This window comes from Nuphar pumila, chromosome 10 (assembly GCF_984573655.1).
Source record: "Nuphar pumila chromosome 10, dmNupPumi1.hap1.1, whole genome shotgun sequence".
NCBI lineage: Eukaryota > Viridiplantae > Streptophyta > Magnoliopsida > Nymphaeales > Nymphaeaceae > Nuphar > Nuphar pumila.
Genome location: NC_143258.1, coordinates 2,471,439 through 2,615,617, shown reverse-complemented (window position 1 = coordinate 2,615,617; position 144,179 = coordinate 2,471,439). Strand labels below are relative to the sequence as shown.

Here is a 144,179-nt window from a genome sequence, read left to right as displayed (position 1 = left end):
CCTATGCTGTCATGCATTAAAGGCACTCAATCAAGAGAAGATACAAGAAATACCTGAGTCTTACATAATGCGAAGATGGACGAGACGTGCGAAGATTGAAATGCTCGTTATGGACAATGCGAGTAAATCTGGTGTTGACGAGAAGTGCCACATAGCCTCCCGTTACCAACAACTGTGTAGGTCATTCATGCATGTTGCTGATTTGGCATCGAGAAGCGAAGAAGGCTATGCATGTGCGAGAAAAGCTGCAACGGAGTTACTTGAAAACGTGGAGTTAATTCACATTAAGTCTTTTGCAGCGAATGAATACCAGCCGAAGATAATGGGATCGAACAACGTAGGTCAAAATCATGTCTCGCTTGACACTCCCGAGAAGTTGCGCCGAAGCGTAAACATTATCTTCAACAAGTCAGTAGTGAACGTTGTTGATTATGATGAACATATTCATGAAGCAAAGGGTATCAAAAGAAAACCTGCCTCTGATCGCAGTCGTCGGAGGGCAAAGGGTGCACTAGAATTGGTTGGCAAGAAAAGGACTAAGAAACAACCAACCTGTAATAAAAAACAACAAAGCCCTTCGAATGAACAGATATGTAAAACATTATATTGCTCCCCATTGTGTGAAGCTTGTCAAATAGCTAACTCGTGTAATGTCCATCATGCAGCAATACCCTGCAGAAGTACCGGCAAACGTTCAAACCTACATTCCTCCCGACCAGATTTCCGGCAACGATCGCTACAGTTTTACAAGGCTTTTGGTATGTTATCGATGTTGCGAGGAGGTAGGCATTTCTTGTGAAACTTAATTCAGTGTCTAATATTTTCTCTTTCATGACAGGCTACGATGCAGTCGACAGATAGGTTTGGGACACAGGAATCTCGTGTGGGCTATTAACTTAGTTGGCATGCCTCTTTGCATGACCCGATCTCCACAATGCCGGATTTTTGGAGAGTTTATAGTCGTTTGTCATTGACGACTTGCGGTTCGTGGTTGAATTTGTTCAAATCAATAGATAGCGGGTTTTTGCTTCTAGTTGTTCTAGTTGTTTCAATAATATACCTATGTTTTCTTTCAGCTAGACTGTTTTGTTGTGGTGTTTTTGGACAAGATCTATGATGAACTATTTTATGGTTTTCAAGATAGTTTTTAAAATCATTTGAAAGATACTCTCCTCCGGAATCAACTCTAAAGATTTTTAAATTATCATTAAATTGATTTTTAATCATCATATGATATGTCTTAAACAATGCAAAGACTTCATGCTTATGTTTAAGGTAGTATATCCAACAAAATCTTGAATAATCATAAAAAAAATAACATAGTAACCAAATCCTCCCTTAGATACTACAGGTGTCTTCGCCTCGAAAGAATAGCGCACAAAGTATTGGCGAAGACAAATACAGCGATTGTTTGTCATCGCTGATTACAACGATGTAAATAATCAATAGATAAGGAAAGGATTTGTTGCCATCGCTGGATACTTCGTGCTTTGAGTCGGAGAGCGATCTGTGGCATCGCAGCATAAATCCGAGTGCACAAGTTCAAAAGATTTGTTTGTAAACGTAGATCTTTGTTCAAAAGTCAAGCTTCTCATTTTTCCAAAAATGCAATGATTATAATTGAAATTACTATTACAGAGATCTTTGTCTTCGCAATCGCTGTATTTGTCTTTGCCTCGAAAGAATAGCGCGCAAAGTATTGGCGAAGACAAATACAGCGATTGTTTGCCATCGTTGATTACAGCGATGCAAATTATCAATAGATAAGGAAAGAATTTGTTGCCATCGCTGGATACTTCGTGCTTTGAGTCGGAGAGCGATCTGTGGCATCGCAGCATAGTGATTTGTGGGTATTGTTCGAATGTCAAATCACACGTGGAAAACGTATTTTTGAATATTTAAAACTTAATGAGCGGCATGGAAAGACGTATTTTTGAATGCTTCGAACGCAAGCATTTAATTTGGTGGCGGTTATAAAAAAAAGGCGGCATGCGAAAAGCCGTATTTATATTTTTTTTAAACGCAATCAATTAATTAGCTTCGTGCTTTGAGTCGGAGAGCGATCTGTGGCATCGCAGCATGGTGATTTTTTGGTATTGTTCGAATGTCTAATCACACGTGGATAGCGATATGTGGCATCGCAGCGTAGAACGTTGTTGATTATTGTTGGACTGTCAATCTTAGCGTGATGCGAAGGATTGTTCAAGTGTACTGCGATGTGTGGCATCGCAGCGTAGGACTGTCAATCACTGTGCTGCGATGCCACAGATCGCTATTCAACGATAACCATAAATCGCCATACACCTCCAATGAACTTCTTCTCCAGCAAATCTTTCGCGTTCCCGACACCTCCACTTGTCTTTTGAAATCATTATTGTCAGTTATCTTGTGAAAAGTTGTATCCATATATTATAAATAAAAGGCTACTCAATGTGTATTTTCCAACGGATACCCATAAATGTTTGAGTTGTCGTACAGTATTCATTGATCATGTTGGTTGAGCAGTACATCTTTTAGGTCATAAATAGTCGTACAAGCACTGGAAGGTGTGCTTGTCTTCTACTTCGTGAACCAGCAACAACCAAACCGACGGTTCCTTCATAAACCTGGAGATCCGCCCTCGAACATAGAAAATTATAGTCGGTGAGGCAGACGAAGACAGCTACACGACCAACAATGGCGAGTCCTGGGTATATTGTCTACACATAGTCTACATGTTCAGCAAAATCCGTCTCTTTCATGCGTTTTTTGCGATTTGTTTTTGTGTACTATATAATATAATTTAAATATCGGTCGTTGCAATGTCCGCATTCATTTCAGTCGAACATCCACCGACGAAGTTGGGCGAAAACTTAGTCAATCACTCTTGGAGGACATCAACCGAATGCGCAGTGAATTCGCACAATGCAACCTGATCAGTAATTTTGTTAGTATTAAACTAGTAGTAGTTGTCTATAAACGTAAGCCATGTGTACGTATGATCAATACAACACCATATTTGTTGCAAACAGACTATATCCGATTTCGTAAATTATATTAAAAGCAATGCACCAAGCCAGACTGTGAGCGTCGTCAGCCCATATTTCATGGTATATCGGTTGTATTTTATGTTGCTTTTCATTATTGATTTAGTCCAATTGATTCATATGTTAACGTTGGTGTTAGCAATGTTTTTTTCGGTTTGCAGACTATATTACACCGTTTGCCATACTCCAGTGGATTTCAAGACGGCAAACCTTATTGGGTTAACGGTAATCACTGCAGAGACCTTATGACAAGTGAAAAGGTAAGCAAATAAACCTACAGTGCAATATTACAGCTTGACAGTGGTAACAACATTTTTTCGATCTATTTGCAGATACTGATTCCTACACTCTGGCAGTCTGAAAAGCATTGGGTCTTATACGTGATGGATTTACGCAAAAAACAACTATGGTGTTACAATTCGTTGGAAGTTGACAGTGGTTTACGGCTAGACATTTCCCATCTCGTAAGATTCCATCTATATGAGTATCGTGTAGTGTACTGGGGTCATGAATTTACTTTCGGCTGCATTATTCTCAGATCGGTTTCCTCATAGCCATTTTGAGAGTCAATGTCAGCGAGTGGATCTTTCGCATGGCATACCATGCTCCTTTACAAGATAATGACGTTGATTGCGGCGTATTTGTAATAAAGTACATTGAAGCGATATACAATGATGCAGAACCCTGTTTCAACGTTGTATGCCATTCCTTAGTCTCTGTTATTGGCAATTAAGGGCATGTCTATTGCTTCTAGTTTACAATCTGTTTTTGCAGGTTGATATACCCGGATTCCGTGAAGAACTCTGCAAAAAGTTGACGTCCTTTCTAATTTCGGAGGAGAAACTGACGGAGGCGAGGTCTAAAAGGCTTGTAATTGATAAAAGATGTGTGCTCAACCCGCGTGATTGACAGTCACAGGGTGAGACTGCGATGTGTGCAATGAACAAAGACTTTTAATGTTCGAAATGATAATATTCAATATCGCTATGAAATGTTGTATGCTTAAACATCGCTTTAATGTCGCGTTCTTATTTTACGAATAGTACAAAGCGATACGCTTGGTGGTCTAACGTCAAACTACACTGCTACGACCATGAAAACCTATGCCAGCATTTGAAAATTGCTTGAATTTTAAACGACGGGTTCTTCAATTATGATCTTACAGACCTATGAAAAAGGTATAGACGGATACGACAACTGCGTCGAAGCCGCGTATGCACTCGATTGAAGAATAAGTCGTGTATGCAGGAATTGTCGATTATGTCGGTTCCTTATTCGTGAAGCAAAGTGAAACTGTGTGTTGTGTCATTCAAATATTAATGAAACGTCCTATCACCCTCCGTCAGTTTTCGAGTATATACGTCAGTTTCATTAAAACAAAAGCAAATCTTAAATAAAAAAGCACTCTGCATTAAAGAAAACAATGTCATGCCAGAGGGCTATTCTGAATGGTAGTCAATGCGATTGGACCGAATCTTTTGGTCTCAAATAAATCCACAAGTACGTCTAAAGAAATTGCCTTAGGTGTACATTACCGTCGGTTCATCAATACAGCGATTTCTAAGAACAAACCTTTATTATTGATAAGTTCACGTAATGCGATATTTAGAAATATCTTTCGCCAGAGAAAAATATGCTGGTCGTACTTGTGTTGGTCGAAAGCACCAGCAACCCAACACAAAATGCTGGTCGAAACAGAGAAAAACTATAGAAAATGGGTTACCGCCTGAACTAAGAACCCAAATCTATCATCAAAATTGCACCCAAACACCCAAATAGCCCTTCAAATCAGTCCCAATCTATCATACACCAAAAAATGACCAGATTACAATTGATTTGGGCAAACAAAACCCACCGATAGCATCACAATCACAAACTTTTTGCATTCAGGGTACTGTTCATCAGTTTTTTCAGAAAATACAATTAAATCCACTAAAAATTGAGATTTCATCCGACTATTAAAATTCTTGATTCATTCAATCACAAAAATCAAGAGCTAATGGAATCCAACATCAATCGACCAAAAGTTCAAGACTTCAAGGTTGGTACGGACGTCAGCTGTGGAGAACACAAGCTGAGGTGGGTCCCAGCACAACCGATGCAGATGAAGCTTCTTCCTCTCACCGATCTTCAACAAAGCACCCTTTCATTTTCAATAGAGCTCTGATACCATATTGAAATCGGGAAACCAGCAAGAACAAAAGGAGAAGAGAGGAGAATAGAGAGGGAAGACAACTTAAGCTTCATTAGCAAAAAACCCTGAAAAGGTTACAACATATAGGGGTCGACCCTCTTTTACACTACATGACAAAAATTTAGATACCCACTAACACCTTGAAACATTACAGTTATACACTACATGACTTGGCGGAGCTCCTGCTGGCCACCCTCAGCGCGACTGCACCATTGGGTTACTGTCGAGGAGGACGGCGAGAACGGTGATGGAGGGCCTCGTTAGGTTGTACAGACAGAGCAATCGATAGGTTTCACTTTATACTATTCTGTCTGTCGTTCATTTTAAACTCAATCAATTTTCCGCATATTTCATCGCGTATTACCGGAATATGTTCCTGCAACAAAACATGTAATGTGAAATCCAATATATAACAGGAATACCCAATAACATCGGATACGAAGCTCATACAGCGTGGAAACAAGGTTGTTCTCCATTGTATATTGCTTCAATATGTTTCATTACGAATATGCCACAATCGACCCCATTACTTTGTAACGGAGCATCGTCAGCACAGAGCAACATCCACTCACCAATGTCGACACCCATTTGCCCGTTAAGGAATCCCGCCTGTGAAAAAGGGATAATATATTACAGTCCGGTCCACCTCGAATAGCTACTTCACCTTTGGGTACAAGCTTACCAAATGCATAGCATCGCGTTCTACGCCACTGTGGCAGTCCAATGAGTTGTAGCACCATAGTTGTTTTAGCTGAAAATTCATCTCGTATAGGACCCAATGGTCTGGATGTTGCCAGAGTGTAGGAAGTAAAATCTGTGAATCGATAAAATCATTTTTCGTTCCAGAGACTTATCGTGATGGGGATGTTACGAATAAACCTTGGATAAGAGGTTTGTTCACTTACCTTTCCAAATTTCGAAATGTCTATGCACTCATCATCGTTGTTCCAACAAGGTAGTGCATCGTCGAATCCTATGCCGTATGGCTTTCGCCGGACGTACATCTGTTGCACGAAATAGCAAGGTTTAACCACCAAGAAACGTGAGTACGTCATGAAAGCAAACTGAACAACAACGGCACAGACATACCATGAAATACGGGCTGATGATGCGTACTGTATTGCTCGTTGGGTTGCTCTGAATGTAATTGACAAAATCATACATTGTCTGGTTGCACAAAGTTACGAACTTCAGAACATGCAAACCGATGACCTAGAAATTGATAGTGGACAAATACTTACAAAATTACTGATAGTGTTTCCATCTGCAAATTCATCTTGCATCTGTTCGATGTCATCTACGAACTCGTCAGGGCGTTGCCGCCCACCCGAGACTGTGGATGTTGCACTGAGTGCACCATGAGCGTGGTATTCAGGATTGAACATTGAAATTATTGTCTACAGTAAACAACACTAGTCTAAATACGACATGAAAAGCCAAATGTTTACTAAACCGCTCAGGCGTTTCAAAGAATATACCTCTTAAGCGCTAGTCCTGGTACTGTGGATGTGGTTGTCTTCTTGTTCAGAGCCGTGCGTGGCCGTTTTGCTGCCATCGTCCACTCCATTGGCAACGTGCCTGGTCGTTTAGCTCCCATCCTCCTATCCGTTTGCTCCGTGCCTGGTCGTTTTTCTCCCCTCGTCCACTCCTCTGGCGCCGTGCCTGGTCGTTTTGCTACCATCGTCCTCTCCGTTGCCGCCGTGCCCGGTCGTAGGGCTCCCATCGTCTTTGGCATCGTGCCGGGTCGTATTGCTCCACTAGTCCTCTTCTTGTCCGCCATGGCTGGTCGTACTGCTCCGATTGTCCCCTTCTTCGGCGCCATGCCTGGACGGAGATATCGATGGCACCTTTGCAATGGAGATACTGAAACGCCGTCCAAAGGTAAAGTCCTTTAACGTGCAGCTATTTTTTGAAAACAGCCTGCTAATTAATTGATTGCGTTTAAAAAAAATATAAATACGACTTTTCGCATGCCGCCTTTTTTTGATAACCGCGCCAAATTAAATGCTTACGTTCGAAGTATTCAAAAATACGTCTTTCCATGCCACTCATTAAGTTTTAAATATTCAAGAATACGTTTTTCACGTGTGATTAGACATTCGAACAATACCCACAAATCACTATGCTGCGATGCCACAGATCGCTCTCCGACTCAAAGCACGAAGCTAATTAATTGATTGCGTTTAAAAAAAATATAAATACGGCTTTTCTGTAAAAAAAATGTAGTTATTCAATCATACATATATGTGTTCTAAGGCTGTCAAAAAATTTTTATAGTGACACAATCATGCATATTTGTGTTCTAAGATTGTGATTTTTTTTTATAGTGATTCAATCATGCATATATGTGTTCTAAGGTTGCCAAAAAAAATTATAGTGATTCAATCATGCATATATGTGTTATAATGCTATAAAAAAAATTCATGGTGATTCAATCATGCATATATGTGTTCTAAGGTTGTCAAAAAAAATCATAGTGATTCAATCATGCATATATGTGTTCTAAGGCTGTCAAAAAAAATTCAATCTGCCATATATATGTTCTAAGGCTGTCAACAAAACTTCATAGTGATTCAATCACTCATATATGTGTTGTAAGGTTGTCCAAAAAATTATAGTGATTCAATCATGCATATATGTTTCCTAAGGTTGTCAAAAAAATTTCATAGTGATCCAATCATGCATATATTTTTTTAAAGGCTATCAAAAAAATTTCAATCATGCATATATATGTTCTAAGGCTGCCAAAAAAAATCACAGTGATGCAATGAAGCATATATGTGTTATAAGGCTCTCAAAAAAAATTCACTATGATTCAATCATGCATATGTGTTCTGAGGTTATAAAAAAAAGTTCATTAAGAATCAAACATGCATATATGTGTTCTAAGTTTGACAAAAAATTCATAGTGATTAAATCATGCATATGTGTTCTAAGGCTGTAAAAAAAAGTTCATTTAGAATCAATCATGCATATATGTGTTCTAAGTTTGACAAAAAATTTTCATAATGATTTAATCATGCATATATGTGTTCTAAGGTTGTTAAAATATTTTTTAGTGATTCGATCATGCATATATGTGTCCCAAGGTTTTCAAAAAAATTTCAAACTTGCACATATGTATTCTAAGGCCCTAAAAAAAATCATAGTGATTCAATCTTGCATATATATGTTCGTAGGTTGTAAAAAAAAACTCATAGTGATTCAATCATGCATATATGTGTTGTAAGTCGGTCAAAAAAAAATTATGTTGATTCAATCATGCATATATGGGTTGTAATGTTGCCAAATAATTTTATAGTGACTCAATCATGCATATATGTGTTCTAACGCTGTCAATATTTTTTTATATTGATTCAATCATGAATATATGTGTTCTAAGCTTGTCAAAAAACATTATAGTGATTCACTCATGCATATATGTGTTCTATTGCTGTCAAAAAAAAATCTTAGACATTGAATCATGCATATATTTGTGATTAAATATATGTGTTCTAAGGTTGTCAAAAAAAATCATAGTGATTCAATCATGCATATATGTGTTTTAAGGCTACCAAAAAAATTTCATAGTGACTCAATCTTGCATATATGTATTCTAAGGCTCTCATAAAAAAAAATAATAGTGATTCAATCATGCAAAAAAGTGTTATAAGGCTGTCAAAAAAATATCATAGTGGTTCAATATTGAATATATGTGTTCTGAGGTTGTAAAAAAAAAAATAATAGTGATTCAATCATGCATAAATATGTTCTAAGCTTTTGAAAAAAAAAATTATAGTGATTCAATCATGCATATATGTGTTTTACCGCTGTAGAAAAATTTTATAGTGATTTAATTATGTATATATGTGTTCTAAGTTTGTAAAAAAAAATTATAGTGATTGAATCATGCATATATGTGTTCTATGGTTGTCAAAAAAATTCTAGTGATTCAAACTTGCATATATTTGTTCTAATGTTGTCAAAAAAAAAATCATAGTGATTCAATCAAGCATATATGTCTTCTAAGGTTGTCAAAAAAAAATTCATAGTGATTTAATCAAGCATATATATGTTCTAAGTTTGTCAAAAAAACTTCATAGTGATTCAATCATGCATATATGTGAGCTAATGCTTTCAAATAGAGAAGTGACAATAATGATTTCAAAAGGCAAGTGGAGGTGTCGGGAACGCGAAAGATTTGCTGGAGAAGAAGTTCACTGGAAGTGTATGGCGATTTGTGGTTATCGTTGAATAGCGATCTGTGGCATCGCAGCACAGTGATTGACAGTCCTACGCTGCGATGCCACACATCGCAGCACACTTGAACAATCCTTCGCACCACGCTAAGATTGACAGTCCAACAATAATCAACAACGTTCTACGCTGCGATGCCACGTATCGCTATCCACGTGTGATTAGACATTCGAACAATACCCAAAAATCACCATGCTGCGATGCCACAGATCGCTCTCCGACTCAAAGCACGAAGCTAATTAATTGATTGCGTTTAAAAAAAAATATAAATACGGCTTTTCGCATGCCGCCTTTTTTTTATAACCGCCGCCAAATTAAATGCTTGCGTTCGAAGCATTCAAAAATACGTCTTTCCATGCCGCTCATTAAGTTTTAAATCTTCAAAAATACGTTTTCCACGTGTGATTTGACATTCGAACAATACCCACAAATCACTATGCTGTGATGCCACATATCGCTCTCCGACTCAAAGCACGAAGTATCCAGCGATGGCAACAAATCCTTTCCTTATCTATTGATTATTTGCATCGCTGTAATCAGCGATGGCAAACAATCGTTGTATTTGTCTTCGCCAATACTTTGCGCGTTATTCTTTCGAGGCGAAGACAAATACAGCGATTGCGAAGACAAAGATCTCTATAATAGTAATTTCAATTGTAATCATTGCATTTTTGAAAAAATGAGAAGCTTGACTTTTGAACAAAGATCTACGTTTACAAACAAATCTTTTGAACTTGTGCACTCGGATTTATGCTGCGATGCCACAGATCGCTCTCCGACTCAAAGCACGAAGTATCCAGCGATGACAACAAATCCTTTCCTTATCTATTGATTATTTGCATCGCTGTAATCAGCGATGGCAAACAATCGCTGTATTTGTCTTCGCCAATACTTTGTGCGCTATTCTTTCGAGGCGAAGACACTCGTAGTATCTAAGGGAGGATTTGCTTACTATGTTATTTTTTTTATGATTATTCAAGATTTTGTTGGATATACTACCTTAATCATAAGCTTGAAGTCTTTGCATCGTTTAAGACATATCATATGATGATTAAAAATCAATTTAATGATAATTTAAAAATCTTTAGAGTTGATTCCGGAGGAGAGTATCTTTCAAATGATTTTAAAAACTATCTTGAAAACCATAGAATAGTTCATCATAGATCTTGTCCAAAAACACCACAACAAAACAGTCTAGCTGAAAGAAAACACAGGTATATTATTGAAACAACTAGAACTTTACTCATTTCTCAAAACATTCCAAAAAGTTTTTGGGCCGAGGCGGCTCTTACATCCGTTTATCTTATAAATCACTTTTCTTCAAAAAATCTAAACAAAACTTCATCTTTTAAAATTTTATACCAAAAGAAACCTGACTAAAATAGGTTAAGAATCTTTGGATGTAAATGTTTTGTCCTTACCGACAAAAATGACAAACTCTCACCAAAAGTCATTCCTTATGCATTTCTTGGATATTCTGAAACTCAAAAAAGATTTAGATGCTATGATGTTAAGAACGACAAACTATACGTTTCTAGGAATGTGACTTTCTTAGATAACGTTAGTGGTTTTGAGAAGGATGAATCCCATAAAGAGAATATGGATTACTCTTTCTTGTTTAAGTTATTATCTAGAAATGATGATATTTTTAGTGATGATGAACTCAATTAGTTTAGTAAAAAAAAAATATAGATGAAGACAACCATCCTTCTTATCAACCTATTAATCCTCCGATAGAGGAAAGTTTATTTATTACCGAGACCCAAAGTCGGAAAGATGTAATAATAAAGAATTAAAAAGTAAAAGAATTTCACGTTACCGCAACTCATTATACAATTACAACAAATGTATAGCGTGATAAAAAAGAAAATCTAGGATTTATTCCGAGTCACTGGACGAATCTGATGAAATTTCATAGACTTGTCTCTCACTTTTTATTGGTGGACCGTCTATCCTGGGTGGCCTCCACATTGCGAAACCTTGCCTAAGAAGACTGGTCATCATGTCCACCACTGCATTCAATTGGGTCCCCATAGTGCTTACTTCTGTCCTTAATTTCTTATTCTCCCTCTCAATAAGTTCGAACCTTGCGGCAGAGACAGTCTTCTCTTTTGGAGCAAGAGTTCGGTCTTCCTCGTGATTTGTTACTGATGGACTAGTCGTATTAACCTGATCGAGGCGACGTTTTGGTTGTAGAGGCTGGGCTACAACATGAGAAAGGACAGTTGGGAGGCATGGGTTGACAATTTTCTCAATCTTCTGATTTCGCCGCATTGGTTCCCAATAGCTTTCGAAATAGAAGGGATCAAATTGTCGTCCTTCATGATCATACGGTACGGCACAGACACCACCTGAGTTCCAATTAAATAATTCGTCCCTGTACCGATCGCTCCAATTCACGTGCCTGCCCCAACCATTATTCATCTTCCTTCTCACCTCCAAAGGCTTATTTGGGATAGACTGCCCCAAGCCAGATTGTAGGAGAACTCGACTACCTTGCTGCATCTCGGCTTCAAAATTGCAGAATAGCCATAAATCGCGGCCAGACAATCTGGCAGCCTCCGCAACAACGTCTTCATCATCGTCCTCCCCATCTCCATAAGGTCTCCACAAAACCTGTACATTGGTAATTCTTTTTAATAACGAATGACAAATATATTAAAATTTATTTACGCATGATATGGCAACAACGATATGCACTACGGAAGACAATCCTGCAGCGATGTATACTTAAGAATGCTGAACATTACAACGACTTATAATACTCAATGGTAAATGCTGACGCGATTGTAAACAATTTTAGAACGTTTACCTCGTTTAATTGCAGCCCATCTAAAATGGACTTAGCATTATAAACTGCGACGTTTATTCTGGCCCAGCGACCGATCTTTGGAAAACCACAAATCGGAGGGTCACACCGTGGACGCAATGGGATAATATGTTCCAACGCTTAGGCCTAACAAAAAAAATATTATTAGCAACGCCACAGACTGCAATGAGATTTGTCTACAAATACTAAGTATGTAATCAACAAATACCTGAACAAATGGCCAAAATCCGCCAACTGTTTTCGTACCATTACTCGCACGGTGGAGTTGACTGTACAGGTGTGCGAGCATAGCGGCACCCCAGGCATAGTTGTCGACTTCGTCTAAGTCTGCCAGGTACTGCAGCCACATGGAACTTATTCTCGAACCAGAACAATCGGAAAATAATGTAAGAGCAAAAAAATATAGACGGAAGCCGCGCAACTCTTGGTCAGCTGTTTCAGATGCACAAGTAGCGGAGTGGCCTTCCCATTTATTACGGAAAACTGAGACCTTCATTGATGTGGAATTGCTTCCACCAGAAATACATTGACTCCATTCGTCCATCGACATTCCTAGAAGGGCAGTGCAGTTTTCCCTTGCGTTATAGTTTGAATGCCGTAATAGGACAGCACTGCCAGCGCACTTAAAGCCAGTGATCCTGGCCACATCTTCTAGAGTCATGGTGATCTCAAAAGAATCAAACTGGAATGTGTTAGTCTTATCATTCCACTTATTTACCAGGTGAGTCATGGTATTCCAGCAAGTTTCAAAATATTGTTGATCCAAAAGGCCACCGAAGTGCATATTTTGTAGTCGGTCCTTCTGATATGCACTCAGTTGACCATACCAAGACAGAACTACAGGCCATTGACAGCGACCTCCGAGCTTTTCACCTGGTGCTCTACTTCTCCTGTGACCTCCCTGTAACACAAAATAACATATTATTCCTACAAATTATAAATTACTTCCATTTGTACTTATAAATACTATTCTACTAACCGCTATAAATAATATCGGTTGCAGACATACTATCGCAGTAATCGCTATAAATATCAATACCTAACACAGTAATCGCTATACCAAAATCGCTAAACATATTATTAAATCTTCGCAGACAGGACGAATATATTTACCTTGGTCGCTATTTTCTGCTGTTCTCGCTCCAACCTGGGACTTTCTGGTGGGTCCACTGCCTCGAACTGGCTTTCAATCTCCATCTCTACCATCGCCTTCCTTTCTCTCGCCTTCCTTTTCTCATCCTCCTTATGCTTCCTTTCTCTGTCCCTATTCTCCTCCTCCTCCTTCTGCTTCATTTCTCTCTCCTTTTCCGCCTGCTTCTTCTGATTCCTTTCTCTCTCGCGTTTCTCCTCCTCCTTCTCCTTCCTTTCTCTCTCTCTTTTCTCCTCCTCCTCCTTCTCCTTCCTTTCTCTCTCCCTTTTGTCCTCCTTCTCCTTCTGCTTTCTTTCTCTCTCCCTTTTCTCCTCCTCCTCATTCTCCTTCCTTTCTCTCTCCCTTTTCTCCTCCTCCTCCTTTTGCTTCCTTTCTCTCTCCATTTTCTCCTCCTCCTCCTTCTTCCTTTCTCTCTCCATTTTCTCCTCCTCCTCCTTCTGCTTCCTTTCTCTCTCCCTTTTCTCCTCCTCCTCCTTCTGCTTCCTTTCTCTTTGCCTTTTTTCCTCCTCCTTCTCCTTCCTTTTTCTCTCCCTTTTCTCCTCCTGCATCCTTTCTCTCTCCTTTTTCGCATCCTCCTCCTTCTCCTTTCTTTCTATCTCCTTTATCTCCTCCTCCTTCTGCTTCCTTTGTCTCTCCCTTTTCGCCTCTTCCTCCTGCTTCTTCCTTTCCTATTCATTTTCTTCCTCCTCCTTCTCCTTCAGCCGCCTTTCTTTCTCCTCGATTTCTTGTTTCCTTCTTTGCAGCAGTTCTTCCACCTGCTTCTTCCTTTCCCTTTCCTTTTCTTCCTCCTTCTCCTTCTGCCGCCTTTCTTTCTCTTGCAGTTGTTGTTTCCTTCTTTCCTGCAATTCTTCCTCCTGCTTCTTCCTTTCTCTTTCCTTCTCTACCTCCTCCTCCTTCTCCTTCCGTTGCCTTTCCTTCTTTTCCTCATTCTCCTTCTGCTGCCTTTGCATTTCCTTAGCTTCCTCGAACTCTAACTCCCTCCTTCGTCTTTCCTTTTCTTCCTCAAATTGAGGAATATTCTGTTCCTTCTCTTCCTCCTCCTTATTCATTTGCCTTCGCCTCTCCTCCGCATCCTTGTGTCGCATTGCTCTACTCTCCAAGTTTCTCCTACGAGCCTCCGCCATCATATTGCTAAAATCCCTTTCCCACTCATCCGACTTCTTTTTCCTCTTTTCCATCTGTTGTGCGTTAATCCTCCACCTTCTATTTATATTCTCTTCAATATTTCTGGCCTTTGCCTTCTCTTCGTCATCCTTGTTCTGCATCTTTCGTTCTTCAGAGTTCTTCCTTTGGTCCGCAGCCTCGATATCTGATGGATAATCCTCCGCAAAATACGATTCCAAGGCTTTATCCCTGTCTTCATCGTTCTCAATCTTAAGTATATTTTGGTATCTTTCAAAAACTTTAGATAGATGGGACTGGCGGATCACTTCTCTAATAGACAACCCATAGAACGACGGGGTATCTCTAATCTGATGAGGCACAAACATTGCTAACCTGCACAACACAATACACGATCATCATCATTAGAAATCGTTGGAATATTTGGGTTCATAATACAAATCCTTGTATAAGAACCAATCTTCAGATTGAAGAAAGAAAACTTACACGAAACTCACCGAAACGATGGGAATTTGGATATTCCAACTGTAGAGTAAGCAACAGTAACAACTAATACGCAACAGTAGGTGGCAACGATGCTGCGACTGCGCGTAAGACAGAAACAGATGCTCTGGTAAAAAGGAAAGGATGCTCCGGCAACTCGAGATGAAAGCAAAGAATCTCCGGTAGAGTGCTTAGAGCGAGAAAGGATTTTTTTGAACTATTTGTATCATACAACATAACGCTTGCTACATACGCAAACTCTGCGGAACGTTTTCCCGCGATATCGATGGAGGGCAGTTTTGTTATTTTCACAAACCGACGATTCAGTTTTCTAGAAGGAGGGCATTTATGTCCGTCCGAGGAAGAGGAACCGACGATTCAGTTTTCTACAAGGAGGGCATTTATTTTTGTAAATTTTCAGCGATTTCTATTGTCATTTCATTTCCCATTTTAACTTCAACGATACATTACAACCACCTGCGGAACATTTTCCCGCGATATCGATGGAGGGCAGTTTTGTCATTTTCATGAATCGACGATTCAGTTTTCTAGAAGGAGGGCATTTATGTCCGTCCGAGGAAGAGGAACCGACGATTCAGTTTTCTAGAAGGAGGGCATTTATTTCTGTAAATTTTCAGCGATTTCTATTGTCATTTCATTCCCCATTTTAACTTCAACGATACATTACAACTACCTGCGGAACGTTTTCCCGTGATATCGATGGAGGGCAGTTTAGTCATTTTCACGAACCGACGATTCAGTTTTCTAGAATGAGGGCATTTATGTCCGTCCGAGGAAGAGGAACCGACGATTCAGTTTTCTAGAATGAGGGCATTTATTTCTGTAAATTTTCAGCGATTTCTATTGTCATTTCATTCCCCATTTTAACTTCAACGATACATTACAACCACCTGCGGAACATTTTCCCGCGATATCGATGGAGGGCAGTTTTGTCATTTTCACGAACCGACGATTCAGTTTTCTAGGAGGGCATTTATGTCCGTCCGAGGAAGAGGAACCGACGATTAAGTTTTCTAGAAGGAGGGCATTTATTTCTGTAAATTTTTAGTGATTTCTATTGTCATTTCATTCCCCATTTTAACTTCAACGATACATTACAACCACCTGCGGAACGTTTTCCTGCGATATCGATGGAGGGCAGTTTTGTCATTTTCACGAACGTCGTAAATGAGGCAGAGCACGGCCGGAGTGAGTGCTACGGAGTGGCCTAGAGAGAGGCGCACCGCCATTTCGAAGACTCCCCTCCTCACCCACTGCCCCCTCGAGCAGCAGATCACGCTACGGCACAGCCACAGCACCAAGAACGCCTGGTTCTCTTGCATGGAAGGCTCCTCCTCTTCTTCTTCTTCCTTGCCTCGCGCCCACTCTTCCATCCACATAGCAAACGTCACCCTGCTTGAACCACGCCTAAGAAGCTTCTTGAATCGTTCCTTCAGTTCTTTGCCGGATTCTGCACTGTTGCTTTTGAAATTGTTGGGGTCCTCTCGAGCGAGCTCTCCAAGCAATGGGAGTCCCATCATCGCCAAATCTTCCAAGGTGATCGTCATCTCTCCCCACGGAAACACAAAGGTGTTGGTCTCCCAGCACCATGCTTCAAACAGAGCCCTTATCACGTTGGCCTGACACTTTATGTTCCCTAAGGATGCCTTCAAAGCCCCGTAGATCCCAACCTTGTTCCAACCTCCTCCAAACTTGGGTTCCAGTTGCCGGAACCAGTCGGACAGCCCGGGCAGCGGCCTCATTGCACCTTCTAACCTGCAATTTCCGGACCAATCTGCCCTGCCGGACTTGATTTCGGCTTCGAGGGGTGGCATTTCCATCGACGTCTCAAACGCCGCAACCTCCTCTTCTTCTTCCACCTCTCCAACGGTTGGTTGCAACAGTTGGGCTTCACCCTTCCAAACCTCACGCAGCTGTCGTAGGCCCACGTCGATGGTAGCCATGGTCGCCTTGGTTTTCCTGACATAAGAGTCTTGAGAGAGTAGAGGAGGGCCTCACCACCCACCGAATAACAAAAAATACAACGACTCAACTTCAAGTGCAGTAAGGACCTAGAGTCGAATAAATTTAGAGGCAGCTCATCAGTAAGGACCCACAACAGTCAATGTGCAGGTCAGTCGGTGCTTGATGGAGCAATATAGGATCTTGTGATGGATGTGCACAGAAGCAGAAATAGAAGGGAGAGAGAGCGAGAGATGGTTGATGAGCCCGAACGGGTAGCATCTTGTGAGGGCAAAGGGCCATGAACACGCTGGGAGGAGCCCTCAGACCCCCCTTCTGTAAGGGTAAAAGCTTTGAATCAGACTCCATAACTCTTCAAGTTGAATGATGCTACCCACACTGAGAGGAGCCCCCCGACCCTCCTCCTGTAAGGGTAAAAACTCTGAATCAGGCTCCACAACAGTAAATGTGCAGGTCAGTCGGTGCTTGATGGAGCAATGTAAGATCTTCTGTTGGATGTGCATAGAAGCAGAAATAGAAGGGAGAGAGAGTGTGAAAGGGTTGATGTCCAGGGGAGATATCTTTCTCGGATAATCCTGTAGTGCAGAGACTGGGTCTTAAATAATCATCTTCGGGGCACTTAAGTCTTTACAACCACTCCTTTTCAAGAACCGTCATTTTTTTTGCACCAATGGAGGAGAGGGTACTTAAGTCTTTGCAATCGCATCAAACTCCAACGCTAATTAATGCTGACAAACATGGGGATACGAGACGCACATGCTTACATACGTGGTGCTCTTTGGGACCCCCGATCATGAGATGTAGCTAACTGCCCTGTTCGGGGGGGGAACATATAACCTGCTCTCCTACCCGTGAGATTTGAAATCTCGGGTTGACGTGATGTGAATCAAAATCATGTGGGGGGCCAAATCCCATGTTTGGCTCAGCATGAGATTTGAGCCCATTTGAGAATCACCCTCATTTGAGTGAAAGTGATTCTCATATGCTCCAACCAAACATGCCTCAAGAGTCTTGATTGTTTTCAATAACAAAAAGTGGTGTCATTTTATTAGAGTTGCTACAATGGGATGCGAATGTTCTCTTCAAAGTTTTTTTTATTCTTTGTACTGAAAGTTAAGCCGCCGGATTGGCTATCCGTTATAGGGTGATTGATTGTAGTTTTATTTTTTATTGATCAATAGAATTCGGGAAAATCTTGCAACGTTTTCTTCTAAAATAAGGGTTTAGGAAACTGAATTTAACAATTCATTTGTTGGTAGGAACTGTCAGTGCATGTCTCCTAGTGGTGGAACGTTGCAGGTTCAAACCCCAATGGAGTGGTAAGTTGAATAATAACTGGTGGGGGTCTGCCTAACCCAGCTTACCTTTCTAAAAAAGAATACAATAACAACATTGGGCAAAAGAAATGCTCACTTTTGGCACCCCGTTTGAATTTTGAAGCCACACTGTGAAGGTGGGGATGCACACGAGCCAGTGGCTGAGCCAGAAGTTTTTCGTTGGGTGGGCAGACTTCAGGTGGTGATGATCGACCTCTATCGGTGGCGCAATGGCTCGAAGCCTCCGTGGTGGTGAACATCATAGATCGAGATCGAAAGCCTGTTTTGGTAGTTGAGCCACCTCCTTCTCGGTGGTGATCCAGCAGCAGGCCGAAGGTCTTCCAACTGAGGTGCCTCCTCAACTCCCTCTCGAAGGGGACGGTCCTCGCCACAGCATGCGGCGGAGCAACTCCCTCGGCTGGCTCCATCCCATGTCCACCGTCTCCTGCGTCTGGGTGCCATAGGGTACTCTGTATCGCAGGGAGGCTTGATCTCCACTCCTGCACCACCCTGCTCTGATCTTCTTCGACAAGCATTCGCAAGGAAAGAATGCAACCACCAAATCGTGCGGAATGAAGAAGAAGACCCAAGTTGTATCATATTTCGATTCGGTTTCTAATTCTGGGGTGGGCGACCGCCCACCCCTGGCTCCGCCACTGATACGAGCTGAGCTCGAGACGAGGTTGGCTTGTACAAGCCAAACTCGGCTCGCTCGCCCAAACCCTTGCATGTACAAGCTCAGCTTGAGCTTGGCCTGAGCTTGAAGCACTATTGTTGAGGCTCAGCTCCTATTGAGTTTTGAGCCGAGCCGAGCTAGGCTCATTTAGCTTGCACTGAGAGAAACTGGCCGAGCTAGCTCGGGCTCATCCCGTTCGGATAGGCGGTGACAGGTCAGATCCCGAGTTTTTTTTTTGTTTTGAAAAGCAAGCTGGGGTTAGGCAGGCCTCTACCAGTGATACAACGATACCATTGGGATTTGAACTTATGACGTCCCAACACCGGTGATGTGCACTAGTTGCATCCTGAACATATTTACATTGTATGCACAACCTTTTAGATTTCATCTAATCTTTTAACTTGGTGTCATCCTGAATCTTAAATCTAACACAATGTTTTATAGTTTTATCAGTTGTGTGGGGGTCTCCCAAAAATGAGATTACCCTTGTTTTGACAAGAATATCCCTCTTAGAAGACATTTACAATCAAGATTAAATAAATTCAAAATAAGAAAAGAAAAAAAAGAAACACTAAAAAAAAGACTAAATACCATTATACTGCCTCAACCATTCATCTTCTCAACAAAATAGCCTACCGATTTGCCACAACAATCCTTGCCTACCGGCCATAGCAATCGTCGACTCCTCGTCATCGTTGGTACTCGAGGAGAGGCAGGTGAGGGGGCATCAGTGACAGGGGTGTAGCTAGGATTCATGCGAGGGGGGGCAAATAGGGGTGTAGGAAAAAATTTGTGTGATAGTCGGGGGTTCGGGGGCAGCGCCCCCCCCCAAAATTTTTTTTTGAGATAAAATAAAAAATGGCTACAATTATTAATAAAAATCTATTTCATATGGACAAATCAAACTATTTGCTGCAGTCAAGGGCTGGGCTAAAAATGGATAAAAATCTATTTCATATGGAATCAGGGTTAGGCTAGGACTGGGCTTTTAAAAAAAAATAATAATAACTGTTTCAGGAGGTAGGACTGGGCTACAGCCCAGTCCTGCCCCCCCCCCCCTAGCTACGCCTCTGATCGGAGAGGAGTCATCAAAGGGAGGCAGAAGAGTCGGCAGAGGCAGAGCATCGGTCGATAGTCGACACTTGGACTGAGGAGAGACGCACATGAAGAGGGGGGAAAAAATGTAACCCTAAAACATTTGTATGTTATTAAACTAGTGGGGCAGGGTGGGTCCACAAGTCCGGACCCACTTACACGAGCCGAGCCTTATAGAGCCTTGTCGAGCTAGTAGGCTGATCAAGCTCTCTACTCAATCAAGCCTCTTTATTTGTAGAAACTCTGCTCAGTTACCTTCTGAGCTGAGTTTAATCGAGTCGAGCCTGAGTTAGCTCGGTTCGTTGTGCATCCCTATGTGAGAGCAACCATTTACGTGGGCCCCACCAAAAGCATTACGGGGCCAGCTTGAAGAGCCGTCCCCAGTATTCCTTATCGTCCATTGTCAATCTACAATTTGCACGGTCCTGGTTCTAGCACGACGATCGGGCCCATGCCCAAGCGCAGAGGGTGCTTAAAGCCTCAAACACATAACCGATGTGCACGCTATGCCCTGCTCGAACCCATTTTCCTAGGGCAACTATACACCCAATGATTTACCTCTCACCGTTCCAATCCCTCTGAGGTAAATAAACTAAAACATGATGGCTTTTCAGGGGAGAAGGGGAAAGGAGGGGAACAATTTTTTGAAATAGCGGGGGGAGAGAGTATGGATCGGGTGCAATCACATGGCACAAAAATTGTGCATCAAACACCTGATTACCCTCCATCAGGCCTTGGGCCCCACAACTGACAAGCCCGTCCCCAAGGTGCTTAATGCACAAATATTTGTGCAATCATATTGCACCTGATCTTTTCCCCCCAAGAAGGGTGATGGAGGGCTTTGGTGGTGGGAGGGCAAACCCTAAGGGACGCATCTGCGGACGACACTTTGAAGAGCTTCGATGCCAACACAATATCTGATGAACCCCTGTCAAGTGGAGTCACACCAATATCTGATGCTACCTATCCTTTGTCGCAATCTGGGCAAGCGGCTCCGGCGTGAGCCCATTTTATCTGTCTGATGTTCTTTTCTCTTGTGCTTTCTTTATTTGTTTTGGCTTTTGCTCTTGTTCAGTTCATGGGTTCAACATTTTGTTGATCTTCATGAGTGGTAATGTTGAATTACTTTCGGCTCACTCACTCACTCTCTCTCTCTCTTTGCGTGTGTGTTTTTCTTCGGTACTTCGATGTCAAAATTTTTCGATCTAGGGTTTTTGAGACGCAGTATGATGATTTAGTTGCGGTCCTCTTGTTTGTTTTTGGATTTCGGATGAGTTTTAGACGATCAGTTTTCATATTGTTTTATGTGGTTTCTTTATTTAATTATCTTGGTTATTGATTGTTTTGAACTGAACTCGATGAGTTTCATCTACATTGAAATGATATGAAAGTCAAGCTGGATTCGCATAATGGAATATTTTCCTTGTGTTGCGGTAAGCGATTTTATTGTTTAGGTTGGAAATTGGGTAATTTTGGGCAATTTTTGATATAATGCCCCATCTCCTTGCAGTATATACAAGCACTTGTATTACAAGGGCAAGGTTAGCCAGGGTGATGTCCTCGACACTTTGGACAGGTTTTCATGGTAGACTGATTCTGATGATATTATTTTTGAAAATTTTGACAGAATCTTCTTTATATTAATACGATAAATTGAAAAGTATTTTTAAAAAATTTAACAGAATCTTTTTTATATTAACATGAAAAATTCAAAAGTAATTCTGAAAATTTTGATAGAACCTCCCCTGTGTGGAAGCATAAATGGACCAAAATTTTGGCAAAGTCATTGCATTTTAATATATAAAAAAAAATCTTAGAGGTTCAGGAGAAAGTTATGAGGTCCTATAAGTTCATAAAGGGCTCAGATGAGTTCTACAAGCAAGGCTCTAGCAAAAAAATTTCAAATACTCTAACAGTGAGCAGAAATTTTGACAACACTTAAGCAGTAGATTTTAGATCTTTCTTTGGTTGAACAGACATGCCAACGCGCAAGCCAACTCCTGCACAACATCCTTGAATACTCTTTAACGGTGGTCGCGACCACTGCTAAATCCCGTTTTTGCATGCATGACTAGGGATGGCAGTGGGGCGGGGCGGGGGACAAGGTCTCCACCCCCGCCCCGCCTCAAGATTTTATCCTCCACCCCCTCCTTCATCCCCGGTGGGGATGGATTTTATCCTCCACCCCCGCCTTCATCCCCGTTTCATGTCTTCCATCCCCGGTTCAAACGGGGATGAGGCGGGGTGGGGCGGGGATATTGCGGGGAAAAGTGGTCGGGGCGGGGATGAGGCGGGGACGGGGCGGGGCGGGGTGGGGAAAAGTGCACGTCCATCCCCGCCTCCACCCCCGAATGGGGATGGATTTTAACCTTCGTCCACGCCTCCATCCCCGTTTCATACCCTTCATCCCGGTCCAAACGGGGCGAGGCAGGGCGGGGCCCCGCTTTCCCCCGGTCCACTGCCATCCCTATGCATGACCCGCACACAGAGTGTTTTAGCTCAGTCTCGCGATGGAGGGCGCTGGTTCGTTGGCAGCTTCTCCCTTATATATGTGTGCGTGTTTCTCGTTTCACATAAACCTAAAAAAACTTGTTTTCCATTTCTGTTTCCAAACATGTCTCCCGTTTCCATTTCTGTTCCGGGCAACCTTGGTTTGAATCAGAAAATAGCTTGACCATATAATTCTGATCGGGTTTATTTTAAGATCTATACCCCAAAATAATATACTACATTCAGATCCTAAGACCAATAGACCACCAATGTGGATCCACATTCTATGCTCTACATGACAACGAAGCAGCGTGGACCGGGCTTTGGTTAAAAGACCAGGCTCCAATATGGTCTAACTGCAGGTCGGAGACCTATGTCATAATCTAATCTAGTGGGGATATAAACGGTTCAGTTCCTGTCTCTTTGTTGAACATAGTATATTGGATATGGGTGTGGTCTTGGACTGAGATAGGGAGATACCTTACCAGATCTGAATCTCATTGGCCTTTTCCTTTGTTAAATGTTAATAAATACGTAAAATTAATTCAGATTTACACATTGAAATTTTCAAGATTCATGGTGTGAAAAATCTCAACAGCAGGCCTAGGGAGAAGGTGCTGACTCTTTAGTCCCAGCTTCTAACACTATCCGAGTGCATGAGTGCCTTTAATTGGTGGGTTCCATAAGGGCTTGGGTTAATAACCACACCTGGGGTTTACGTGGCATGAGGTGGGGGTGGGCGTGACCCAGTTTTCTATGAGAATTCCTCAAAAAAAAATTTATATATATATAGAGAGAGAGACTAACTATAACCATCAACATTGCTAAAAACAGGTTCAACCTGCTGGAAACACAAAAAAGGCCCAAGGCAAGCTTAGAAGCCCATAAAAGAAAGCAAGATACAAATACAGATGATCAACGAGCGTCACCCTAGTTCAGGAGGTGTCGATGGGTGCTGATTGCGCTGAAGCTCAATAAGGCTGATGCGCAGAATGGCGTACATATCTACCAATATCAGGTTCACTAGTTTATTGCATGCGCATGATGGATGCTCAGCACGCGTTCACTATCATCTACACTTAAAAAAGGACCTTTAGATCACTTTTGAAGCGTTGCATATGGTCTGGGCAAAAAAACTACTTTTAATGGCACTTCAAATGCGCCATTAAATGCTGTTTATATACATGCTTTTTTTTTTGCTGCATAAAGGCTTTTAGCATTGCTTTTAAAGTGCCGCTAAAGGTCTGAACAGAAATGATCGCCACTAAAGATTATTTTTTTTTATGCTGGATGACACTGGACGGGCACTGAGCATTCCTCGTGCATGCGATGAACGCTTAGCGCGGGTTAATTATGGCCAGGCTCAAAAGTGGTCAGGCATATATATATATATATATATATATATATATATATATATATATATATATATATATATATATATATAGAGAGAGAGAGAGAGAGAGAGAGAGAGAGATGGAAACCTAACGGATGGAAAACGTACCAACCTTACCTACTAAGAATTTTTTAGGTATTTTTTCAGAATTTTGACTTTACAGATGTGTTCTGATTGATTTTCTAGAAATTTGATACTTTGGATCATACATTTTGGATAGAGAAAAAACGTATTTGAATTCTTAAAATTTTATAAAATATGTAGACCGTTGATTTTTTTTAACTTTATAAAAACCTATACATACATGGGAATCAAGTGATGCAAGTTTCAAATTCCAGTAAATCAATCATGTTGAACACATCTTTAATGTCAGAATTTAAAAAAAAAACATGGAAAATTGATGGTCCCAAGCAATCGATACCATCTGATAGGGATGCAGTCCGGTAGCTTCCACTATATATATATATATATATATATCATTTGGATATGAGAGGGACATAGTGGCTTGTATTAAATGTCTCACAAGCATCCCTATTAGAAATTAGAGGTTCAAAAACCATGCTCCTGATTGCAACATATCTTAACTAACTATTTTAGGTTCAACCACTTGTTTGTTTAGTCATACCAGGTTTATATTTTTGTTCGCTTAAAGATACTTTTGCACACTCATAGGAGTAGGTTTACTGACCTTTGGAAAAGATCCATGGTCAATACAATATTCGGCCAATCAGATGCTGGCTAATTAAATGGATTCTAATTTGAATTCGGTTTTCCTATGGTGAAAAGCTCATACCAGATCCACTTTTTTACATGTAAATGAATACGGATATCCATCAAATTCAGACATTTGTTACAGTCCATGGCAAAAAATCAAAACCATATCCGCATCCGATTATAATCAGCTAGATATGATTTTGGCTTACCAACTGCAGCTAAATGGATCAAATTTGGTGGGATAGCGGATAAAATCCAATTCATTGCCTAAAACAACCTTAACTGCCCATATCCAGTTGCCTGGATAGTGGCTTGCTAAATTCACCACACATCCATAAGGTTAGATTGAACGACAGAGAGGTTGTTCACTTGGTCAAAGACTCAAAGGTGATTTATGAGCATAGTGACAAAAGTTTTTATCGGCAAAATCTTGTTTTTCAAAAGCTCATGAGAAATTGAAATTTTTTCATAAATCTTATTTTTTTAGCAAAATCTCGGCAATAAAAAGTAAATTTAAAATTTTTAAATTTATTTTTATAATAAAATATTAATAAAAATTATTTAAAAATAAAAATACATGGTTTTTTCATGATCAATAGCCATTTAAAATGTAAAATATCGTGTTTAAATCACGGTATTTATGTTTTTTTATAAATCTCGCGATATTTTGAAAATGAAAATGTCACAAGAAAATGCCATTTTAAACTTTCAGGCAATTTCTCACAATATTATCACGATATTTGTCACTATGTTTATGAGTGCACACCACAACGGGTTTTAGATGTGAGCTATAAAGTTGGAAAATCACATGTGAAAGCTGTACCGACTCAATCTGATCCCATTGATGTGCTCAACCCAGTTTGTTTGTTTGTTTGTTTTTTGCTAAACCCAAACCTTGGATTTTGTTCTTTTTAAATGTAAAAATACATTTTTTTATTTTGAAATGTTAGCATATTGTTGCTGTTGATTTTTAGAGCTCTTGAAAACCTTAAAAAGAGCTAAGAATTTCACATTCCAAAAGCAAGTTTTCCACTGAAAAATCACGATTGTAGGCTCAAATCAACCAAAAAATATGAAAAATAGTGTTCCCAACTAGATAGTATGTACAGTCGATAGCACAAAATATCAGGAGAGAGAGTGAGAGAAAGAGAGAGAGAGAGAGAGAGAGAGAGAGAAAGAGATTCCTTTGTTTCCTATTAAATGGGCTGCCATGATTCATGAGTTGGATAGTTTTTTTTTCTTTTTTTATATTTAAAATAAGGGCTATTATGTGTTGGATCCCACTTTAAACACATTGAGGAGCAACATTCATCCATTTTAAAAGTTAAAAGACCTAATGCTCCACATATGAGAAACCAAGCCTATCACTTGTGATTTGTGTGGCAAGACTTCTAACTCTGGTCTTAGTGAGACTAAAATATTTTATAGTCCATCGTGAATCATGCATATGTATGCATATGATGATTGAATGGCTGGAGATTCAGCATCATCCCCACATAAGGTTCTTGTGATAGGGTCACTTCTCCACATTCAAATTTTATAAATGAAAATGCATGCAGCCCTAGCTGTAGATACAGTAATTTGGAGTTTTATATTATAGATATGCTACAACTGCCCAGATCGTTCCAGTGGCAACCAGCAGCTAGTAATCTAGAGGACACGAGAATAGGTGAACCATCACAAATGTGGACTGAAGAGAAAGTGCTGACCCCTTCATCTCATGTTCAACTCCCATCAGGTGTGTGGGTGTCTTTAACTGGTGGACTCCATAAAAGCTTGGCGGGGTCTGCTCCATTAAGTGACCCGGTTCTCAGTGAGGGTTTCTCGTTATATATATATATATATATATATATATATATATATATAGGTAGCTAAAATATGTTTACCAACTAAATATGTTACTTTTATAGGTTTTTTTTAATTTTTTTTTAATTTTCACTGGATGTGATTTAGATCCTTGGTTTTATAGAAAGACTCTTGGATCATCCAATTACCATGTATAAGAAGGATCTTAAGGGTTGAAAATAGATGGCTTAGAATTTTCATAAATATTCAAGTATAAAAAATAATATTTCTTAATCCGATTATGATGTACCAGGCCGAATGCATCTGCAGGGTTAGATTTGCAAAAAAAACTATAAAAATCTTGATTAATACCCACCAATATATTTGGTTGATAAACATATTCCAATTTTATATATATATATATAGGAAACTGGAATATATATATATACCCTTTGTTCTAATCACATGAATAACCCACCATTCAACTTTTCATCTACTACATGCACACACCCATTTCTTTCTCAGTCCTCACGGAGAGGAACTTTAATCATACTTTCATTAGGTTAACCATAGTTAAATAATGCCTACAAGATGTCCTCACACTTGGCTAGGTAGGTCAGCTTAAACCTTCAAGTTGAAGGAGATTGAGATCAGTTTGATATTGAGAATATGTATCCTTCGGCACAAGGCTTACGCCTAATAGGAAATTATCCCCGGTGTCCAGGGAGAACACTCGTGGAGCTTTACACTGCAAACATTGACTTGTGTCCACGGTTAAGATGACACTTATCGACCTGCAATAGGATATACAAACGAGAGCGGTGGTTTCTCTACACTTAAAATTCCCTAGGTGGGCCACTAATAGGGACGGGGCGGGAATGGGGGACAAGGTCTCCACCACTGCCCCGTCTCAAAATCCTGCCCTCCATCCCCGCCTTCATTCCTGCACGGGTTTTGATTTTAACCTCCATCCCCATTTCATGTCCTCCATCTCCGGTCCAAACGAGGCGGTGTGGGCGGGCCCCGTTTTGCCTCGGTCTATTGTCATCCCTAAAGAAGGATTAGGGATCGGGCGGGGCAAGGCAAGGCGGGGATCGGGATGGGGTGGGGGAAAGCGAAAGTCCATCCCCGTCTCTATCTTCGCACGGGTTTTGATTTTAACCTCCATCCCTGTTTCATGTCCTCCATCCCCGGTCCAAACTGGGTGAGGCAGGGTGAAGCCCAGTTTCCCCCCGGTCCACTGCCATCCCTAGCCACAAAGGCAGGGTGGTCGTGTAGCTCACTTGGGGTTTTCCTCCCTTCAGCGAGGGTTTCTTGTCATAAAAAAAATTTAATGACCAGCCAGGGTTAATTTAGGGCCTGTTAGGAATTTAGGAACTGAGGTAGGACTTAATAAATTTGGCAAAAAGTTGGTCAAACTACCTAGGCTGTTTGGAAGCTGGTATTTGGGATAGGAAGTGGCATTGAATTTACACTAAAGCATAGAATTGACAGCTACAGAGGTAGTTGCTAGGATTGGGCAGTTGCCACATCCTGAAATGCCACTTCCCATCCCAGCTCCTAGTTTCCAAACAGGGCCTTAAATTTGCTGGATTTGAACATCACCAAATGTTTGCTCATAAGGTCTCACACTTGACAACCATGAGGCACTCAAAGGTAGGGGTGGCAATTTCTGACACTACCCGCCAACCCGCCTCTTAGGCGGGTTCGGATTGGGCTTAAGCCAACCCGTTTAATAAACGGGTCGACTCGCGTAACCCGTTTATTAAACAGGTCGGGTTCGGGTTGGGGGTATGCCAACCCGGCTGACCCGTTTAATAAACGGGTTAGGCAGGTGGGTCAACCCGCCAACCCGTCTGCCAACCCGCCAACCCGACCCGCCAACCCAACCCGTCAACCTGACCAGCGAACCTGAGAACCCGTTTACCCGACCCAACCCATTTATTTAATGGGTTGGCGGGTCGTGTCGGGTTACCCGTTTATTAAACGGGTCGGGTTCGTGTTTGCCACAGCTGACCCGTTTAATAAACGGGTTGGGTTCGGGTTGATGTATGCTGACCCGCCAACCCGTCAGGTCCGCCAACCCGTCAGGTCGACCCGCCAACCCGACACGATTGCCACCCCTACTCAAAGGTAAGCCCATTATTACTAATTAATGAAAATCAATAGAGAATATAAAATAGTGGACAAAGTGGATAGGCTAAACTTTCATGAGCTTAATGCTAGTAAGGTTATACTAATAATGGTTTCGTGGAAAACTCATACACTGATTGTTTGATAATTCTTATTGATATATTCACATACTTTTAAATTAAACTATAAATTCCTACTATTACTAATTCTAGTGGTGTTGCCAATGGAGGGCTTCGCTTGTCTGGTAGGAGCTGATAGTGCACGTCACCTTGTGTTGGGACGTTGCAGGTTCAAAACCCAATGGTTAGTTGTATAAGAGGTAAGGTCTGCCTAACCCTAGCTTGCCTTTCCAAAAAAAAAAATCTATTGGTGTTGGTAAACAAATAAAGCTTGTGTAAAGTTATAAAATTCTTTATATACATCATCATATTTGCAAAATCATGTTCTTTGTTTCAAATGTGCATTAGAAAAGTCTTTTTTAGAGGACTAATTTGTGTTTTTATTTCCTTTTCTGACAACTTTGTGAAAAAATGTGGAAATGATAAGAGGGACCATAACTACCTATGCTTGGAGAGTGCCTACCGGCTCACACCTAGGGGTGTCAACGGGCCTGGTTCACGGGAACTCGACCCGAACCAAACCATATAGGGTCGGGGTATGGTGATAAATAATAAGACCTGATTAAGACCCAGGTTTAGACTCAAACGTCCAATTAATACATGGATCCGTGTATAGTTTGTGAAATTTCATACCTAACCCGAGTTTCGATTAAGACCCATAACTTTTCAATCTAAAAATGATAAAAAAAATATGGTTTTACCAGGTTTGGTTCATGTAGTTCTTATAAGGTCCGAGTATGGTTTTTCTTATAGTGGATCCGATTAAACCCAAGTCCAGACCCCATACCATACGTGAAAATCTAGTTCAAGTCTGGTTTCACGTGGGTCAGAACCAAACCCCAAGGGTTGACACCCCTGTTCACGCCCAAGCCCCTAATTTGGCAATCCCATTGGCCATTGATAAGATGTGAAGGGGCCTCCCCATGCTCTGTCCCAAGCAATGTTGTCAGAATCGTATCGGACTCTGAATCGATTTCAAAACTATTCAATGAATCAGCTGATTCCGATTCTATACCGAATCAGTCAATTTTAACCAGCAAATGACACATCACAAAAATATTAAAAATAATTGAAATTAATTTTTTAAAATATTTAAAAATTACATCAAATCAGCCTGGTCTCGTATCAACCTTTGGACAATACGATACGTCATCGGCCGATTCAAACAGATTTGCATAAATACTAACTTCATCACGCCCAAGTCCCAGTCGTACTTGTACCTTCTGATGTCTAGTGCCTTTTTCTCCCACAAATCACATGTTGGACATTTTTTATCAATGTTATATGTGGCTGATACGTATCGTATCGGCAGAAAATCGATACGATTTACCCCTGAATTGGCTATTTTAAATAAACATAAAAAATACTAAAAAATAATTTTTAACATTGTTTTAATGGTTTTTATATGTGTTACGTTTTGACACGTAATATTTTTTATTATTTTTTGACCAATACATAATGATTCACTTGATCAGTATCGGTATCGGTATCGGTTCGATACAACTTCATCCGTGGCCAAAACGATTCAGGGCCCATACCCATACCGACAACATTGTTATTGTGTGCAGCCACTGACGGCCACCCATCTCAATATTTATCGAGACGGAGACTACCAAGATGAAAGGCTGTCAGCGGCGCTGCAAAACATTATATGCATAGTGACAAATATAGGGAGATTTATGAAAATCATGCGATAATATCACGAGAAATTGCCTGAAAGTTTAAAACGGCAATTTCTTGCAAGATTTTCAAAATATTGCGAGATTTATGAAAAAACATAAATACCGCAATCTAAACATGGTATTTACGTTTTAAACAGTTATTTATCATGAAAAAACAGTGTATTCTTATTTTTAAATAATTTGTATTAATAATTTCTTATAAAATGTTTTTATATTTTTAATTTATTTTTTTATTGCCAAGATTTTTCTAAAAAAATGCGAGATTTATGAAAATTTTCAATTTCTCACGAGTTTTTGAAAAAACAGATTTTGCCACCAAAAAAAAACGCTTGTTGATTATATTTACTCAAGTCTTTTTCTTTTTAAGGTACTCCTCAATGCTAGACATTGAGTTAGGCTTGCCCATCATACCAAATAAAAACGAACCAAAAAAAATACTTTTTTAGTTGACAAGTGGCGTGGCAAAATCACAATCATTCAATTTCGTATGTATGTGGTGGGTGTCAACGGGTCCGGGTCCGGACTCGACTCTAATCAGGTCTACTATAAGAGAAACCATACTTAGACCCAATAAGAACTACATGAACCAGACCCGGACCATACCCTGTAAAATAATATTTTTTATATTTTTCACATTGAAAATGTGTGGGTCTTAATTGGAACTCGGGTCAATCTCGGGTCTGGTATAAATTTCACAAACTATACCCGGGTCCATGTATTAATCGGATCTTGGGGTCTGGATCTGGATCTGAATCTTAATCGGGTTTTCTTATTTGTCACCAGACCCGTTGACGCCCCTAGGGTGATAGATTGTGGGCGATCCGTACGGTAAAGATATTAAAAAAAGAAAAAAGACTTAGGGAACATGAACTGCACAAAATTTTATATTAGTTTTTGTTTGTAATTCTCGAAGTTCCCTTTTGTTATTGAAAGGAGCAATAACTGAAATGACATATTTTATATCTTTTTTGCCACTGGGAGCAACTGTAGTGCGGCTGGCGCCCACATAAAATTTTATAATTAGGCATAGCACATGCCAATAGATCTTTAATTACTTAAAAATTAAATAGCCATATTAACCTAATTACTCTTCAACCCCGAAGGCCCTTGGTGGCGAGGGTGTCATTCTCACGGCAAGAGTAAGGTTACTGTGCCCCATGCTTATGCCAAAGCAAATCCAGGCGACTCTATGGAAGCAAGGGATGTGTCATGGGGTTTACGCCATCACCACAGTGACGACCCAAGGGATTGGCGTAGTGGGGTAGTGCCTGGGCTGCTAGACGGGCAGTCAAGATTCGATTTTCATGGGTATCATCCTTTTGTGCAAGCCAACACTTAGCATAAGCCCCAAGGGCAGGGGTCTTAGCTTTGGAGTTTTACGCTGCTAGCACGACGACCGTAGGTATGGCAGGCTGAGCCAGAGCGACTAGGTCTTTGTGTCAAGTGTGGTTTCTTTGAGTTAAAAATCCAAAAAAACATGGTAGACATAGTCAACCCCATTAAGTCCTTGACTCTGAATATGAGTTCTCTGTTCTTAAATAAATAAATAAACCTAAAATACACTTTAAATTACATAAATATGTGCAATGTGATTGCACCTGATCGAGACTCATCTTTTGTAGTATGAAGAGTAATTAGGTTGATGGCCATTTTAAATCCAAGTAAATAAAGTGTTGGTGGCATGTGCTATGCCTAATTATAAAATTGTAAGCGGGCGCCAGCCACACTCCAGTTGTTTTGAATGGAGAAAAGTTAACTATATATCACATCAATTTTTGTTCTTTTCTACAACAAGAGGAGAAAATTTCCAGAATTATATTTAAAAACTATTATTAAAAAATTTTGCAGTTTGTGTTCTCAAAGAAAAAGCTTTCCTTTATATCTTTTTTTGGTACGTGGCCCCCACAATATCACAGCAATACAAAAATTAAAAGAGTGTGATTTTTGCCGCACCACTTGTGAAGCAAAAGAATACATTTATTTTCTTGTGTTTTATTTCGTTTGAACTTTAAATCATAGTGACAAATGTCAAAAACCCCAAAATCTCGGGAGTCAAAAAAACTTGGGAGATTTTCAAAATTTTCATAAATCTCACATTTTTTGGCAAAATCTTGACAGTAAAAAACAAATTAAAAAGATAAAAAGATATTTTTATAAGAAAATATAAGTAAAACACATTTAAAATAAAAAATATTGCAATAAGTATATGCTAAAATGGTAAATATCACAATATTTATCACGGTACGAAATTCTCGCAAGAAATTACCGTTTTAAACTTTCAGGCAATTTCTCACAATATTATCACTAGATTTTTATAAATCTCACGATATTTGTTACCAAGCTTTAAACATAACTGATTTTTTTATTTGTTATACAGAAAATATAAATAAAACACATTTAAAAATAAAAATCTTGCGATAAGTATATGTTAAAATGGAAGAGTGCAACTAGAGTGTTGTGCGATCGTAGAATATCATTGCGGTTGAAGGAAAAGTTTTATAGGATGACTATTAGGTCCGCTTTACTATATGGTACGAAATGTTGGGCTGTCAAGAGACATCATATTCAAAAAATGAGTGTAGCTGAGATGTGTATGCTGAGATGGATGTGTGGAAATACAATAAAAGATAAGATTCAGAATGAGGAGATACGTAAGAAGGTAAGTGTTGCACTCATTGAAAAATTAGATGAGAGAATCGTTTATGGTGGTATGGACATATTCGGCGAATGCCTAATGATGCTCCAGTTAGAAGGATGGAGAAATGGGAAAATATATTAGTTAAAAGAGGTTGGGGTAGGCCTAGGAAGACATGGATGGAGGTGATAGGAAAGGATATGAATGCTTTGAACCTCACCGAGGACATGGCATTGGATAGAAATGATTGGAGGAGAAGGATTCATGTGAAAGACCCAAAATGATTTTCTTTGTTGGTTCATATCACCGACCCCAATTGTTTTGGGCTGAAGCGTAGTTGTTGTTTTTGTTGTTGTTGTTATACAGAAAAACCCGAGCTCCGATGGCAGGTAAATCTTAGATCTACCCTAAGAGGATAAAACTCTGTGGCCTAGGATGTAAGGTTGAATCCATATCCTAAATGCATGTATTAATACTGGATTTTGAAAAAATAGAAAAAAAAATGAAATCCGCTCAATTTGAGTTCCAACTTAAAATGCTTATTCTAATCCGATCCTAATTCAAAAGTGATCCCGTTGAACATATCCGAATTTGATCCAAATATACATTCAGGTCTTACTTAAAAGCTCTATATCCGAAAAACATGTTTGAGACTCGGATCGGATATCTGACCAAATTCGACCCGTTTGCAGCCTCGTAATTGACACCTTTATTTCAAACTATGAGGATTACATGGTCATTTTGTTGTTACGTTACATGAAGTGAGGTTTTATTTTTAAATAAAACCGGTGGCTCTTCGTCAAACTGAAGGGTCGTTTTCGAAATTTTATGGAATGTTTTTTTTTTTTAATTAAATAACGAAAAGGTTGGCTCCCTGATTAACGAAGGGGTGTCATCCTCGGTCAAGCCCCCACGGATTGACGCCCAAAATGTAAATAAAATATTAATAAATTATAAATAATATTAATAAGGGACTGATAAGGATGGCAGTGGACCGGGAAAAATGGGCCCCGCCCCGCCTCATCCTGTTTGGATTGGAGAAGACCCATTATACCAGACTGACCCGACCCAAGTTCCGATTAAGACCCATAAATTTTCATTGTAAAAATGATACAAAAATATGGTTTTACCGGGTATGGTCCGGGTTTGGCTCATGTATTTTTAATCAGGTCTCAGTATGGTTTTCTTATAGTTGACCTGATTAGACCGGGTCTGAACCTAATACCATATCCAAAATATTGATCTAAGTCTGGTTTCACTTGGGTCTGAACCAATCCCGACCTGTGGACACCGCTAGTTGCCATTAGGGATGGTAGTGGGGCGGGGCGGGGGACAAGGTCTCCACCCCCGCCCCGCCTCAAAATTTTATCCTCCACCCTCGCCCCGCCTCCCTGGCGGGGATGGATTTTATCCTCCACCTCCGCCTTCATCCCCTTTTCATGTCCTGCATCCTCGGTTCAAACGGGGATGAGGCGGGGCGGGGCGGGGATATTGCTGGGAAAAGTGGTCAGGGTGGGGATGAGGCGGGGCGGGGAAAAGTGCACGTCCATCCCCGCCTCCACGCCCAGACGGGGATGGATTTTAACCTTCGTCCCTGCCTCCATCCCCGTTTCATACCCTTCATCCCCGGTCCAAACGGGGTGAGGCGGGGCGGGCCCCGCTTTCCCACTGCCATCCCTAGTTGCCATGATGTCATTGAACGGACGTACTGCCCCCACACGGCTTAGCATGTCATCGTAGGGTCCACTTTCAAAGAATCATGGCTTGCATAGGCGTGACATGTGATGATGAAACCACGCACCCAACTGCCAACGAGTCGTCTTGGTGCGTATTCACCTAACTCAGGCCTTTTCAACCAGCACATATTATTATACATATTATTGTTCAATATTTAATTTCACTCCCTACTTTTGTAGACTTTGAAGCAAATTAGCCTATGTAATTCCTCTTGTCAAGTTGATTTTTTTGGTTTTTTTATTGGCAAAATATCCGTTTAATAAATTAATATAAAGATATTTAAAATATAATGACATTTTGAAATTGTAGCGTTTTGGGTTCTTTTATGTGTCCTTTTAAATACTAAAATAAAGAATAAAAAGAATCCCATTTTCACTTATGGGGCCCACCTCGCCCCATTTGGACCGGGGATGAAGGTTTAAATCAAAACCCGTGCAGGGATGGAGGCAGAGATGGACTTACGCTTTTTTCCGCCTCGCCCCACCCCGTTTCCAGTTAGTAAAATAACTTAATACCTTTAAGGATGACCGATGACATAGATAAATGGGACCCTGCCCTGTCTCGCCCCGTTTGAACCACGGATGAAAGATATGAAATGGGGCAAGGGTGGAGACCTTGTCCCCCACCTCTACCCCGATCCACTGCTGCCATTCCTAGGCTTGACTTATTTGCAAGTCTAGATCTAATCAACTGAGCTAAATGATTGATATGAGGCTATCTTAGACGGACAAGGTCCATTGCAAGGGCAAGACCATAGTTTTTTTTTATGAAAGGCAACCTGGGGTTAGGCAGTTATACAACTACACCATTGGGTTTTGAACCTGCAACCTACCAATACAAGGTGACATGTACTAGGTACTCTTACCGGACAAGCCGAGCCCCGTTGGTGAGAGCAAGGCCATAGTTTTTTCAATAGAACCAGTAATACAACTGTATCATAGGGATTCGAACTTGCAATATCCCACCTCAAGGTGACGTGCACTAACTGCTCCTGCCACACAAGCGAAGCCCCCGTTGGTAAGGGCAAGACCATAGTTAGAAACAAGTGAAACTGCAAAAACCGTTAACTATTGAATACATTATTTGAAAGGTCTCACATTAAAAAGAAAAAAAAATCGACCAACAATAAGTATTGGTTTAATTTGGTTTTAATTTTAGAGAACGGGGTTTAAAAAACAGACATCCATATGAGATTTTTCTATGAGAAGCTAGTGAGGATATGGAAACAATGAGATTCAGATTTATGATCCAATCTGAAGATCCGATCCAATTGGATCTATAATTGAGTTTTTTTAAAAAGTATTTTACTTCATAAGTTTTGGTGTTCTAAACTCTTCTCTCAAATGAACACTTTTTTTTTGCCATTTTTGAAAAGCGAGGGAGTTTCAATTGTTTTTTTTTTCATTTTCGAAGTTTTATTTAAAGGAATCCGTTTTAAACGGAGTTTTCCTAACCATGGGCAAGACCCGAGGTCCGAAGCGTTGTGAGCTCACCCAATATACATGGGCACGAACTTACGCAATCAGCATTCTTGGGTTCCCTTCAACAGGACCAATCGGGGTAGTTCGGTAATTGGCCTTTGGAAACGCGGGGAGCCACCGTATATGGATTCGCAATAATAAAAAAATACTCGCGTGAACGTGTTCGGGTAAAGAGTTGAAAAGGCAGCGAACGGGAGGTAGGAGACGTGAGCAAGGAACGCATCCCCCACGAGTTGATAAGTCTGACTCTGGAACAGCCTTTTGTTCTCTTAATCAGAAATCTAATCTCCTCTCGGAACTCAGAGACTCGACCTTTCATGGATTTCAGGGTAATGATTTCTCTTCTTCATCTTCTTCTTCTTCTTCTTCTTCTTTTGTTGGGTTTTCTCGGTTTTGTTTGTGATTGGGATTTCGGGTTTTTATTGGGTGTTTGTTGGTTTTTCTCGGTTTTGTTTGTGATTGTGATTTCGGGTTTTATTGGGTGTTTGTTGGTTTTTCTCGGTTTTGTTTGTGATTGTGATTTCGGGTTTTATTGGGTGTTTGTTGGTTTTTCTCGGTTTTTGTTTGTGATTGGGATTTCGGGTTTTTATTGGGTGTTTGTTGGTTTTTCTTGTTTTTATTTGTGTTTGGGATTTCAGTTTTGTATTGGTCTGATTGGGGTGTTCGTTGGTTTTTTCTTGTTTTTGTTTGTGATTGGGATTTGAGGTTTCCATTGGTTTTTATTGGGTGTTTGTTTGTTTTTTTCATGGTTTTGGTGATTTGGGTGTGATTGTTTTTTTAGTTTAGATGCTAATTTTGGGGTGTTTTTTCTTTGTTGGCTGTTTGGTGGGTATCAGATCGATTAGAGTTTTGTTTGGGAGGAAAACAGGAACACAAGAATATGGGGTATGTACAGAGCAGCGGATGGGTTATAGATTTCAGCATGGTGGATGAAGTTCAGCCTGGTGAATATCTTTGGCCTCCTCAGGTTGTGGGTGATCATTCTGGTTCTAGGTACTGCTTTTCTCTCCTTTTGTTTTTTTTCTTGTTTTCTTGTGGATTGTTTTGTCCATTTTTGGTTGTTAGTATGATTTGGTGTTCTATGATTGATTGGTCATGTTTATGTTGGGTTTTTGTTTTGAGATGATTTGAGATCTGAATGATGTTTGTGGTAGATTTTTTCTTTTCAGGGGTTTCAGGTGTTTGATTTGGTTTTGTAGGCCTTTTGCATGAAAGGTGAATTTTGAAATTGTAATTGATTGGAGTTGGAGAGATATATGAGTGGGATTAGGGTCATACTTTAGATGGTTGTTTAATTCTTTGGAGCACTTCTTTGTTTTGTTGGTTCTTCATCAATACAATAGTCACAAATTTGTTTATCAGAATTTTAGGTGAATTCAGAATTTTCGAATATTTTGATTTTTTTTAAATCTTGGAAAAAATTGGGAAATGTAAATAGTTGAAAATATAAAAAGATTGAGGAAATTTGAAATTTGGAAATGAGAAATTTTTTGTGTAAACATTGTGCCAATGTCGGGATATTCTAAAGATATGTGATATTTTGCAAATACCATGATATTATCGGGGTAATATCAGTTTCTGAAAGGATCATGATTTTATCATGATATTTTGGAAATATCGCTGATATTTGTGACATAGCTTTATAGTTTGTGAATATGCAATGCGTCATGCTGCCTTTCATTTTAGTTCTTCTGTTTCAGCTATTTGATTTTCTCTTACATAACTGTCGTTTCATTGAAGGCTTGATAGTTTGTTACCTGAAATCGACTCTCCTTGGAGCTTGAACTACCTATAAAATGACAGATCCTGTGGATCTTATCATTGCTTGATGCCCTAGATGTTTTGAACAATAGATATGAAGAATCACTCTATGATTCTTAGTCCTGTATTTTTTTCTGCGAAAATGGATAAACCACGATTACTGCTAAGTCAGGTTTTGAAGTAGATCTTTATCTCTGAAACTTATTAAGATCTCTCTGTTGTGTCACGTCAATAATGCATTTTGGTTCGTGTTGCATCAGGTCCACCTGATACCATCAGATTGATGCTAATTTAACAGTTGCAATTACAATTTACTCTCTCTCTCTCTCTCTCATGCATATGTGCATTTTCACATGCACATATTTGGAAACCATGCCTGAACCATGGGGAGTGTTTTGTTAGGAATAGACATATCCTGGATTATGTGTAGGTCAAAAAATGAAAACAACTTTTTCCTTTTCTGGATTTAGTTGTCTTTACCTCATTTGTTTACTCACACACACGCACACACACACACACACAAATGTGTTTAAGATAATGCACTTGTTGGTGCAATAATCAGGGGAAGTTACATGATGTCTTTTGCTTGCAGTGGCATAGGTGTGGATAGTTCCTACAAGGAAGTTCATTACAGTGAAAAAGCTTCTTCAAAGAAAAGGTATGAAATGCAATCTGTCACAAGGGGAAAATTGTGTGTATGTCTGCGCACACACGTGTGCTCGTACTCTCTTTGTAGCAGTTAAGACTTGGAAGGTTGGAGTGTGTATGTTTTCTCTTAATGGTACTTAAGAAAATGGATAATTAGCGACCGAAAGAATTGGTTTCCATGTCTTGTTAAGGAAAAAAGAAAAAAAAGATCGCAGAAAACACACACACACAAAAACACTTTGGCATTTACTTGATCGATGGTTTTCAGAGTTTCCTGCATTACACCTTCCTGATTTCACAGCGTGCACCTGTACCCATATCCATGTGATATAGGTTCACAGGTTTTGAGATTTGTGTGTAGGAAATACTATTTCTTCTCTGACTATTAGCCATAATTACAGGGTTCATGATGAGTTAAACAGTGGGCCTCGATCTAAAGCATGCCGTGAAAAATTACGGAGGGACAAGCTTAATGATCGGTGCTCTCTCTCTCTCTCTCTCTCTCTCTCTCTCTCTCTCTCGCTGATGTCCCGTTGCAATTTATCATGTATCCCAACTAAATGAAGGCCTATATTTTCAGGTTCCTAGAGTTATGCTCCGTACTGGATCCAGAAGGTACCCCAAAGAGTGACAAAGTTGTAATTCTGAGTGATGCCGTTCGTGCTGTAAAACAGCTACGAGCCGAGGCACAGAAGCTCAAGGATGCAAAGGCAGCACTCCACGAAACAATAAAAAATCTCAAGGTAAATGCCCTGCCTTTTGTATACTGCTGGTATGTTTGGTTCAGACTACAATATCACGTACTTTATGATCATGGTCAAAGAAGGAGATTTTCCTTCCATAAGCTCACTTACAGGAGATCTTCTGCGTAATGTATGAGTTCTTCTTTTAGCTTGATTGGCACACATTTTCCAGCTATTTTCAAATGGTTCCAGTAATTCTAAGATTGCCAAAATTCTTTTTCTTTACATTGGTGAATGACAAAAACTATCAATGTAAGAAATAACATGATTTGTTAAATAAGATGTTGCGGATGAACCATTATTCTTATGAGGTCACTCAGATGAAAGTTGTGCCCAATGCTTAGAGGCTAAAATAACTGGATAACACACACACACACACATTTCTGTTACGTGTAGTACTCTCTCTCTCTCTCTCTCCAACTTTGTGGTTATAATACTGCCTAGTTAATGCTTAATGCTCGGGACTCCACAGGCTGAGAAGACGGAGCTAAGAGATGAGAAGGTGAGGCTGAAGGCGGAAAAGGAGCGGATAGAGCAAGCAATCAAAAGCACAAGCATGCCATCTGCTTTCATTCCACACCCTGCTGCTGCATTCCATGCACCTGCATTTGCGGACAATTCGAAGGCCATTCTCTATCCTAACTACTCTCCGGTGACTATGTGGCAATGGATCCCTCCAGCAGTTTTGGATACCTCCCAGGATCATGTCCTCAGGCCTCCTGTTGCTTAGGTTTTGTTCTGCATTTCTGCCATCCATTGCCTTGCAGAAATATGTGCTGATGGATGTTTGGTATCAGTCCTGTAATCTTATTAGAATGAAATGTCAAACCCAACCTTAAGCTTATGTTGGATCTTGATATCTTGCTGAACTGATAAGTTGCATCCAAAAGAGGGAACAAGAAGTGCTTTACGTAGAAAAAGATAGAAGTGGGATTTTACATGTAAAGAAAAACTGTGTAGTCATGGTGTTTTCATGTTCACAAAACGCTTTAGAACTTCAAAGACTTTTAGGGTATTTTTTTGGATAACTATGAATATCTGGATTTGCAGTGCCATGTGATTCTTGGATTTTCTCAAGACTGATTGTAAATCACAATTATAACACCTTATGAAGGTTAGTGAAACATGAAAAAGAGTACAATTTGTGATTGTGATATTGCCCATTGTGATTGTTCTTGCTTCGAATCTTGTGAAAGTTTTGCGATATGAACGATTGGGATATCATTGTCCAAGGAGGTTCCGATGAACATCTAAGTTCTAAAAAACTGTATCTTTGATACCATGATCAGAGGAATGAAAACCTGCTTACTAAAAAACATGCTAAACCTACCTGCTAGTGGTGCAGGTGCAACTTCTGGCAGGTCTCTGTTGAATCCAGGACAGCCAAGTACTTTTTGACATACTACACATCGAGATCTTTTTAATGTTGGTTTTGGATTGACGGTGATACTTTGCGATGCGACCCGCTTTATCATACTCACTGTATAGTTACAGAGATATGGTTTTCTGGCCAACTTTGTTGTCATTTTTCAGGCAACCTTTGGTGATGCACCAACTATTCGTCCACATCTTTACCGCACCATGAACCCAGAACCTCTGGTTGCTCGTCCAGTCAATCGGCAGACTCACATGAACTGATGCATTTGATCACAAGTGGGTCCAGGTTTTAGTGGGTAGGTTTGACATGTTTTTTAGTGGGCAGGTTTTCATTCCTCTCCATGATCAGATCTCAGTTTCCAAATAAACTGGTTTGGATTCAGGTTGGATATGAGACGGAATCTGAGTCTGTTTAGTCAGATTTGTTAGCCAAAGTTGGATCCAATTAATATTTGGATCTGGGCTCAGTATCAGTTTTTCATCCAAGTCCCAGTAAAGTCCAAATCTGGATACTTGTAAATGTTGGATTTTAATCAAGTTGGATCCAGATTCAATTTTATCTGATCCTCATTGAACTCTGAATCTGATTATGCTAGGATTCAATTTTATCTGATCTCCAATGAAATCTGAATCTGAATATGCTAGATCCAAGTAGGTCAAACTCCGCCATGCCTATATCCGATCCATTTACATCCTTAAAACCATTCAATTGTGCTAAACCATAATTGACAAGAATTGGTTAGGTTTGCTTGATTGCTCGGATCTCCTGCCCAACTCCAAATCTAGGGCATTTCAACCCTATGTTACCAAGTAGCACTGATATTTAGAAAATATCGTGATATTTTCAAAGGCAGATATAGGGACTAAAAAATGCGCCTTTTTTGAAAATATCGTCTTATCCCAAGATTCACAAGATGGAAACAATTGTTGGGATGTTTCTTAGATTATTTACATATTTATTTATTTATTTATATATATTTTATATGTTTATGTTTGCTAATAGTTTTTTAAATTCTTGTAAATTTTTTTATAATATCGCAAATTTTCTCTGGCTGAGATTTTTTCGAGAATGAGATGTGGCATCATTCCAAACAATGAAGTTCAAGAATGTTCGTTTTCTAAGCTGAAATCATGTATCCTGGCTTAAGTGAGAGATATGTGAATGTATTTTTGTTTTTTTGAAGTGAAAGCAAACTCAAATTTTATTAGCTTTACAAGAAGATCAGGGCAACCGGCGAAAGGCGAATCTGTCGCCGGCCACTTAAGAACGACCATATGAAATACATCAGATAGAATTTCTCGAATGTAATGAGGCATTCAAATACATCCTTAGTTCTTGAATTTGTCACAAATATCAATGATGTTTTGAAAATATCATGAATTTATTGCAATATTTCCAAAGGCATAAACATTCCTGAAGAAAATGAGATATTTCAAAAATATCCCAGACTTCGAAAATGTGCTACCTTGATATTAATGAAAAAACAAAGCAATTTTTTTTTTGTGTTCATAGTTTCTTTACAATTTCATAATTTTTGTATTTTTATATAATATATATGTCAATATTTTCTCAAGATTTAAAAAAAAAAATTGATTTTTTTTTTAAGAATTTTCTTCCGAAGGCTTGCTCGAATGATATTTGTGACATTCTTCATTGATTTCATAACTTTGTCCGTCTTCGCCCACGAGGGCTCCACTCATTTGGTAGGTTGACTCGTGAATGCCACACGAGTGAAGTATTACTTCTTTGGTTATCTAGGAAAAAAAATTTGTGGTGAACGTCTCATTGTGGTGGGATGTTGCAGGTTCAAAACCCAGTGGTATCTTGAATAATAACTGGTGAGGTCTGCTTAACCCCAGCTTGCTTTTCAAAATAAATAAATAAATCATATGACTTAAAAGACACCAGCGACTCATGTCCAAGGAGAAAGTAAAGTGATGTGAGCTACCTGACCACTTCTTGTAGATGAATGAGGTGCTGTGGCCACATGCATTTGGAAAAAGGTAGCGATATATCATGTTAACATTGATAAAAAATTAAAGTGCGTCAAGATTTCAACAACGTCTGGGTGGTGTAGTCGGTTATCACGCTAGTTTCACACACTAGAGGTCCCCGGTTCGAACCCGGGCTCAGACATTACCGATAGTTATACTTTTTTCATTTTTTACACTCAGCAGCCAACAGTTTGCCGCTATTTCCAAAACTGAACTCCACTTTTCTGAACTTCTTGATATGATCCACTCGCTTTGCTCTGGTTATATATATATATATATATATATAAAGAGTAATGCTACCGTGCCCTTGAGAAAAATCATAACATTTATATTTTTTTGTTTTTAGTATATCCCAAAAACATACAAGGTAACAAGTAAGCATGAGCTTTGCTCATATATATTTATAAAAAAGAGTAATGCTATTGAGAAAAATCATAACATTTATACTTTTTTTTTATTTTTGACATATTCTAAAAACATAGAAGGTATAGTTTTGGTAAAAAGTTCGTCATGTTTGTTGGTAAGAACAAAACATTTACATTAAAAGAGTCTTAAACTTTTATAATTGAAAAAAATTTAATTATTTTTTTACAAAAATAAATAAATAAATGTGTTTAAAAGCATTTTATTGATTAAATAAACCGTTGTAAGAGTGGCTTCCACCCAAAAGTTTTAGAAACATTCATAGAAATAAACAATTTCAAGAGTATGGTCCGGGATTCATGTAATATTTATAGGATTCGGATATAGTTTTTTTATGATGGGTCGGATTGAACCGGATCCGGATCCGGTATTAGCATTTCAAACTAAGTTTGGGTCCCCAGCAAACCCGACCCGTTGACACACCTACGTCACACCAACGACCGTTCGCACCAGAGGCAGAGGGAGTGAAAGAGTGAAAGAGGCAAAAAGTGTTCTATAAAAAGGGGAAAAAGCAAAAAAAGTGAACGCAGAAAAAGCATGCACCAGATCAAGCCGGGATCAAACCAACGGGGAAGAAGCTAGAAAGCCGGAAAGAATCAAAATTCGAAGACAGGAAAATCAGCGGAAAAGAAAGCCGGGATCGAACCAACGGAAAAGAAGCTAAAAATCGCGTTATTCTGTTCGTCTTCTCTTCCGATCTCTGGTTTCGGTTCCGACGCTCATCGTCTTCCTCACGGGAAATCGATCGATCGATCGGGTAGATTTGCCGACGGGAGAGAGACAGAGAGATCGGGTATCAATCTAGGGTTAGTGTTTCTATCTGAGGATCGTTCGTTCTAGAGAGGGGGATGGATTGGGGGAACGTGACGTCGGAGGATCTGGTGGAGGCGCTGAGGGAGGTGAATTGGTCGTCGCCGCCCCGCCCGCTCACCGAGTTCTTCTCGAGATTCACGCTCCCAAGATCCTACGCCAAGTGGAACAGCCGCCTCAAATGCAACCTCTACTAGTACGCCCACCTCTCTCTCGACTTGATTTCTGATATAGTTATCGAGATGAGTTCTATATTGTTTTCGGTATGCGTTGCGGAAATTTCGGATGCATTTTTTGCAATTATGTGTTGATTTTTTTTTATGGGTTTCATTCCCGTAATTCAAATCGGCGTGAATTCGTAACGTTTTTCGGTTCTTAAGCCGTCTTTGATTTATGATACTGTTATCGAACTGAGTTGTATTTATCATTTCATGTATGTGTTACGGAAATTTTGGCTACATTAACTTGATTCTGTGTTTATTTTTGTTGTTTCTGATCGGTTTCGTATAACTGATTCAAAGCCGCCTGATTTCATAAGGTTTTGGTTGTTAATCCGTCTCGATTTCTCTTGCTGTTATCGAGCTGAGATGTATTGCGTTTTTTATACATATTACAGAAATTTCAACTGCATCAGCATGATTTTGTGTATATCTTTCGTTTTCCATCAGTTTTATTCAAGCTTACCAAACTAGGAAGTGGAGGCAGAGAAAGATACGAGAAGAGCATTTTAAAATTTATAGGAAGCGAGAAGCGAGGAATAGATTTGAAAGAGAAATGAGAACTGAACAGGAACGGTATGAGAATTGAATAGGAAGAGAAGTAAAACTAAAATATGAATGACTGTTCTTAATTTTTTATCTTTCGTTTTCGATCAGTTTTATTTCTGTTGAAGCTTGAGTTCCAATGCGTATTAGTGCAAACAAGGGGAAAGACTGATGTGTATTTGCTGAACATTGATAATTTGTCATCTTCGTTGTGTTTCTTGCTTCTCTAGATTTCATTTTCTGGATTCATATGTGACGAGGGCACTATGAAGTTGCATTTTACTGTGGGAATTGTCTAATTAGGAAGTGTGGAGTTGTAGCAGGGTAAATTCCTGTTATAAATGATTATGGATTTCTCTAAAATTGTGAATTGGCTTTATGCTTTTCGCTGTTAATTTTTATGTAGCGTGCATGGTAAGACATCCCATTTGCAACATTGCACCTTGTGTTTTTTTGTTCGGTTATTCCGTTGTTGGCTTTATGATTTGTTCAACTGATGCATGTTTTATGTGCAACAACAGTTCCTTTATTTATTGCTTTTTCTGGTTTTGATTACTTTCTGTGTTGTGATTTAGTCATGCATTGTGATTGAGCGGCTTCCAGGTTCTGATATTGTGTGCTTTTGCAGCTACAGGACTAACTACTTCATTATGATAACATTCATTCTTGGTAAGATGGTTAGAATATTTTCTCAAACTCGGTAATTTATGTGATTTATGATATGATATGAATTGCTACATACTCTTTTTTTTATGTTTTCTGTTTGACTGTAGGGTTGGGGTTTCTTAGAAAGCCGACTGCTCTTGTTGCTGCTATTTTTGCAGGCTTAGCTGTTGCCTTCTTGAATGATAGGTGATTTTTTGTTCTTCCATCTGTTTTGGCATTGCATCTTGGATGAGAACTGGCTGCTGTTGTTCTGGCATTTCTTCTTCATGTGTGTTGGTTTCAAGGGTTGATCCTGTCAATCCTTTTATGTTATATGAACTTTCCTTCTGTACACCTTCTAATTCTTTTATCCGAAATCTTTTTCGACGATTTCTCTTGAGAAAACCTAATGGCATATGGTGTCCACATTGCTTAGGATCAGTTCTTTTTCTACTTATCAGGCCGGATATTCAATCTATTGAAAGATATTTTTGTTCTGATGTTTAAAAGACAATTTCTCTTGAGCAAACCTAATTTCTTTGACATCTTCAGATATTGAGTTATGAAGCCTATGATTTACATTTATTGTGTGTGTTAATTGTTAAAATATGAAGGATACTCTTATTTTTGCTAGTTTCATTTAGTTTTGTGGCTAAGAATTCATTTAGGTGTTTGCTTTGTGAGCATCACTGAAGCATTAAATTTACAGCTTTGCAGTTAGTTTCAATGAAAAGGTGACAAGAACTGTGAGAAAATTCTCTCCACATTTGGCTGCAAAGTTGAGGCCGCCATTCACGTAAGCATTCAGCATCTGCTTTTGTAGATGAATCTTTATTTTGTTCTTGTTCAGAAGTGGGTTGTTCTGATGCCCAAACAAGGTCATGAACTGTTTTTTGCAGAAGGCCTGTTATCCGAGGACGTCCATCAGTGAAAAGAGAAATATATGTTTGTGGTCGTCCTCGTTGGCTATTTGTCTTGACTCTATCAGCTGGTATTTAAAACTATTTAATGTGATTTGGTTAGATAAAGGTTTAGTTCTTGGAGCAATTGCAAACTATAACTGCAATTGTTTCTTTTTGCATTAGAATAATGTATTATTTCTTTTTGCAGCAAGTAGTATCCTATGGTTTGTTTCTTGTGGTATTCTCACTGTGCTCTGGGCTTTTCTTATAGGCTTTCTAGGTAAGACCTTTTCATTCTAGGTTGCTGGACTGAATTGGCCCTTTCTTGTACAGTAATCTCTTAACTCTTTACATTTCAACAGCTACTTTTCTTCACGCAAGCTTCAGAACACCTAACTTGAAAGCTCGTTTGAATACATTCCGTGAAGAATTTCGAGCAGTATGGCGTAATTACAGTGAGCTGTAACTTGAAAGTAAGCACTGAGGGGTTTATATATCAAGGTGATCCAATCCTTAAACTGTATTCTTTTTCAAGAATTGGATGGTTAAAGGATTTGTTCTTACATTTACTCCGTGGTATTCATTATGAACTGCTATTTGATTTGTGTATATGTTATTTCATCCATGTGGCAGTGCTTCACACATTTTGGCTCTTTGAACGATACAACCACCCTTTCATCTTACATGAATGGTGGAAAATTGTAAATTCATCTGTGACTGTTTTTAACGTCATATCAAACATGCCACGTTCAAACTCAGGAGTGTAACTTTTAACGTCCCATAAGAATTTGATGAATTGGAATATGGAACTGGATCTGGATCAAAATGCAATCAAATTCTATCACGAAATACTAGATATGATACAATACTCAATCGTATCCAACAAATTTTACCAAACCTGGTTTCTGGTTGGTCTGATATCCAACCCAAACTCAGACCATTCACATTTCTATTTTCAGGTGACCTGGATGTCAGCTAAGCGGCATTTGATTTTAAGACAGATGATGCACCTAAATGATCAAAATCTAAAGTAGTTGGCTTTGCTTCGAGAGCTTCATACAGATTTTATAAACTAATACCTTTTAACATCTTCATGCTTGAGCAAGTGGTACACTTCAGATACCAAATAAATTATGATGACTAGCTTTGCATGCTATGCCAAGCTGATAAAGTGCTTTATTTTCTGACGAATTATGCTCTGGTTTGTTTCAAGTGAAAGCATCCATTTGCAAATCTAAGACCCCTAATTACTGTGTGCATATATTTTAATGTCTTCCTGAGAAACTCCTTGATGTATTTTGTCCTCCATCGAAATCATTAGCTTTATTATTACACTTTTTGACAACAGAGCTGGGCAGGTTGATAGTAGCAAGTTTGAGATACATTGTGATGATAGAATTAGAAAGGTAGATGTCACTGCCTTTTTTCAATCTTACATAGGGGTGTCTCTCTTGAAAGCTATGCACAAAAAAAGATAGACAATTTGAAGCATTCCATCTGTCCTAAGTAGGGAAAATTTAAAAGAAAAAAAACTCAGTTGTTCATATCACATGAGAAAACCTGCAGAGAGGGGTTTTGAGGTGAGTTAACCTGTAAATGAGCAAAAAGTAACTGAATGGCTCAGCTTAGGTGCGTATTGTATCCTGTGCATCTTGAAGTTCATTGATCTGTATCATCTTTTGATTGGTTTATTTAAAAAAAATTATGTTAGTAATGTTGATTAAGGGAAAATTTTGAATTATTCACGTCTCTTTCAGTTGGCTATGGTTACATACTTAATGGAGACATATCATTGCATGTTGGTGATTCAGGGGTTGCCTTCTGAATGCATGCCGAAGATAAAATATGGATTGGATAGAGTGGATAGCAGATTTTACCAGTCATGTCTAGCCAGAAAATTTGGAGCACTACTGAGGCATGTTTGACGACATCCCTCAGTTTCTAGCATACTGTAAGAAGAAAAAGGTAGTGGAAAACGGGAAACTGCATACCTAGCCCGTGGCTGAACACCCTTGGCATACAAGACAAAATCAGACATCAATATGTTATGTATCTTTAGTATGGAGAGGAGTGTAAAACAGTGTTTGGTGGTGTTCACAATAACACCTTGTTTTGTAGGGATTCGGTAGAGTCGAATTGTCTTGAGTCTCATGTTTTTAATCAGTCGTTCACTAGAAACGGTATTCTTGGGGTTCTCAGTCACCAAAATTTATAATATAACACATCCCACATTTTCTTTCTAAATCACTCTTTTCTGTTGTTTTGGTTTTGTTAATGTTTTTATATTCATTTCATTTTATTCCTTTTGCAGGTTCCTTAGGTTATGACAGTAAGGCGTGAATCTTCAGTAACGTACAGTGCTTGAGATGTGCTCAAAATGAACCACTACAGAAGGTGCTGAGGACTTTCAACTATGTACAGAGATGGTTCTGTAAGTCATGAACATGTCTTAGAGGGATAAAATTTAAATTCATTTAACTAACAAGCAACACGATTCATCACGCTTACATTTTTCTTGAAGTTGGCAATTATTAATGGAAGTGTTTACTATTTTGATTGATGATATGGTGATCTATCCAATACCTCTTCGTTTTCAGCCGCTGCCAGTAAGTACGTTCTCATAAATCTGTTAAGTTGTTGAGGTATAGTTTGTGGTGCTGGGTTAATCACCATCATTTGTCTTAAAAATGGATGGAGTGGAGTATTTCTTCTATTCAACAGTAAAAGGGAATGCGGTGTAATAAAACAGCTTAATCTTATCTGGTCATTATGGTTCATCTGTATTAACCATTGATTGCTATATGCTGCTTATGTAGTGGCGCTGTACAAAACTGTGATTGACTGTTAATTATGTCGTGATAAGGAACCTAACTCTTGCTGTTCATACAAAAGATAATCAGTCCCCATTATGTAGATAGCTCTTACTTTTCAGACACTCCAACCCTAACAGCGGAAGGCTGACTGTATGTGTTAGTGGAAGCTTGATTGCCCTTGCTGCGACTTCAATGCGTACAGGTCTTCTACTGATGTACAATTGCTTTCTTAATGCACATATGTTTTTCTCAAGTGATCTGCATTCTTCTTGCTTTCTGCTTATATGATGTTCTGCCGGCGTGCTTGTGAGACTACGCTTGTGTGCATCATTTTGCGACCTTGTGTTCGTCTTTGTGTGATTGTGGTAGTTTTCTTAGGCTCGTCAGGCTGACCTAGTTGAGGATCACCATGTGCCACACGGTGCTTTCAATAAGCTCGTGACAATTGGTGTCAGACCCTGTTTGAGAATTGGGAAGGGGAAAGATGTATCGGTATTGAAACCCTTGATGGTTGTTTTGATTCAACATGGAATCAGAAGAGAACTTCTTGGGAAGGCCCATAGGGGCAGGAAGAGGGACCAAGATAAAGTTATTGTGGTGACGGTGGAAGGGTCACACCTAGAGGAAATGGCTAACCCGTTAGAGGAACGGGTGATGAGAGCTGAGAAGAAGTTGGCAAAGTTATCGGTGGATATTTGAGTGAGTTATGGTGTCGTCGATAGGGCAAAATATGATTTGCTAAGCTGGAGGGTGAAATAAAGGCGGAGGTCGAAGAATTGAAAGTCACGATCCGAGGGTTGACGAACAAGTTGGGTACTCAAGAAACCGAGTTGCGTGAACTCTGAGAGAGATACAAAGTTTTAGAAAGATTGTTGGGGAATGAAATTGGTGGTATTGGTAACACTAAAAATTTTAGAAATGTTGGGAATGGCGGGAACACTTTGATAGTTTGACGCGAAAAACCTAAGTTGAAATCGGTAAAGCTGATGAAGTTCAAGGGAGGAAGGGAGGCAAGGGCTTTCAAGAACTGGATGTGGGATGTCATGCACTGCAACCAGGTATCTGATCGACGATGCTTTGGTATGGTGGAGAACGCAATATAAAGACATGAAAAGGGGAAGGCATGTGATCGAATTGTGCGATGATTTTAAGAGGGAAATGAGAGGATATTTCCTCCCACATAATGTTGAAGAAATAGCTTATGACAAGTTAATGGCTTTGAAGCATATGAGGACTATTCAATAATATGTTGCGGCCTACTCATCCTTGATACTCGATATTGAAGACATAGTCTAGAGGGACCATGTATACTTCTTCAATAAAGGATTGAAGTTCTAAGCCCATCAAGAGTTAACTAGGTTGAAGCCCACCAATTTGGCTAGTGCTTTGACTGCGGCAAAACAGATGGTTGAACACAACCCACGCAGAGGATCTCAAGTGAGGCCATTTCACAGGGATGATAAAGGCAATGAAGCAGGTGGCCAAGGTGGAAATCAACATCGAGCAACCCCTTGGGATAAAGGGATTCAAAATAATGCTCGACCATAGGGACTACAAGGGAACATATCGTCACCGCAAAACCAACATCAAAACAATCGAAACATTCAATGTCAGTACTGCAATGGAAATCACTTCGCCCATGAGTGCCCCACTCGAAACTCAGGGAATGCAGGGAACAAGGTCGCTAATGCCATTGAAGTTAATGATGAACCCACGGGAGAAGAAATCAAGATGGGGGGGCCTGCGGAGGGTGAACGTGTTAGATGGGTCTACCTCAACACCCACAATCAATAAAGAGTTAATGTACCTAGAGATGACCATCAATGGGAGAGCTACCCATGCAATGATCGACATGGGGGCAACACACAACTTCATCGCCCAGGATGAGGTAGAAAGGCTTGGCATGCGATGGGATAAGAAGACAAGTCACATGTAGGTGTTGAATTCTACCGCACAACCTATTCTGGGAGTATCTCAGGGCGTGATAATCAGGGTCGAGAAGTGGATTGGCAAAACCGACTTCCTGATTGTTTCATTGGATAATTTCAAGGTGATCCTAGGCATGGAGTTTTTACGAGCGAACAAAGTATTGTCGATGCCATATTTGAATGTTGTTAGCTTTATGGGTGAGGACTGAGGAGTCCATGTGCATGATCTCTGCATCGACATCGACATGGTCAAACACTAGCATAGTTTCCATTATGTAAATCAAGAGACACATCTAACACGGAGATCAAACATTTTTAGTGGTGGTGTAAGAGGAAGAAGAGGTAGAACCTCTTGAAAATATCCCATCGATAGACACATCTGTGTTGGAGGAGTTTCGAAAAGTCATGCCCCCAGAACTGCCAAGGAGATTACCACCACGATGAGAAGTTGATCATCAGATAAAATTGATGTTAGGAGCCAAACCACCTGCCATAGTACCATACAAAATGACCTCACCCAAGTTAGAAGAGCTTCATAAACAGCTTGATGATATGCTAGAAGTTGGAATCATTCGGTCATCAAAAGTGCCTTTTAGTGCTCTCGTGTTGTTTCAGACCAAGCATGATGGGTCCAAGCGTTTATGCATAGATTATAGGACACTCAACGTTGACTATAAAGAAGAAGTACCCTTTGCCCTTAATTGCCGATTTGTTCGATCAATTGGAGAAGGTACAAGTTTTTTTGAAATTAGGCATGAAGTCAGGGTTTTGGCAAGTTAGGATTGTGAAAGGAGATAGGATGAAGACAACCTGTGTCACGCGATATAGTACTTTCGAGTTCTTGGTAATGCCTTTCGGCTTGACTAATGCTCCTGTAAGCTTCTCAATTCTGATTAATCAGATCTTCTACCTGTATTTGTATTGATTTGTGGTCGTTTACTTGGATGACACTATCGTTTACAGTGATAGTTTGGAGGATCATGTGCGACATATATGTGTGGTGTTCCACACCTTGAAGGACAACAACTTGTATGTGAAATAGAAGAAGAGTTTGTTCGATCAGAAAGAGATCAACTTCTTGGGTCACATAGTTGAGGATGGTCGTTTAAGGATGAACCACCATAAAGTAGATGCCATTCAGGATTGGGAGACACCAACCAAGGTGCTCGAAGTCGCTCTTTCTTGGGGCTAGATAATTACTATCGTCAGTTTATTGTAGGATACTCGGCTATCGCAGCACCATTAACTGACCTATTAAAGAAGGATCATAAGTGAGAGTGGCAAGAAGAGTTCTAGAAGGCATTTGAGGTATTAAAGAGGGCCATAGAAAAAGAACCAGTACTATAATTGCTCGACCACATAAAGCCCTGGGTGTGTGTTGATGTAAGATGGGCATCTCATCTCCTACGAGAGTCAAAAATTAAACAATATCGAACGATGGTATACAATTCATGAAAGAGAGATGACCGTCTGCTTACGCACTTGGCGACACTATCTTTTGGGATCCTCGTTCATTGTTTATACAGACAACATCGCCATGAGCTACGTTCAGATGCAGAAAAAGCTCAGTCCTAAACAAGCTTGAAGGCAAGAGTTCTTGGTGGAGTTTAATATAATCGTAGAATACAAGCTTGGCAAAACCAATGTGGTGGAAGATGCCTTGAGTAGGAAGGCCGAGTTGGCAGCCTTAGGAAATATACCTAAATTGTTGAACCTTGAAGCGATCTCCTCAACAGAATTCATGAGGGTCTGCAAGAAGACCCCACGGCGCAATACCTTCTTTCTCTTGTGAGGGAAGGAAACCAAGATGGTTTTGACAACAAGATAGACCACTGGTGATAACTGGAAGCTGGGTATATGTACCCTAATGAGGATCCTTGCGACAAGAGGTATGGAAGGATTGCCATGATTCTTCACGGGTAGGGCACCCAAAACAAGAGTGAACTATGGTGTTGATCAAGTGAGTGTACTATTCGCTGCAAATGTGTAATGATGTAGACGGGTATGTGTGCACTTGTGTGATTTGTCAGCCAAAATAAGGTTATAAATCAAAAGCATGCAGGATTGCTGAAGCCATTTTTCATCTCGGGTCAGCCTTGGGGGAGCATATCAATGGATTTCATCGTGAGCCTACCGAAGATCGAGGGGTACAACTCTATATTCGTAGTTATCTATCGATTCTCTAAATATACAATGTTTTCACCTGCACCTATCACTTGCTCGGTCGAAAACACCTGACTATTTGTGAAACATATAGTAAAGTATTGGAGCATTATCAACAACTGTGATGGTCGTTCCATAGGTAAGTTTTAGAGAAAAGTTTTTCGATTACTAGGATCTGAACTGCACTTTTCTACTGGCTTCCATCCACAAACGAACGGTAAAGCTGAGTGCATTAACAATATGTTAGAAGAGTATCTACGACACTTCATCAACGCGAATCAGAAGAACTGAACTGAGATACTTGATATTTGCTAATTCTACTGCAATCTCTAGAGAAGTGAAGCCTCAAGTCACAACCCTTTCAATATCACGACCAAACAACAACTATAGACACCCCATTCTATAGTCGCCCAAGATCGAGGCAAGGTGCCCTTTGCCTACCAATTTGTTAAAAATGGGCACAATCAAACCAAATTGGCGATGGCATTTCTACATAATGCCGCCAAGCGAATAAATAAGTGGGCAGACCAGAATCATTGTCCCTCTGAATTTCGAGTAGGGGATAAGGTGTTAGTCAAGCTCAGTCCTAAACAAGCCCACAATAATGTTTTCGAGAACATTATTGTGGGCTCATTCGAAAGTATGATGGACCCTTCATCATCACCCAAATGATCGGCAACCTGGCGTACAAGTTAGATTTTCCCACTAGTTTCTAAGTCCATCCAATTTTCCATGTATGCAACCTGAAGCTCTTCAATGAAGATGAAAAAAATCTCAACCACAACATTCCTCAACGAGCACCCATCCCACAAAAAGCGCCTTCGTTAACACCAACCCTAGCCATTCGAGAAGTTGAGTTTATAATGGATCATGTCAACAACTATCTTGGAGGTGTGAAGAAATATCTCATGAAGTGAAAGAGATTACCTGAAAGCGATGCCGATTGGGAGATGCCATGCAACATCCATCAGTTTCAACAGCATGTTGAAGACTACTCACCAACAAATAGCATAGAGGACGGTGCCAACTTAGGCGGGGGAGCGTGTTACCCATGCCTTATGTAGCCAATTGAGCCTTCAGGGCTTGTAAATATGATGTAAAATCATGCTTTGTCCCTTCTTAAAATGATTCACATGTAGTGGGTGTTTCATTTCTTGCAGAGTCTTGAGTCAACTGTTGCGGCTGCTACCCACAACCCTAGGATTTATCCTGCGGTACATCTCAACAGTTTGAGAGGTATACAAAAAATATGGTTAACGGCTCAATCGAGTAGGTCAAAATTGGGCATAGTAAGTCATTCGAGTAGGGTTCTCGGTCCAGATCTAAAATGATCGGATCCAGGGCTTCTAGAGGGACTTAGGGTCATGTGTTGAGATTTGATATATATGCTAGAGGTCAGAGAAGTCAGGTTGGATTGTTGGAGATGTACGTTTTGCCAAAATGATAGGGTGCGGTTTTGATTTTTTAGATCTTGAATGTGGGTAGGATCTTAGCTAAGGCTGAGATCAATTTCAGAGGTTGTTTAGCAGGTCTAAGAAAGTCTTAAAGGGGTCTACATGTTCAGGTGTGGTTAGGGTACATGCAGGAGATTAGAAAAGGCAAAACAGCTCGTAGAACGAGATTGTATTGCTCTTTCAGGTGTGATCTTGGCCTAGGCAGCTTTAAGAAAAGTTAGTGATGGGTCCTAAGGTATGATAAGGGTTCAGGGAGTATATAAATACCTGAGACATGTTCGTAAGGAAGGCTGATCAATAGAGCCATGACTGACAGAGTTTTTACGTCATTTTTCAAAGTAGGGATCACTTCACAATGAAGATACGGGTACAAGAAGGGCTTGTGCCCTTAAAAGGGATGAAGGATCAGCCTAAGGAGGCTTGACCTCACGTGAATCTCAGAAAGAATTTGAAGAAATGTGAGGGAGGAGAGAGAGATGTTTAAAGAGAGGAAGATGTTTAGGAAATCAATTCAATCTTATTCAATAATTAAAAAGGGTTCTTCAGACCTTTATTTAAAGAATCCTAACTCAACAATAGAATTAAACTAATCCATACTATTAAATAATCCTATTGGAAAACAAGAATTAGACTAGAGATGATTCTAGAGTTCTACTTTTGTCATGACTCATACTCTAATTAAAAGTTTTAATTAAAATCAACTTAAGAATACCTAATTAGATTCTTCTTAATCATCTTTCTAAGAATCTTCTAGAGAAGTGAGAATGTCCCCACACTTCTTAATTAATGCCCTCTCATGTGGGCCCCATTGGGTGGCTCTCCTTGTTTCTAGCGTGGACAAAGTAGTGTTCTTTTTTTTCTGTATGAACATGTGTTAATTGACTTTTTCACATGTGAAGATGACATCTCAATTGTCGCATCACTCTTATTGATTCCACTAGGCCTGGACGACCTTCGTTGCCTTCAGGAAAAGGCATGTGGATACTGAAGCTCGGATCCGCACCATCTTCTAAAATTTGAGCCATAACACTGACTTAAAAACCTACTTGTATGCATTAGTGGAAGCTGTCCTCGCTGTGACTTTAATGTGTATTGGTCTTTTACTAATGCGCATGGACACTTGTTTTCTTAACGAGCATATGTTTTCTTCAAGTGATCTATGTTTTTGCTTTTTGCTTATGTGATGTTTTGTGTGCATGCTTGTGAGACTACATGCGCTCTTTAGGTGTGTTTGTCTTTGTGTGATTGCGATAGTTTCTTTAGGCTCGCCAGACTGACCTGGTAGGGAATCACCAGGTGCTTCGTGGTGCTTTCAATAAGCACCTGACATAATGGGATGCCATCAATTGAAACTGGGCCATGCATGATAATAGAGATTGTGAAAGCTACGTAGCACGTGTATGTTTGAAGGCTTAGTGAGATTCGTGTAATATAGCTGCTTGGTATATCGATTCATGATGATGAAAATCTATAGATTTACTTTCTCCTGCTGCTTTTTTTTTCATTGTGTAAAAACAAATGCAAGCATCAAAATGTTTTCAGTCCAGGGGAAAGACCAAATGGTTCTTTACTCAAGAAAAGCACAATACTTGTGAAAGGACTGGTCTGCTGGCACGTTTGGTTCATGGTGCTGAAGGTGCATTCCAAAGAGGGATGGATACAAATGGGGTCGGATCCAGGATGGAGGTTTTGCAATTTTTGGCTATTTCGCATCCGATTCCGATCCGAATCTCCATGTATTTTACCTGTTTCAGATCTGAACTGTTTGCATCCCTACACAGAACAGCGGCTTTGTTTGGTTCGTGAATTGCATGAAACAAGGAGCCCACATTCCTAAAAAATCAAGGGAAAGGCATTGCTGAGTGCCTGATCTTTGTAGATGAAACTCTGAACCAAAATAAGATTTCAATCCCACCAACCAAAACCGATGCTACAGGGACACACCATTTTGGCCGCGTCCCTGGTGACATACTGACAACGACTCGTTCGGCCATTATTTTGATTTTTCTAAATGGTATTTCTTACTTTGTAACAATTTTCCATTAAAATACATTTATGAATATTAAAATTCAAAAAATAAATTTTATTAAAAAATTAAAAACTGTTTCGAACATTCAAGTCGAACTTGCATCGTGAGTCAAGTGCCCTCGTATCCTCGTGTCTTTGTGACATGGACCAAAACAGTGGTGCAATCGATAACGATAACTCGAGTCTCAAATGCACTCCTAGGTTCACTGAAAATTTGAAATTTTAGCATCGTTGTCTTCTCTTTGGATTTCCCAAATGGGGCCTTTGGCAAAATGAAGGCTATAAGGGCAGGCTAAGTCTTGTGTATGGAGTTCTTTGACTGAGGAATGTCGAGCTAGAACCAAGCCAGAGGTGCATCTTTTCTCGGCATCATGATGAAAAACAAGTAAAAAGTAGGTAAATAGAAAATGATAGTGGCGAAGAGTGGATAGGTGGTGAGATGAGCCCTTGCAATGCACATCCCATACGCCCCAAACTTGTTTCACTGCAGGTTGTAACTGGACTAAACCTGTCATTCTTCTCTAAAGGACCAGTTGGGTAGGTGACAAGAGTAATGGGCAGCGGCAGCAAGGGTTAAGGAATGCCGAAGGTCTTCTTTTCAGCCATAGCAAGAGTGGTCTTCAGGTGAGATGAGTAAGACCAAGAGTTTTTATCTGCTGTACTGACACAGAGTGGACCCTTGATTCCTCTGGCCCTAATGCTATGGTGCAGGATCTGAACCCTTGGTCTGACGATGTGTAACCTGAAATGGACTCTTTAAGACCAAGAGCCCAGTCAAAGTGATCCACCTGTTTGTAGATCCAGTCTATCAACAAAGGGACAAAGGATGTGATGATTTAATCCTTCACCTCCCTAACTGGATTCGATGGGTCTATGCATTAGGCCTACCACGAAATCCAGATCTAGTTTCATCTCTTGTGAGACTATGTATAATGTTCTGAGAGAGAGAGAGTTAGTTCAGAGATTGAGAAACGCTATTATGTTGCTTTCATTATTGTTTTGCTTGAATTTCAATTCAATAGTTTGTGGTTTCTTCTAGTTTTGCAGCCACAGCTGAAACCTGCAACAAAATGATTCATAGTAGCTTGAGTTGATGCTTAAATTCATAGGAGAAAATTCGTATATCAGGAGAAAATTCACTTGTGTGAAGGATAAAAAGGTCTTTTTAAAGCAAAAAATTTGTGAATTTGAACATGGGGGAGTTTAAGAAATTACGATGCATTTCGAGAAAGACATCAATTTTGTCGTACAATAGTAATTTTTTGTATTTTTTATACCCATACCCGGGAATTTAGGTTTAGGCAGTACCCAATACAAACAACCCTAGTCTATCCACGCTACATTACCACCCAAACTGTATTTTAGTTAATGCAACAACACTTATACTAGGTATAAATATATGGGTAAATGAGGAGGAAATTAGGTATGGTTTTGAATTATATCAACTATAGCTATGACTTTAAGAAAAGGTTTGGTATGTTTTTGTGAACAACCCTTGTGAAAAGATGGCCCACAAAATGGCTTATTTTCCATTAATCAGAAGCAAAGGTGCTCACCTAATCTTAAATTAAAACCTGCGAGCTCTAACATATGAACTAGTATGAAAATAAGCGAAGGAATCTCAGAAATTTTTAAAGCAAATTAAAGTCGGCTTGTTCCTATCTTTTGGTTTTCATTAGATGTTAAATGACTACAGACAAATTGTTTGGTACTTTCTGCTGAACTTGGTCATGTGTATCTGTTTTCAATGATTTTTTTTTTCGCTTGCTCACAAGCTCACAAATGTGAAAATCACGGGCCTCTTTTGTCCACTGGAGAGTACACCAAGAGATGATATGTTAAGAGAGAGAGAGAGTGTGTGTTTTGGCTATTGCACTTTTGCCATCCAATAAAACACAGTATTACCATGTTGATCCAGGACTTCTTTAAGAGTCCTGACCCAAGTCCAGGTTAATTCCAAAGTTGATTACAGGGCTTGTTCCTATCTTTTGGTTTTCATTAGATGTTAAATGACTACAGACAAATTGTTTGGTACTTTCTGCTGAACTTGGTCATGTGTATCTGTTTTCAATCAATTTTTTTCCCTTGCTCACGAGCTCACAAGTGTGAAAATCACGTGCCTCTTTTGTCCACTAGAGAGTACACCAAGAGATGATATGTTAAGAGAGAGAGAGAGAGCCGAAAGAGGATCACTCATGAAGATCAACAAAATGTTGAACCCATGCACCGAACAAAATAGAAAAACAAAAGCAAAAGAAAAGAAAAAGAAACTGTAGCAACAAACAACAAAGCCAAGCTCAACCAAGATCCTCTGGATAAGAAGGAACCACCGATGAGTGAACGTTGTTCAGACGGAAGGAGAGGTCTCTAAGATGCATACGTAGAATCACATATACATCGACCAAGATTTTATGAACAAGATTATTAAGGATGACCGGAATTTGACGGAAAGTAGCATCATTGCGTGCCATCCAAACAAACCACCAAGTAGTAAGCAACCATGTCTTCCAGATCAGTCTCCACCACTTGCAACGTCTAATTTCAATAGGGCCTAGGAACAGATCAAGCGCAAAAGACTCCTCTTTGACAATTACGTTCGGAGATCTCCACGTGCTATTAAATAGGGCCACGAAGATTGGGCATGACCAGAATAAATGAAAAGTAGTCTCTTCAGCAGCTTGACACAGCACACACCAACTTGGAAACTGAAAGCCCAACTTCTTTTGCCATTGCACTTTTGCCATCCAATAAAACACAGTATTACCATGTTGATCCAGGACTTCTTTACGAGTCCTGACCCAAGTCCAGGTTAAATCCAAAGTTGATTACAGGGCTGCTAAAAGAGCTGAATGAGCTGAGCTTGATATGTTCAAGCTGGTGAGCCAAACCAAGTTCGATCTCATAATTAGCCCAAGTGAAATGAGCTCCAACTGGTCTGTATATAGAAAAAAGATACATTATTTTAGAGCCAAGAGAAATTGGATTATAAAAAAATGCATCTAAAATATATTTCTTACTACCTAATAAGCTTATGTGTGTCCGGCCAATCCCAGTACCTGTTGTTCATATTTACCTTGCCGAGCCTATTTTACGAGTTTGAACAAGCTCTTTATGAGCCGAGCCATGAGCAGCTCGGTTTGTTTTCCCTCTAGCAGTAAATGAGACTTGTGCACAATGGTCCTGAGCATAGATAGCCAAGTGGACTTAGTGGCTCCACTCTCTCTTGGCCATTGTCATCCAATCAAGCACAATACCAGTGTTGTGAGAGGCGTACGCCTCAGTACTTGAAGCGTACGCCTCACAGGCGAGGCACACGCTCAAGGTACTGAGGCGTTGTTGTGATGCGCTTAAAGTAAATATAAAAAGTTTCTAACCCAAATATGAGATTTCTGGGTTAGAAGCAGCCATGTTCACCATAATAATGATGAAATGTTTCACTAGTGCGAGGCGTTGAGTGTGATGCCACATATTTTTACGATATTTTAGATAATACCACTGATACTTGAGAGTCTCATGTTGTGAGAGGCGTACGCCTCAGGTACAGGTACTGAGGCGTACGCCTCAGAGGCAAAGCGCAGGCTCAACGCCTCAGTTCGCCTCATCACATTTAACAACCTTGCACAATACCATCATATCAATAGGGTTGGGGGGTGAGATGAGCCGTTCGTGGGCTCGATTGTGCTTAGCTGGAAAACAGTCAGTTTTGAATCATAAATAGACTTAGCAAGCCAAACATGAAGGATAAGTGTAAGTGGGCTCGTATAGACTCGTTAAGTAATAATAGATTTATTTATTACACAACCCAATGTGAAACAAATTATTGAAATATTTGGCTTGCAAGTAATAAGCTTAGAAATAAGATCTTTTTGCTTTCAGTTTTAGAAATACTGTAATTTTTGGTAAATGACCAGACACAAGCTCGAGTGATTAGGTACATAGTTCAACACTTAAACATTTGGCTTTTTGTTTCTTTAACAAGCCAGCTCAAGCTTGACTTGTTATCAGCTTGATCTTGGCTTGTGCTTGCCACAAGTGAGCCGAGCTTATACACCGCAAAATTGGTTCGGTTAGGTGTGTGTATCAGCGTATGTCATAGGGTTTTACTAATATTTCAATAAAAAATGTGATTTTAGGTTTTACTAATATTTCAATAAAAAATGTGATTTTTAAAACAAAAAACAGTACACGTTTCGAAGCAATAAAAACTCTCATAAGAAAATTTTCTAAAATAATTTTTTTTTCACTTGTTTTGGTAGCATGAGAAAAATAAAATGGAGAAACTTGAAAAAATGGGAGAGAGGATGAGGGGGTGTTGGTGCTTCTCGGGCCTGTTTTTTAATGGTGGTGGTGGTGATGGTGAAAAATCATTGTGAGGTGGTGGTGGAGCTTCTCTGAACCCATTTTTCAGGTTGTATGTAATGGTGGGTAGTGATTGATGGTGGGGAGAACAATTTTTTTGGGAGGTGGGGGGTGGTGGTGAAAAATCATGGTGGCCGTAGATCTTTTTCTATGCTATGTTTCAAGAAGTGGGTGATGGTGGATGGTAGTGGTGATGGATAGTGGAAAATCATCGCGGAAAGGATGGTTTTTCGAAAGGTGGGTGGTGGAGAATGGACTTCTCTATTTTTTTATTTTTTTTTGTAGAAAGCATTCCTTCATCTCTTTCTATAGAGTAATGTTTTCTATCAAAAAAAGTGTACTTTAAAAAAAAAACTCATTTAAAAAGATTAAAAAATATATCATTTTTCTTACATCTTTTCCACTTCCTAACGTGCCCTATCGGGCTTCTCTCCCAAAAAGGGAAAGCATGAGAAAACTAGATTTCCATCTATTTCTTCTCGCACATCTCCCACACTTTTTACTGGTCTTTTTTCTCGTTTCTTTCGTGTTTTCTTTTTTGTTTCACACGTTGCTTTCAAAATGAATCTCGCTTCATACCAAGGTTGTTAAATGTGATGAGGCGAAGCGAGGTGTTGAGCCTGCGCTTCGCCTCTGAGGCGTACGCCTCTCACAAGGAGCGGCGGAGGAGCAGTTGGCCGGCACGTGGCGGTAGATCCATCGGCATTTGGGGTTAGCACAGCCGGCGAATCGGGCGGAGGAGGAAGACTTGGGGATGAAGGAGGGGATTCTGAAGGTTGATGAGGGGTAATTTGGGCCTCATCACCTTGAGCGTGCGCCTCCCCTATGAGGGGTACGCCTCTCACAACACTGCTTCATACTTCATACTACTTTTTAACACTCCCTTCTCAGCTTTTGCATAGCCCATCATTTTTAGGATCCCTTGCTTCCCTGATAATGAAGATATAAAAAAAACTAAATTTTAATTGATTAAAATTTTAAAATTATGTGCTCTCGGGTCCCATTAAACTTTTTTTTCCAACTTGTGACTCCAACCGCATCCCTGTCCTGGGATCTGTGGGCTCGTGAAAAGACACGTTCAAACGCCGGCCCCGGCTCCGGCTCCGGCTCGAGCTCAAGTGGAGCTTGAATAGCATGTGTACAAACTCAGCTAATCGGCTTAGCTTGAGCCGAGTTAATTTTTGAATTTTTATTTTTATTTTTATTTTTCAATGAAAGCGTGAAGGATGGGATTCAAAACACCCACCAATCGCACAAACGTCAAATGCACTACCCACTTGGATGATTTTATCCAAAAAAAAAAAAAAAACTGTATACCTATTAACCGAGCTTAATCGAGCTCTAATAATTGATCAAGAGCTCTAATACTTAATCAAGCTCGAATCATTTTATATTTAACGAGCTTGAGCTTGTGTTGAAGCTCGGTTGTTTATTTACGCGGATGAGTCTGAGCTGAATTTAAACGAGCCGAGACCGAGTTAGCTCGGCTCGTTGTGCAGCCCTAGAGAAAAACCCCATCAATCTCTTCACTCCTGCTTCAGCTATGTGTGAGAGAGAGAGAGAGGCTGCGATGGATCCAACACGAGTCTTCGTTAAGGACGTCAAGCGCGTGATCGTGAAGGTAACATCCCCACCACCAATGTCCCCAAACCAACCAACCCTTCTCCTTTTTCTCCCTCTCCAATCCCCAAAACTTCTCTACCTGCATTCACCAATTTCTTTCTGACTAATCTGATACAATCTTATATGTAAGATAAAGAGTGATAACGCAATGCACAATTTTAGATTACTTATCATATTCTTCACGCTTGAGGGTGTTTAAGTGCACCAACTTATCCAGTTTTCGGGGTAAGTGGGTGCATCCAAACACTTCCTTCGAGTCGAATGTGCTGGAGGTTGGAAAAATCTGGAAGTTGATGCTACTGCAGCTTGTATAAACCCTCCTATTTTGTGAAATGTCGCGTTTATGGACGCGAATTTGGGTCAGGGAGTGTCTTGCTTAGTAAGTGGTTTGCAGGGAGTTTGGGGGACTTTTGTGCATTGTTGATGCATCTAGCTCATTCATCTAATAGATCCGACTCTTGTTAAAGTTGAAGTGGGGGTTGTCTGCTGAGAATTGCTTTATAAAAATTTCAGCAATGGGATGAAAACAGAGGATTCTTCTTTGAAGTGAACTATTATGGAAAACTTGATTGGTAGAGTTTTTTGGCTTACCTAAATGTATCACCCAATAAAATGATAATTTTCCTGATTTTTTTTGGAAGCTTTAGCCACCCAATAGATTATAATTTTCCTGATTTTTGAAAGCCTTTGGCTTCTTTAATTTAAGTTGAAACCTCCATTGTAAGGGGGGATTGACTTGTGTGTGTGTGTGCGCGCTTGTGCTTGTGCATGCATGTGAGTGTGTGCCTGTGCCTGTGCATGCATGTGAGTGTGTGCCTGTGCCTGTGCATGCATGTGGGTGTGTGAAACACTAACTAAACTGGGATTGTAGAGGGCCGTATCCCAACTACATGGGGTCGGATTTACGTGTTCCATTCATTCCTGCTGTATGTACTGTTTGCTTCAAAAGGGCATGTTATGGGCATACAACTTTAAAAGTTATATGGAGCTGGGATAAGCAGCACGCCAATCAACTTGCGGGCTTATTCAACATTTAAGAACCTAATAAAATAGTGTATTTTAATTTTCTGATATACCATAAGGGTGCGTTTGATTACCTCGGATTAGAGATCGTAGTTTTTTGAAGTAGAGATCCTCAGATCTCTAATCCGAGGTTCTCTAGGGATTTGGCCTAAAATGGGGATCTCGGAACCTCGGTTTTGAGTTCCTCTGTTTGTAAGGAGGTTGGATCAAGGCGCTCCTCAATCCACTAAGCCTCGGTTCTCCTCAGAGATCTGAGGTAATCAAACACATCCTAAAGGTCTGTTAATTATCATTATTGGTATAATTTTGTGTTTATTTCATGGTTACTGGAACTTCTTCCTATCTGGGGAAGTTCACTTCCCAAAAAGCCACTTCGGAAGGTGGAAGCTAAGTGCTTCTGAAACTTTGTTCCTTATTATGCGAAACGTGCTTCAAAGGACATCAAATTTTGAACTGAGAGCTGAACTTTCTCTAAAAGCCATTACATTTGCATAATCAATGAAATGCATCACCATAGTTGATCTGTTTTAATGAGATGAATACAATTTTTTAAACATACTCCATTAATTTTAAAAATGTGAATGTTTTGGTCTTTATCAAACTCAAAGGCTTTTTAGGTTATTCATTTAAGAAAATAAGACAAAGGTACAGACATTCAAAACTTTATTCTCATTATAAGAACATGCACATTTTACGTACTCTCTTTGCATATACTTCATAAGTGCGTTATGCTATTTCCATCCATTATTTGCTGCTTACTAGATGTTATGATATTTAATAAATAATGATTTTTTCTTAGATGCATTCAAATTGGATTTTGTATTTGCATTTAATATATGTACAATAAACTATTTTTATAATTGTACGATAAAAATAAGAAATTTATTTTAGGTTTGTCAAGCATTATATTAACATATACTTTGTGCTTTTAAAAGCAAAATTTAGTTAGTAAATCTTAGGTGATTCAGTAGTTGCATATAATGTAGAAACTTTTCTCTTTTTACTTGTGCACTGTAAAAAACTTCTTAATTCAATGTTTAAATGTTTCCTAATCACTTCTCACTTCCCACTTCACATGTACTTATAAAGTAAAATTCTTGCTTATTAAGGTCGGCACAGCTGTTGTTACGGGAGCAGATGGAAGATTGGCCCTTGGTCGACTGGGTGCTCTCTGTGAGCAGGTATATTTTACTTATCTATATTTTGTAGCATCTGTTTTGTTTCTAAAATAGAAAATAAATTGGATATATATAAGAGCTGAGAAACTTCATGACTTTATTGTCAATGAGTTGCCTTTGTTTCTAGATCAAGTTATATCAATGAAAATTAGTGGCATTATATCATTAGGAACTATGGTTTACAAAAGGACCTTATTGCTTAATTGTCATCCATTATTATTAGCAGTAGATTTGAATTGTGCAGAACCTTTTTGCAGGTTAAAGAACTAAATTCCCGAGGATATGAGGTCATATTGGTAACATCAGGTGCTATTGGGGTTGGGCGCCAGCGTCTTAGATATCGAAGACTAGTCAACAGCAGGTACTGTAACCATTGAGTTAGTTTTTCATGTACCATTGAGTTAGTTTTTCATGTACCATTGAATTATTTTGGGATGCTATCATGAATATTGCACTAAAAGTATCTTGTGTGGATGTCATCTAGAAAAATTGGGTATACAAGTTTGACATTGAACATTTATGGATTAATGAACAGAAAATTTAAAGAAGTTTAACCACTCAGAAAGATAAAAAGCAGAGGGCAATTTGAAATTATGGCTAAACAATAAATTTAGGAAAACTAGAGAAGTTGAAGAGGATTCCTAAAGGAGGCAAAGCACCTAGAACAAAATTTTCCATTACAAAGAAAAATGATTTTTTGGGAATTATGTTACTTTTTCATGAAATTATATAAACAAAGCACTATGCTGAAAGAGAAAAGGGAAGTTAATAAGTCATTATGCAATAGGCTGACCAGCGATCAGATATTTCCTTTTTCCATGTTAAGCTTTTACTATGGAAAGGAAAATGTACTGTTTACTGGTCTCTTGAGTGGTTTGGACCTTCCAGGGCTTCATAGTATGATCATGGTTGTTATGGTATAGTTCCCCACAAGTCATCCTTAAAATCTTGTTTTGTAGTTTGTATGTGTATCAGTGCCTGTTTGATGATGTTTTCCAACAAAATTTTGTTCTTTTTTCTTATAACTATAATAAAATGAAATTTCGGGCTGCATCTTCCTGTCTGATGGTTGAATGTCAAATTTTCTCCTTTTGCAGTTTTGCAGATCTTCAAAAACCACAGGTTGAGCTTGATGGAAAGGCATGTGCAGCTGTTGGACAAAGTGGGCTTATGGCTCTCTATGATGTTATGTTCACTCAGGTGAAAACATGTTAATGTTACTCTATGTTGTTTCTATTTATTCTTTCCTTTTTTTCATCTCTTGATCTGTTCTAGTGGCATTCTAATGTGATATATATTTGTTTGCACGCTTTCTTGGTTCCTGGAATTTAATCTTATGAACTATGTATGTGCAGCTAGATGTTACTTCCTCACAGTTGCTTGTGACTGACAATGATTTCAAAGATCCAGACTTCAGAATGCAACTTAGCCATACCGTGAACTCTTTGCTAGCTCTGAGAGTTATTCCAGTCTTCAATGAAAATGATGCAATAAGTACAAGGCAGGCTCCATATGAGGTAATCTTTTCTTTTTGTCTACAGAGATTTTTTCCCATAACTTTTTTGGCTGATTGGTCTTGGAAAGTATACTACTATTGTGTTCCATTTCTTGCATCTCGTGAACACATGCCGGTGTCCAAGATAATAGGAAAGCGAAGAAGTGTGGTGGAATATCCACATGGTAGGGAGAATTACTTTGTCACCTGATATTCACGTAAAGTTGTGAACACATTTAGCTATAACATGATAAGAAATTCCTCATCTTTGTTTACCTCATGCTGCATTCATCTTTGTATGTTTTCTTTTGCAGGATTCATCTGGAATCTTTTGGGACAATGATAGTTTAGCGGCTCTCTTGGCTTTAGAGTTAAAGGCTGACCTTCTTATTCTGCTAAGTGATGTTGAGGGCTTGTACAGTGGCCCTCCTAGTGATCCCAAGTCAAAGCTAATACATACGTACATAAAGGAAAAACATCAGGGGGAAATAACGTTTGGAGATAAGTCGAGGGTGGGAAGAGGGGGTATGACTGCTAAAGTAAAGGCTGCAGTTTATGCTGCTTCTGCTGGTACTCCAGTCATTATTGTAAGGTACGCCAAATCTTGCTAGATGTTTATGTGTTAATGTTTTTTTTATTACTTAAAGTAGCATAATCTGTCTTGAAAAAACCCATTATTTTCTTTCCTCAATATTTTGCTTTAATTTCTGAGTCCTAACTCAGTGACATATGCTTGTCATGGTAACTTCCTTTATCTTTTCTTTCTATTCATTATATGGCATTACCCATCAATAGTAAGATGATTGAGACATAAGTTTGCTTCAGTCTGCAGATGAAGAGGCTGATTTGACACTCAGGTTTCTTGTGTTATCTATGATTTTATCTGTTCATATGTATGTGTTGAAGATGTACTAGTGTTTAAGTTCAGATGTTTTTTCTTATTTTCTTTGTATTTTCAAATATTAGTATGTAAGAATGGCTTTGTATATATCCTTTTAGTGCCAAAGAAGAGTTGTATTATAGATGCCTGCTGTCATGGTAGTTTACCCCTTACTGCTTTGTATGTAGTATGGGAAGTTATGGCTTTTACAGTTTTACTAAATGTCAAGTTTGGCAGTTATGGTGGATTATCTCGTAGGCTATTAAGTAAAAGACGTTTAGTTCATTAGTTACAGTTAATCTTTCTGAAAGTTTAATTTATCTAAAGATTTTAAAATTATTAGGTGCAGGCATCCTTTTGAATTCTAATTTCCTTCTTCCATGTGTCTTGAAGTGGCTATACAGCTGACAACATCATAAAAGTACTTCAAGGAGAATGTGTGGGGACTCTCTTTCATCAGCATGCACATCTTTGGCTTCCAGATAAAAGTGTTAGTGCACGTGAGATGGCTGTTGCAGCAAGAGAATGTTCTAGACTTCTGCAGGTAATTTATGCACATATCTGAGACAATCACAACAGCTACCATGTTCATGTCTGTCACCTCATACTTGTTAACTTTAGTTTCTCATATATCACATCACTAGTTTGGCACCCTCTCACTTTTTATATTACAAAGTCACACAAGCCAGCCATGTTCATATGAAAGACAATATTTTGTATCATTAATGAAAAAAAAAAAACAAGTTTTGTGTAAAAAATTTTGTTGCAATTCTTTAGATCACATGGTTTGGATTGGAAGTTTTAGACATTGATGTATGAAACCTCTTTTTGGGGCACACCGTCACAGGCTTTGTCTTCACAAGATCGAAGAAAGATTTTGCTGGATATTGCTGATGCTCTGCAAGCAAATGAGGATTTGATACGAATTGAGAATGAAGCAGATGTTGCTGCTGCAAAACAAGCTGGATATGAGAAATCATTGGTTTCTCGGTTGATGCTAAAGCCAGGCAAGGTAAGGCAATCTAGTTATCTTGAAGTTTTACTTATCAATGATAAATATTTTTTTTTTGTTTTGGATGCTGCAATGATATTTGGTGCTTCTGAAGTTAAACTGTGATTGTCTCACATTGAATTTTCACAGCAGCTTTTAATAATGCCAAAGTATTTGGTTTGGCATTTGAAGGCACTTCTGCATTTATCGAGCATTGTTTCTTTTTTCTCTTTTTAAGGACTTAATGATTTGGTGCTTTCACAGATTTCAAGTTTGTCAAAATCAATTCGTGTACTTGCAGACATGGAAGATCCCATTGGTCGTGTTTTGAACAGAACAGAGGTAAGATGGTGGCACGTTAGAATAAGTTGTCTTGAGGATGGAAGTTTGAGATGGGAGCAGTAGAACCTATGTTCATGCAACCCTTCTTTGAATTCTCTGTAATTCTATTAGATTGTAGGTTTGCCCGTAAATTTCAACTATATTCTATAAAGATGTGAAACTTTATAGTAATATTATCTGGTGTGGGAGTAGACATTGGTCTGGGTACCTGGCCAGGATGGTGCACATGAATTTTGATAAGACCTGGTCTGGGGTGGGCAATGGGTCAGGCGGCCGGCCCGATATGCACCAGGCTTTGACCAATTTTTTGGACCCTGGGCCAGCCTGAACCGGGTCTAGGCCCGCCCTGTTTCCTAGCAGGCTGGACACGGGCTGCGTCTGCAGGCTGGCCTGGCCCAACTAGGCCCATGGGACAAATTTTTGGACCCTAGGCTGGCTTGTGTGGGGTTGACATGCCGGACTTGGCCTGGTCAATGGCCCAGTCAGCCCATCCAAACTGCAGACGAAGTTGACCAGTTGTCTCACCCCTGGGCCTGGGCCTGTCCTATCTTGAACAGCAAACCAAGCTGGGCTTCAGTCTCATTTTGAATGGAGCTTTTCCTGGATGAACAAACCTGACATGGTTACCACATACATTGGCCCGGGTCCTGGGCCTCAGCTTTACAAAATATCCAGGCTCAGCCGGAGTCTGATAAGAGCTGGCTTGGGCTGTTGGTAGGTCAGGCTTTCTCTCCCAGGGCCATTGGCCTCTAACGAGCCTGACCGGGGCCTGGTACGACTCTGTCCAATGTCCATTTGTTATTTACTGATTTTAGAAATGGCATTAGAATAATACTATTTTGCATTAATGGTTTATACTAGGGTTTCTCATTCCAATGTTCTGAGCTTTGGATCTTATGTTCAGCTTGCAGATAGTCTTATATTGGAGAAAACATCATGTCCCTTGGGTGTTCTTCTAATTATTTTTGAGTCCAGACCAGATGCATTAGTTCAGGTAAAAAGTTAGGCATCTAGAACCTGTTCAAATTTGAAGACTTCATTGAAGTATATATATATATATATATATATATATATATATATATATATATATATGTGTGTGTGTGTGTGTGGGGGGGGGGGGGGGGGGGTCATGTATATGGCATAATTGATGTTGAAAACGTCATTTAATTTTGAGGTGGCACATTCTAAAAGCTTTGATGAGGGTTTAATCATGTGAATGAGCGTGATGATGAAATCCAATATGTTTTAATTTGAATAGTTCTCACAAAGTGTTCATTCCAGAGTTCAACAACGTGTATCACTTTAACTTTTTGTCAGAATGCAAGACTTCATTTTCACCGGATAAATTGCATTTTGCTGCATCTTTGTGTTTTCAAAGGATTGTATTTTATTTGCCATAAATATAGTTTGTGATAGCTCTAGAACCCTGCCAAGTGGATATTTGTAAGATGTTCAAGGATGATGGAACTTTGCCTCTACAAAGAAATTTGATCAACTCAAGCTATGGAACTTTTGCCTTTTTGTTTTTCAATATTTGAGGTTATAGGATTTTACTAACATTTATTATTGAAATTTATAGGTCTCAAGACCAACAATTAATGCTAATTTTCAGTCCATATGACATCAACATGTCATCACTGATGCTGGAGTAAGATAGCAGAAAATGCAAAAGTGTTTCAAGCAATTTATATACATTACAGGAGAGAATACTTGCAGCATGTTCTATCAGTTTATGAAGGTCATATTGTGTTGATAAACATGAAAAAAAGAGTCCTCATAATTTATGATATTGTGACAAGCCTGCCGGTACTGATATTGTTATCAATTTTGAAGTTCTGTGGGATCTTCAAATAAATTAAGTGACTCATGCTTGCCTATCTTCATTCTTTTGTTACAATAGTTTCACCAAATGGTCCCATCAAACAAGCTGCTGGCTGTACTTCACTGAAGGTTTGATGATATGCCTTGACCTATCATGAGTTTTTTTTATGGGTGTCATAGTATTGTATACTGTAGTTATCATTTAACATAAATTTAAACATTATTACTGGCTTTTTCTTGTGTGTTCTTTATTCTTTGCAGATTATATTGGACTTTTATTTAAAGCAATTAAATAAGTAATTGGATAAGTGGCTTGGATCCTGCTTTTCTGCATCTTGCTTGTTTGTGGTTAAATGGCTGCAATCTGTATAACTGTTTGAAAAAAATGGGCTGGTGATCAACAATCTTGCAAAATATAGTTATCTTGATCAGGAAAAGGATTCCATATTATTGGATCTTTCTAATGCTACATGCATAATACAGATTCCTTTTGTCAAGTCCATGAGTCTTAAATTTCTTTTCCTATGATTGAACAGATAGCTTCTTTGGCAGTTCAGAGTGGAAATGGCCTTCTCCTGAAAGGAGGAAAAGAAGCCACACGATCCAATGCAATCTTGCACAAGGTGCAGATATACTGGTAGCTTATGAATATATTTCTCTTTGATTTTTGAAATCGTTCTCCAAGTTATGATGTCCCAGGGAATTCCAGATTATCACTGAAGCCATTCCTGATATTGTGGGTAGAAAGCTTATTGGACTTGTGACTTCAAGGGACGAGATTCCTGATCTGCTTAAGGTTTGTACTATTCTTATTTATTTCCTTGATGTTGTCGTTGCTGCTATTGTTACTGTAACATTGTCTTTTTTCTGAATACTGACTATTACTTCTAGCTAGATGATGTGATAGATCTTGTGATTCCAAGGGGCAGCAACAAGCTTGTTTCTCAGATTAAGGAGTCAACAAAAATTCCTGTTCTTGGTCATTCTGGTAAATGCATGCATTTCTAATTATCTGCTCAACCGCCTGTCAGGTTGAAAGCTCTATATTTTTGTTATTCCCATAGCAGTAAATGTTTTAGTAAAGTTGAATTTCTGTTGCACAGATGGAATTTGCCATGTTTATGTTGACAAGACATTTAACATTGATATGGCAAAGCGTATTATTTTGGACGCAAAGATGGATTATCCTGCAGCTTGTAATGCTATGGTAAACTATCTGCACTTGTTATTAAGCTTTCAATTCACTGCCCCATTATTTTGGAAAGTAATTTCTAGTCCTGTAAATTACCCAGGATTTATATGAAACGACCTTGTTAGAGGAGCTTTGAGTTTGTTTTTAAATTTTGGTACTGGACAGTTCATAGGAAGTCTCATTATATTTATTCTCTCAGGAAACATTACTTGTGCACAAACATTTACTGGAGACGGGTGTGCTTAATGAGATTTGTTTGGAGCTAAAAAATGAAGGTATGTTTCCATGCCTGTTCTGCTCATTCATGGTTGCATATTAAGGGTTGACTTACTAGTACTCAAATTGGACACAGAATGTGCAATTTTGCACTCTTTTCTGGATAAGTTGTTCTTTAAACATGATGGCTGATTGTTGATTCTGAGTTCTGTTCATCATCTAATGAGTTGTCTATCTTCTTTTTACTTTGGTTTAATCAGAAAAGCCAATATCTCTGGATAACAATCTACTTAGACCACAAAGAAACAGAATTCACAATAAGATTGTACTTTAGGACTTAGAAGATTAGTTTCGTATTTAAAGGCACATCATTCCCTTGAGACTACCGTGGTTCATATAATCTTCATTTATTTAGTTTAGTGTTTGAAACCTGGCCCACGCCCCCCTTCCAAATTAGTTTTTGAACTAGTCAACATTAGTTGACTAGTCAACATAGGGAGTCGTTGAGAGCTGTTGGGACCCCAACGACTCTCTATGAGTCTCCTCATTGTGTATAATTATGGAGCAAAGCACCTCTTCAATGTATGCTTCTTGCATGGTCTTGATCAATAAAATAATATTTTTTATTCCTTGTGTTTGCCCCTTTGGTGGGTGTTTGTATGCGAGCACATTTTGTGGCTTGTCAGTGTTCTTTTGGTACTTTGGTGGAACTCTTTGAGTGTCCACCTTGTTTTCTAGGTGTATATTTTGGAGAACCTTGTTTCCTTTCATGGTATAAGAGCTTGGAGATCAAGCTGATTTTTTAGTGCTTTGGGAAGCGCACCTCTCAAGATTTTAAAGAGATAAAGTCTCTTTTGCAAGTGCTTGTGAGATTGTTGTGTCTTCTTGGTGGAGTGCTCGTGTGTTCGTGTTCTTCGTTAGAGGTGCTCTCTTGGTGGTGGAGTGCTCGTGATACTTTTTTATTATCTCCTCTTTTTTTTCCTCTCTATCTTCTATTCTTTTTCTTAGCCCTTGTAAACATGGACAATGATAATGTCACCCTAAAACCCATCAAACTCATTGACACAAACTTTGTAACATGGGCTTCAATAATGTAGCATTTCATATGGGGAAAAGGGTTGTGAGGATTAGTAGATGGTCAGATTGTGAACCCAAACTAATTCTTATTAAGATAGAAGAAGAAAAGGAGGTACCTCTTACGAAGGTGAAAGAAACCAAGGCTATGACCACATATGAGAAAAAATAGAAAGAATGGAGAATGGGGCATGCCAAAATTATGTCTTGACTCATTAGTAGTGTTCATATGAAGAAGCGCTCGAGTCTACCTAAATTTAAACATGTAAATAAAGCATGAGACTATCTCAAGAGAATGTATTCTCTTAAAGATATTACTCATATTTGCAACTTACAAGATAAAGTACACACTATGATTCAAGAAGGAAAACGTATTAGAGAATATTTAGTGAGTTGTCCAACCCTTGGAATGAGTTGGCTCTTCTTGAGCCACAATGGCATTGTCACAAAGACATAGAACTCCATCAAAAATAAATTAATGCGGAACATTTTTATCAATTCATTAATGGTCTAAGACCGAAGTTTGAGTCTACCAAATCGGCTCTTCTTTATAGAGCAGTGTTATTAAAAACGCGCCTCAAGGCGCAAAAAGCACGCCTCGCCTCAAGGCGAGGGGCTTTATGCCTTGAGGCGCAAGGATAAGGCGTAAAAGCCCCGAGGCGTACGCCTCATAGACCTTGAGGCGCACGCCTCGAGGCAAGGCCCGCCTCAAGATGAGGCACATATGCCTCATTGCTTTTGGTCAAATAAGGGTCAAAACCCTTATTTGACCAAAATTTAGGGCTTAAACCCTTTTATTTTGTTGGTAGATCTCTCACACGGCCTCTCTCTCTCGTGTCTCACTCAACCTCTCTCTCTCGTCTCTCACGCAACCTCTCTCTCTCTCTCGCTCAACCTCTCTCTCTCTCTCGTCTCTCACGCAACCTGTCTCTTGTTTCTCACGCAGCCTCTCTCTCGTCTCACCAAAAATTGGTATTGTCTCTCTCTCATCTCTCATTTTTTTCCACACGCAGTCTTCTCTCATGCAGTCTTAGCGTAAGTTGATGATTTCATAAACTTTGGAGAGAAGTTTTTTTTACAATTTTCAATGTTTAAAGTCTGCGTGTGAAAAAAAAACATGTGAACTTCTCTCGTTTTTTTTTTCACACACATGTTGATGATTGTGCTTTGCAATTTTGTTCTGAATCTAGTGCTCTGTAAATTTACCTTGCTTTGCCTTAAATATCAAATGATGCAACAAAAGCTTAAAGTTTCTAACGTTACACACTTGCAATTTAGACAATATCACAAGAAAAATATGTATTAGACTAGTCATAGCCTGTTCCATTCAAGAAAGTCAGATTATGTGAACTATATTGTGCATGCTTGTGCACATAAGTCTCAAGCTACCCTTATCACTCATTCTTTTGCCTTTCTATTCCTCCAAATTTTGAACTTTTCTGTTGGCAATGCCAAATGAGAACTTGTCATTTGTCTGCCTTCATGTTGCTTAAGCAGTAAAAATGAGTCAGTTGATTGATGAAATACAAATTAGTATGCACTATTGAATATTTACTTTACAGATTATTACAATTTTATGTAGTATGGATTTAATGATTGATGAATATTATTGTGTTGTATGACTGACTATTTGTTCGTTTATTTTTTCTGAAACCATTATCACAGTTTAAACCTTTTTTTTTGGGGGGGGGGGGTAACTTTCAGTCATAGTCATGTCTTGGTTATAGGTAAAATCTTTGTTCTTGGGATATTATAAGCTTTTAGATAAATCTTGGCAAAAATCTCTGTACTAAAAAATACAATATAACAATAATAGTAAAATAAGTAGGTTTCAGTAATTTTCTTTTCAATAATGTAAAGAGAACATGGAAAATCTCTTAAAAATAAAAATAGAAACTAGCTTGTATTTAAGATATAGAAAGCATAAGCAAGGAAAAGTTTTGTAAATATAGTGATAAATATCAGGGTATTTTAGAAATGTTTTCAACTTCTAAAAGTTTTAAGCTTTTAGAAGTGATAATTTTTTTATTTTTTTATAATTTTAGATATTTTTTATAGTTTTTTTTTAAGTTTTTTAAAAAAACAATTTTGAGGCTTACGCTTTACACCTCGAGGCTTACGCCTCGCCTCAGATTTTGGTGAAGCGCCTCGCTACGCCTCAACGCTTTTCACAACACTGTTATAGAGAAAAAAAATTCTCTATTAAAGAGCTAAGTATGGAGGAAAATAGACTAAAAAAAGATATCTAAAGAAGATGATGATTCGGTCCTACCTATGTCTAGACCGAAAATCCATATCTATGCTTACAAACCACCATATTATGGGAGACCAAACAATGATAACTATGAAACAATGACTTTAGGAAGAAAAAAATTATTTGTTATTATTGTCGTGAACCGGGACATGTCAAGACATATTGTCCTAAATTAAAGAGGCTCTATGAAAGGAAGTTAGCATCGGTTGCACAAGAGTCAATTGAGATCAAAGCTACACAAGACTCAACTTGTAGAAGCTCTCTGACCTCTTCTCAAAGGAGCTTCATCAACTAGAGTCGCAGTCTCTTCTGTTGGCATCTCTGACCTCGGTAAAACTCTTTGCTTCTTGACTCAGGTGACTCATTTCATATGACACCAAATAACGATATGTTTTCCGAATGTCATAACTCAAGCAAGTCAAATGTTTTTACTGTTGATGGGACATCCCTTGAGATAAATGGAATATAAAATTTCAAAAAGATTTTAAAAGATTTTTTTATTTCAAAATTAGATATATTCCCAAGTTAAACCTAAATCTTTTGTCTCTCTTAATTATTTGACCATGGGTATAATGTTTCATTCTCTTCTATTGGTTGTCAAGTGTAGGATCGCCAATTAGGGAAGCCGATTGGAGAAGGTCATGGGAAGGAGGTTTATACTACATGGATTTTTTGGAAATACCTAAAAATACCTTTTGTTATAATGTTCAGAAACTGGATTTAGATTTAATGACATAAAAGACTTGGCCATCCTAATGTATCCAAAATCCAACACTTTCCAAATTTGAATTTTTTTTGTAATCTTGAAAATTTTACATGTGAAGATTGTATTCTTGAAAAGATAAAAAGATTGACATTTCAAGAAAGAACTTTTATCTCTATACGACCGCTTGAGTTAATACATTTGAATGTTTGGGGCCCAATACCTGTTGTATTTAAGGGTAGGCTTCTATGTCACATGGGTACAAGTGTGGGTACGGGTGCGGAGCAATTTCAAAAAATTTGAACACGGGGACACGGCTATATATATATATATATATATATATATATATATATATATATATATATATATATATATATATATATAAGATCTGACCCCGACTTGAGTCTAAATTAATTTTAATAAATAGACAAAAATACACTCGGTCAAAGTTGACTGAGTCCAAAATGTGGACAAACTCGGCCCCGGTGCGTTGACCGTGTCTGCCCCGTGTTTGACCTTTTAGCCGAGTCCGTGTGACTTAGGTGGGCTTACATATTATGTGATATTTGTTGACGACTTTGCAAGACACACGTGAATTTACTTTCTTAAACATAAATCTGAAGCTTTTTTATATTTTAAAATATTTCACAAATTAGTCCAAAATCAATTTCAAAATGATATCTCCATCTTTAACACTGATTCAGGGGAAAAAATTTTATCAAAAGATTTTAAAGATTACCTGGAATCAAATGGCATTACACATCAAAAATTTTGTCCCTGTACTCCATAACAAAATGGTTTGGTCGAAAGAAAATATAGGCACATCATAGAAACCACAGAGACTTTGTTTATCTCAAATCAAGTGCTTAGAGAATTTTGTGCCGAAGCAACTTTAACCATAGTTTATCTTATTAACGCAATGTTATCTGTTATCTTGAAAAATATATCACAAGTTGAAAAACTTTTCAAACTTACCCCTGAGTATTATCGACTGAGGGATTTTGGATGCAAATGTTTTGTATTCACTGATAAAAATGATAAACTTTCTCTTCGTGTTATTCCTTATGCCTTTTTGGGATATGCAAATAACCAAAAATACAATAGATGTTTTGATTTTAAAAATAAGAAACTATATGTTTCAAGAAACATGTCTTTCTTAGAAAAAGAAAAAAAAAATGAATTTGAAAATATTAAGGACATAACTGAGTATTCTTTCCTGTTGGATCTAATTCTAAATATTGGTGATTATGATGAAGATCAGGATATTAGAAATGATATGGTGAGTAAAGAAGAATCTCATGACAATGAGATAAGTGAAGAACAATCTCAAAATCAGGACTATATTCAATATTCCATGCGTAGTAGTTTTGAACATCCATGTGCCCTTGACAAATATACTAATGAAAGCCATGTAGAAATAAAAACTAGAAGGTCATCGAGAGTATCAAAACTCTCTAGGAAATTTGTATCGTATGAGTCTTTTTCATCTAAGGATCAAGCTTACATTGCATTGATACATTCTTACATAGAATCCTCAAACTATGTTGAAACAAAGAAGCATTCTGAATGGGTAAAAGTCATAAAGGTATAATTAAATGTTTTAGAAAAGGTGAACACTTGGATTGTCTAAGGTATTCCCTTAAGAAAGAAACCCATAGGTTGTCGATGAGTCTATAAGATAAAAACCAAGAATGATGAAACTCTTGAAAGGTACAAAGCTAGATTAGTTGCCAAGGGATACTCACAGGAGTATGGAATAGATTTTGAAGAAATCTTTGCACCTGTTGCTAGGATGACAACAGTTGGAACCGTAGTGGCCCTTGCCTCTGTGAAAAAATGACCTATATACCAAATGGATGTTAAGAATGTGTTTCTCAATGGTAAATTAATTGAAGAAGTCTATATGGAGGCATTACCTAGTATAGTTATTCCTAAAGGAATGACTTTTTGTTTAGATAAGGCTTTGTATGTCCTTAAACTGACAGGTTTAGTCAAGTTATACTTGATGTTGGGTTTCAATCTTGCTTAACTGACACAACTTTGATTGTTAAGATTTTTTATTCTAGTATTATTATTCTTCTTTATGTGGACGATATGCTCATCATAAAAAGTGACAAACAGGGAGTTGAAAATATTAGAAGACTTCTCAAAACACATATTGAAATGACTGATTTAAGGTTTTTAAAGTATTTTCTTGATATAGAAGTTACTTATTCTTGTAGAGGTTATTTACTGATTCATTCTAAATTTTCTTTAGATATTGTTGTCAGGTCAGGTATTTCAAATGATAAGAAGGTTGACACTTTCGAAGTTGTAAATGTCAAAATGAAGATTGATGATGGGAAACCACTTGAAAATTCAACACCATACAGACAACTTGTCGGGGCTCTGTCATATTTCTTAATTACGAGACCTGACATTGCGCATGCAGTTAACACAACGAGTCAGTTTCAGCATGCTCCCACCACTGTTCATATAGGAGCAATTTTGTGTATTATTAAATACATCAAAACTTATGTTTTTCGATAACTTTTCTTATCTGCTTCTTCCTCATATTTAATTGTTTATATTGATGTTGTTCGGGGGTTGATCCAAATAATCGATACTCAACCACTGATTTATGTTTGTTTTATAGGTGACTCGTTGATTTCATGGATGTGCAGGAAGCAACAAAAAGTTTTTCTCTTCAACTGAAGCTGAATACCGAGTCATGACTACAACTACTATGAAGGTGGCCTGGCTAAAGAGACTGTTGGCTGACATGAGCGTTCAGATTAAAGGAGCATCACGACTGTGCTGTGACAACAAAAGTTCCATCTACATTGCCAACAACCGGACCTTTCACGAACGAGGCAAACACCTTGAGATGGACTGTCACTATGTTCGAGAGGAATTTTTACACAGCATTATCGATCTTCCCTACGTTATTTTAGAATATCAACTGGCGGATTTCTTCACCAAACCTCTCGCTACTCCTAGATTTTACTTTCTCTTGGACAAACTTTCGGTTATCCAACTGTAAGTTTGAGGGAGAGTGTTAATATATATATATATAGTATAACTAGATTGTAACTAGGATTAGATTTTTTAGTTTTTTTTTTTTTGCTTTTTAGTTTTTGAACTAGTCAACATAGGGAGTCGTTGGCTCCCAACGACTCTATTTAGAGCCATTGGGACCCCAAGGACTCTTTATGAGTCTCCTCATTGTGTGTAAATATGGGGCAAAGCCCCTCTTCAATGTATACTTCTTGCATGGTCTTGATCAATGAAATATTCTTTTTTATTCTTTATGTTTGCCCTTGTAGTGGGTGTTTGTGTGTGAGCCCATTTTGTGGCTTGTGAGTATTCTTTTGGTACTTTGGTGGAACTATTTGAGTGTCCACCTTGTTTTCTTGGTGAATATATTTTGGAGAACCTTGTTTCCTTTCAGTTGTAAATAACGGAATCAACTTGGACATCAATGTCCAAGCTCGTCCTTCCCTCTCCATCCCCACGATGAAGAAAACACGCCTCCCGCTCCTTCCTACGGGAATGAGTGTTTTTCTCCTTCCAAAAAACTGCTTTTAAAATCACAATTCTAGATGGGAAGGAGTTTTATTTAAGGCTTCCAAACGCCTTCCCATCTAGAAAACATGGGGCCCACGTCCTAGAAGACCTTCTTGAGTCCAGGATGGGGCGCTAAATGCACCCTTATTTATTTTTGCTTTCATTATCAAATCCAAGGGTTGTGACCTAGCATCGTTCTGAATGCTTAATGGTCTCATTTTATGTAATCTCTTTCTACCTTTAATAAATTCAAAGTTTCAACATTCTTTACATGTTGCTAACCACATTTTGTACTAGAGTTCCATAGAATCCATACTCTAATTGAAAGAAAAAAGAAATGTATACCTGGCCTGTAAACTATGGTTGGCAAGGCATTTTGTTGCTTCTTCACTCAATTAGATCTCCCTAACTTATGCGCATTTATGCCATCCTGGCAAGTGTGAAGGGAACTAATGGGGCCCTCTTTTTATTTGTACTCTGACATGTTTTTTGTCAAAAAATGGGTTGTATATTTGAAGAGAAGAAAAGGAAAACTCTGTCAAGTAGTGAAACTTGATTTAATTGAACTTCAGCAAAGTTGACAAAGTTTGGCCCAGATCATCAAATTTAACTGTTTTGACTGATTTTTAATTTTAGATTGATTCAAATACAAAATCAGATCAAACCAGCCAGACCTGATAAAAAATCATACCTGAACAAACATGTAGTTACTATATTGCACACTTTGATACTACATATCATTAAGATTGGCTAAAGTTTCATTCTGCTACTTTGTGCTAGCAGATGCACATGTAAGAAATTACATATTTTGATGTGCATGAATCAAATAAACTGTTGTAAATATTTCTGTGAATGTACATTACAGCTTACATTCAAATAATTCTAAAAATTCATGAAATGATGATGCTTTGGTCTTTAATTGTAATAAAATCATTCAAATATGGTGGATTCCAGAAGATGTTCTTGCTTTTGCACGATCCTTGTTTGTGTGGTTTTTCAGTTCAGATTATGTGATACTTTTATAAAATACTGTGCTGGCTAGACCCCTATAAGCTTCTAAATAATTTTATAAAATGGCTGATCGGTGTAACCTTGTAATGTGCTATGCTGTTTAGACCCCTACATGCTTTGGCCTAAAAAGAGTATTGTCCATTGTAGCCTGCACTGTTTTAGTATCTATTGATTGTTGAGTCCCGTGTTTTTGCCATATCAGATCTACTTTCTTTTGGAACTAAATGATCTGAGTTGATTATTTAATTGATTTAGAGGATTAAGAGAATGTATAATCTGACTTCAGTATCCATTACAGGTGTTACTCTATATGGTGGGCCGAAAGCTAGTGCTGCATTGGATATTCCAGTGGTTTCTTCTTTTCATCATGAGTACAATTCAATGGCTTGCACAGTGGAAATAGTAGATGATGTCTTTGCAGCAATTGATCATATACATCGCCATGGAAGGCAAGACTTGCTATTCTTTTATAGATGGTCTGGCTTAACATTATTGTGTGAAATTGGATGCTGCAAAGATTTTTTTTTCTTTCCTTCTTTTTCCCTTTTAACTCCATTTACTTTGATGTTATGATGTATGAATTTTGCTAGCATAATTGCTAGAGTAGGAAGTAAAATCAGGAGGCACTGACCTTACTATTTGAGAGGATTTAGGAAGCAGAAAGCAATGTGAAAATTTATTTGAAAGGCCAGATGGATCCATTTGCTAAAGTGGGTGTAGAGCAAGGGGAGAGTGGAAAATAAGAATTTTCCAACACAATGTGGGGGCATTGGTGTGAGTTTTATGAAAACCCTTTTTAAAACAATATTTTTAATGAAAATCCAGTGAAAGCCAGACACCAAAAATATAAAAACCGGCTCGCACAAGTGGTGGAGTCCGGGTCGATCTCAGGGAACGGAAAATACTTCGTATTCAAACACACACTCTAACTACTCTTTATTGCCAAAATAAAAAGAATTAATTAAATAATTAACTACGAGAGTACGGCCCTACGCAGAGGGCTTAAACAAAATAAATAAATGGTTTTATTACAACCCAATGAATTGAATAAAATAAAAGCCTAATCTAAAGAGAAAAACAGGAGTCTTCAGTGCTTAAGGCTTTGGTGGTCCCTTCCTGTCCCTTCCAGGTTAAACACTTTGGTATGGTTTGATTCAGGGTCCTCTGAGGGCTCACTTGAGGGCACAAAAAAATTGATCTCTTTGCACATCCAACGCTTCCCTGCAAAACACAAAACAAAGCAGTACGAGAAAAACTAACAAGAATTTAATAGCTAATGACTAAAAATATTCAGATTTGAATTATGTAACTAAACTAAACATAAACAAACTAATCTAACCTAACACTAAAAGACAAAATAGGAAAACAACTTAACTAATTTATAACCAACTAATGACAAATTAACTAAAGGACATATGAAGACTCGTAAATATGGTCTAACTAATTAAACCTGAAATGCAATTAACTATCACCAATGAGCTAATGCTAAACTAATCACGTAGTGACTAAAAACAAAGGAACTGTATGAAGCTGCACCCTAATTGTGATAAACTACTTAACTTCAAGTCACAAGTAAAACATTAAATCTAAACTAACTATTACTATTAAAGAAGATAGATCTAATATACTAACTACTAATTAATTGACCTCACATTAACCACTAAAACCTTGCAGCAACCTAATTGCGAAACAGGAAATTAAGACTAATTGATGTTAACCCAACTCTCTGCAGTAATAATTGATAGACTCTACTCAATCCAACACAAAGTGCTGCCTAGCTGAAGCGTCATCATCGTTGATTACGTTGGTAGATGTGATTAACGATGATGACAAGACCCATGGCTCTAAAAAATTTGAATACACTCAGAGAATCACAATCTGCTGAAATCCAACTCTACTTAATTTATTATCGTTAATTGCATCATGCTTGAAGATACAAATTCAGCAGATTGCTTAAGAGCCCAGATCAAAACACAAGATCGGTGCACACTAACCAACACACATAACCTGAGTCTCCCACTAATCGGTCCACAGTAAACTGGTTCACCCAATTATAAAAATTTCACAGATCAACGTGCTCTAAGATTCACGCTGCTCTGCTTGATGAAATAGCTTAACATCAGAAATTAACATCATGGCAAACAATAACTAATGTAGCTAATTTAATAAATAAAACAACACAATGATAACTAAACTAAGCAACATGTTACAGAATATAAACTATAACAAAAAGGAAAAAAACGTTGACCTAAATAATAAAAAGAAGTGTTGAACTTATTTAACAAAAAACGACGATGAATCTAAAGACTAAGAAAAACGTGGTATGCAGGTATAGAAACGGTGCTAAAAAAAATCACTAAGTAAGAACATTAACATGCAGTTTGCAAAAGAAAGACTTACTGTAAAAAACATAAAACAACACTGAAACATGGCTGCATAAAATTAACAAAAGACGCTACCATTAACTAAAACAAAACAGGAAATGACTACATGGCTATTCTATCAAAACGAAATCTATGTTTTTCTTATTTTTCAACACTAAATACAAACCAATCTAATCTTAATATGCAGAATATGATATGATTTATGAGATGTAAAAATCAAAACTACGATGCATGCAATGAATGATCCTAATCTACGATGAAAAAGAAGGAAAAAGATGGAGGACTTACCAAGGTCGGCTGGAGTGGTTGAGAAAAGAGGGGTCTCTCCCGTATCAGATCATCATGCTGCTCCCTTGTGCTGAAAGAAGACGAAGAAGAAGAAGACTAGAAGGAAGAAAGAAGGAAAAGAAGAAGAAGAAGAAGAAGAAGAAGAGGAGGGGAAGAGAGAGAGAGAGAGAGAGCTTCCAAGTGGGCTGCGTCAATTCCAACGTGAGAGAGAGACTTTTTTTTTGGCTGTAGAAGATTACTTATAATACTAAATTAGGGTAAAAGAAAAATTTCAAAACAAGTCCACGATTTTCCATATTTTTCAAAAGACCCATTTTAGTAAAACAAGTTTTATTGTCTAAGAACAAACAAACAAACTTCCTAAAAATTAAAAAAAAACCTAAGCAAACTAAACTATGATTAAAACATTCTAACTATAATAGAAACACTAAAGAAAATATATGCAGGGAAAGCTTTGAAAAATACGAATTTCTGATAAAATTCAATTCAATGCAATTTCTCAGAACTATCAATAAAAATGGGTTTTTAGAGCGATTTTAACACGGATCATGCATAAATAATGATTAATAAGATGCAAATATTATGCATGATCAAATACCCCCATGCTTATCGTTTGCTAGTCCTCGAACAAACTGAAGCAAAAAAAAAAAAAAACTAAACTAGACACACAATAAATACCTAACTCACTTTCGTAGGAATCACGGTTGCATTTAGCATATGCAACAAGCCCTTTCAACCCCTGAGTTACCCCAGTGGACGAGTAAGGTCTCGTGAGGGTTTGCAGTGATGCTACCCACAAACATCTGTGTCAAGTATGCATAAGAATTTTAAAACACAAAGCATTAGGCAGTTTAAGGAGTTCGTTTCCACAAATATTTCATGCCATTGCATCATCAAAACAGGATTAGAGTCTTCTACTTGCCACCACAGAATAAAATATTTTCTTTCACTTTTCTAAATAGCATAATCATTTATGTTTCATCCTTAGAAATTTAAATACATACATATCATTATTTACTTATCCTCACTCATATGTGTTCTGCACAGGTTTTCTCAATATTTGCTTTTAAGCAATGAACCTTTCTCTTTTACGCTCTTTTCTCTTTCTTGATTTTCAATTTTCCACATTTTTCAATCAATTTTTCTGAGCACTATACCCAATTTCCAGTTTTTGTGACCCGTGTAGCGAGCTTTGGGTCAGTGACTCCCAGGCCAGACGACCTTAGGGCACCAGATACAAAGTATCCCTCAGACTTAATTGCTCGAGTCACTAGACCTTCAATTTTCTATAGTTTACGTATAGTCTACTTCTCTGTCATGTGCAATGTCAGTATCTATTAGGCTCTCTATAAAGTCCATGTAACGAGCTTTCGGGCCGATGACTCCCAAACCAGATGGCTTTAGGGCACCAGGTGTAAACACCCCTCCGGCTCTACTTGCTCGAACAAAATAGGCCACAGATATCAACGTAGACAAAGAATTGACTTCCTTCGTTATCCTTTTCACCCTGGACTCAAACACTTCAACTTGTGTCTAAGCCCAGCTACTAGGGAGTACGAAGATATCAAACAACTAAACGTATGCTCGTTTCACTTTTTGAGCTCTTAAATGCAATATTGTTCATTTGCTTAGTTTTTCAAAAAAATAAAACTGTGCATATCCATACTTGTGATTCAAAATAAACTCTAACATGCTTCTATAATCATTTCTTTGAAATCCACATAAATAACCATGGTTTTCTAGATTCGTGTTAGAAAAAGTTTTTCGTGGGGCTTAAAAATTCTCTAAAAACGTTTGATGTTGCAAAGCAGTCATATAAGTTCAAACTCATTCCCTAAAAGCCTAATTTTAATGAGTTGACAAAAAAAATGCAAGTACAAAGACATGAAAAGTTTAGGTTTTCAAACTACACCCTCCCCCATGCTTGAATGACACTGTCCTCAGTGGCACTCCCCCATGCTTATATGAAACTAAGGGACTGCATATGAAAACAAGATAATCGGGAGAAAAGAGTAGAAGTCACCTGACATATAAATGCATGTCCTACGAATGCACAAGAATGGTTACCTGATCTAACAATATACTCATGAGATACAAGAAATCAAAGCAAAATAACGAAAAACCATCTATGATATTTACTAGATCCTACTAAAAATACAACATACAAACCTGTGCTCCCCCTCATGCATCCACGAGGTTAATAGCCTCAATGTCTTGCTGCACCACCATATCAGAAATGTAGGGCTTCAGTCGCTGCCCATTAACTTTGAAAATGCTACCCGTTCGAGGGTCCAAAAGATCTACCGCTCCATGTGGAAAAACTCTATGGACTATGAATGGTCCATCCCATCTGGACTTCAGCTTCCCTGGAAAAAGATGGAGACGTGAATGATAAAGCCACACCTTTTGACCGGGCTCGAACTGCTTCCTCACAATATGTTGATCATGGAAATGCTTGGTTCGAGCCTTGTATATTTTGGCACTCTCGTAGGCTTCATTGCGCAACTCCTCAAGCTCACTCAACTGCAACTTCCTCTCAGCGTCAGCTTGGGCCATATCAAAATTGAACTTCTTGATAGCCCAATATGCCCTATGCTCCAATTCAACAGGAAGGTGGCATGGTTTCCCAAAAACCAATCGGTATGGGGACATGCCAATCGGAGTCTTGAAAGCAGTCCTATAGGCCCAAAGGGCATCATCAAGGCGCTGAGACCAGTCCTTGCGGTCTGGCCGGACAGTTTTTTCAAGAATCCGCTTGATCTCCCTATTGGAGACCTCGACTTGGCCACTAGTCTGTGGGTGGTAGGGTGTGGCAATCCGATGATGTACCGAGTATTTCCTAAGTAAGGAAGCTACTTGTACATTACGAAAGTGCGTACCACCATCACTAATGATCGCTCTAGGGACTCCGAACCGACTAAAAATGTTATGCTTGATAAATCGGAGCACCTCCTTATGATCATTGGTTCGGGTGGCCACGGCCTCGACCCATTTGGAGACATAATCAACCGCCACTAGAATATAAATAAATCCGAACGAAGGCGGGAAAGGACCCATAAAATCAATGCCCCACACATCAAAAATCTCAACAATCAAAATAGGAAGGAGGGGCATCATATCACGCTTGGCGATGCGTCCCGTCTGCTGACAGCGCAAGCACCTCCTACAAAAATCGTGAGCATCTCTATGCAATGTCGGCCACCAAAATCCTGACTGGAGGACCTTTGCGGCTGTCGTTCGACTAGAAAAATGACCTCCACAAGCCAAGGAATGACAGAATGATAGAATGGAGTCATACTCCTCCTCAGGAACACACCTCCGAATCATCTGATCCGGGCATAATCGAAACAATTCTGGTTCCTCCCAAAAATAGTGCTTTACCTGCGAGAAAAATTGATCTCTCTCATTGCGGTTCCAGTGCGAAGGGTACTCTCCAGTCACCAAAAAGTTGATGATATGCGCAAACCAAGGCAAACGCTTGACATGAAAGAGCTGCTCATCCGGAAATGAATCATCAATCTGCCCCTGATCAGTGGATGTCTCCACTGTCAGTCTGGATAAATGATCTGCTACAAGATTCTCACATCCACTCTTATCTCGAATCTCGAGATCAAATTCTTGTAACAGAAGGATCCATCGAATGAGACGCGGTTTGGCATCCTTTTTACTCATCAAATATCGCAATGCTGCATGATCTGAGTAAATGATGACCTTGGAGCCTAACAAATATGATCGAAACTTCTCAAGAGCAAAAACTACGGCTAGTAATTCCTTCTCTGTGGTGGTATAATGCATTTACGCATCAGAGAGAGTCCTACTAGCATAATAAATCACATGAGATCGTCGCTCAATCTTCTGACCGAGAATCGCTCCAACCGCGTAATCTGACGCGTCACACATAATCTCAAATGGCACTGACCACTCAGGAGATCGAAGAATAGGAGCAGTAGTCAGAGCTTCCTTCAGGGCCAAGAATGCCTTCAGACAGGCATCATCAAACACAAACGACTGATCTTTCGTTAGTAGGTTGCACAACGGTCGAGAAATCTGGCTAAAGTCCTTAATGAACCTTCTATAAAAACCTGCGTGCCCTAGAAATGATCGCACCTGCCGCACAGAGGTCGGTGGAGCTAATCTAGCAATGGTCTCTACTTTGGCCTTATCAACCTCGATTCCTTTCTCAGACACAATATGTCCAAGAACAATCCCTTGTCTCACCATGAAATGACTCTTTTCCCAACTAAGAATCAGATTTGTCTCCCTACAACGTTGAAGCACACGAGATAACTTTTGGAGACAATCGTCAAATGAAGAGCCATAGACCGAGAAATCGTCCATGAAAATCTCCAGGACATCATCCATCATATGTGAGAAGATCGCCATCATGCACCGCTGAAATGTAGCCGGGGCATTACAGAGCCCGAACGACATTCTCCTATAAGCGAAAGTGCCATAAGGACAGGTGAACGTCGTTTTCTCCTGGTCCTCGGGATGAACGGCCACCTGGTTGTATCCTGAATAACCATCCAGGAAACAAAAATACTGCTGGCCCGCGAGTTTCTCCAAGATCTGGTCGATGAACGGCAGAGGGAAGTGATCCTTCCTGGTTGCACTGTTCAACTTTCTATAATCTATGCATACTCGCCATCCCATGGTAGTCCTCATGGGGACACTTTCTCCTTTTTCATTCATCTCTACAGTGAGCCCAGACTTCTTGGGGACAACCTGGGTAGGGCTCACCCACTGACTGTCGGAGATGGGATAAATGATCCCTGCATCCAACCATTTGACTACCTCCTTCTTTACCACCTCCTTCATATGGGGATTTAGTCTCCTTTGTGCCTCTCTTGAGGGTTTAGCCCCCTCATCCATGATAATCCGATGCATGCAAAAGGAGGGATCTATCCCCTTCAAATCTGCCACCGACCATCCAATCGCCTCTTTATGCTCGTGCAAGACCTGTAAAAGCTGACACTCCTGTGTTTCAGTCAGGTCTGCGGAAATAATGACGGGGAGAGTCTGATCCTTGCCTAGGAAGGCATACTTGAGTGAGGCCGGTAAGGGCTTCAACTCAAGCTCAGGCAGACTCTCTATGGATGGTCGGGCTGGCTTTTCTGCCAATTCAGGAAGCGGCTCGAAGTGCCAGGTCCAACTCAGATCACTTGTCTGACTCTCTATCGACCCATGACCATCTTCTTTGAGTGATTCATCAACCTCCTCCTGAGGTGGATCACTCAATAACCAGGTATGCTCTGCTTCTACCAGGTCCTGAATGAAGTCGACCTCGAAAGAAGCCTCATCGCCGGCAGGTCCCATCGTCGCATGAAAAATGTTAAGCCTCATCTTCTTGTTGCCAAATGAGACATCCATCGCACCTGTGCGGCAATTAATGCACGCATTGGCAGTGGCCAGAAAGGGGCGTCCAAGAATAATGGGGTCTGTCGCATATCATTAACTCCCTCCATATCTAAAATGATGAAGTCGACAGGGAAGTAGAAGTCCTCTACCTTGACTAACACATCTTCCAAAATCCCTCGCGGGACCTTGATTGATCTATCTGCAAGCTGCAGGGTCATAGGTGTTGGCTTCATCTCCTTTAATCCAAATTTGTCATAAAAGAAACCCGGCAAGATATTGACACTTGCCCCAAGGTCGAGCAATGCACGTTCGACAGTGATGTCTCCTATGACACACGAAATAATTGGAGTCCCTGGGTCCTTAAGCTTTGGTGGGGTTTGGTGCTGCAACACCGCACTCACCTGCTCAGTCAAGTATATCTTCTTCGGCACTTGTGACTTCAACTTTCTTTTCTGCGTACAAAGCTCCTTTAGAAACTTTGCGTATGCAGGGACTTGCTGAATGGCATCAAGCAAGGGGAGGTTTATCTGAACGTGCTTGAATATCTCAAGCATCTCCTGCATATTCACTCCATGTTTGCCTAATGACTTCGGCCTCTCTAACGCCTCAGGAAAGGGGGCTTTGGGAGTATAGGACTTTGAAGGCTCAGATGGTAGAGCCCTCTCGCTTTCCTGAGGTGGGACGGTAGGGACAGGCTGCTTCTCACTCGTTCTCTCTCTTTCTTCTGCAGCCTCCCTCGCTTGGTATTGCTTCCCATTCCTGAGGGTGATTACTGCTTGAGCCTGCTCTTGATGGGCATCTGTCATATGCAAGCCATGCATCGGCTCCTTACCCCTAGGGTTCACCACCGGTTGGCTAGGTAAAGCTCCCTCACTCCGCCTGCTAAGCGCTTCAGCGAGTTGTCCCATTTGCGTCTCAAGCTTCGCAATAGAATGTGTATGGGAGCTCAGATTGGCCTTGATATCTGAGAAGGCTTGCAACATCTTGTCCTCAAAAGACTGGCTGGACGAAGGCTCCTGGGACTGAGGTTGACTATAAGTCGGCTGAGCTGAAGGGTAGCTGTTTCTCTGAAATCCAGGCGCATAACCGCCTTGCCTGGGTTGGCTTTGGGACGGGTTGGGAGGTTGGGTTTGTGGATTTCTCCATGAAAAATTGGGATGGTTCCGCCAGCCCGAGTTATATGTACTGGAATATGGATTGGGTGCGGGCCTAGCGAAACTCTGCGCCATCTGAGCTTGTTCATGGACAAACTCAGGGTACTGTGGTGCAACGGGGCAATCAGCAACATGGTGTGCAGGGCTAGCACACAACGCACACACCTGTAGGACTGGAGAAGGACCCGCCAACAACTGATCTAATTTCTGAGACAGTTGGTCGACCTTGTTTTGCAACTCAAGGTGCGTCCCTATCTCGAATATACCAGCCTTCTTCGCGCCATCTTGCACAGGTGTGGCCCTCTCAGATCGTGAAGCAGAAGCATGGTGCATGGAGTTCTCACTTAAGGTCTAAAAAAGGCCCCATGCTTCATCTTCACTTTTAAGCATAAAAGTGCCCCCACAGGCAGCGTCAACCATTTGACGGTTCTTCTTAGTGAGACCATCATAAAAATATTGCACCAGTTGCCAGCGGGGCACCTGGTGGTGGGGACACTTGCGAAGAAGATCTTTCATCCTCTCCCACGTTTCATGAAACATTTCTCCCTCGATCTGTGAAAAGCTAGTGATGGCTTTTCGATACTGGTTCGTCTTACCAATTGGGAAGTATTTCTTTAAAAACTCCCTTTGCATATGTTCCCAAGTGGTAATTTGAACTGTATCGAGGGCCTTCAGCCAATGCTTGGCTTTATCCTTAAGGGAGAAGGGGAATAACGTCAACCTTAACGCGTCATCTCCAAAATTGTTGATTCGCACCGTAGAGCAGATCTCGAGAAATTCATCGAGATGACGTTATGGGTCTTCGTTGTTAAGGCCATAAAAAGAGGGTAACATCTGGATGACACTGGCCTTGATTTCAAAATGGTTCGCTCCCACATCAGGTCTTGTGATGCAGGAGGCAGGAGTGTATGTGTTGGGCATAAAGTACTCCCTAAGAGGACGGATCAACTGCTGATCTTCAGCCATGGGGCTGGCTTGATGGGCTCTCCTAAAGAAAGATTCGGGATCCTCAACAAATTCGGCAAGCTCAGGTTCAAGCGAACGTCGCCCGTGCATGCACCAAAGGGTAGACCGGTGCAGCAACCGTCCTAAATTGGGTTTTTCTACCTAACTAACGCGCTAGCGGCCAAACCACACAAACCACAAAGCGAGTAACAAAAACAATTACTGAAAACAAGAAATAAACAAGAACCACGCAGTTGCACTCAATAGAGAATTTATGACAATGAAATCTATGTGCACGGTACCAATCGTACACAGTCACTTCTAAGGGGATCCTAATGGGTGAGCTGTGCAGAAAAGTAAGCTTGTCTCTACGGTATGCACACTCGTGGTTCTAAGCCTAAATGCGAAAAACAAACTAAACAATCCTAATTAAAGAACTGAATTAAACTAACAACCTAAAAATACGAGAACAAACACAAGGCAATAAAGTGAATACTAGTATTTCGCCGTTCCCCGGCAACGGCGCCAAAATTTGGTGTGAGTTTTATGAAAACCCTTTTTAAAACAATATTTTTAATGAAAATCCAGTGAAAGCCAGACACCAAAAATATAAAAACCGGCTCGCACAAGTGGTGGAGTCCGGGTCGATCTCAGGGAACGGAAAATACTTCGTATTCAAACACACACTCTAACTACTCTTTATTGCCAAAATAAAAAGAATTAATTAAATAATTAACTACGAGAGTACGGCCCTACGCAGAGGGCTTAAACAAAATAAATAAATGGTTTTATTACAACCCAATGAATTGAATAAAATAAAAGCCTAATCTAAAGAGAAAAACAGGAGTCTTCAGTGCTTAAGGCTTTGGTGGTCCCTTCCTGTCCCTTCCAGGTTAAACACTTTGGTATGGTTTGATTCAGGGTCCTCTGAGGGCTCACTTGAGGGCACAAAAAAATTGATCTCTTTGCACATCCAACGCTTCCCTGCAAAACACAAAACAAAGCAGTACGAGAAAAACTAACAAGAATTTAATAGCTAATGACTAAAAATATTCAGATTTGAATTATGTAACTAAACTAAACATAAACAAACTAATCTAACCTAACACTAAAAGACAAAATAGGAAAACAACTTAACTAATTTATAACCAACTAATGACAAATTAACTAAAGGACATATGAAGACACGTAAATATGGTCTAACTAATTAAACCTGAAATGCAATTAACTATCACTAATGAGCTAATGCTAAACTAATCACGTAGTGACTAAAAACAAAGGAACTGTATGAAGCTGCACCCTAATTGTGATAAACTACTTAACTTCAAGTCACAAGTAAAACATTAAATCTAAACTAACTATTACTATTAAAGAAGATAGATCTAATATACTAACTACTAATTAATTGACCTCACATTAACCACTAAAACCTTGCAGCAACCTAATTGCGAAACAGGAAATTAAGACTAATTGATGTTAACCCAACTCTCTGCAGTAATAATTGATAGACTCTACTCAATCCAACACAAAGTGCTGCCTAGCTGAAGCGTCATCATCGTTGATTACGTTGGTAGATGTGATTAACGATGATGACAAGACCCATGGCTCTAAAAAATTTGAATACACTCAGAGAATCACAATCTGCTGAAATCCAACTCTACTTAATTTATTATCGTTAATTGCATCATGCTTGAAGATACAAATTCAGCAGATTGCTTAAGAGCCCAGATCAAAACACAAGATCGGTGCACACTAACCAGCACACATAACCTGAGTCTCCCACTAATCGGTCCACAGTAAACTGGTTCACCCAATTATAAAAATTTCACAGATCAACGTGCTCTAAGATTCACGCTGCTCTGCTTGATGAAATAGCTTAACATCAGAAATTAACATCATGGCAAACAATAACTAATGTAGCTAATTTAATAAATAAAACAACACAATGATAACTAAACTAAGCAACATGTTACAGAATATAAACTATAACAAAAAGGAAAAAAAACGTTGACCTAAATAATAAAAAGAAGTGTTGAACTTATTTAACAAAAAACGACGATGAATCTAAAGACTAAGAAAAACGTGGTATGCAGGTATAGAAACGGTGCTAAAAAAAATCACTAAGTAAGAACATTAACATGCAGTTTGCAAAAGAAAGACTTACTGTAAAAAACATAAAACAACACTGAAACATGGCTGCATAAAATTAACAAAAGACGCTACCATTAACTAAAACAAAACAGGAAATGACTACATGGCTATTCTATCAAAACGAAATCTATGTTTTTCTTATTTTTCAACACTAAATACAAACCAATCTAATCTTAATATGCAGAATATGATATGATTTATGAGATGTAAAAATCAAAACTACGATGCATGCAATGAATGATCCTAATCTACGATGAAAAAGAAGGAAAAATATGGAGGACTTACCAAGGTCGGCTGGAGTGGTTGAGAAAAGAGGGGTCTCTCCCGTATCAGATCATCATGCTGCTCCCTTGTGCTGAAAGAAGACGAAGAAGAAGAAGACTAGAAGGAAGAAAGAAGGAAAAGAAGAAGAAGAAGAAGAAGAAGAAGAGGAGGGGAAGAGAGAGAGAGAGAGAGAGCTTCCAAGTGGGCTGCGTCAATTCCAACGTGAGAGAGAGACTTTTTTTTTGGCTGTAGAAGATTACTTATAATACTAAATTAGGGTAAAAGAAAATTTTCAAAACAAGTCCACGATTTTCCATATTTTTCAAAAGACCCATTTTAGTAAAACAAGTTTTATTGTCTAAGAACAAACAAACAAACTTCCTAAAAATTAAAAAAAAAACTAAGCAAACTAAACTATGATTAAAACATTCTAACTATAATAGAAACACTAAAGAAAATATATGCAGGGAAAGCTTTGAAAAATACGAATTTCTGATAAAATTCAATTCAATGCAATTTCTCAGAACTATCAATAAAAATGGGTTTTTAGAGCGATTTTAACACGGATCATGCATAAATAATGATTAATAAAATGCAAATATTATGCATGATCAGGCATAATGAGTGATTTATGTAATAAATATTAAATCATTTTTATTTAATAATAACACCAACATCGAATATACATGCAATACATAGATAACAAAAATAGAGATTGGGGTTCTCAACTAGTGGGAATCATGCTTCCCACATGCGAGCATGATCCATCTAATGGATCGATGATTCCAGCTGTAGGGGATCAGGCTTACTGCACCAATAGAAGTCATGTTTCCAACAATAGTCCCAACTATTAGCAAGCATTTTGCTTCCCGCTTCAGCAGTGAGCATCCTAAGATCTAACTTCCTAGTTCGTTTATGTGCTTCCAGTAGCTGTTGTGTAAACTTACTTTTAAGACTTGTAGACCTTATGAATTTAAACTACTCATTATGTGTGTGTGTGTGTGTGTATAATCAATAGTTTGTTCAAGTTTGTAATCAATAGTTTCTAAATATTTTTATTCTGTAAAAAACTTCCAGTGCTCACACAGATTGCATAATTACTGACGACAGTGAAGCTGCAGAGATCTTTTTGCAACAAGTTGATAGGTAATGCAGTTATTCACCTTTCTTTGCCTCTACCTTGGGGCATAAAATGATGCCTATGTAATTATTGATTTGTTATGACGTATTTTTTCCATATATATGATTTATGCTTTTTTATTTGTGAAATTGCAAAGCTTCTATTGAAGCAATTAATTCTTTGTTTCAAATGTACACCCACAGGCCTTAGCTTAGTTCTTGTGTGGATGAATGGTTAAATCAGCATTTTACGTGTACTGTTATGTAAGGATCATCAGAAGGTAGTAGGAGATTTTAAAGATGGAACTTTCTAAATAAGAGAATGACTTGATACAGCTAAGCTACTAAGGACATGATTGAAAATTGACCTTTATGTGCACCATTTTGTTTCATAAGGTTTTTTTCCAAATTTTAATTGTTTAATTCTTTGAATTCAAAAGTTATACATTGTCACTCTCCTTTTGCCCTTGTAGTGCTGCTGTATTCCACAATGCAAGCACTCGCTTTTGTGATGGAGCTCGTTTTGGACTTGGTGCCGAGGTAAACAGCTTCCTTCCGTAAAACCTTGTATTGATTTTAAATCTCGAGGTGCAAATCTTGTTACTCTATACAATTGTACAGGTTGGAATAAGTACGAGTAGAATTCATGCCCGGGGACCAGTTGGTGTGGAAGGACTTCTCACAACACGATGGTATGCACAAAGGATAATTTGATAATCACTGTGATTTTCTGAAACTCAGTACATAACACCCTGATTGTCTGATTCATTTAGATGAATAAATTTATTTTGCTAGCCAATTTTGAGGCAGGAAGACTGGAATTTAATATTAAACATGGATCATGTGTTGTTCCATGCTACCGATTATTTCAAGTTTTAATTTTTGGGCATCTTTGTTTCAAGTGTTAATTTTTGGTCATCTTTGGTGTAGGCTTCTAAGAGGGAGCGGTCAAGTGGTAGATGGTGACAAGGGGGTGGTCTACACCCACAAGCAGCTTCCTCTCTAGTCTCGTATGTTGGCTACTGCACCAAATGATTGATTCTAAGTTCTTCAGAAGTTCAACAATTTTGCTTCTGTTACTTGGATTCACCTTAGTGTGTCTACGGTTCATTTTTATTAGGTTGCATTCCTGAACTGTACTTTCAACATTGTCATTTGTTGTTTTGGATAGTCCTTCCACTGCTTGCAAATCCTGTATTCATATTTATGTTCTGATAGTCACTAGATGTGTTCGGGGAACTTGCTAATAGCAGTCAAGACTCGATTGCATAGCGTGAGCCAACTTATTTGTTCCAGGTCAGCGGGTTCACATTTAATCATTTGTTTATCTGAAACAGTTGATACTCAAAATCTGATTTATTTTGGACAGTTGTTGATTAACCCTACCGTCCACCTTTGCTTCTTTAAACTGAATACATTGATTTTATTTTAACCCAGCCCGAAGAAGGATTCCAGCTATTGGTGAACCACCAGCAGGTCTTTATAGGGTGATTTATGTTCTGACACACTCGCAGCACATGAACCCAGACTTCATTCAACATCCGACATAAGAAACCCTCTTCCAATATCACCAGACCCTCAAATAGGATTTTATTTCTTAGCTCCCAAGTTGTTCGAACCACAACTTGAAAACTCACCATCCTAGCTCTATAAACCTTGTCACTAAATGTCTGCTTAGCCCACCAAGTGAGAGCAACATCTATAGGCTGGTTCGGAGTTTTGTGTCTGCCAAAATAGCTCACCACTTTCCTCCACCTCATTTATATTGTTAAAACATAGGGAACGGAAAAGTATTAGCTGTGATAACAATTGCAGCAAAATATAACATCCGAATTGGAATGATTTATTTAGATATGCATAAGGTTTTCCATTCATTACATTCAGATATTGCAATCACTGAGGAATCTAATGTTACTCAGGTTATATCCTAGAATAACAATTTGTTCTGGATACTAAGCCCAAGTTTGGGATGGAGAAAAAGTTTGATAACTTTGAGAACATTAGTCTGAGGATTTTTGTTTTTAAATATTTACATGGTTTGGTCCAATAAAAGAACCAAAATGAGCAGTATGGCCATTTACTACAATATGTGACATGCTGAAATAATATGAGCTTTGATTCATTTAAAAGAGGTCTTGGGCAAAAGAAACACTCAGAAACATCTGAACATCATGTGATTTAGTGAATAAAAAAGACAGTTGATTTTACTGGGTCATATTTCCCCGTCCCAAAGCTCCTCCAGGCTTTTATTAGGACTGCATGTAATGAACTGCAAAGTCTCGTCTCACCAACCTCTTCTGCAGGTTGAAAGTAAACTAATTAAAATAGTGGTCGGCACAGCAATATGGTGCATAATTCTGCATATATCAGAACCCATAGATATAGATTATGATTATTTCCATGTACTTTCATTCCCATGCAAGGACAAGAATGTGACAACTCTAATGCACCTTTGAGTACAGATTGTCAAGCTACTGTTTCAGACAGGATGACAATCCAGGTGAAATGCTGGAGCTCAAAGTTCATTCTACACCATCTATACGAAGTCTAATGCAGAAGGTAAATGCCCACCGTATATGTGGAGCACTGCTGCACCCTACACAGAACGCATAATCGGCATACAGGAGAATATGTCACTCTGATTTGCAGTTTCATAATGCAGATGACCAAGTGACCTGGATTTCTGAGAATTTTGAAAAGAGATCTTTGGGGATGGACCAATCAAATATATCAAAGTTCTTTGTTCTTGTAGCATTGGTGCTTTTTGGAAGAACAGTGTGGCCACTCTAGATGCCCTATCTTACTGCAACTTGTGCAGGAGATTTGTTTAGCTTATGGGCAATCGATTGGAAAGCTGGTTCTTTAAGGATCTCACCCTTTATCCAGGTCCCAGGAGAACCCAGAGGAGAATGTGCCTGTAAAATGTACATATTTATTAGCCACCATTGAATGCCACCCATGGGTTTTGAATGTGTGATGTCTTGTCAACTTGTTGGTATTCACAAGTCGCCGCCACCAGATGAGCAGAGCAACTGTGGGCATCACTTTTACTTTTTAAAATAAAAAATATTGAAAATACTAAAAATATTAAAATAAGTGGCTATTCAAGCCCGAGTTGGGCTGAATCCTCTGATTCAATGCAAATTGGATTGAATTGCCAATTCAAGCCGATTCTAATTGATACTAACAACATTGCTATATCCACTTGCTTTGACCTAGGTAAGGGAGGCCCTTCACCAGTGGGTTTTGATCCTTGGCCATCCCATGACAGGCGACAACTTTCGAAACCAAAAAACGGGATCATCGGGGGGGGGGGGGGGGGGGGACTTGAGGGAAAAGAAGCCAAGCATGCGAGGTGGAATTCCTTGAAATTTACAGAGTATATAAAAAATCGAACATGGTAAAGAAATTAAACCATAGAAAATGGATCACCAAGTACCTGGTAGATTATATTAGAATAGCTTCCCTGCTTGCTTCTCAAAAGGTGAAATTCAGAACAAATGATGGTGTTGAATCTGAAAAATATAAATGATTCCAAGCAGCGGAGGGTTTCCCAATAAAATCGCCAGATTACTTGCCCCTTGGCAACTATTTGGTCAAGGACTCAATACCTGCCTAAAAAAACAGTTTAGGATGTAGACTGTTCGAATTCGGTTGGAACAAAGTGCTAGCACTAGTATGTGAGGATTTAAAAATTTTCAAGTACATTTTTACTAGAACACACTGATATGGTTTCAAAATATTTTAACACGAGTTTTTAATAAGCATTGGCACGTGTTTTAAAATAATTGCTATGAGTTTCTATACATTAAATTTTCATAAAAGTACTTACAATTCAAAATAGTTAAATATGCACATTCGATGAATCATTTGTATTATATTTTTGTGTCATGATATTTGAAAATCTTAACGAAAAGTGTTTTTTGTATTAATACTTGTTTTTGCATGTGCCACGTTAATAATATAAACAAGTCTGATACTTATAATGCATATAAATGAGTTTCCACTAGTTATTGGACTAGTTTTCAAAGTAATTGGAACAAGTTTCTTAATCATTTATGGTTTCTAAAACAATTTTCTTATCAATATCAGATGCTGATACACGTGGTACATGATACCAGATGGTGTATCGAGTACCAATCATAGTGACAAATCTGTCGAGATTTATGAAAATATCGCAAGAAATTACCTGAAAGTTAAAAACAGTAAATTCTCTCTATATTTTTAATTTCATGCAAGTTTTTCGTCAAAAACCTTAATATCATATTTTAAATGTGATATTTATGTTCATATAAGCTATTTATTATGAAAAAACTGTGGTTTTTATTTTTAAATATTTTATATTTATATTTTCTTATAAAAATACATTTTATTTTTTATTGCCAAGAATGTGTCAAAAAACATGAGATTTAAAAAAATCAAAATTTTGCAAGTTTTTGGCTGCCGATATTTTGCTGTTTGTAACTTTTATCACTATGGTACTGATACAACTATGGATTTTTTTCTTAACCATAACAAAATTTAGATGCATTTTAAAAAAGTATATATAGGTACATTTTTATTTTTGCCAAAAAACTAAGTGCCAATTTGTAAATTATCCCTAATTAGGGCTCTCAATAGGTCAAGTTTGTACTGGTACCCGATCCAACCCGGATTGAGTATGGGCATAAAAAGTATTAACCTGAATAATATCTGGGTCGACCCAAACCCAACCCAAGCAATATGTGGCTTGGATTTTGCCAGGTACCCGATTCAACTGGGCTTTTTCGCCAAGTACTCGACCCAACCGGAGTGTTTTATATGTACTTTAATTAAAAGTAAACTTAAATTATACAGATCTAAGTTTGAGATTTCATTTTTGTGCTCCAACAAAACCCGAGCCTGACAATTTGTTATTTAGGCAAGTTCAGGTATACCTTCATAAGTTGGGTACCTGATCGTTGACAGGTTTACCTAGTGCATTTATTTAGGCTCTGTTTGAGAGCGTGTTGGAGAGAAGATGAGAGGGTGGTGGGAGTGGGATGAAACTGAGAGATGAGGCCTAGTTGTCAACATCCTTTTGAGGATGCAGTTGAAAATGGCTCATTTCACTCCCATCTCCATTCCCAACACCCTTTTCATCTCGAATTACACCCTCATTAAATAGTATCCCCACTCTCGTCTCCTTCCCATCTCCAATTCCCAAACAGCACCTTAATGGAGGACATTCTAATCACTTTTCTCAATGCCCCAAAATAAAGGGAGTTACCCGCCATCAGTTGCTCATGCCCACAAGCTTGTCTCTAACGGCAGCTGCCATTGGATTCACAGCCCAGTTCAGGTCATGACTATCTGGAGCAGATGCATCTCATGTTCCCCTTAAAAGAATCTTAATCACCCAGCAGATGGGTCCACATCTTTCATCGGAGTCATATCCAAATACAGGCCCACACCCAGAAATGCAGCCGAGTCAGATCTGGACCCAATCATCAGTTGTGCGGCAGGGAAAGTAGAATGGGAGTTGCAGCTTAATGGTTTTAGAGACTGAGCGTGGTTAACAGCTTGTCTGGTAGGTGCAGCTAGTGCACATCACCTTGTGTTGGGACGTTGCAGGTTCAAAACTCAATGGTATAGTTGTATAACTGATAGGAGTCTGCCTAACCACAGCTCGCCTTTAAAAAAAATCTACTGAGTCAGACTGCAGAGTCTAATGTGATAGAATCTAAAAGCAAATTAAACTTGACGTCTTCACCATGAAAGCACGTATTTCAGTAGCTGACCACATATAAAGTGGTGCCCACAAAGGCTCCGGTCATCTGGTAAAGCTACTTGTCAGTGCCACTAAGTTGACAGAACGTTAGGCGTTTGAAACCCACAAGGACCATCCCTTGTTACAATGTCAAAACAAGGTGAAGTCACTGATAGGTAGGGATGGCAGTGGACCCGAGGGAAAAGGGGCCCCGCCTCACCCTGTTTGGACAGGGGACGTAGGACATGAAACGGGGATGAAGGTTAAAATCAAAATCCGTGCAGGGATGGACTTATGCTTTCACCCACCCTGTCATGATCCCTGGCCCGCCTCGCCCCATTTGGAACAGAGATGGACATGAAAAAGGGATGGAGGTGGGGATGAAGATTAAAATCAAAGCCCGTGTGAGGATGGAGGCAGGATGGACTTACCCTTTCTCCCACCCCATCCCGATCCCCGCCTTGCCCCCACTCCATCCCAAATCCTTGTAAGACATGGCAATAGACCAAGGGAAAATGGGGCCCAGCCCTGCCTCGCTCCCGTTTGGACCGGGGGGTGGACATGAAACGGGGGTGGAAGTTAATATCCAAACCCATGCAGGGATAGAGGTCTGGATTTTGAGACAGAGGGTGGGGGTGAAGACCTAGTTCCCCACCACCCCCACCCCAGTCCATTGGCCATCCCTACTGATAGGCAAGGGTGACTTCAAGGATTTCGCTAATGTACAGTTGGTGATGAGAACATTCCCCCCCCCCCCCCCAAAGAAAAGGGACAGCATACAGTCATGTCAAAAGACTGCCCCACTCACCAATTACTTAACTCTCTCTCTCTCTCTCTCTCTCTCTCTCTCTCTCTCTCTCTCTCTCTCTCTCTCTCAAAAATCCAAAGCAAATTTGGAGAGCATTAGAAGCTCCAATAGTCGAATAGAGCAAACAAACACAATATGACTAGACATTAGAATTCAGTTCCAAAGCAGGTGCACTTCGGCACTGTTGCGTAAAACAGGGAAATAAATAGAAACATACAGTTCATTCAACAGCAGACATGAGCGTGGCAGCTCAAATACTACATGTGGATTATCTACAGCAATAATGCTTCTCTTGCGGTTGGAACCATCACCTGACTGAGTTTTCTGCTAGCGGTGCTCTGTGGTAAGATCCAATCAATCAGCAAACAAATTGAAGAATAGGGATGAGTAACAAAATATAACATTTACCTAAAAGGTGTTTTGTCAGAAGACTTTTTGTTTGGTTTTGATGCAACTGTTCTCTGGACTGTCGAAACTCCATCGACGAATTTAGTTCGAAAGATCACATTTGCATTATTGAACATGCCTTCTTTGAGAGAAACAACAATGAACTGCAAAGCAGGGAGACCGATCATGAAAAGAAACAGGCTAATTACACAAACATCAAACAAGCATCGCCTAATGTTTACCAAACAAAAATACCAAGTAAAATTCCAATGTGTGCACACTTCTTACTTACCTGGGAATGTGGGAAATGTGATTTAATCATTCTTCCAATGTTTTGTGTATGGCTTAGGTCTAAAGCAGCATCAACCTGTGGAGAGACAATTATGCTTTGTGTCAACCAGAATTACTGCAATAATTGAGGCATAGTTCTTGCAATTTCAGGGTTTCTTAGCTGATACATTACGAACCTAAAGAAATTATGTTGAACCAAATACAGTTCTATGAAGATAAAAATCTAAAGGGAGTGACATCGTAAAAGTACTGCACAAAGCCATGTTACAAGCTGGTCTCCCGTGGAGTTGACCAAATAGCTTATCATGGAACTTGGCACAATGAGGAAGCACCGCACAAAGCCATGTTACAAGCTGGTCTCCCGTGGAGTTGACAAAATAGCTTTATCATGGAACTTAGCACAATGTGGCCACATGGAATCGTGTCATTAATGCAAAAGCAGCAAATATATAATACGGTGAACTCATAAATTTGTGCAGATATTGAAAAGATGGAAAATCCAGGGAAGAGTCAAGAAAAATATGAGATGACACCAGAAGACCTTAAAACAAAATAAATGAGCACTTTAGATAAAATTGTAATAGAAACTGAAGGATTAAGTATAAAACAAGTATGATGATACCTCATCTAGTATGTACAATGGTGCTGGTTTAAATAGAAGCAATGCCAAGATGAGAGACAAAGCAAGGAGCGATCTTTGGCCCCCACTGAGCTCTGATAAGGACTGCTTCCACACGCTTCCAAACGCAACACGCACCTCTAGTCCTTCCAAGAAACTGCATCCTTCTGGAGGCTGAAGCTTTGCCATTGTACCAGGCAGTAGAGTAGAGAAAATTGATCCAAAGTCTCTGGAAAAACACAAGAATACATAATATTAATATAAAACCTCATTTATAAACCTATACCGGCATGCTTTCAGATTTAGCAGAGGAACAAGACTATGTAAAATATGCAGGCAATTGTAATAGATGCCCAAAAATGAAATCCAACTCACTTGTTCACTTTCTCCCAAGTAACCCTTAGTGTCTCCTTCTTCTTCTCATCCAACTCTTCAATAACCTTCTTAATCTTTGACTTGTCATTCTGTAAAGAAATTGACTTTTATTCAGGAGAACGCTATGGAAGACAAGTGCTCAACAGAAAAGGCAATTGCAGGTGGTTGGATCTTGACCACCACCCTATTCCAAGTGCAATCTATCTTTGGCCTGTTGATTACCATCTGGGTTTTCCACTTCCCACTTCCCACCACCCCCCAAATCCCAAAACAAAGCCAAAAAGGAAAAACTAAGAACAAAACAGGGTTAATCTTTCAGGGAGGGAAAGGCTACAGGTTCTTTCAATGAAATGAAAAAAGGACAGCAGCTTACCTCAATAATGGTTTTCTTTGATATCAAGCCTTTGTATTCATCTTCAGCCTTTTCAAACATTGCCATAACTTTCTTATTGACCCTCTTCTCAAGGCTTCAGGAGGAAAAAGTAAGGTCAGAAATTTGCAGTATTGGGAAAAAGAGTGCCCAAAAGAGTGATTCTCCTGCAAAGATTCAGCCGAGAGAAATTGGAATGCGAACACATACCCTGATTGCTCAGCTTGAAGCTTTTCAAATTCTTCCCTTGATTTATGAGGATTACGAGCAGAAAAATCATAATCACTATCACTTTTCCCAAAGAGATGTCGCTCAGCTCGAATCCAGCTATGCATTTCAAGTAGCTTATCTACCTTCAAAGCGCAATCAGCTCTATCGGTTTCCATCCGTCTCACCTAGATGAGAAACCAAAATTAACTCTAGAAATGGAGCTATACAAGTAAATACCAATATTAAAAGTAGGTGGGCTTCATGATTCTTATTTTGTTGAATCTTAAACCAATGAAAGGATTCTCATACCGAGACCGTATTACCAAAAAGAGAAAAAAAAGTGCAGGCCTTCTTGAAAATAGCATGATTGTCTTCTATTGACAGACTTCAGAAACAATAAAAAGTGTAGGACTTCTTGAAAACAGGATGATGGAACATGACATCACCATGCATGCACATGCAAATGCATGAGATTAAGCCTTCTACCCAGAGAGTTCAGAAGAATAAAATGACCAGACAACTCAATAGTTTCTCTCAGTTTAATCACCAGATTTCTTCCAGCAGAAACCAACACAAACCACCACCACATGAAGAGACAAAAACCATCCTCCACAAAATACTAAGAGACCAACTACAGCTATATCTACCTCATTTTCCATTTTCTTTTTGTCTACACCTGCATCACTGAGCTTGTGTTGAAGCTTCTGTTGTTGTCTGTTGACAGAATTGATCTGGGCATCGCATTCTTTCATCTTGGAATGACTTATACCAAGTTCTGATTTGGCATGGTCATAATCTTCCTTGATGGAATGAACCTGCACACAAGTTAAAAAGCTGCTCGCAGTGAGAAGATTACGTTAAACTTACAGGTACAAATACAAGTATGCTACCTTGTCTTTCAGTCTGCCAATTTCCTCCTCAAAAGCCTTAATCTGTATTTCAAGAGAGCTCAGTTGATTTTCCAATGCATCCTTTTCTTGAATCATTGCTTCCTTCTCCATAATTAGCTTCTGCTTTTCATTGTCATGCCCCTGCAACAACACAATTTGAAGTCAGAAACATGGTCCATCAAGTCGCATGCACCAATACTATGAATCTAATAAAACCAAAGCCTAAAGATATTAATATATTGACTCCCCTTTCTATTAAACAAGAAAATGATTAGAGCATCAACTCTGCAAGTGGAGGCCGTTATGCAACCATGCAGCAGCTCAGTATTCATTCACATCATTTGCATGCCCGCTTGAATAGGCACATAATAAAATGAGGAATAGGACATTAAAAAATAATTCAACTCAGAACCACAACCACATGAATAATAGCTTTGACATAGTTTTTATAAAGAACCCAACTATATATACCTGAAGGTCCTTTGAAGCTGACTGCATTTTCCCTTTAATGGACTTAATTTTCTTATCCAGTGCCCCAAGTCTGCTTTCACGTTCATTTGTATGTTTCTTGATAGCTCTTTCAAGTGATGATACTGCAGACACACATGTTTCATGCAGAACTCGTTTCTCTTCTGCTTTATGCCTCTCTTCATCAAGTTCCTCCTCAATCCTTTTAACCATCTCAGCTAACTGCATGCAAAAGTTGCATGAACAATAAACAATTGCAAAAACGCATTTTAGTTGTGAAAAGATTATCATACAATATCATGAAAAAGAATGCAAGTGGGATATATATATATACAGTTTTGTAATAACTAATGTCCGTCAGGGGCATTTTTGTCTTTTCACATATGTAATAAATAATTGGTTTTATAAAACAGTTATTTTTTTTTATTTCTTTTATTTTTGTTTTGTAATTAATAAATACATTGAGGGCGCTATGGTCATAAGATCATAGAGACGTTGGGGCTCCCCACCATCTTTTTCGTTGTATAAATAGGGTTGTTTCCCCCCTATTCCCTTATGCTTTTTACTAAAGCATTTACTCAATGAATTGAATATATTTTTTATCCTTTTATGTTGCCCTTTGTTTTCTATTACATGTGCTTGAGCATATTATGATTGTGATCTTGTAGGCCCTTAGTGGCATCGGTTCTATATTTTTCCGCTATTTCATTACATGGTATTAGAGCCATAGTACTCTTGGTCTTGTGGGAAGCATCATCAAGTGTTTGTGGTGCTCGTGGTGACTCAAGTGAAAATATTCTTCCACGATCTTTGTTCTCTTTCTCCCTCTCTCTTATATTACTCAAGATGGAGTATGAACAAAAAAATGATTTATTCTTCAAACTAAATAACTCCAACTCTATCACATGGACTCTTCTAACATGGCACCGCACCCGTGTCGCACCCAAGCAGGTGCGACACTTGGACACAACTTCCTTTGTGTTAGGTGAAGTCAACCTCACTGAGGTCCATTTCTATCAAAAAGTAGATTCAGTAAACCTTAATCAAGTCCATATATATATATATATATATATATATATATATATATATATATATATATATATATATATATATATATATATATATATATATATATATATATATCCTCCCCACACCTAAGTTTTTTTAAAGTGTCGCATCGCTGCACCCATACCCGCATCCGCACCTATGTGACATAACTCCAACTTCATAGTATGAGCATCCACAATAGAAAATAACCTCAAAGGCAAAAAAACTTTGAGGATATGCGATGGGCACCATCTCGAAGCCGCAACTCAAGCCCACTAAAAGATAAGGAGATCAAGAGAAAGCCTTGGAATGTGATGCACGTATGAAAGCTATTCAAGATCATCAAACTAAAGTAGACGATTACGAAAGTAACCATGCTAAGATTCTTGCATGGTTTATGAACAATGTTGAGCTCAAGATATGTGCCAACATTGCTAAATTTCAAAAAGCCAATGAGGCTTAGTTCTTTATGAAGGGTATGCGTACCCAAAAAGGACCTTGTGAAAAGAAGACATTATTCACGAATTCAGTTTGGTTCTTATCCAAACCCAATTCAAGTTTATCTAATTTCATATTTAAGCACATGTTCATTAATTATATTAATGGCATATTGTAAATTACATTGTTGTGTAAACCCTAGTAATTGTAACACTATATACTTAATGGAATGTCAATACTGCAGCCTGCAACCTCCAGTGAAGGATTCAGCAGCTCTTATGTATCCTCTCCTCTTTATGTGCTTGGTCTTGCGCATGTGACAAGCTATGTCACATGGGTGCGGGTGCGGCGCAATTCCAAAAAGTTTGGACACGGGGACTCGGCTATATATATATATATATATATATATATATATATATATATATATATATATATATATAACAATAAATTAACACAAAGATTGTAAATTTTAAAGCAAAAATAAAAAAGTAATTCTTAACAACACAAACTTACCAAAATATAACACATAAAGAAGCTTGTGAGTGTGATAAACAACAAAACTTATCATAAATTTGTCTCATCGTCTGAATTAGAGGGAAGAACAGGATCGAGGTAGTCCATGTTGAGAGTATGCAAATTATGTTCCCCCTCCAAGTCAAAATCTTCTAGATTTACATCCCAATTCTTGGATGGTCGACAACTGCATCAAAAAATTACTATATTAGTATCTAACTTAAAACTTTGAATACAAATATTTAAATGCAAACTTTGAATACAAAGCAAAAAAAGTACCTATACTCTTCTTTGGTGCGGCGAGAAATTAATCGTAGATTTGAGTGAACATAAATCAAATCCTCTACTCTTTTACTAGTGAGTTTGTTTCTTTTAATGTTGTGAATTTGAGCATATGTACTCCAATTTCTTTCACAACAAAATGATGTAGCAGGTTGGGATAACAACTTCATTGCAAGACGTTGCAGATTTAGTGTCTCTGATACATATGTTGCCCACCAATTAAGGGGATCTTCGTCGTCCCTTGCCATGAGTGCTGCTAAAGAATCAAATCTCCCAGTAGAAAACTTGTCAAACTCACTATTTACAACATTAAACATGTGAGGATCATTAAAAAGTCTTCCCAAACATATCATTCCATTTCTTGATATCTCAGGATCTTCATTTGGAGAAACACAACCAACACCTGTTGTCAACCATTTTTTTGCATAGTATTTTGGATTGAGAAAGTGTGTCATGCAATGCAAAGGTTTATTGCTTTTATCTCATCTTCTCACTAAAACTGAATGTACATGATTGTAAAATTCTGAATCATCAAGTGCAATATCTTTCTTCTCATATTTAAAAATGATACTTTGAACTTTTTCAATCATATTGTCCTACATTTCATAAATTCTATGAAGCATGGGTACATCTCTCTCAACATTTTCCATATAGGTTCTGTAAATTCAACAAAATATGTAATTTTATTCCACAAAAAATCATCACAGATGCATTTTTTGATAGCTTGAGCATTGACATCATATACGATAAAAATCTCAATCTTGATCAGCCACCATCATCATCAATGCATTCTTGAGTTGCTTAATTCTTTTTCATCATAACAATGAGAGAAGCAAAACGAGTTTCAGCAACTTTTAGTAACTTGAAATCAGAATGCCTATTAAATATAGAAAGGGCATGATGATGGTTTATAACAAAATTTCTAATATTTCGAACATCATGCTCTGTTTCCTCAATCCATAAGCACATTTCATGTACATGTGCATCATCTTTTGATGGATTGCATATACTCTTAAGTGTCAAATTTAAGTTGTGTGTTGCACAAAAAGTCCAAAAAATATGTGAATATGTATCTTCACTTGCCAAATTCATTCCTACACGATTGCAAACTGGGGCATTGTCAGTAATGATTTGCACCACACTTTCTTCACCCACTTCTTTTATCACTTCGACAAATAATCTCTTTAAATATTCTGCATCTTTATACTCTCCAGATGCATCAACAGTCTTCAAAAAGATTGGCCCATTAAGTGAATAAGCAATGAAGTTTATCAGTGGTCGCCTTTGTATATCAGTCCACCCATCAGAAACAATCGACACTCTATGTCGTTTCCATGCAAATTTTTGGGTCTCTAACAAGTCTTCAATTCTATTTTTTCCTGTGCAAGAATGATTGTTCTTAGTTTTTCTGAACTAGGAGGCACATAACCACTCAAATTACAATTAGCCAAAGATGTAATCATATCTTTCCAGTATGGACTTCTAGCTACATTAAAAGGAATTGAGCTGGAGTAAAAGAATCGACCAATCTTTTTATCAATTTCTGCTCTTGCCATGTTTTTGAATGACGCTTGTATTGTTTTATTGCTTTTCATCTTTCTTTTCTTTAAAAGCTCTTCTTATATATCACTAGCAATAGAAAAAGACAAATTAATCGAATCACTTCTCATCTCTGCAATTTTCTTTTTTCAGCTTTCTCTTGTTCTTTTTTTAATTGCTTTAACATGTCTTTGTCAACCCCAGAACATGCCCTAATTCCTTGACTACGAATATGCAAAAGATGTGATTTCACACGCGTATAAGAACCTGTGAAAACAGTCTTACATAGATTACAATGAAACTGCACATTCCCACCACCACCACTACTAGCTTTTACCCCTTTTGTCACAAGCCTCCAAAGTGGTTGAGAAACTTCTAATTCAGGGTTAGAACTTGAACCAAATGTATTGACACTGCCGCTAGAACTCGCCATTATATCTGAAAAGTGAAAATTGAAAAGAAAATAAATAAATAAAATAAAGTTAATAAACACTTCAAAATAATAGTAATAGGAGCTTCAGGTTTGTCCCCGTTGTTCAAACCAGGCCCTCCTCTGCAAACCAGCAGCGAAAAGTATCATTATCTTCAACCGAAACGGAATATCGTGCAATGGCTACAACCACAACAGAGCTTGTGTGGCTAAAAAGTCTTTTCAAAGATATGAATGTCATCATCTCAAAACCTTCGAATATGTATTGTGAAAATAAGAATGCAATCTACATTACAAGTAACCACACCTTTCATAAAAGAACAAAGGAAATAGAGATGAATTGTCATTATGTATGTGATGAGTACCTGAAAGGAACTATTATGTTGTCATATGTCACATCAAAATATCAACTCGCCGATTTCTTCACTAAAGCTCTTCCTGTATCTCAGTTTCCCTTTCTCCTTAGCAAACTTTTGGTCACTTCACCGTAAGTTTGAAGGGGATGTTAATATATATATATATATATATATATATATATATATTCAGTTTTGTAATAGCTAATGCCCATTAAGGGTGTTTATGTCTTTTCACATGTACAATAAATAATTGTTTTTATAAAATAGTTATTTCTTTTATTTTTGTTTTGTAATTAATAAAGCCATTGAGGGCGCTATGGTCATAAGACCATAGAGACATTGGGGCTCCCCAACGGTCACAAATGTGACCGTGGGGAGCTCCCAATGTCTCTATGTAGGAGCCCCCAATGGCCTCACACTCTCTCTTTTGTTGTATAAATAAGGGTGTTTCCCCTTTATTCGTTTATGCTTTTTACTAAAGCATTTATTCAATAAATTGAATATATTTTTTAACCTTTTGTGATGCCTTTTGTATATTGTCCTTTAGTGGGCTTGTGCACATTGTGATTGTGATCTTGGAAGCCCTTAGTGGCATTGGTTCTGTATTTTTTTGCTATTTCATTACAGTGGAGACCAAACCAAACTAACCAAACCGAAGGTATTTGAGAGGGAGGGGTAAAAAATTCTATGTTGCACATACACCTAATGAGACAGGTTTCTACTAGGCAGATATCAAAGATACAGATATAGGTTTTTGGTTAAACAAAACATGTAAAACATTAAAAGCTCTAAATACTTTCTAAAAGGAATAGTAACATACTGACAAATATTGAACAATTAATATAGAATGCATTATTCTCTTCATAGGCATCCAAGGACTCATGATGTATACATATCATATACCATTGCAAGCGATCATAATCTATAATATTGATTTGTTATACATTTAAGCATGTCGATTAGATCTGTAAAATACAACTGTACAGCGAAAGGAATGTGCTCATCACTGAACAATTAAGTACATCTAAAGTAATTCAGTTTGTGATGATATACACCTAAAGACATGCCCGCAAAAATATAATCCATGGCATATTAAGCAATGCACATACAAGATTCGGATACATGTAAGTCTATGCAATGATGGCAGCATATTTTGTGTTATCTATGTAAGCATAACGAAACCAAATGAAACATGAGCAGCAGTCATATTTTCAAAATGTTTACGGATAAATTGGTTAAGATCTTGGAAAAAAAGAGAAAAAATAACTCTTTCCATTTACTATTCCACAGGTGGGCAATGAAGTAGGCTGCCCACAAGAACCTCAGGTTTGGCTCACTAAAAGCTTCATTTGAGCTCATTCACTTAATAAGTGAGACGAGTTTGAGATTTTGAGCTAAATCTTAGACTTTAGTTAAATGAGTTGAACCTAAACCCACGCATAGGGTCATCTAAAACCTGATAGCCTCATGTATAAGCTCTAAATATGCCACAATACACACAAGTTATATAAAAGCTTTAACACAGAGCACACATGAAGTAATGATTAGTGTATGATCTTGCAAACATGAGCAGATCAAGTTAAATCCCATCTGTTCGACCATTCATAAAAATCCAGAAAAATATAAATGTTTTATTGAATATTTCTTAGATCGAGCTTAACCAAACTGAGCATAAGCATGCTTGAGTTCAACCAAGCCAGCTCAAGCCTGGTACATTATGTATTAGCTGCACGGAAGCAACCCAGGTTTAGGTTCAGTTTAGCTTGTGTATGTCCCTACTACCATGATTAAATCAAAATAAGGTCAGAACAGTGAGGCAACTAGGTAGGGCACACCCACTCACCCCACACCCACCCACACACAAAACATCTATTGAAGTGGTGACAGATTAGGGATTTAACTCTATAGGTAAAGCCTAAGCTGCAACATCCTTGGCAATGACTACAAACCATGCTGCCTAGTCACATGGCACGCAAAATTCAATGGAAACAAGTGCACCTGCTGCTATGACCAACCAGTGGTTTTGACTATATAACTAGATTATGATGACACATAGATGTGCAAGAGCAATCACTGATGTGAATTTAATTTCAAGTTTTCAACATATAGGTTATTGCACCTTGTGATGCTCATTTTGTTCAGCTCTGCGCTCGAAGAGAGACAGATCGTACAACTTCAGTTCTAACTGTGACTTCAGATCCATGAACTTCTTTTGCAGTGGAAGAAGATGGGCAATCTGCTTGAAACAGATAAGCAAAAGGTCAAAGGAAAAAAATTATAATTTCACTTGCTTAAAATTAGTCCGCACAAAGCAACGAAAAGATATCCAACTTAAATTATAACAAAAGTTATAAACTCAGAGTTCATGAAACATGTAATGTTATATATAGAAAACTAAAAGAGAACACCACAGCCTGCATTATTACAATATAAAGCCACAAGGTAAACCAAAGTTTTCAAAAACAGCTCCAGTTAATTAACCACATAAATTAGAACAATCATAAAATATCTAATTGAAATGTAGTTCCTGCATCAACCATATAGAACAAGCCTCCTACCTTGCTTACAGCTGCTGCAAATGTATGATTGTGAGTCATTAACCTTTACTGATGGAATTGGAACTAAAATAAGAACCCTTATCTAAAAGAACAAGTGATGAATAATCTTATTTTTGGTACCACAGACTTAAAGAAGCCTGACACATCCTGAAGGTATTTTAACAGTCAAATATGAGATATGTAAAGCATGATTTCCAACAGTAATGTTAATTGGCTCTTTTTTATGAAGTGGGCAACATTTAAAGGATTGCGTGGAACCTACAATCATATTATCAACTTATACTGCCTTGGCAGAAATACAAACAAACAAACAAAGGACTGATCTACATAGAGGTGCTTAACTTGTGACTATTATGTGTCTAACCACTTATAGTATCAATCTCAAATAGAAGCCTAACTTTCGCAGAAATAGTTCAACCAGATGCCCAAATGAGCATCACCTAGTTTTTTGACAGAAAATGTCAATTTAATAGTAATATTACAAATCTACCCCTTACAATTGCCCTATTGGTTTAAGCACAACTTTTCAATCTTAGGCTCTTAACCTCCATTGAATGAGGAAAGAATATCAAAGGGGCATCGATGAAATGCCAGACACTGCAACGAGGTAGAAGGTATATGTTTTCTTATTATTGGTTGTGGGCCCCTATGGATGAGAACACTGGTGGTAACCTGTCTTCACCTACTATGAAGTTATTGGTGGGAGTCTAGGCAAGCTTGGGGCTTCCACTCCTCTGAAGCCAGGTTGGCTACATAGAGCACTTTTAAACTACCAATAATTGTGAATACATGTACACCAAGGAGGAAGTTCTACCAGAATCTCTCCTCAAGAGTACCAAACGTGAGTTTTCTGAAGCTCTCATGTTGTCAACAGATCTTCATGCAAGCTGATGGTCAACTTCATGGATGGGTGACAATAACATCATGCCAAAATGGATCCAATAGAAATGCTGAGGCCTCTTCTTATCCTCATGCTTATGTGACCCTCCCAGTGGTTCTTGACAAACTTAGCTAGAAATCAGCATCTTGGTGAAGGACCAAGCTTAAAAACTACAGCCAAATGAAGGGGGCAGACCTGGCAAGCTGTTGGGTGGACACAACCATACAAGAGGGGGTTGCCTGATCCTACTACAGCAGTCTATATGCAATACATTGCTGAATGCTGCACCATTCCTTACATGGAAGCACAGGTTGTGAAATTGCCGTTTCTGCATTACAGCACAAGGGGATGTAGAAGCTTGGCCGCAAATTTTAGCTCATATACAGTACCAAGGAGTTTATGACGTGGGGCATGATATTTTACTCTTTTTTATATGAGTTTCAACATCTCATACATACATACATTTATTTTTGGGAGATCATCCTATTCACGAGGGTTCGATTATAGGGTTCTTGTATTTTTGTATTTGCTCCGAATATATTTCAGGAAATTTGTGATTAGATTATGCAATGGGGGTGATTCTCCTAGCAGTAGACATAGTTTTACTATATAAGAGCCTACCCATAATGCATGTTCATTCCCTTGTTAGCATCACAAATCAACCTATGTGAAAGGCAGGAACAGTGTGGAGAGAGAGAGAGAGAGAGTTCACCTGATAACAAACTGGTTTTGTTATGCATGGATTTTGGAGGTAAATAAAGGACAAAACTGTCATTTTCCTATTTAATGATAGTTAAATAATATTCATGGTTAAAATAATATGTGTGAAAGAAGTTCCTATCTGAGTTATTTTTAAAAATCTCAGGTGTCAATCTAAAGTTTTTTATGCTACAGGCATTCAAACATAAAATGACCATAAGTCATGCAGCTGTGTAAAATTAAATTTTCCAAACAAAAAAGTGGTTCAAGATCGCATTCCAGAACTGGTAGATCTGGGTTAGAAAATAAGGTAAGCCTTGTGATCTAGTAATATAGATGTTTAGAAGAAAAAATAAGTAAATAATTCAAATAAGGCCTGTGGTAGTAAAAAAATGGAATCCAGCACTCATTTTCCAATGTGAGATTTTCCTTGAAAAATAGAAAAACTACACAAAATTTCAAGTGGGATCATTTTTCCAAGAAATTGGTGATAAGTGATAACAGTAAAATTACAACATTTTCAATGCTTTACAATTTTATAGGCACTCTCAACTTGTAACAACATATTGTTTTTTTCACAAGATATACAAAAAAACTCATGATATTTGTCACAGTGACATACAGAAGGTAGGATTACGGACAATAAATATGATTGCAAACATTCTACGCACTGATTATCCACTTTCCTAGCCTATCTGGCATGCAGACAATTTCAAGTATCAAACAACAAATGCCATCCAGAAGATTAGAAAGACCATAGACATGCCAAGAAGCTGAAAAACACAAAATGCAATAAAGTTAAAACATACATAAGACATCAAAAAAGAAAGGTACACCATCATATAACTCTTTCCAAGAAAATTGAAAGAAAAGAAAGGACAGCATGATGCTATAACACCAAAATGGCGACCTTGCAATTTCCATCCAAGCATGCATACAAAGTAGAAAGCCTACATGCACATTGCACACACATATAAAGACCCAAAAATTATACATCCCAAGAAGAAATGACCAAACAAGCTATGTCAAAGTTTGGTTTCAAAATCAAGTTCGCATTTATATGCCAAAACATCAAGTGTTACAGTCACAAATAGTACAATTTTTCTGGCAACAAAATTTAGAATCATTCGTGCATGTATCTACAGTTGCCACTCACAGTAGCAAAAGTTGTTCAGACAACAAATATATCAATGAACTCACAAAAATATGCATAAGAAATGGTGGTACAAGTGGACAGGAAAATATCCATAAGAACACAAAAAAGTATTATGGAACATCGCACTAAAAATCACCTCAGCTTCAATTTCAGATAACCTTATCTGGCAAATGTGAAGCCTTGATTCTGCATCAGATAGTGCATGCAGTTTCCTCAACAATTCACCACCACCTCTGCAGAAATGACAATTGAATTAAAGGAAAATTTGCAACAATAAATAGTATGATCAAAACTTTCCTTTTCTGGGAAATACCCCAATAAGAATAGTATTGATATTTTTCTTGGAGCATATAAAGTAAGAGATACGAGGAACGTGTCATATGCATCTGATAGTGCATCAAGTTGCCTTAACAAGTGAAAACTGCCACCACTGAAATGATACTTTTCTTTCCCCCCTTCTGACAGCCAAGCTGGGGGATAGCCCCAGTGGTGTTGAAAGCCTTCCCCTCAGAAAAGATAGTGCAAATCTATCAGGTCTGGCTCTCTTATTCTACCCATCGAAGTGAATTAAAATTAAATTAAATAACAAATAGTCTATTAAAAACAGAAACCAAGTTTTATTAAAGCATCACCAGTGAGAGATCCACTTTATCAATATAAGAATATGCCTTTGTGAAATCCACCAAATAAAAGGATAAAGTTTAAGATCAAGATCAGTAAATAAAACAGACATTAATCAAAAAGTTACAACATAATGAACTGGAAATTTGGCAGACTTACTTCCGACTTCCTCCAGTGAGAAGACCACTTGGCTGGAAAATATCACCGTCTAGAGTTACACTAGGTGTGTGGATATCTCTATGAAATGCAACCTACACATGAAAGAGCTTACCATGAAATGAACTAAACAACAATAGTAAAATTCTAAAACATGAATAAACCCCAGTGTTGATGACATATACTAATAAAGAAAAACTGCAAATGTAGGACGCTTCTGCTTTCACCCCCTTATCCTGATAAACAAAATAAAATGGGAAACTTGTGTGCTGAACCCAGGTGAGCACAAAAGATCCAACTTTAAAAAGATGATAGCAAACATAATGGATCTCATATATGCTCCACTATGCAATGCTTATCAGAATAAATAGGGGACACAAATAACCCTGTATAGGAACATTATGAATCACCTCTTATGATAGACACTTATGTTAATAAGTGAAGTACAATCATTTTGTAATCAAAATAAGGGATATTTAAAATATGTAAAATGGCAAAGAAACATCCATACACACAAATTCAAAAAGATTAAACCAAAATACATTTACACAGGCATGTGTGATAAAGAAGATGGAACAATAGAAGGTAGAAATAAACAGGATTTGAAGGTATGAAATACCAAAGAAACCACCTTTCCCACTAAGGAGAAGCATGAATTCACCTATGAAATTGATTGTCAATGTCAATTTGAAGGACCCCAATTTAATGAAACAGCCAAAGATTTAGCATACCTCTTTTGCAGCATCCATACTACGACAAACAAACGTTGAACCAAATACAAAGGCCATTGCTCTCTGAGAAAAAGCAAAAGGCAAACAAGAGTTAAAAGAAATATATTAAACCATTCATTGTCACGCTCAGACTACACATTCCCCATCTAGGAGAAACATCAGGAACAAATCAAGAATAAAGAACATGAAACTGTTCATTTTCTATAGCTATCAGATACTTCATCTTTAACCAGCGAGGGCAGCTGACTGATTGCAACGTATCCCCCCTCTTCAACACACCCAATAACACCATCAAGAAAAAGAGACAACAACATCAGAAAAAGAACAACGAAACGAACAAAAACATGAAGTCCCTCATATTTAAAAAACAAATAAAACATAAAGGAACTTTCTTTAGAATTGTCAAACTCTCTCCACATCAACAAAATAAAAGAGAGCACAAACAATGATTGAGAATGGGCTAGGCTAGGATCTTGCTATTCAAATAACTTAATTTAATGCATGCTAGTTGTTGTGTGGATCATGACAAGCATACTGAGTGGCCCATCTACATTCTGTAAGGAGTGCCAAGAACTTGATTCTGTCCTCACTGACACTGGAAAACCATCAGATTAGTAGGTAGAGATGTGCATGTGCATGTGGGCAAGCCTTAAAGAACTAAAGCATGTTACTTGTAGCTTGGACTATGACAAGCATATCTAGGGATAGGGCTGTAACTGGGTTGGTTTGCATTTATCTTCAGTAGATCCATTTCTAGAATAAGTCAAGAATTGGACCCAAACCTGATCGCTATATGGTTCGGGTTTGGGTTCAGGTTTTCACATGACAAATTATGAAATCATATGGGTTATTGAATTCAGGTATGAATCAGGTCGGGTTATCAGCAGATCCATTTCTTAATCGGGCCAAAAAGTTAGACTCAAATCCAAACCTACACAAAACAGGTATGGGTTTGGTTATGGAAATCAACCAGGTCAGGACTTTACAGGTTCAGGTATGAAGTGGGTCTGGTCAATAACCATTCGGGTATAAATTGGTTCTATTTCATACAACAGAGGTTATGAAACAAATTTAGTTCAAAATTTATGTAAAAGTTCACTAAACAAGTAAAAAATTAGAAATCTTGATGTTTATATATAAGGATAGGTGGCAAATCGGGTCTAAATGGCATTGATGAGAATACAGTCAGGTAATATCAGTTTATGCATGAATTTGATTTGGTTACCGAATAGTCCAAGTATGAAATTGATTTAGGAGGTTAAGGGTTTGGGTATGTTCGGGTATATAAGTTGTGGTCAGGTTTAAAATGGTATGGTCCTGACATGGACCATATGGATACAAGTACATATAGCACTGGGTTGAGAGTAAGAATAGGGATACAAAAAGGTTCAGGTTTATATCTTTCCTACCCAAGAACTCACCTGGTTTAAAAATGGGTCAAAATTTTAGATCTGACTAGGCCCATCGGATCTATCAAAATCGATTTGGGTTGTGTTTAACTAGTTTGAGTCGGGCATTCCAGACCCAATTACACCCCAATTTAACGGCTTATTTATGAACCATAAGGAGTGCTCTCCACTTGATTCCATCCACACTGGCACTGGATACAAATCAGATAAACAAGTTGAATGTGTTGTCACGTAAACATGCCCATGTTGGCCTACATGTTTGGCTGCATTAAGAACAAATTCATATTTTCATAGATGTGAACTACAACATAAAAGATAAAGTTACCTTCTTTCCTTTTCAAAACTCATGTCATACCTTCAGTTCTTCATCATATCCAACCAAAGAAAGTGCCAGTTCTGCATTCCCCTCACCAACCTGAAATTGACTAACTGCTTGTCAACCAGGAAACCAGAAAGCAATGGAGGAAGGCCAAAAGAAAGTGCAAAGAACAAACCAGCCGAGAGGCAGCCTGCTGAACTCTTGCAGGAACTACGTGAGATTGGATTTTGTTGAGAGGTATAATGGTTACTCTTTTCCGAAGGTCACCCTTTTCAAGCAACTGTTTTCCAGTGTTCTCAGTGTCAACAACAACATTAAACAACTTTCCACCTGCAGCCACCTACATAGTAAAACAAGCTAAATTATTCATCAAAAACCTGATGAATTCAAATCTCCGAGCTAGCATTATCATAAGAACAAATACCAAACAGTAAATACAATAATGAATGATATGCTTGCACCAAGCGACACCACCTCTATAGCTATCATTGCAGTGGCATCCTTCACTTTAATGAGTTTAGCAACGACTCCTTTAACCTTTGATCTGTCAAAATCTCTTACAGGATCACGATATGTGAATTGAACATTTGTTAATTGTGCTGAAAGAACTCTTATTTCATCCTTCAACTTCTGCACTGCATCCAAGCCCTCAGAGCGCTCCTAGGAAAGAGATCAAGAAGATGGTAAACCAGAAAAGCTCACAACCTGTGAACAATAACATGAATCTGACACAGAAAAGGTTTCTTTGAATATATGTTAAAGAACTGTCAAAGTCAGCACTTTCAGAACCTTTTGCAAAGCTTCCATGTGACCTTCTTCATAAACAAGAGATTCCAACGCTGCCTTGACATTCTCTACATCTTTCATTTTGCATTTCAACTCATTCTCTACTTTCTTGGCTTCTTCTTGCTTAGACATTGCTTGTTTCTTTTTGTCCTTGAGCTCTTTCTCTAAATGTTCAATCTTTGTTTTCAGTTGTTTCACTTCCGTTTCAGCATTGCCAGCCGCAGCTTTCGCATCAGTAAGTTGATCATCCAGACATTTATCCTCATTCCCATTACTCTTACCTGCTAATACTCCCTGTAAACACCAACTGTTTAGTCATTTTCTAGTGAATTAACATGTCTTAACTGCAAAAAGCATAAAAATTAATATGTTCTGCAAATTAAGGAAGCCAAGATAAACCAATACCTGGTACTCTTTTTCATACTCATTCAGGCTCTTAGAAAGGTCATCCACCCTTTTCCTCAAATCATGTGCTCCATCCTCAGCTTGTTTAATGGCAGTTTCCTTTTCATTTATAGATTTTTTTATGTCTTCTATAGTTGTTAAAAGCTGGTGGGACAGACAATACCACAGAACACATAAATAATCTCTTATAATGTCATAGAACAAAAACGAGAACAAGAAACAGATTCCTGCTGCAGCTGAACTACTATGGAAAAGAAAAATCACATAGAATTACAATATGCTATGCACACCTTTTGAACAGACTTGTTCTCGCTTTTGAGAGACTCCTGCTGATTATTAAGCACAGATGTTTCTCTCACAAGGTCATGTGATAGAACATCTACCTTCTTGGATAAGGATTTAACCTCACCGCCCATCATTGCCTCCTTTTCAGCTGCCAAAACTGATATCTTTTTCTCCATTTCTTCAATTTCCAGTTGCATGCCTTTCATGGTCTCATCAAGATCAGAAATCTTAAGCTTCATCTCATCCACACTGCCAACTGCAAGGTCACGAGTTTTCTCTGCCTGAACGAATTCATAAGCAATACAGAATCTTCTCAGTCGATCTAGTTCTACATTGCCATTGGCCCATTGCATATATTGTCCCTTTTCTTTTCGAAGCTTCTCCAGGGCAGGTAAAATTTCCTGATCAAGCAGCTTGTCAATCTCATCTACCTTTGTCTGTTTCTTCTCAAGTGTCTTCAAAGCACCCTCCTTTTTCATTTCATACATCCGTGTTCCAGCAGCTTCTTCAAGCATTGATAAAATCTCTGGTGGTTTCATGTTCAAAACCTTAGTTATTCTTCCTTGCATGATGAGAAAATGTGGATTGTTCACATTAAGCTGAACAGAATGGAAAAGATTCTGGACTCGAGAGGGCTGAGCAAGGTGCCCATTAATAAGATATTTGTTCCTTCCACCAACCACAATCTGCACACAATGCAATGCTAGTCAAGGCTAAATCAATATGCAATGATGGCCAAAATTCAACAAGTAAACTAGAGCAGATCCACTATATAGCATTGACTGAACAATGTTATGAACTTCTGATGTCTGCAATTGCCAAGGTCTCCAACCATTAAAAGCTATCATAAGAGCACACCTCATAGCATAGAAGCTCAGCATGCCAAGGCCACGGATTTCTTGTGAGATTTTCACAATGTTGACTGTTCTCAAGATTTTTTTTTTGCTGATCAGTAGGTCCAGGGCAAAACGGCAGAAGATCAAAAGGATCTTTCAGAATAGTCCCTTTTATTGAACCAGAGATGCTAATGGGATAGGAAACAAAGTGGGGAATCTCTCTACTGCACCAGTCTCCCAGACTAAGAATAAGTAATGTTGATCCTTCTCAAGTTTCTACTAGAAAAACTTGAAAAGATATGCTAGAAGTAAAAAAAAAAGGTGAAATAATAATGGTGTGCATCAAAAATTAAGGTAGTAGATAAATAAGCCACGAATTCAGAAAATAGATAGCTTCAAAGTATATTCAAGTAAATCGTGTAACATTTCTTATGGGAATCGAAAAACTTTTTCTTACTGAATTAAATATATCATATTGTAATCGTGATAACAGTGCAACATAATCATTTAGAATATAATTTATCATGATATCATATCAGGATTCAACAAGATACACCATTAAATATTATATAGTATAATTAATCATATTGTATTGTACAAGTCGAAATATATAGGTTCCAGAGAGTTTTCTTTTCTTTTTTTTGAAAATTTCAGCAAGAATTTTTAAGCTAAATGAGACAATTCATACTTTTCACCACATCTTCACCCCCAACACGTTAGAAACTTATTTTCTCTCCCATTCTATGGTTTTTTATACCTAAGAAAAATGGGGTTTTCGGAAATTTTGCCCTAATAAAACTCTTAAGAGACCCGATTCGACTGTGGTCTTCAAGAGTTTTCCGTAATGCAAACTTCAAGAAGACAGATTCATGTATGAAGAGGCTAGACCTATAGATTCATGACGTAGTACCGCTCTTCCTTCTGTTCTCAGTCTTTTGTGGGGCTTAATCCATAAATGAGGAAGATAGACTATGGATTTAAGGGAAAACAAAGGACAACTATAAGACAACAGGTTAAGTACATATCGAAATCTGCTAACTACTTTCAGGTCTTTAAGAACTCCGAATTTGGTCACTTTTCTATTTTTAGTGATTATATCATAGCAATTGCCAACAAATCGACAGTACAGAATACAAGATCATGCAATACAAATTTTCATGATAAAATTAGGCTATGACAATCAAAAGAGAAACACGAGGCTTACCTGGCGGGTGACAGTGATCTCCTGCGAGTCCTCGTAGCCGAGAGGGCTACGGGCACGATCGGAATTGTCGAAGACGACGGAGACTGTGGCTTTGGTGACCCCCGACTGGCCCTGCTTGTAAACCAATTCCTGCAGATTGGAGGCCCTGACTTGCTGGAGGTTCGTGATCCCGAGAACGAAGCAGATGGAGTCAAGGATGTTGGATTTTCCGGATCCATTGAGCCCGGTAATGGCGTTGAAGTAAGGGTCTAACCCTGGAACCACCGTTCTGGTGGCGTAGGACTTGAAGCCCTCGAGGCAGATCTCCTTTATATGCATTCCTCTTCCTCTTCCTCTTCCTCTTCCTCTTCCTCAGTAGGGTTTGGATTGGGGTTAGGGTTTTTCTGTGATTTCCTTTAGTTGGGTAGGAGGGAAGGGAAAGAAAAGGGTTTTATTAGTTTTCTCCTCTCAGTTGATACGAAAAGAGAGACAGGGGAAGCGGAGCCCCCTGTCGACACCCCGAACGGCAAAGGGCTCCGCCCCCTGCCGACAAGAAAAGAGGGACATGGGGAGCGGAGCCCCCTGTCGACACCACGAATGGCAAGGGGCTGCCGACAAGAAAAGAGGGACAGGGGGAGCGGAGCCCCCTGTCGACACCACGAATGGCAAGGGGCTGCCGACAAGAAAAGAGGGACAGGGGAAGCGGAGCCCCCTATCGACACCACAAGCAACAGTGGGGAAGGGGGGTTTACCGGAAGAGGTCGCGGCGACGGGGGATGTCACGGACGACCCAGGAGATGGCAGCGGGACCAGGGAGGAGGAAGTGACGGGGCCTCACACCGACGGAGGGTGCCGAGGCAGGGAGGAGAGCAGCAGCGGTGCTATTTCCGGCGGCGGCTGTCGTCAGGTGGCCGGAGAGGAAGGGGAGGAAGTGGTGGGTTGCCGGAGCTCGAAGGCCGACGCCAGCTTCGATCGTCGGCGTCCTGCGACACAGGGGACGGAGAGGGGGGTTCTCGGGTCGTCGGGGGGGCTGCCGGACTCAGGGAAGAGGAGGCGGCCGGACGGGGTTGGTCGCCAGTCGCCGGCGGCAGCGCGAGAGAGGCGGAGCAGAGGAGAGAGAAGGGGCGAGTGTTTTTGCCGCTCGCCCGAGACGCCTGTGTCATTTTAAACACAGGCTTCTCGATCGTTCGAGAAGCCGGGTCCGGGCTGGACCCGGATCCGATGCGGTGGGCGGACCGTGACACGTGCCTAGCATATGTCCGACACTTGTCCGATCTTTTATTTTTTAACCGGGCTTTACAACTTACCTTCCTTAAAAGAATTTAGTCCGCAAAATTTCATTGGAAGGTGATATGCCAAGATCGCAGTCTAAGAGAATTGGTATTGACCAGGATGCACGTGTGTGTCAGCTCACAAACACATAAGCTTCTAAAAGGATCAAGATAATACATAATGAGTTCTTGAAAAAGGTTTGAAGTCAACAACTTGATCGAACAAAAATGTGTGTGATTTCGTTAATAATTTATGTATTCGTAAAAGTTTATATAGAGCCATAAAAAGGGTTTAGCAGAAGACTATAAGAATATTTATTTGTCACCTTCTACTTGATTCGACACGCCTGAAGAGACACAATGAAACATTGCTCTAGCTTTTTTTTGTTCCTTGAACGGGGGTCTCTGTTAAACCTGGGTAAATCCCGATTAGAAAAAAAGATCGAACACGTGTTGCAGTCTCCCCGCCGCATCGAATCCGAGCAGGACCCAGATTCGGGTCCAGCCCAGACTCAACTTCTCGAACGATCGATAGGGGGCTCCGCTACCCCTGTCCCTCTTTTCTTGTCGGCTAGGGGGGGTAGCCCCCTTGCCATTCGTGGTGTCGACAGGGGGCTCCACTCCCCTTGTCCTTTTTTTCTTGTCGTCAGGGGGCATAGCCCCTTGCCGTTCGTGGTGTCGACAGGGGGCTCCGCTCCCCTGTCCCTCTTTTCGTATCGGCATGGGGGTGAAGCCCCTTGCCGTCTGTGGTGTCGACAGACCCGACTCTCTTGTTTTGCCGGCAAGGGGCTCCGCAGCCCACCCCCCCCCCCCATTTGCCTTGTCAACAGGGGGCTCTACTCCCCCTGTCCCACTTGTTTTGCCGACAGAGGGAGCATTCCCCCAGCTTTCGTTTTTCTAGGCAAGGGGCAAGGCCCCTGTCTTCTTGTTTTCGAGCAGGGGGCTTCTTCCCCCTGCCTTGTTCTTGTTGTCGGTAGGGGTTGAGCCTCTGCCTGTCTCATTCCCGGCAGAGGGGCGAAACTCCCTCCTGCTCTCCTGTGGCTTCACGGCAGGGGGTTCCACCCCCTGCCTCTTGTGTTATGTCAGCAGGGGGCAAAGCTCCCCCTCCCCCCCTTGGTTTCACGGCATGGGGCAAAGCCCCTCTTCTTCCTGTATTCGGGCAGGGGGATAAGCCCCTTGCATATTGTTTGTTTCCCAGTAGGGGGCTTCGCCCCTTGCCTTGATCTTTCTACTGGCAGGGGCGGAACCCATGTCTCCTTCTCAGCAGGGGGGTGCACCCCCTGTCTTGTTGTGGCAGGGCGCCTCTGCTCCCTCCCTTGCCTTTCTTTGTTTTGGCAGGCAAGGAGCCCTTGCTCCCTGCCTCTGCAGCTTTTTGCCAGGCAGGGTTGAGGCCCCTGCCTTTGGCACCCTTGTTGGTAGGGTGCAGAGTTCCTACCTTTGCAGCCTACAGGAGGCTTAGCTGCTTCTGTTGCTTTTCTACAGGGAGCTAAGCTCCCCGCCTACCCTTATGGTCCAATACTACTATAGGTGTTATCGGACTTGCTTTTGGCTTTTGATTTACATACTAACATTCTAAGCATCGCAGGTTGAACGGTGGATCCTACTCGCCCTCCCTAGCTCGAGCTTGCGCTTACCTACACCGTAGGCATACAAGGACCACAACCCCTCGAAGTAGGGGATTATTGCTTGAAAGGACAATCAATTGACAAATGCTAAAATAAGAAAAATTAATTAAATTATGAGAACGAAGTATATATATATATATACTTTTAACTCCATGATGCGGTTTCGCGAACTTGGTCCTTTTGATTCTTGCATTTTACTTTCATGTTGCCACCGCGCTATATGTGCCCAAGCTTTTACTTGTAGTTCTTTTCTGTTACTGCTTTACTTCCAAGACGTGGTTTCGTGATCCCGGTTCTTCTTTACATTTTCGCATTTTTCTTTCTGCCTTTTTGTTACTTGTTGCCCCGTGTTTTGCACCATGGCATTTACTAGTATGTGTATGCATTTTAACTCCAGGACGCAATCCTGGTCCTTTGTTATTTTCTTATTTGTTTCTTTTCTAGCTTTTTATATTATGATTGCCCCACGCTTTATGCATCATGGCTTTACTTCTTGCTTGTACTCTTCATACGTTACTTTCCTGTTATTATGCTTTACATGCCGAGGCTTGCTTTCGCACTCACTTTTTTGCATATGTTGTTTTGTCCTTAGATTGTTGTCGCACTTTGTATATATGCTTTACTCTTGATTGTGATCTTATCTTTGTCGTATGCTCCTTTACTTGCTTACGCTTATCGTTTAATCGAGACACAACTTCATGCCTCGTGAGTCACCTTTTGTACTTGCTTAGTTAAGGTATGATTTCGTACTTCGTGAGTTGCTTACATATTTGTCTGCTTGTGTGTTTCAATAGACGAGGTATAAGTTCATACCTCATGTGTGGCTTTTGCGTTTTTCGCTTGAGGTGCAGCTTTTCACATCGAGTCTTGCTCCTCGATTTGCCATTACACTATAATGTGCACGGGTTTGCCTCTTGTCGGCTTACACTCCCTGAGTGCAGCTTCTAGTGTATAGCGTATTGTTTCGCTTATTTGTTTTAAAAGTCATGACACACACACTTATGCACTTAGTTATTAAAAAAAGGATGACTTTTAAGCAACAAACTATTTTCAAAACATATAATTTAGTAAAGTAGATTTCAAAAGCCTCTTGCGAGGTAGCGGTCAAATCTCTCAAATCGATGTATTTGAGAAAAGTGTGTTAGAACTTCAGTTGGCGTATCCGATACGATTCAGATAACCCTATTTAGGAGCATGTGCATGAGTTAGACGAGAGTTTTATCAGGTACCTGCGTCATTGCTAGATCGGTGCTACATCACCTCTGTTGTGAGACCTAGTTACTAGGCTTTTTGGTCAAACTAAGATAGTTGGCGCACTTCTTTCTTTCGCAAGATTATTGTTGGTGGATTTCTTTTGAGAAATCCATGCTCCTCCCCTCGTAGTCGTATTCTTAGTCATGTGTGATATGTTTGGACTACGAGGAGCAGAATAAGAGGTCAGTAGTAACCTCGAGGCATGCTTTGACACTTTCTATTAATCATGTAATGTTGTTCTTCGCCTAATAGGCAAGATGCTCGTGATTGTCTAAAAGACCCCAGCATGGTAAGTTGGAACTTGAATGAGTTTACTGTGGACTTCTGTAAAGCAAACCTGTTGAGGGATTTCCTTCGAGAAATCCTTACTTCTCTCATCATGGTTATACTTTTGAACATATATGTTGCGTACTGCGGTGAGTAGGATGAGAGGTGTGTAGTTGCCTCGAACGAACAATAGCACATGTAATTCACATAATGATAATTATGCGCCTTCACAGGCAAGATGCTTGAGTGGGTCGAAAGACCAGAGCATGTAGAATGGTACGGCGGTTAAGAAACCCCCATCGTGCCCGTTCGACATGGTTCATCAAGAGAGAGGATGGATGGTACAAAACTTTGATGGTCAAACCATTAATGGTAGTCACAGACAAAGATCTGACTTCCTCAATCAGCGAAGGTTAGGGAAATTACTACAAAGATAGCCTTCAAGCCACTTCTGCAGAAGTTTGGATGCATCTATGGGCTACTTAGGTCTTTAGAGACTTACTCTCTTAGTCACTGGTCATCCCCTTATGAGAGGACTCTGTCAGTCACTTGGGATAGCGTAAAATACATAGCATAATGGACCCCTGAATCGATGTCGGTTGTTTCTATATTTCATGCCTTGTGCGTACCTACAATGGCCAGCTAATAATGAGAACAAAATGTAACCTACACATATGATTATAAGATATGCATTGATTGATTGCTTGCTCGGTAGTTCAGTATACTACTCGTTGAGCTATGCATGCTTATCGAGGCGTTACTCTAGTTTGTTAAACTGCTTACACAGTTTTTTGCTAAGTAACATCTAGCTTCTCATACTAGTTAAATGCTTGTAATAATAGCATTATGTCAGTTGCTACATATTAGAATGTGACTTACTTTACCCCTTGGTCGAGCTGCTTGTTGCTTATTGTAACGTAGCACTTGTTGGCTTGTGTCTCTTATGATTGATGTGATTGCATACAACTCGTAATCTACGAACTGGTGGTAACTAGGATTGATGTAGTTGTTTGTCTTATAAGTTGCTTACATATTGTGATACAATTGTTGCCATATGATTGTTTATCATGTGTAGCTTATAAATTGTTTGCGATGCAATATCTTGTGCCTTACGATTAATCTAATTACTTGCTGATGAACAGAACCATTTGATGACAATTGTATGTATTGTGAGCATTGTTATGAGTGTTTATCTTATTTAGTTGTTTTGTTTGGCTGTCGGATAGAGTTAGTTACTCTTCGCCTATAGAATAAATTGGATTGTCATCGCTATTTGTTTAGCACTACGATCCTTACCTCTCTTGTATTTAGTTGGTTGTTTTACTAGAGTTTTGCTTACTTCATGGCACGTTCGGTTAATTCTGCTACTCTTGCTTCTCTTGCTTGATTTAGCAATTATCTTGCTTATTGCAAACTTTGTTCTTTCTTGTCTTTGGCACCTCTATTAGTTTCTTGCGAAACTGACCCATTTCATGGGCAGATGGTGAACAGGTTGTTACAGTTTGCGATGGCACGACAACGTGATGTGTTCAAGACGAGTCCATTTCCTTGATGTTACACTCTTAAGGATATTTTGGTAAATATGATATAGAGTTTCTTTGAAAGCATTTATTCTGATTAAAACTATGAATTATTAAAATTGTATTACCAAAACTCTGTTTCATTTCAATAAATATATAATTGAGTTGCAAATCAGCTTGTAAAGAGAAGTTTGCGCTGTAATGCGTCCAAGGTCCAGGGACTTGCTATTTCAAATATGATTTTTCGCTGAACTTTTGTTTCAATCTCTGATAAATGATCGATTTCAAAGCTTTCAACCTTTTTCATAAAAGGTTTCAAGTCCAGGATTTTGGGGCGTTACAACTTTTGGTATCAGAGCGATAGGGAAAACAGTAATCCTTGATCATCCGTCATATGCATCGCACTGTGAGTATTATTATTTTTTTAACCGGCTTTACATGTTTTCTCTACTGACTCTTGGCAGGAATGTGAAAGTTTTTACTCTATTTTGAAATTTTACCAGAGTCGCTTAACCAGCGTAGCTCGTGGGATGTTGTGTTCTTAATGCTCGGTTCAGACCTGGGTTTGATTTTTATGGCCCTTTTGGACCTGATGGAAGCAAGCACTGTGTCAATTGTCACTAGGATACACACTAGCCGGACTCGAGCCCGCCCTAGCCTAGTTTGGCACATACAAGGTTGGTTTGCTTGAGCCCTCCCTAGCCAAGTTTGGCTCGTAAAAAGCTTGGTCCGCTCAAGTAAACTGGTGTACAAGCTTAGGCTCGACCTGAAGTGACCGACTCGCCTGAGTAAACTGGTGTAGTGGTGTATGGGCTCGAGTCGAGTCCAAGTAAATTGACGAAAGCAAGCACTTTGTGTAGGCTCCGCGTTTCTGTTGTCGATGAGGGTGCCAAATGAAAAAAGGATGGGCACTCGACGAACAACCTCCCACGACTTCTCGAGCTTGCCCACTGCGACCTTGAGCTCTGTTCGCTTCTGCATCTCATAGAGTTGACGCTGGCAGCACAGACGTGCCTTGAGTAGCTGCTTCACTTGCATCAGCTTCCACTGCCGCTTTGACACCTCGCCAATAAACATTCGCGACATACAAGATACATGTTTCGTAAATATTTTTTTAATATGGCTCTTATTAAAGAATAAGCAATCATATCAAATGTAGGTAAGTAACTGATTTTGATTTTATTTATTTTAAATCAGATGTAAGTAAGTAATTGATTTTGATTTTGTTTATTTTAATCATGTCATAAATACAAAAGCAATTGAATATGAGTTTCAATAGTATCATATTTCTTCGAAATAGCATCAAACATTGCCTTTTTTATAAGGTAATCTTCGAACACCCTAATGAGATTGTCATCCATGTAGGTGCACATGATGGTTTTGTCTAACATGTTATCCTTTTTATATTTAAGATAAATATTTTTATTTACTTATGTAGTTTTGTCACTAAGGTCTCTCATTTTAGTAGTTGAAGCATTCTCAATGCCCTCTAAGATCAAAACTAGAGGAATTCTCATATTTCAAATATGAAAATTAAATATACTTAATTTATCAGTTTTGGCCAACTTAGTAAAACAAACTGAGTAAAACAAACCCTACTAGACATTTTTTTGGTTTTAAATATTTTATATTGGCAAAATATGATAAAAATATGTTCAACATTCAGCAATAAAATAAATATCACAATATTAGCTATGAACTCACAAAATATTCATGATATTAAATATATTTTGTCATGCAAATATTAAAAATTAAAAAACAATCAATTTCTGACTTTTTTAACTAAAAAAAAGATTAATGAAGCAAACAGCAAATTTTGAGTACCTTTTCTAATTTTAGAAAAGTCAGAAGTGTGTATCGAAAGAAAGAAAAAATCCTCAAAACATAACTAAAAAAAAATCAAAGGATTTTATGCAAAATCTCAAAAAAATAAGAGTTTATCTTGTATATTTTTCAAAGTAGTGGCTATATATTTCTAATGTATGTGGTTCAACATGGACTTTGAACATGTCAATTGCCAACTGTCAACATAATACTATAATGGATCTTATAGATCTAAGTGCAAAGCAACACAATCAAATGCTACACAATGCGTGGGGGTTGCTGTCAATTTATCACGGTTGGGGCACATAAGGTTGAGTGGTTGTGTCATTTGCCCAGAGTTTTACCTTGCATGAAAGTGAGATCATTAATTAAGTGACTTGGTTCTTGGTAATGATTTTTTTTGTCTTCAGAAAAAAAGCTACAAATGTGACACAAGTTGATTACTGAAGTATCTTTGTCTAAGTATAAAGATTCATCCACCAATGAGGGCTCTGCCGAGAATAGATTAGGTGATCTGTCAAAACATTTTAAGAAAGTGAATTGACATCTTCATTGTCCATTGTTTTATCCCACAAAGATCTCATGGTCCTTGTGTACATTGTTGATGGTGAGGATGCATGTCAAATCACTTGATCTGCTCTCGGCTTCGCTTGTCTGGCAGTAATAGTTAGTGCATGTCACCTTGTGTCAGGATGTTGCACGTCTGAATCCCAATGGTATATATATGCTTGTATAAAACCCGAGCTTTCTCCGTTGAAAAAAAAAAGTATAGAGATTCATCCATACCCAAATTCAAAACAATGGCTTGCTCACTTTTTTTGAATAAATATTCATAGAATCCTATCACTGATATAGGGCTCCCCTCTACAAAATTTTCTAAATGGTGATTAGTGTTTATTTTTATTTATAAAATCTCCAACATGAAATACAAAGAAAAGAAGGCACAATGCTTGCCATTTAGAAAAAGAAAAATAATATTATCATAACTGCCTCCAAAACTTCTATTTCTTAATGAAGTTTCTTCAGCCATAGTAGTTTCTCCCTTTTATCCTTTTTTATCATCTACTTTTGCAATTGGTTATGCTACCTATAATGCCTATGACCTCCATATACTTGTGATAAATTTTTTGTAGTCTCTCATACAAATGCATGAACCAACCAAAAGGATGCATAATATAGTCAATTGATAACTTCTAAATAAATTTTAGCAATTATATACAAAGACAAATTCTCATAAGGGTTTTGGTCACCTTGTCGAAGAGGTCGGCTTAAAGCATTCAAATTGAAGGATGTCACCTAGAATGTGTTCTTGGCCTTATCACCCAAGCAATGGGCTGGAAAACAAGTCGAACCGCTCATGGCCAACTCATGTTCAACTCTTAAAGAGTTCGTTTAAACTTATAAAATAGTCTTGGGATTTATGATGATCGAATGAGTTGGTTAAGATAGCCAGATGTGAATCTATGAATTTGGTTGTACTTTAATTATTTTAGCATGATTATATGAACTCAGATCGACTATAGATTACACTATAATTGAAAAGAATATGTTAACTTATTAGGTGAATGACACATCACACCTACTTAGTCATATTTTTAATAAATATAATGTATTTTCCTGATTAACATATATCACATATGTATACCATAATGAATGTATATCATGAATATCTGATTAAATGAATTATGTTATTATTAATATGTTTTTTATATTAACTTTGTACACTAAAAATGTGTTTTGGTGTAGACCTACCAAGTTTTAATGAATTTGACCTTTTTTATGGGCATAGAGGTGATTATAAATACAATTGCGGATGGAAGACGTTACGACGACGTCAATGAACCAATCATTTTATTTTATCGGGCACTGAATTCAAATACATGTTACTATTGTGTAGGTTTTTTAATACTTTGTTATTTTATAATTGAAGTATTTTAAATGAATCACATTTAAACTCAATATAATTTTTTTTTATGGAATGTAACCCACATGAGGTTTTGAGCCAAAGTTAAATATATTTTCATCGATAATTATTCAATCAACAACAACAACGCCTTCATCCCAAAACAATTGGGGTCGGCGATTTGATAATTATTCAATAAGAAAAAGCATTTAATTTTTACGTATTTTACAAGTGATTAAAAATATTGGGGCTTACATGAATGGTCAAATCTACAAAAAAAAATGAACATTCGCGAGTGGTAGGCAACTACCACTTTTTCATATATTTATATAAGCAATGCTAAAGTGATCTCTAAGAGAAATTACACCAACCTAATAGAAACCATGCATATAAGTTTCTTCTCAACCATACAACATAGATGAATTTAACATAGTTTTTCTTAGAGGTATCATGCATTTGATTATGATTTTTTAATGTGAAAAATTTTTTAAGTTCTGATATTTTGTCACCTTATGGGTCCTTGATTTTTGAAGATTTTTTAAAATTTACTTGCATGTCACAATCACAGGATCCAAATCTTGTTTTGTACTAAAAAATATATGTAAATCATATCTACAAGGTTCGATAAAAAAAGGAAAACTAAAAAATTATAAAAAATTTGGTTTTTAGTAAGTAGAAGTATGTTATCATATATATAGTAATGTTTAGAGCAAATCAATTTAACAAGTATTCTTGATTTTTAGTTAATCAAGTTTTGGTATAATATGAAATGTTAATCTTTTTGTTGAGCTAAAAATACATTTAAATATAAAAATTGTTTAAACAAATACATGATTTCTACTAAATAAAGCATAGAGATCACATCTAAGCATTTATATTAAGTAAAAAACACATGCAAATATATTTTTTAAAAGAGTCTAAGGTGGGAAGATAAATGGTGTGCACATTATAAAGATAGAAGGGGATGGTCCAACCCATTTTCATTAAATCTAGTTAAGAATCTCTAAAAATCCTACTTTCAAGTATTTTTTCTTGATTTGAAAAGTTAGATGTGTTAATCTTTGCTAATTTACTTCTTTCAAATGGTTTGAAGTGAAAATATCAAATACACATTAGAGCATAAAAATTCTTAGTCAAACATATGTTTTCTATTGAGTAAACCATGGCAAACACATCTAATGGTTCCAATAAACCAAAAATTACTTGAAAGTACAATTTTTGAGGGCCTAATGGGACCTAACTTCTCATTTCTCTCTCTCTCTCTCTCTCTCTCTCTCTCTCTCTCTCTCTCACACACACACACACACACACACACACATATATATAATGTTAACTTGAAATATGTGAGCTAGAGTATGAATTAAGATTTATGTGTTTTTTTTTTAAATTTTACCATACAAGTGTGATCTAGATGCTTGGTTTTTATAGAAACAAACTCTTAGATCAAGCAATTATGATGCATAAGAAGAGTCTTTTAAGACTTGAAAATCAAAGGCTTGAGATTTTCTTAAATATTCATGCATCCAAATATCACATTTTTCTTCGAAAATACATGATCCAACGGTCTATTCTTAGCAAATGGACTATGCCAAATACATCTCGAGGGCTGAATTTGCAAAAAAAGTATAAAAAATGCCTAGATTACACTTCGGTTAACATATTTCAATTAATATGTTCTAGTGACTATATATATATATATAGAAACCTACAAAACATGATAGATGCTAAATGAAACATGCAATTAGATTTTCAATGTTTTTTTTTTAATTATGACCGTTCAAATGTGAACTATATTATTGTTTTTATAGGAATCACTTCTTGGTGGATTTGATTCCAATGCATGAATAGTTTTTTATAAGGTTTAAAAAATTGATGGCCTACAATTTTCATAAATTTTTGAGGCTCCAAACACCATTTTTTTCATCCAAAATGCATGTTTCAAATGTCGATTTATAGTGAATCAATCATGCTGAACACATCCAGGGGTCAAAATTTCAAAAAAAAAAAAACCAATATCATGTTTCATTTAGCACGGTGCCCAAGTTTAGAATCGACAATTTTAAAGGCCCGCCAAACAGGCGCATAGAAGCAGCTATCAAAAGAGTTGATCAATTATACATACTTTTTTTTTTTAAAGGCAAGTTGGGGTTAGGCGTACCCCTACCAGAAAATAGACACCCCATGTGGCAGAAGGATTCGATCCTGGGCCTTCAGCTTGACACAGGACCTCGCTTACCACATGGGATACCATTGATGTTGTTAAAATCGGTTCACTAGGTGCATAAGTTTCTTTAAAAAACCGAAGAATCAAAAGATTTTCTTATTCAAAACATCAAAAAACAAGAAAAAAATGGCTAATTCTGAACCGATTCTACTTCAAACCGACCAATTTAGGTCGATTGAATCGACCCATGTTTCAAATCAGCCGTTATGAATTCGACCCATTTTGATCAATTTTGACAACATTGGTTACATACCAAGCCATGACAACCAACACTATGGAGCCAAGTTCGTCATTTGAACCATAGTCAACAATCTCATTCAAGAATTTCAATGCAAGAAAAAATTTCACCATAAGTTAAAAAACTTTTGTATTTGAATAAATGTTGAAAAAAGTCCTTGCTTATGCTTAGTAACGAGTAACATGCAAAAATATGGAGAAAAAACTGGAAAAAAAATTTGTTGTGCTAAATAATCAATACTTGGCTCTCAAAATACGAACAAGAATCTCTCTCCTTAGAGGGATGTAAAAGCACACACTGAATGTAATGATAATATTCACAACAAAAATTATAATCACTATAGTAAGAAAAGTGAGCTTGATCCTACTATACCTTTGGTTATAACAGAGAGAGAGAGAGAGAGAGAGAGAGAGATTTGTGTGTGTATTGGTTGTGTTTGTGCATGTATGCATAAATGCAACTTCTCTGTAATATTCCCACTGTAGCACAAAAGATATAACGTTCCAAAACTTTTTCAAGCTATTCATTTGTTAGAACAGTCTCCAATCGAGTGCTATGACATGAAAAGTTCCTCACTAGATCAGAAATGTAGAAAAACAAGAGATAATCAGCTCAGACTTCCCCATGCCACAGTTCCTCCATGCTTTTATAAGGGCCGAGCTCATGAACAAAAAATTCAGCTTGAATAAACCGCCTTTGTAATTGAAGAGAAGGTGGTAATTAGACCCATAAAACTAGAAGAAACATAAGGGCAAAACCCTATTTGAAGCAACACATTTGGAATATCTGAGCACCAAGTGAGAAATCAGGCATGCTGCCTCAAGTTTTCATGCATTAAACACTTTAACATGCAGTTCAACCTAGAAATAAACAATATCTGCCTCAAAAAGATGCAAAAATTGTCAAAGATAGAATGCAACACTAGAGGCATATGTGTATATTTTAATTCTGTATTTTTTTATGTAATCTATCATAGCTGAACATTGTCAGCTAATGACAGACTGTGTGCGGCACAGTGCTGCATAGTCTGTCATCTAATTACAGACTATGTTGCACAATCTTTGTCTACTAAAGAGACGTTGGGACTGTACAGCCCAACGACTCCCTCTCTTTCACCCCTCTATAAATAAGGGTCTCCAAGCCCAATGTATTCATTATTCAATAAGGGTTTTTATTCCCTTATACTTAATAAAATAGTGCATTTTATGCACTTTCTTGCTTTTGTGGTGTGTAACATTTGAGTGCAACTTTGTGCTAGCCTGTGTTTGAAATATCAAGTTATTGTATGTATGGTTCTTTACATGGTATCAGAGCTAGGTGTATGATCAACAGTGCATTAGTGAGTTGCCTCATAAATCATGCTTATTTTATTTTGTGTCAGCCATTTGTTTCCTTTTGGCATGTACATGATTTTTTATTTCGTGTTTATAGTTTTCATGTTTTAAAATCGAATTTGACCTGTGAGTTATTTTTCTGCATAGTTCTTAGCTGTAAATATGTTCTGCATATTTTTTTAAAGTCTTAAATTTGATTCGCCAGTGTCCATGTGGACAAATCAGTTCGATTGTGCATGTGGATATATATGCAAGTGTACATGCGCACAGATCTGCAGATTTCCATAAGCGCGCAGATCTGGTCCAGTTCTGCTGATTTTTTTGTATGCACGCAAAGCGAATCAAACCTGCAACAGGACCTAATATATATATATATATATATATATATATATATATATATATATATATATATATATATATATATATATATATATATAAGTGGGGATCAACCATGTTTAGAGGTGATCCTTTGGGGTCTGATTTTGGATCAGATCTGATCCAAACCAGACCTGTCATGGGCTTCTTTATGTTGCCATTAAACCTTGTTTTTTTTAAATAACTATATTCACAAACTATCTTATAAACTGCTTATATGACTGTGTTTTACTTTTCCTCCTTTAATTCATCATGGGTGAATATTTTCCACACAATACAAGGAATTCCAACTTTATTCTGTCATTCAAACTTGAAGGAAGCAACTATGATATATGGGCGGGACACTTGGAGACATTCATCAACGGTCAAGGTTTGTGGGGATTCGTAAGAGGTACTATTCTTGAACCCACTCTCAAAATTTCATTAGTTGAAAATGAATTTGAGACTGGTATTGAAGAAAGAAACAAAGCCATGGAAGAATACTACAAAAAATTAGATGAATGAGAAATGTAAAAATTCTTTCATGGATGCTAAGTGGAGTTGAGACAAAAATCGCCTCAAATCTATTATGTTACAAAAAGGCAAATAAAACGTGGGAATATCTTAAAGGTATGTTTACCGAAAAAGATATGACTTACAAGTATTATCTTTAAGAAAAGGTTAGAAATATCAAACAAGGAGATAAAATATAAGAGATTACTTTATAGAGTTATCTTCAATTTGAACCCAACTTGCCCAATTTGAATCCAAATGGGAAGGTAAGTGTATAGAAATGCGAAGAGTTCAAGTTGAAGAAGATGGACTCTTTGCCTTCCTTTATGGTTTGAGACCCAAATTTGAACAAACAAGGGCCTCACTGCTATCATCTTCAACACCCCCTCCTATTCATGAGATTCTCACTAAAATTAGTGGAGAAGAAACTAGGCTAAACAAGAGTAAAAATGTTAGTGTTTTTGCTACTTCTAGCATTGGTCTAGAAGAGGACCGCACTCTTGCCCCATCAAAACCAAGACATTATATTAAGCCATATAAACCACTCCATTTCAATAGGAATAAAGGTGGATCAAAAATCATTTGCCATAACTGCAATGAGCCCGGTCATATTAGGCCTCAATACCCTAAATATAAATATAGGCCTCAAGAAAAATGTGTTGCCACTACACCATCAAAACAAGATGAAGATACTCTGAACCTCAAGGACCTCACCGAATCATTATCTTAATTGACAGAGGCATTACAACCATTACTTAAAGGATCTACGTCAGGAGCGGCTATTGCATCATCTTCTATTCCTGGTATGTGCTCTTGGCTTCTAGATTCAGGAGCTTTGTTTCATATGATTCTATATAAGTCTATATTATTTGAATGTCAATCTAATTCAAATACATCATTTGTTTCCGCTGCTGATGGTACTGCTTTAGAAATAAAAGGTGTTGGAACTTTTAAAAATAATAGCAAATTTTATATTTCAAAAATAAGATTTATACCTAAACTACCTTAACCTACTTTCAGTTTTGCAAATCTCGGATCATGGATGTGATATCATTTTCTCATCGAATAAATGTTGGGTGCAGGATCACCAGTCCGAGAAATTGATTGGGGAAGGTTCTAGGCAAGGAGATCTCTATTATATGGATTTTCTTTGTATTCCAAAAGAATCATTTTGTAACATTGCCCAAACAAAAGATATACAGACTTGGAATCATAGACTTAGGCATCCAAATATAAAAAAATTAAATTTTATACCAGTTACTAAAAATATTTATAAGGAAAATTTTGAATGTAAAGAATGTTTACTTGGTAAAATGACAACTTTGCCTTATGGTCAAAGAACTTATTATTCTTTAATGCCTTTTGAATTAGTACATTTAGATATGTGGGGTCCTGCACCCGTAGCTTCTAAAGGGAGATTCTCCTACTATCTTGTGTTTATTGATGATTTCACTAGATATTGTTGGATTTACTTTCTTAAGTTTAAATCTGATGTATTCAAAATCTTCAAAACATTTCATAACATGATTAAAAATCAATTTGAAAGTAAACTCAAAATCCTCAGAACTGACTATGGAGGAGAATATTTGTCAGATGAATTTAAACAATTTTTAGAAAATGAAGGAATCCTACATCAAAGATTGTGTCCTAGAACTCCCCAACAAAATGAAATTTCAGAAAGAAAACACAGGCACATTATAGAAACTACAAGGACTCTTCTTATTGCTAAAAATGTTCTAAAAAATCTTTGGGCAGAAGCTGCATTAACTTCAGTATATCTTATAAATAGGATGCCTTCAAAAACCTGACTATCAAAGACTGAGAATCTTTGGTTGCAAATGTTATACTTTAAATGTTAAAGGAGATAAATTGTCATCTAAGGTTATTCTCTGTGCGTTCATTGGCTATTCAGAAACATAAAAGGGATTCAAATGTTATGATATAAAAAATGATAAACTTCTCGTATCAAGGAATGTCAATTTTGTTGAAAATGAAAGTGGATTTGAAGAAAACATGTCGGAAGACATAAATTCTTATTTAAATTGTTGTCTAATGATGAAAATATTTATGTAGAACCTCCTATTGAGAATATAACAACAACTGAACCAATAGTATACACTAGAAGGAATCAAAATGCAACCAATGAAGGTGTAAATCAAAGTAATCATGAAGCTTTAGAAATTCCCTCACAACAATCAACTATTCGTAGATCTGAACGAACCTCAAGGATTCCAAATAAATTTGTGTCTTATGACTCATTCTCTCCTAAACATAGAGCATGTCTTATAGCCATTCATTCTTACTTTGAACCTTCATGTTTAAATGAAGCAAAAAATTTATCTGAATGGATAAAAGTTATGCATATAGAATTAGATGCTCTTAAAGAAGCTAATACTTGGGAAATTCTAAATTTATCCACTAAAAAGAAGACCATAGGTTGTAGATGGGTTTTTAAGGTAAAAACCAAAAGTGATGGATCCTTGGAAATACATAAAGCCAAGCTAGTTGCCAAAGGATATTCTCAAGAATACAGAGTTGATTATGAAGAAACTTTTGCTCTCATTTACTATTAAAAATTAGAATATATTTCAAATGGATGTTAAAAATGTCTTTTTGAATGAGTATCTTAATGAGAAAGTATATATGGATGTTCCACCTGGATTGATAATTCCTTCAGGTAAAGTGCTTAAATTGAAAAAGGCATTGTATGGTCTTAAACAAGCACCTAAAGCTTGGTTTGATACTTTTAACAACGTTATTACTAGATATGGTTTTAAACCATGTTATACTGATACAACTTTATTTATTAAGAATTCTCCTGCAGGTATTATAATTTTACTTTTGTATGTGGATGATATTTGATTACAGGTAGTGACAAAGAAGAAATCAAGAAAGTAAAACAACTTTTAAAAAGTTCTTCTGAAATGACAGATCTTGGATTTCTAACATACTTTCTTGGTATAGAAGTATCTTACTCTAACAGAGGATACAGATTGTCACAAACAAAGTTTGCTTTAGATATTATTGACAGGTCAGAACTATTAGATGATAAAGTTGTTGACACCCGAGAGACAGTTGGAATGAAGATACGAGCCGATGACACGATAGAGTTCCTTCGAACAACCCAACCCCTTTCAAACAACTCTTGGGATTTCTTATGTTTTTAAGTATTACAAGACCTGACATAGCTCATGTTGTACATATAGCCAGCCAATTTCAACATGCTCCAACATCAGCTCATATGAGTTTTTCTATCTTCTTCTTCCTCCTTAGGATCTTGTTGCATACTCTGATGCTGATTGGGGAGAGAATCCAAATAATAGGTGTTCAACAACACATTTTTGTGTGTTTCTAGGTGAATCTTTGATTTCATGCAGATGCAAAAAACAATAAAAAGTGTCTCTATCATCTACCGAAGACAAATATAGATCAATGGCAACTACTACTATAAAAATTATGTGGCTCAAACAACTAATTTCAGATATGGTAATTCATCTTCAGAATCCTACTGTATGACCCACAAATTTTTCTGAGGATTTCAATGTTTATGTGTTTGCGAGGTGTATACTTCTGTATGTTTAGGGGGTTGTCGCACGCATAATTAGATATAATTTGAATTATGCTTTGAATTTCGATTCATAATGAGTGAGGTCCGAAATTGCGTAAGTGAAATGTACGAAGCAATAAGAGTATAATTTGGGATGAATTAATTTCCAAAAATTCTAAGGTAAATTCATAATATATATATATATATATATATATATATATATTTAGTTTATCCCCGAATTTAGGACCCAAACGAGGAAAAAACCTCGTTATTTTATGTGAATAAATGGAAAATGTATATTGATAAAATGTGGGTCATAACAAAAGCGATTTTCACAAGAGATAAAAATTTAAATTTCCGAGATCCGTACAGTAAATTCATAATATATTAGATTAGTCAATCCTCGAATTTGAGACCAAAACAAGGAAGAAACCTTGTTATTGCATGTAAAGTACTGGAAAATGCATATCGATAGTATACAAGTCGTAACAAGAGCAATTCTCGCAAATGATGGAAAATTTTACAAAGGAGCTTTGAAAATTTAATGGTAATTAGGAATTTTAAAATGAAAATATGTTGTGGTAATTTTAATTCTTATTTAAAGAATCAAATAAGCATTTTTATTTTATTTATTTATCGTTTTGTAGTTGGGTCCGACCAGGGGCGACCCAAACCCATGGGGCGACCTTCAGATGGATGGTGGTGGTCATGAGGACATTGTTGGGCGGGGGGAGGGGCATGAATCACCCCAGCTCTCCATCTCCTCTAAGTTAATCCTAACCACACATTAGAAACCCTTAAGTATTTATACTTTTTGAGAAAAGGAGGAGAGAGAAGGCTGGGCAATTTTGGCTCCTTTCTCTCTCTGCTCTCTTGCTCTCCCCTCTCTCCCCATTCCCCCAAACCATGGGGCTCTTCCTCCATCCCCATTGTCGAGTTCCCCTACTCCTCCTTGCTAGTGTGTAGGGCTGGGTACTACGTGGACTCCACCCTACACGCCCAAGCAAGAGGAGATCTCCGTCATTCAGTAAGCAACCAAGGTGAGGTTTCGTTCCATCTTCCATTTGACATGTCTTGATTTCTAGCAAAATATACATATGTTTGTACCATCTTTCTTAAAATGCATGAAACTGAATCCCTAATATGCATTTTATGATATGCATGAAGGTTTTTCGGTAGATTAGAATGTAAATCTGAAATTTTCTTTCATTTGTATGGTGTCTTTTGAAGGTATAGCATGTGACTAGACCATGAAGCCTAACCACCTTTGCATCCATGGCATGCAAGGGGTTTTCTGGTAGATTAGATAATTTTCGCTCATGTTGCATGTTTTTTTTATATTATGGTTCTCTCTCAATTATGCATTTTGGGGTTTCTTGTTTTTCTTTTCCCATTTCAGGTTTGGCGGCGTGGGTGTGGTTTGCTTGGTTTGCAGCCACCCCACATGGTGGAAGGGTTGGCAACCATCCTGCTCCCTTTCCCTTCTATGAGCTTATGTGTCAGTTCAGGCTAGCTCCTAGCCTAAACTCGACGCCTCTCTCTCTTGGTCTGTCTCAGTCTGAACCGAGTATGGTTCAGACTGGACTGGAGGGGGGGACCCCAGTCTGAGCTTAGGGCTCAGGCAGAGGGGGGAGGTGTCTTAGCCGTTCCATGTCTAGCACCGAGTGTTGGACATGCATTTGGTTGGCCATCAGGCGCTGGTGCCCTTGTGGCAGACACTGGCTCCTTTGTTGCAGGCGCTAGCCTGCAGCGCCCTGCCCCTTTTCCCGTTGGTGCGAACAACACCCTTGCTGGTCTGGACATCCCTGTCCAGACCAGTGCTCAGGGCCCAAGCAAGGGCTCAGATTTGTACCAGACCTAAGCCAGGCATTGCAACACCTGAACCAAGCCCGGTTCAGGTGGTGCATTGCAGACACCTGTGCACGAGCAAGTTTGGACCGAATGTCCAGACTTGCTGTCAGTTTTCTGAGGGCCACCTGGTCCAATGGAGTGGGTTTGGACTTCTGTTTAGACTTGCGGACTGCTAGACCCGTGTATCGGTAGAACCCTATATGGGTTCTTGTGAGGTGTCGCTCCCAAGCCGAATTGGGTCTATCGGCTGCTATGTTTCGGACGACGGCCTGGGATAGTGAGGTTCAGTTTCGCGGCCGCAGCATGGCCATGGCGCACCCCTCTGCAGTGGTGCTGCTGCAACAGTTGGGGGGCAGCAAGCTGTCGGCCTCCTTCCTCGCTATTTTGCGGGTTCCCCATTACCGACTCAATAACCACACGTGTTAGTCTTTCGAATCTCAAAGCACAACCACTTTTGCCAAGCCATACTTTAGCAAACATACTTCTTGCCATGAAGGAAACACTAATGTCATTTCCTTATGCACGAAAATAAGTCACTTGCACATCATGCCACTTACGTGCATTGTAGTCGGCATTTTACGTAATTGTGCGGTTTACGAGTCACGTGAAGCAAATTAGTATGGTATAAAATGATACGATACAAAAAACACTAAGGACGCCAATAACTTAATATATCTCACACTTAATTGGAGTATTCGGATCAATAATTTGGGCATTGTATTTCCCAATGTAAGTTCATGTCACTAGACACTTGCACATTTTCTCAACGCTTATGACTTTTGGTTGTGTAGTTATAGTAGCTCTCGATTCCAGGATATCGTAGGATAATGACATATGGCACGATGATCGATTACGTGTTAGACATGTCAATGGAATTGTATTACCCATGTCATTGAGACTTGTGGGATGGTAGAACTCCGTAGCAAGTTAGTGTGGGCGATGGACCCACCTCGTGAGTTGAGCTCACTAATGTTAAAAATGTGGGATTACACGTACTATTTCCTTCTAAGTGCACATCGTGAGATGATTTTCTAGAGAGGTCTTGCTTTGGATAGCTAATTGATGAAATGTTCTTGATTACTGTTGAATGTTAATCTTGATCACAAACTTATTGCTTGTTTTGATCATGATACTAGAGTCATAACTTCTTGCTCCTTTTCTTAAACGATTGATGTACTTGCATAAGTACGTTAGTGCTTGGAATTGTCATTTACTTCTTAGTGTTATCCTTTACTGCTCCTCACTTGTTGTAGTTGTTTTTGTATCATCATTTCAGATAATATAACTGTTTTCCCACGACACACACATATGTTCACTTGTCCTGCTACTTTCATTTTTGTGTGTAAATGGATTATCGTGGTTAATTTCTCACCAGCTCGTAAGAGTACTGACCCCATTTTATGGGGCTACAGGCATTTGCTTGCTTCCCGTGGTGCGGTGGAGCTCGATATGCAGCGAAGGACTGAACCCGCACTCTAAAACATTGAAGATCTTGGGAGTTGTTTTTTGAAAAGGGAAATGTTGTATCATTTTGTAAACAATATTAATAAAATGTCATTTCTTGTTGCTCACTCAGTAATCCGCCCAGAGTTTCTGCTTGTTATTCCCTTTTGGTAGTTCCGCTTCACGCAATGTATTTCAAAAAAAAAATTTACCTTAAAAATCTAACAGATTTTCCAAGCTGGGATTCTGGGGCGCTACACCTACAAGTGTATGTTGTGACAAAAAGAGCTCCATATACATTGCTCAAAATCATACGTTCCATGAAAGAACTAAGTATATAGAGATCGATTGGCATTTTGTTCGTGAAGAAGACTATTGATCTTCCTTATGTAACATCAAAATATCAACTTGCGGATTTCTTCACCAAGACACTGTGCTCACCAAGATTCAACTTTTTACTTGACAAACTTTCAGTGATTTCACCATAAGTTTGAGGGAGGCTGTTAGAAAATAATATAGATATGTATATTTTAATTCTGTAATTTTTCTTTTTTTCTTTTTTATGTAATATGTCATCAGTTGAACATTGTCAGCTAATGATAGATTGTGTGCACAGTCTGTCAGTAGCTGACAGACTGATGCAACACAGTCTGTCATCTAATTACAGACTGTATTGCACAGTCTCTATCTACTAAAGAGACGTGGACTGTACCCAACGTCTCTAAACAGCTCAATGACTCCCTCTCTTTTACCCCTCTATAAATAAAGGCCTCCCAACCCATTGTATTCATTATTCAATAAGGGTTTTTATTCCTTTGTGATTGTTAATAAAATAGTGCATTTTATGCACTTTCTTGCTTTTGTGGTCTGTAACCTTTGAGTGCAACTTTGTGCTAGACTGTGTTTGAAATATCAAGCTATTGCTCTTTACAATGTTTATTACCCATTTGGGATCAGGTGGTATATATGATTGAAACCAACCGCATAATGCGTAATGGATGTCCAAACCAATAGCAGCTGCTCAGTAGGGCAAGCACCGATGTACATTAAGCAGTCAGTGCATGGCCAACTGAACTGTAAGATCAGTTTGAAACTAGCTCAGATATTTCACCTATACTTAACCTGATCTAGCCGGCAAACATATTGGCACGATAGCAATATCAACAATGGAAATGATATCAAGTCCACAAGAAGAGATTGACATGATCTACCTAATACTGAAATTCTGAAACATGTTTTGAATGAAGCTACTTGGTCTGCGAGGTAGCTATCAAGAAGATATCTTACAAAAGAGGAAACTGTCTTTTTTTTTTATGAGGAACGCTCGCCAAAGCAAGGAAAGTCCCTGGAGAGGCCCCACGACCACCCTGCCTTATGTGTCCCACCTCTGAAAGCTACTGACACACACATGTGTCAGTGGGGTTTGCTCTGGTGCCTTCATCTCAGTACCCTCACAGCCACCCCACTGGCCACATGGGTGACCCCCACGGTGGTTACGGAGGAAATTGTCATCACAAAAGAAAAAGAAACTGATTTGACATGAAAGACTTTGCGATAAATTAGTTAGGCCATTAGTCCAACTAATTGAAATTAAGAAGATTACTAACCTGTTCTATTTCAGAGAATTTGGCGAACAAGTTATCCGGGATAGACCAATCCAGTATATCTAAATTTTCCTTAATCCTTGCTTCATTAGTGCTTTTAGGCAGCACGGCCTGCCCATTCTGCAGTCCCCACCCTAAAGCCACTTGTCCTGGTGTCTTGCCCAGTTTTTTGGCAACTGTAATCAGGATAGGGTTCTTTAGGACATCACATTTTTTCCTTTTTGTTCCTGGTGAACAGGCCAACATCAACAGATCAAATTCTTTAAAAATTCAATGTGGCGTATAATGAGAAAGTGCAGAGAAGACTAATCAAATTAACAAACACTAACGGTTTTCCGACTTACGGTTAGGTGAACGCCCTTTGCCTGACAGAATGCTCGAAGATGTGCTTGGTGCCAACCAGGGTGGCATTCAACCAGATTGGCTCACCACTTTCCTCCACCTCATTTATATTGTTAAAACATAGGGAACGGAAAAGTATTAGCTGTGATAACAATTGCAGCAAAATATAGCATCCGAATTGGAAT

At 38.5% G+C, this 144,179-nt stretch overlaps 4 protein-coding genes, 1 long non-coding RNA gene and 1 other non-coding gene across 8 annotated transcripts; 5 read left to right on the top strand and 1 right to left on the bottom strand.

Moving 5' to 3' along the window:
* Positions 1–36,468: 36,468 nt before the first annotated feature.
* LOC149823241 (transcription factor ILR3-like) lies at positions 36,469–40,585 on the top strand. The gene is made up of 6 exons (XM_090018730.1): positions 36,469–36,609; positions 37,117–37,273; positions 38,634–38,699; positions 39,091–39,168; positions 39,270–39,432; positions 39,905–40,585. Exons 2-6 carry the CDS (start codon positions 37,161–37,163, stop codon positions 40,160–40,162), a joined length of 678 nt encoding a protein of 225 aa, XP_089874856.1. The 5' UTR covers positions 36,469–36,609; positions 37,117–37,160; the 3' UTR covers positions 40,163–40,585.
* Positions 40,586–42,872: 2,287 nt separating this feature from the next.
* On the top strand, positions 42,873–42,946 carry TRNAV-CAC (transfer RNA valine (anticodon CAC)). Its single transcript has one exon. It is a non-coding gene; the product is annotated as a tRNA-Val (tRNA).
* An 803-nt stretch (positions 42,947–43,749) lies between these two features.
* On the top strand, positions 43,750–48,911 carry LOC149823239 (PRA1 family protein A1-like). Of its 2 annotated transcripts, XR_016435061.1 has the most exons (9): positions 43,764–44,233; positions 45,430–45,470; positions 45,575–45,653; positions 46,156–46,242; positions 46,346–46,437; positions 46,557–46,628; positions 46,711–46,849; positions 48,160–48,313; positions 48,660–48,911. XR_016435061.1 is itself a non-coding variant. In XM_090019996.1 (8 exons), the coding sequence occupies exons 1-7, from the start codon at positions 44,076–44,078 to the stop codon at positions 46,812–46,814; spliced, it is 633 nt and encodes a 210-aa protein (XP_089876122.1). In that variant the 5' UTR covers positions 43,750–44,075; the 3' UTR covers positions 46,815–46,849; positions 48,660–48,911. The 2 variants fall into 2 exon arrangements, 1 of the variants encoding a protein (XP_089876122.1); XM_090019996.1 differs by lacking the exon at positions 48,160–48,313 and having other exon boundaries at positions 43,750–44,233.
* Positions 48,912–62,584: 13,673 nt separating this feature from the next.
* LOC149823238 (delta-1-pyrroline-5-carboxylate synthase-like) lies at positions 62,585–95,455 on the top strand. The gene is made up of 20 exons (XM_090018729.1): positions 62,585–62,714; positions 64,849–64,920; positions 65,175–65,278; positions 66,015–66,117; positions 66,273–66,434; positions 66,727–67,004; positions 67,686–67,836; positions 68,140–68,304; positions 68,548–68,625; positions 69,530–69,619; positions 70,983–71,069; positions 71,156–71,242; positions 71,338–71,434; positions 71,550–71,653; positions 71,838–71,913; positions 80,741–80,891; positions 94,064–94,132; positions 94,579–94,645; positions 94,727–94,797; positions 95,036–95,455. Exons 1-20 carry the CDS (start codon positions 62,637–62,639, stop codon positions 95,109–95,111), a joined length of 2,166 nt encoding a protein of 721 aa, XP_089874855.1. The 5' UTR covers positions 62,585–62,636; the 3' UTR covers positions 95,112–95,455.
* A 487-nt stretch (positions 95,456–95,942) lies between these two features.
* Positions 95,943–97,060, top strand: LOC149823237 (uncharacterized). Its single transcript, XR_016435060.1, has 2 exons — positions 95,943–96,664; positions 96,755–97,060. It is a non-coding gene; the product is annotated as an uncharacterized LOC149823237 (long non-coding RNA).
* Positions 97,061–100,725: 3,665 nt separating this feature from the next.
* LOC149823236 (structural maintenance of chromosomes protein 2-1-like) lies at positions 100,726–121,944 on the bottom strand. Of its 2 annotated transcripts, none has more exons than XM_090018727.1 (22): positions 121,633–121,944; positions 120,902–121,235; positions 118,867–119,547; positions 118,577–118,720; positions 118,175–118,465; positions 117,860–118,045; positions 117,561–117,725; positions 117,422–117,481; positions 115,658–115,720; positions 114,930–115,021; positions 114,286–114,382; positions 110,976–111,092; positions 104,255–104,473; positions 103,784–103,924; positions 103,541–103,708; positions 102,894–103,078; positions 102,687–102,780; positions 102,314–102,402; positions 101,942–102,167; positions 101,321–101,395; positions 101,050–101,192; positions 100,726–100,979 (listed from the first exon to the last, which is right to left on the bottom strand). In XM_090018727.1, the coding sequence occupies exons 2-22, from the start codon at positions 121,217–121,219 to the stop codon at positions 100,949–100,951; spliced, it is 3,585 nt and encodes a 1,194-aa protein (XP_089874853.1). In that variant the 5' UTR covers positions 121,220–121,235; positions 121,633–121,944; the 3' UTR covers positions 100,726–100,948. The 2 variants fall into 2 exon arrangements, with proteins under 2 accessions (XP_089874853.1, XP_089874854.1); XM_090018728.1 differs by having other exon boundaries at positions 120,902–121,294; positions 121,633–121,744.
* Between the last annotated feature and the right edge of the window lie 22,235 nt (positions 121,945–144,179).

What these genes read in the sequence shown, in the direction of transcription:
- LOC149823236 (XM_090018727.1), bottom strand. Translation starts at nt 121,219, where the DNA reads ATGCATATAAAGGAGATCTGCCTCGAGGGCTTCAAGTCCTACGCCACC. An exon ending in ACATGGAAGCTTTGCAAAAG is followed by an intron (nt 118,046 to 118,174) that starts GTTCTGAAAGTG and finishes TCTCTTTCCTAG; the next exon opens with GAGCGCTCTGAGGGCTTGGA. An exon ending in AGCAGGCTGCCTCTCGGCTG is followed by an intron (nt 117,482 to 117,560) that starts GTTTGTTCTTTG and finishes AGTCAATTTCAG; the next exon opens with GTTGGTGAGGGGAATGCAGA.
- LOC149823238 (XM_090018729.1), top strand. Translation starts at nt 62,637, where the DNA reads ATGTGTGAGAGAGAGAGAGAGGCTGCGATGGATCCAACACGAGTCTTC. An exon ending in ATGATGTTATGTTCACTCAG is followed by an intron (nt 66,118 to 66,272) that starts GTGAAAACATGT and finishes ATGTATGTGCAG; the next exon opens with CTAGATGTTACTTCCTCACA. An exon ending in AATGTTCTAGACTTCTGCAG is followed by an intron (nt 67,837 to 68,139) that starts GTAATTTATGCA and finishes ACACCGTCACAG; the next exon opens with GCTTTGTCTTCACAAGATCG.
- LOC149823239 (XM_090019996.1), top strand. Translation starts at nt 44,076, where the DNA reads ATGGATTGGGGGAACGTGACGTCGGAGGATCTGGTGGAGGCGCTGAGG. An exon ending in TATGATAACATTCATTCTTG is followed by an intron (nt 45,471 to 45,574) that starts GTAAGATGGTTA and finishes GTTTGACTGTAG; the next exon opens with GGTTGGGGTTTCTTAGAAAG. An exon ending in AAGTTGAGGCCGCCATTCAC is followed by an intron (nt 46,243 to 46,345) that starts GTAAGCATTCAG and finishes TGTTTTTTGCAG; the next exon opens with AAGGCCTGTTATCCGAGGAC.
- LOC149823241 (XM_090018730.1), top strand. Translation starts at nt 37,161, where the DNA reads ATGGGGTATGTACAGAGCAGCGGATGGGTTATAGATTTCAGCATGGTG. An exon ending in GGTGATCATTCTGGTTCTAG is followed by an intron (nt 37,274 to 38,633) that starts GTACTGCTTTTC and finishes TTTTGCTTGCAG; the next exon opens with TGGCATAGGTGTGGATAGTT. An exon ending in AAAGCTTCTTCAAAGAAAAG is followed by an intron (nt 38,700 to 39,090) that starts GTATGAAATGCA and finishes CCATAATTACAG; the next exon opens with GGTTCATGATGAGTTAAACA.